The sequence below is a fragment of the Aythya marila genome, assembly GCF_965140915.1.
Source record: "Aythya marila genome assembly, chromosome: 2".
In the NCBI taxonomy this organism is placed as follows: Eukaryota; Metazoa; Chordata; class Aves; order Anseriformes; family Anatidae; genus Aythya; species Aythya marila.
Window position 1 is genome coordinate 70,025,560 of NC_139043.1, and position 144,179 is coordinate 70,169,738.

A 144,179-nucleotide genomic window follows, 5' to 3' on the forward strand; every position below is an offset into this window, starting at 1 on the left:
CAACCATTGATGTTTTGAAAGGAAATCAAAAACAAAGTAAGGGTTGAAGAAAAAAATAAAGTTGAAGAAAATGGCTTGAAAAGTAAAGAGTAAAAGATTATATAACTGCAATGATAGCTTCAAAAGTTTGTGAAGATTACAGCTGAGAGAGAGATGGGCCAGAGAAAGCTCTGTAGCTACAGAAGGAATGTCAAGAAGATAATCTGTTTAAGGAGCTTCATCCTAGCATGCATTCTTGCAGGCTTACAGCTTAGAACTTTGAGGAGGTTGATCTTGTGGGGACACACAACCAGCAGTGAAATCCTGGGAGAGGAGGGACAAACCTCAAATAAAGAGCACACTTGTTGACTGTGGTTATTAACTTGGACTTTGCACTGCTTTGACAGAATTTACAGAGCTTCTGGACAGAAGAAAGAAACACTGGGCAGACCTACTCCTTATACACTTACTCCAGTGTTACGACATCAGCTGAGCTGTGAGGGACCCTGCTGTGAGTGCTGGAGCTTCCTACATGATGCAGTGTCTCTCAGCTACACAGGCTTTTATCTTAACTTCAACCATGAGCTCACTGTGAACACAAAGTGAAAAGTTATTTGTATTCCACTGTGCATGTTGACAGTAATTTTGTGGATGCAGCACAGCACTATAGAAAGAGACAGGTATGTGGAGAGCTTGGAAGGCATTAATTTCTTCTTACGTTCTCCTTTTCAAACCACACTGCAAAAGGTTACAGTGGGAATAGCAAAAGAAAAAACTTGCAGACTTCACAAAAACCAAAGCCTACAGCTTGTGCTGGATGGGTATATTTGGCACACATCTGTGATTATGAAATGACTTTTAAATTGCTTTTGAAATTTATCTGGATAATGATTCATCCTTTCAATTTCCTTTCTCCCTCCAGAACATCCGCCATTAACAAACCAACCAGTTGTGATGTTGTACAATCCACATTTGAACCTACTTCTCAAAACATTACACACTTCCTTAAATAAGCAATTACTTGGCTCATTTGCACAAAGATATGGCCAGTCTTGGGACTGAAAGATGAATCAACAACCCTTTTTGGCAACCATCTTTGAAACAAATCAAGAAACAGTTGCACTAGAGACTTGCTGAAGTGGGCAGAAATGCAATAACAATGGGCAGCTTAAGTGTTTCTGTACACAGATATTGTACAGCCTTGATTGAGCTGAGCACATCACAGAATTTAGGCATATGCCTGAAGATGGAATTACTTACAAGCTTGAAGTTAAGATGTGCTTAAGTGTTTTGTTGTGTATGGGCCTACACTACATCTGTGTTTGTATTAACAGGAAAAGCTGTTCTACAAGACATTTGGGCATTTTAAAATGTATTTTTGTTCTGAACTGGAACAGGAAGTTTTACCCTGACATGAAATTTAGGAAATCTTTAGTTCTAGAAATCTTGTAATTGAGCATACTTGAAACATTGTGTTTCAGTAATATTGAAATGCTTTGTGACATGAAGATTGAAATATTACATGACCACATATGGTACTAAATTAATGAGAACCAACTGTCAACCAAGCATGCCGGGATTGTCTGGGTTGTGTATAACCCGCACCCTGGATGCAGGAAGAGCTCTAGCTTTTTAGCTGAGGTGCAGTGCTTCATTAACACTGTTCAGCCTAGCACCACAACAAGGATATTCATCTAGGCATGATGCAGATCTGGAACTGCTACTCCCTACTCTGCCCCAGTGCTCCATGTAGGGACATTTCAAGTGTCCTGCTCCTTGTCTTTGACATGAGTGCTCCAGGGACACAGAACACAAGATTCCCTGTGTTTGTGCTGTAGCTGCTTTGGGTCTTCCTTATCTTTTCAGCTCTGGCCTGGCTGTATCCAAAATGACTCCACACAGTCCAGGAGCCATGGCAGTTTGGGCATAGCACAAATGGTTGACCTTCATTTGTATCTGGTGCTGTATGTGACAAATTAACCCTTCTGGAGTGGAGGCTACAGTTCTGTAGGAGCCAGGATGAGTAAAGGACCGAGTTGCAGCTACTGGACTCAAGGTTTTTTTTTGCAGAGACTTCTGAGGTTCCCTTCCCTGTGCTCCCCAAGACTGTCCTGACATCATAGCACCCAATACCTGGGGGATTGCAGCCTGGCTGCAAACTCAGAAATTAAAATAGCCAAATCAAAGTTAAGCAGGTTTTGTTAATTTCTCACAATCTGTTTTTCCATAATCAATAATCATTTTCTCGTGAAATGTTTCAGTGTTGTAAAATCAGTGTTTAGTAGAAGGAGACCATTGTTCTAGAAAAAAAATCATGCAGCTTTAGGAGTACACAGAAAATCATAGAATCACTGACTCATTTAGGTTGGAAGGGACAATTAAAGACCATCTAGCCCACCACCCCTGCCATGGTTGGAGACATCTTTCACTAGATCAGGTTGCCCAAAGCCCCATGTCCAATGTGACCTTCAACACTTTCAGTGGAGGGACACCCAAAATTTCTTTGGGCAACTGTTTCAGTGTCTCACTACCCTCATAGTAAAAAATGTATTTCTTATGTATAATCTAAATCAACCCTCTTTCAATTTAAAACCATTACCCCTTGTCCCATCACCACAGGCCCTTGTAAAGAGTCTCTCTACATCTTTTGCATTAGCACCCTTTAAGTACTGAAAGACTTCAATAAGGTCTCCATGGAGCCTTCTTTTCTCCTGCTCTCTCAGCCTTCCTTTGTAGGAGAGGTGCTCCAGCCTTCTGGTCATTTTCTTGGCTCTCCTCTGGATCCACTCTAACAGGTCCATGTCTTTCTTGTTGGGATCTCCAGACCAGAACGCAGTACTCCAGGTGGGATTTCACAGTCACAGAGTGGAAGGGGAGAACCACCTTCCTCAATGTGCTGGCTATGCTTCTTTTTATGCAGTCCAGTTTACAGTTGGCTTTCAGGGCTGGAAGTGTACACTGTGAGCTCGTGTCTAGTTTTTCATCCACCAGTAACCCCAAGTCCTTCTCTGCAGGGCTGCTCTGAATCCATTCATCCCCCAGTCTGTACTGATACTGGGAATTACCCCAATCCAGGACTTTGCACTGGGCTTTGTTGAACTTTGTGAATTCATGCAAATCCATTTCTCAAGCCTGTCCAGGTCCCTCTGGATGACATCCCTTTCTTCTATTGTATCAACTTCACCACTCAGCTTGGTGTCATCTGCAAATTTGCTCAGTGTGCACTCAATCCCAAATTGTTAACAAAGATATTAAACAGTGCCAGTCCCAGTACAAACCCTTGAGGGACACCACTTGTCACCAGCCTACACCTGGACACTGAGCTGTTGAATGCAACTCTCTGGATGTGGTCATCAGGCCGGTTCCTTCTCCACCAAAGAGTCCATCCCTCAGATCTATTTCTTTCCAATTTAGAGACAAATATGTTGTGTTAAACCATGTCAAAGGCCTTAGAAAAGTCCAGGTAGATGATACCTGTTGCTCTTCCTTTGTCCACTGATGTAATCATCATAGAAAGCAACTAGCATGATTTGCCCTTGGAGAAGCAAGTTGGCCATCTTGAATCACCTTCTTGTCCTGCATGTGCCTTGACATTGCATCCAGGAGGATCTGTTCCATGACCTGTTCCACAGATCCTCCTTTCCACCCTTTTAAAAAATGGGAGTGATGTTTCCCTTTTTCCAGTTACCAGGGACTTCACCTGGCTGCCATATGACTTTTCAAATGTGTTGGAGAGAGACTTGGCAACTCCATCAGCCAGTTTTCTCATTCCCCTGAGATGCATGGCATCTGGCCCCAGAGACTTATGCATGTTTACTTTCATCAGGTGGTCCTGAACTTGCTCTTCACTTACAGTGGGAGGGACTTAGCTCCCCAAATCCCCGCCTTGAGGTTCAGGAACCGGAGAGAAAAAGAAGGTGAGACAAAGTCTGGTGATTATATTGTTTGCTCTCCCTGTCTCTAGATGTGATAGCTGTTTGAAAGAGAGTAGATACCTGCCAACAGTCTGTGAAAGGGGATCACACAAATCATCAGTTTCCCCTGGTCTTCAAGTTCTTGTTCCTTTTCTTAGTCTCATTACCTTATAGACCAAGTAGGATTGGTCCCTAGTGCAAGAGCTTTTCTTTGGGAACATGGGATTGAAAACACAAAGTGATACTGAGCTGGTTGTTTAACAAGAGCATCTTTCTTTGCCCCAGACATATGGTGAGTATGGTGAAATTTATTCAGACAGGTGTTTTAGCTGAAATAGCTTTCCCTCCATAAGTCGATGGGTAGTCATGGCTTTTCTTTGATATCCTATCCTTTTCTTTGGAGCAGAAATATTAATCTAAGGGCTTCAGCCTTTGTATCTCTGTTAGCTTCTGTGTCAACTGGCCACAGCAGAGAAGATGTCTGCTCCAATTTTTGAGAGATGTTCCTTCATCCTTTAGGGCCTCAGCTTCAGCAAAACATAAAACAGTCAACTTAGTTGGAGCCCATGAAGATCATCTCTTATGAAAGACCTCTTTGCCCTAGCTTGTCTTCTGTCTTGCTCTTTCTTTAAGAAACTAAGGCAAGCCCTAATACCAAACCAACTGAATGCTTTGTATTCAGAGGTTAGTAGGAATAGGAGTTGGAACCTGTATTGCATGTTCCTAACAATGTGATTCTTTTTCATATTTTGTTGCAGTTATTACATTTACATTTATGTTTCGGTCTGTGGAAGAGAGAAACCTTCACAGATGAGCACAAAAACACTAAACTCATGAACTGGTATGTACTTTAGTGTGATCTGATACTTATTGTAGGAAAATATTTTACATAATTGGCAGTGGCAGCCACATATTCTGAGAGAAAAAAACAAAAAAAAAAAGAAGTGTTTTGAACTGTATACCATGTATCACTGTTAATGATTTTGAGCAGTATCTCAAAAGGATAATTTAGCACTTAAAAGTCATGCCTCAAAACCAGATAAAATCCTTTTCTTTTTCCATGTCAGGGCTAGGATTCATCTCACCTCACTATAGACATTTTCAGTATAGTCCTACCACATATGGTAGGACCCATCACCTCAGGCTCCCTTTGCAGTCAATACAAGGAACAGGCACTTTTAGGCCATGATTCATCTGACCTATTTACATGTCTGCTGTAGGAGGAGATGAATCATTGCCTAGAGTAAATCTCTGTGGAGGATAAAGGGAGCCTAAGATGGCCAGCTCAGATGTAGATGCTTGTATGGATCTACAGTTTGAATTTAGACTTGCAGTTTGGAACAATTTCATTTTTTTTTTTTCAGAGTAGAGTTAAATTTCCTAAGCCACATTTTCCTAACAGAATGTGTGTATGAATATATAGATATGTATATATATTTTTTCCTGCAACAGAAACATTTTGCAACAATATCATTTGAAAACTGGCCCTATATCCCCTGCTCCAAATGTTCCACCATCTGAAAAGCTGCCATTTTATCTCTCCCTGCCTCTGCCCCTCTTTCACACATACAGTCATGTATACACATGCCATGTTTCAGAGCTGGGCCTTCTGAATTTTTCAGCATTAACTCAAAATATACTTCTCCATGAGTGGTAGCCAGAGCTGTTACACACAGACAGATATATTAGCTGTTTTTGGTTTTTAAGAAATCGAAAGCAAAATATAGAAACAAAACCACCAAATGAACATTTCTGACATTTGCTTCTGTTTAAAATATCATTTTTATTCGTATTTTCTTCTAGTGTCTGCTCTACTCTGCCTGCAGCCTTGGTAAGGCAAAGCATCATAGGAAGAGAGACATCAGTTTCTGGGAGACAACTGATAATGTGGAGGGGGGGGAAGACAGACTTGATTTTCTAAGAAACTGTGCACAATCAGAAATAAAGTTTTGAGAAGACAAGAGAGAGGTAAGGGTATATTGCATGTAGAAAATTAAAGTAGAGAGTGTCTGGTTTATTGGAGTAAGGATGATGTCTTTCCAGGGATGATTATGCACATGCTGTAGTTTAATGTCTCAATGCATCTGAATTCCCATCTAGACTGCAAATGGGCACAAGGGTAATATTAAAACAAAAACAAGAACGGAAAAAAAAAGAAGACACGCTTGCAGAGCATTACAATGCTTAGCTGCTGCTGAGGAGTGCTCAGTGTAGCTAAAATAGTGGTAGGCAAAATATCCCTACTATCCAGCCATTGGCACGCAGCACAGCAAGCCATTTACATGAGCACCTGGCTGATCAGTTTGCTTGTGACAGTTCTTGGCACATCCTCTTCTCTGGTTTGGCTTCTCTAAAGCTTTATTGACTCTTGTGTTTTGTGGGATTTTCCCCCAAAACCCGTGTCTGGCATGGGGGTACTTGAAACAGCAACGCTGACTCTGATGATAACAGGAATCTGAATTTTGGATAACCTTCCACAGTGCAAGCTTTCCAGTCATTTAAGGGCTTTTCTGTGGTGATTAGGAAGAAGGGTTCTGTCATCCATCATCCAGGGTCCATTGCAGTCAGTGAGAAGAGCATCCACAACTGCAAAGGTCTTTGGCAAAGGCCAAGAGTGTTTGAAGGCTGTTTCTGAGAAATGGGCATGGACTCAACTCTTCTGCAGTGCAGAAGTAGCTTCATAAGGAAGGAGTGCTCTTTCACTGGTCATTCCAGAGCATCATTCATTAAATATAAGGCCCTACAGGAAAAACAGGCCTTTGTGTTCTCCGTTCCCCTCTTGCAGCAGCCCTGATGTCAGTAGTTTTGAACCATGGAAGTTAAATTAAGGCCAGTACAGTCCAATAGGCAAGGGAGAGCAAATGCTAGGAAGTCAAGGTAATGAGAAAATACCTGCCATCTGGAGCTGTCATAGGCACGAATTTACATCACTCCCCACAAAATAAATAAATTACAGCCTATAGAACACTATTCTCCCTGGACACAGAGCCCCGCTTCTGCTGCTGCTGCCAAAAATTTTGGTCTCCCTGCTTTCCCAGTGATCATCAGCTTCTTCCAAAAGCTCCAGAGAGACCTGAAGGGGCGCAGGGAGACATCTGCAACCGCTGGCTGCTTAAGCACAACGGCTGGGCTGGGATTGTTCAGCTGCATCCACTCGCTGCCTTTCTCGCTCTGACTGAAAGTTTTCCTCCCAGCTCTGACAGCACCGCAGCCACTCGGGGAAGCACATGACTGCCTCAGGAGATGGTGTTTCTTATTTGTGTTGCAGACCTCCAGCAGGCATGGCACCGAGGCAATATTTACATCAGTTTCTGTAACGTCATCACAGCAGCTGCAGTTTTGGGAACTGAAGCACTGGCTGGAAGTGGAAGGAGAGGCACAAGCACGCCACACAGAAATCAGACTGAAAAAACAGAAATTCAGCAACCAGCCTTCTCCCCCAGAAAGCTCATTGTGTTCCTGGGTGCCGGGGGCACTGCTTGCCCACCAGATGGTTACTGCAAGGACCATCTGCATAGAAGTGAGCCCGTGGAAACTGCAGTTCAGGATGACAACAGGACCGGGTCTCTCCCCATGGGGTGTCTGCACCCTTGGAGGAGCACAGCAGGAGAAGTGGAGTCTCCAGGCGAGGTTGCTTTCTGTGTTGTATGCCTAACAGCCTGCTGGAGGAACTGGGGGAGAGATTGAGCTCTTTGGCTATCAGACAGTGTAGCTCAATGCTCACATGCAGATAGTGAAGCTGGCTCCAAAACCATTGCAGTCTGGTGCTGAGTCTTGGCAATCAGACCTAGCAGGCTTGCTAGCCTGGCTGCAACAGCATACTTGTGCAGCAGTGCTGCTTCCAGGTCCCCTGTGGGCATCTCTGCCTTGTGCTGTGCCATGCATCTGTCCTGGCTTGTGTGGTCAGCCAGACCTTCCTCTGGCTGTGGTCTCTACTGGGAAATTCACAGGGAGCTCAGATGGGGTCTTCTTTCAGATTTTTTTATCTGTTGTTTCTCATTACAGGAATGCCATTCAATGCTCACCTCTTCTGTCTCCTGGCTTGATTTCAGTGGCAGTAAATGAACAGAGGTTTGAGGCTTCACTGATGTTATGTGTCTAGAAGCCATAGCTGGCTGAAAAAGGATGGAGTCCCATGCTGTGTCTCCTCACTCCTTAATCTGTAACTGAGGCAAATAAGTGCCCATGGCTACTCATGAATGTGTAAGAGGGGCTCTCCTCTGCCTGGTTTGTGTACATACCTCCATGTTCCTAGTGGACTTGTGCCTCTGCTACCAAGCAGCAACAGCTAACAGAGCAGTGGGCCTGAATTCTTTCTGGTGGACCTCTTTTATTCCATGCAGTTCCAGTGGTTTGTGGAGCTACATCTGACAGAGGATGTGTCAGACAGTCCCCCATTATATTAGAGTTTAGTGGAACTGAACAAAGTTGGAACAGGGCTAAAATGCTTACCCCAGGTACTGCTCCAGACACAGTTTGTTAGGTTATATTATCATGTGTAAGAGCAGGAGGTCATCTGCCCCAGACAGAGCTGGTTGGTGCCAAGTGCCTTCACTCTTCTGAGCTGCACATGGGTTCAAGGAAGAGGTCCCTTCTGCTGAGCCACCAATGAGCTCTACATGCCTGTGTGCCCCAGAGTCGTCTGAAAGGACTACTGTGAGGCACCAGGCAGAGGAACCATCACTGTGTCTACTTTAAAATACTCTGAAAATGAGCATCTAAAGTTGCAGTACAGGCACCCCAAGATAGAGATACCATTAAAGATTGGCAACTTCGTGAGCATGGCTTGGTCTATGTCCCACAGAAAATCCCTTCCAGTCTCACACTTCATATGCTCTTGTGCCTTGAGAAACTCTACTCTGTCTCTCTAAGAACTGAAACTACAGTGCCCAAGCTGTTTCCTTAGCCCGAGTGCTCTGAAATGCTCCTGATGAGTGGGGTTGGGGTAAGATAGGCAGAGAGAGGGAGGGAGGAAGCAAAGATGTGCCAGCAGTGGTGGCAGATCCTCGGAGGTGGTGTGGGGAGGGCTTGGCAACACTTTCAGCACTGTCCTATTGCAACAGGAGGGAGGAGGATATACAGAGGTTACTTAAAAGCCCTCAGCTTTTTCCAAGCTTCTGTTTCACATCAGAAAATCTGCAAAGGAGAAGACAAAAAAAAAAAAAAAAAGACTATCTGAAAAGAAGGTACTCTTGCTAACTAGGAAACTTCCTTTAAGAGCTTGCTGCTATTAAATAATTGCTGTATTTTGAATTGGTGTTTTCAGGAGCTTTGGGAAGAAGCTATGTTCTCAGCCATGAATATTTTCTTAGATGGCTGGCATGGCTTTTTCATTGCTACATGCTCACACTGAAATAGATGTGAAAGCAGTTTTGACTAGCTCAAAAAGAAGTCTCTGATCAACCTACATCTGAGATTTCCCTTAAGGTTGTTAGTGGGAGAGAAATAACTGGATAAGTGCTTTTTTTCTTTCTTTTTTTTTTTCTCTCTCTTTCTCAAAAGTAAATTCTCTGTATGCAGAAGTTAGCCTTTAGGGTGTTTATGTGCATAGAGACAAAAATACAATATTCCAGTAATCATCCACAGACTGTTGTGGGCTGTAGTGTTTAGGATGATTGCAATATAACTTAGAATGTAATTTTTATTAGGGGAAGATGGTGTGTGATGTATTTCCTGGGAATATAATTTGCAATTTAGGATGCAATAATGTTGTTTTGGAGGGTGGGAAAGCCGATGATTTTCCACATTTTTACCTGGATTTCCCAAATGTTTTTAATGCCTTGCTTCTCTTAGACAAATACTTCAGTGTAAGGCTTTCCTTTCTTCCTTCCACCCCCTTCTTCTCTTATTCATGTGTTTTCACAAACACAAAATGCTTTCCAATCCTTAGAGAGCTGTACTCCATCATTAGACTGATGTTTTTTGCCTCTCAGTTTTTATTTATGTGATTCTAAAAATGTGTAGCTCACTGGCACCCCACACTGTTTCTGGTTTCTCCCATCTTACATGTGCCATGCTGTCTCATATTTGCTTTCTCCTTGCACTCTTTCTTTCTTACATGGTATTACAACATTTTTAATACAGGATGTCTGAACCAACGAGCACCGACAAAGAGAAGAAAAAACCTCCATTGAATGGGAGAAGAGCCCTCCCATCAAACAACTCCAATGCTGAAGAAAATGAGGTCCCTGAAATGGATGCTTTTGGATTGATACCTAGAGGATTTAATCCAAAAGGTACAGTGTACAATTAAGACATAAATCTACTTTAACGTCTTCCATTGCCTCTGTCTAGGTCTGTGAATCACAACCGAAACACTTCTTTCATAGTATTGTAATCTGAGTCCTACATACTTCTACAGTTTTTTACACGTTTTGATCTCAGATAGTATATTGCTGCCCAGGGAAAAAAAAAAAAAAAAAAAAAAAAAAAAAAAAAGTAAAAACACCTGTCTGTGTGGAAATGTTACCTTAAGTGATGGGCAGGGAAAATTAGGCATGGAGAAGTTGAGTGATTGGTTTTCAGCTTGTACTTTGTGAGTGGTTAAAAGGCAAGAATAGGTTTTCCCAGTTTGATTGCAATCACAGAGTAAATTTAGGAGGAATTCCTCAAGTCTTTTAAATTTGTGGGTGACAGTTCAAGGGCTGGGCTAGGTGAAGGCTCCACTTTGCAGAGCTTGCAGCAGGGTGTCATTGAACATCTGTACTTGGAAAATACAAATATGAATGTAGTTTCCTAACCAAAGTCATCATTACCTGTCACTGCTGCCAGTAAACGTGGTCCTGTCATTGTTCTTCCTAACTCTTGGCCAGCCCCTTTCCTCCAAGAAATTGGTGGTGAAGCAGGTCAGGACACTGGGTTAAAACCAGGCATTTTTGACAGGAGAAGATGTAGAATTTAATTTAGTACGGTCTGGTTCCAGTTTCACCTGGCTCATCTGTTGGCTTCAGGCATGGCTGTAGCAGCACTGGGGTGAAGGGAGCAGCAGGAGCTTCACCTTTTAATGGCTCTTCTGGTTTGTACAGTCTTGAACTGACTGTGAAGCTGCTGCACAATGTTTTTGCTAGATGTTCTAGATGTTCATCTCACTCATAAAAATGACTGAGGGTCTAAAAGGAATCCACAAATTGTTAATAATACTCCTGTGAAAAGTGTCTCAGTTTTTTGGTTGGGAAGACAAAACAGTATCATTCGAGGAATAGGTAAATCAGAATGCATTATTGATGCCAAATTTTTTGAGTGAAACTGAAAAAACATAAATAATATTTGGTTTAGAAGAATATAGAATTGGCTTCTGAATGAATCACCAAGCAAATTATATTAATTTTTGGCCTGTTTGAGGTTAACAGCAGAACCTATGGAACGTGGCCACTAATAGTAGCAAGAGGTAATAATACTTAGTACTCATATGGGACTTTTCATCCAAGGTTAAAAGAGTGCTTAATAAATGTAGACAAGCATTAAGTACTGCATTTTACACATTGGGAAACAGGCAAAGAGATTTTCAGTGACAAGGACAGAATTTTATTAAAAATCATTATTTCTGTAATTCTAATAATATGCCTCAAACACATGTCCCCCCACTTTATTACACACACATATCTTTAAAAACCATTTATTTAGAAAAATGCCTAAGCAAACCAACTGGCATGTTAAGACTGTAGAAACTTTGCTTGAACTTCTTCAAACAACCCTGTAGCTCTGGGGAAAGTACGGGTGTTTAAAGTGTCAAATGTAATGTAAGGTCTTGACTGGGTATCCTATCAAGCCCATTATGCTCACCATGGTTGGAGATGTGTAAGGGTGTGTGGTACCTTGGAAGGAATGCAGCTTATAGCTAAAACCCACCAGTACCAGGGGAAAGATTCATATTGCTTTTTGATGTGCTTTATATGAGGCTCTGAAAGATGTGTGGTGCTGGTACACAGGAACCTCTTGCTTCTCAGAAATGCAATGGAAACAGGAATATGAGGTCAAGTGTGTTGAGACAGAAGCCTGCCATGTGCTTAAGGTGATGCTTAAGGTCAGGTAGGTGAGAAAAACAGCCCTTGTCCAAAGCAAGAGTTTGTGTGGGCATAGGATCAGCTTGACTATGGGACTGGTATGGCTGAAAAAAAAAAAAAAAAAGAAAAAGTTTGAGCATAATGGCAAAATTCACTATATGGATGGATCAGCTCTGCTATGCAGTCCAGCTCTGTGATGCTTGTAGCAATAGCATGCAAGGGTGACCTGAATGGGGAGGAAAGGGGAGAGAATGAACCATAGCAGCATTCCTGTTTCACTGCACATCAGCAGTGATCTACTCCTGTGATGCCAGCTGATGTATGTGTGGTCCCTGGACACACCATTTTGGGATAGGATGTTTAAGTTGCCTGTCAGAGCATGTTAAAGGTTTATAGCCAAATGCTTTCCACACGCAGCTCAGACAGGGATTTGCGTTCAGGAGCTGAACCTGCCCAGAGTACTTGCAGCACTTGGGGATAAAGTGAGTCTGCAGGCAGAGCTGGAGCAGCAGGGTACAGCAGGGCAAGGCATGTCCTTGCAGAGGATTGCTTGTGCCACTTTCTTTCCCTTCTCCTTCTATACTTCTTACTTCTGGGTTGTCCAAGCCTTTTGTAGTGATTCTCATATCTCCTTTCCCTAACACCCTGATAAAAGCAGGCAAATGCTTTTATCTCAGCTTTTACAAGTAAGGTGTTTTATAATCTTTGGGGTAGGATGAGACATCTGCTGTAAACATTTAAATGTTGGTGTCTTCAGCTGTGTCAGATGACAGCCAACACACAGGCAGCCCAGGTGAAGGTGAGGACATAGTTTGACTGGACATCATGCCCTGGTGTTGCTTCCAGGGTACCTTTCTCTCAGCTCCACTGGCTGCAGCAACCAGATCTCACTGGTTTATGTATCAGGCTCACATCATTCAGATGCCTAAATTTAAAGGACTCAGTCTTGAGCTGAATCCTGCCCTTGATCTGTGCGGTGTAGGTGTCTACAGCTGAGCTAGTCACCCTTGTTTCCCTTGACAGCCAACAGAGAGAAACAGGCATTTTTAGGGTGTGATTCATTTGACCTATTTTAGCTACTACTCTAGGATGAGGTAAACGCCGAGCTTGACTAGCTCTCTGCTGACACCCACTTCTACTCTGCTGAATCACAGCCGGGGCGACTGGTGGAGGCTGCAGGGACAGCTGTCTTCCCAGCCAGGTCAGTGGGCTGCCTGCTGCAGGCTGCTTGCTGCAGGCTCCCTTAGCAAAGAGCCTGTGTCTGTGAGTACGCCTGTGCTGCTTCCTCCCCCTGGCTCTTCCTAGCCAGCTCATCTCACCACATCGTGTTATGAGTGGGCCTGACACGTACAGCCTGCTCGGTGGGAGGACACAGCCTTGCGGCCGCACGGCCCACAAGCTCCACATGCGCCCACTTTTGCAAAGTTTAGGGACTCACCAAGGAATCGTGCTTCTCCTGTTAGCAGAGTGATGGACACCTCCTTTGGAAACTCCTACTGCTTGGTCTGTAATCCAGAGCCCTTTCTCTCTGGGTCTCCCAGAAACCCTGATGTTTGAAGGCTATTCTTGGTATAGAAAAGCAGCTCAGGCTTGTGCTCATTTTTTTCCATGCAAGTTTAACATTACAAAAGCTTTAAGAAAACATTAGTCTGCTGCATCTTTTGCAGGGAGCTTACTTGCATGAAATAGTGGATGAGGCTGTGAGCAAACAGTCACATAGTCTGGATTTCAAAAGGAGCCCTCGATGGCTGCCTACTCCTCACAAACAGATGAGCAGTGAAGCACACTGTGCCTGGACCCTTCCTTTAGATGACATCTCCCCTCCTGGTGATGATGTTCACGCATCCCATTACCCTGCTCACATTTTGTCCTCTGTAATTATCATTACTGTAATTAACATGGGCTCAGTCACAGGTCATCTTCATTTGGCGAGCTCAGAGAAGTTCATTTTAACACTGAGAGTGGGAGTGAAATGTGTTTTATGCAGATGTGCATAGCTGTGTTTTGACAGGAGCCTTGTAAAGTCCTGGGAAAAATGAAGCAAACGCTGAGCTGACACCCTGGGGTGACTTAGCTTTGTAGTTCCTTGAAGGGGCAAACTTGCAAACGAAGGGCAGGGTCTTTTGTTTCAGAACACGAGATAAAAACACAACAAATGTTCAAAAGAATTTTTATGCCTCCCTGGAAGCAAGAAGAATCTGAGCCAAACTTACTGATAGTTTCACTTCTCACAGAGCTGCAATATGAAACTTTTACATAGAATGTTTTCAGCCAGAGAGGGGTTGGGAGAGAAAACAGGAGAGACTTCCCCCTGCCCTGTCTTAACAGCCCTCCAGGAAATTTGTGCCTCACATAATTTAATTATGAGCTTTGTCAGCATTATTATGAGGGAACATGGGTAAGTTTTGCAGGGAGGGAGGCAAAGACATTCCCCATTTCATAGGGGGTCAATGAGAGTGATTTCTGAGCAAAAAGCATTTACAGTTTCACACAAGAACCATCTCTATTACTTTAGCCAGCACTAAAGCCAGTGGGGATCTACAAAAGTTACTCCAGAAGCCTAGAGAATTGAGCAGAGAATAACAATAACATTGCCATGGGACTTTAAGCCTGTCTCAGGCTTTCTGCAGATGAGGTTGACAGGAGGCAAATGGTTTTTGCTTCAATTCTATAGAGCTTTTCCATGAAAGGATCTTTATCTTGGCATGTCCTCGGGCAGTTTCCTTTCCTTTTGTTTCCCACAGGGCAGGTTATGAGCAGCTGGCAGTGACAATGCACCAGAGGGACCAGATCCCGCTGCCCATATTTACCTCCTTTCCAACAGCTGTCACCCAGAGCCCAGGCTGGGTGATTTGGCTGGGGCAAGAGAAGAACCACTCTGCTGCCCAGGGCATTGCTGCCCATGCACTCCACTAATGTTTTGAACACACGCCTGCAGAAGGACAGGGCTAATGCCCACGCTACTGCAGCCTGGAGGCTACACACCAGATAGGCAGCGGCTCTACTGCTTGCCCAGAGCCTGCCTGCCTGCTGTGTCTTCCTGCCTCCAGGGAAAAGCTGTGCACAAAGCCATTTTCTGAGGTTCTGTGAAATGGGCCATGTTTAGCTCTCAGCAGTTTGGATATCCGACTCATTCGCTGAGTGCATCATTCCTGCTCACAGTGTACTCAGTAGCAGGCCAAATTAGCCACCATTGTGAGTACACACAGCTCTACCAGCTGCTGTAAGTGTGCACCTCTTTTTGCCAGGCATGAGTTTGGCTCTGTAGCATCAGTATAAAATGCAGAAATTAGCTAGTTTCTAACTGTCAGCACCTGGAAATGCAAGCCGAGAGCTGCAAATCAAGCTTCACTCTTCTGTCTCTCTCTCCATGGCAATAATGGTCCTCCTGGCAGAGTTTTCCTGATTATCTATCCAAACATGTAGGAGAAATGATGTCCAGTTCATTTTGATGTGCTTGCTCACTGTTTGCTGGAACTGGCTGTGAAACTAGCGAATACATGCAACTTAAATGTGTGCATGCAAAGAGCTGTTGTGTGAGAAACCTCCCAGTGTGAAGATTCCCAGTGTAGTAGTCATGCAGCTGGTGGTGACTGCCAATGCCTTTGGCTATCCCAGTGCCTCTTCACACTGGTCATTAGCTGAGCAGGCTAACTTCTGGCATCTATAACCCTTCAGATAGCCCTGATTTGAAGGGAGCGAGGTGTGTACTTTGCCTGTGCATGTTATAGATACCCACTGCTGTTTGCCTATAACTTTATACTGTAATTATATACTGTAATGTCATATTGAGTTTTCATAAAAGATGCTAACAGCGGTGGAGGTGTTCTGAGAAGCTGAGTCTAGACACATACAGTACACTAAAGCCTTATTTAATACAGACATTCAAGCTCTCATCTGAATGTAAGATCATTAACTGCCTCTCATGCTCTGCAGCACTTGGTAGCAGTCATACTTTATAAACATTAATGTATTTAGGCATTAAAAAAAAAAAAAAAAGTGAATTTTGTGTTTTACAAATGGAGAGCTGCAAGAAGGGAGACATGAAGCCACAGCTGTCAAAGGCCCACTCATTATACTGGCAAACTAGTGTCAGTGAGGTGCAGACTCTCAGAAAGCTGATGCCAAAGGAAAGACAGAGCACAGCTCTCCCTGGGGGCATTCAGATTTCACCCCATAGGAACCTGCACTTTCCACAATTGCTTTCATCAGTCACTAGAAACCTTACAGCCTCTGCAACAACAGCAGGTGGACAGAGAAGTTTCAATCCATAAAACCCTGCTTGGACAGGAAGGTGTGAGCCTCAAGCAGATCCAACGTGCTCCATTTGCTGTTGTTTCTCAACGAGGCAGTGCTGGGGAAGTGAAGGACAGGGCCTTTAGTGATGGTGATATCAAGACTGTGACTCTTCTCTCTGCTCATTTGTATGCCTCTGCAGATTACCTGCGTGTTGTGGACATTCATATGTTCAAGGAACCCTATGAGATTAACAAGCAGCAGCACCATACTGACAAGTACTACAACCCTAAACTGATAGTGCGTCGAGGGCAGCCTTTCCAAATCCAGATCGACTTCAACCGACCCTACAAGCCAGAGACAGACCAATTCTGGCTGGAGTATTTGATAGGTAAGTGCCTGGCAAAAGCTGTTTTTTCAGCAAAGTAAGTCTGAAGAGCCTCTCATTAACAGGAACACGTCAGTACTTAATGTCTAGGTCTTTTCCGGTTATGACTGATAAACCATAAAAATATGTTTAATCAAAGGCAAAGAAATGTTTTTCTAAACAGGCTGTGAACCCTTGATCAAGAAAGAATAAACTGAATTACTTCTGAGAGAAGCAGGAGCAGTATTTTGGGGCTATTTGTTTAGCAAGAAGCTGTACTTTATTGAGCTTTCAAAGATATCTGTGTAATATCATATGGCAATGTTGAAAGGTAGGTGGAACAGGAAACATCTATCATTACTGTTTAGGAGATGCAGGGAGGAGGAGTCTCTTGTTTGAGGTGGGAGAGATGCTGTGTATGAACTGAGATAACACAATGTTGAATACACAACAGGGAAAAATTAAGCAGAGTGGAAGAATTGAAGGCCTTATGATTTCATGGCCTACATTTGGAGCCAACCTGCTAACCAGGAAAAGATTTAGGGATTGTAGCATTAGACCAGAAACCTGCTTGGGATCATATCAGACACCTTCTTGATTTACTTCAAAAAGAGCCAAGAAAACATTTTTTTTTCTTCTTACCAGGAGATGTTCCTCAGAGATCTAGATCCTAATGTACCCGTTGGCTTATTGAAGGTATAGGACTAGACTTATAGGACTAAGGGCATAACATAGCTAGAGAAGGGGAAAAGTATATGATAGGCTGTGGCTTATTGCTGTGTACAAAGATGGCCCCACAAAATGCTGTTCCATACATCACAGTTCTGGGAAAGCCCTGGTTTCATCCAGAATGATCTGTGAGTTTCTGTGTCAAGACATCAATGTTCCAACTATAAACTCTTAAAAATAGGTTTGAATTGATGTTGCAATTTACTTTCCTGAGAGATACAGTTCCAAAATTTGTAACATCGATTTTTTTTTCTACCACTGAGTTATGATGATGTGGACATTTATTAGATTTGTTGCCTTTTAAAGCTAGATGGGCGTTTATCTCTTAAACATATGTGCAGAGAAAAGGTTACTGTCTGCACTTTTTTTTTTTTTTTTTCCATGGGTCTCTTCTTTCTAATTTAAATTAGGGTTGGGAGGCATGTTATGACAGTCCAGTGAGTGATTGGCTGAACAGCCACAAACACCTTTAAAAATTTAATATGCATAAATATCATTAGTTCTTTTGGGATTTAATTAAATTCAAGACTGTTCCCTTAATCTTTATATGTTTAAAACAAACAGCTGTAGCAAGAAGTGGAAAATGGAACATTTGTTTTTTATTGCATTGTGTGCTGTTTGCATTTGTTTTAATCCGATATTCTATATTGGAAGAAGAAATTTAACATTTCTTTCGATGTTGCACAGTCCACTTAAGACAAGCTATTTGTTTATTTTTGTGTTGCTCTTTCCTAACACACTTTTGTCTGCAGTTTTTGCCCTCAATCTCTAAACCTGAATAAAAAAACTTGCATCCTCAGCCACATTAGGAATAGCATTAAACACAGCCTTAGCCAGGACAGATTTTGCAACAAACTCAGTAATGAATGATGATTTTGGAGCCAGCCCTGGGTGTGTAGTTGAATTCTCTTTCCCTCCTCATTCTTCACCGTTACTCTCCCTTCTGTGAAATGGGAACAGCAGCACTGATGTCCCATGTGTGGTGGCAGGGAATCATCTGAAAAGTGCTGCATAATCAGGCTAGGATACAATACTATTGCCCTCTCCTGTTTTTTAAGTGTCTGCTTCTGTGAGCACCACTGCCCTCTTGCTGGAAGGAATTTAGCTCACAGATATTCAACTAGGAGCTGAGACATTCAAGCTCCTCTTCTAGGAATCAGTTAATATGTAGTGTTCTATGATTGCTTCTCTTTATGCACATGTGGTCAAAATACAGTACATCTGTCCTCAGAGGCTAGTAACAGAAAGCAAAATAACATTCCTGCAATGAGAAGGAGATTTAGGGTGCTGCAATCACTTCATCCAGAGGTGATCTGTTTGACTCTTGCTACCTCTCCTAGTGGCAAGTCCAATGTTTAGTGCCCTTATGGGGAGAAGGAGGAGATTTCTCATGCTTAGGAACGGGCACTGAATGCTGAAGGTTTCAGTGCTGTGCTGTCAGATCATTGCACAGAGATGTGCCTCGTTTATACCCAGTATTGTTTGTTTGTCTGCCTGAAGAGTGGGTATTCACCTGCCATAATGTCAGTTGCCTGAAAACTAGCACCCAGTCCAGAAACGTTGCCTAGGCTGCCTCTGTAAGCAGAGGAAGCAATCAGGCACCTCCAGGTGGCAGTTTAGCCCTGCTGTCTTGAAACGGGATGAATTCTCTTCTGGATATTTTGTCTTCCTGTGTTGACTCTACTCCACAGACTAGAGTTTGGTTTTAAGATCACTAAAGACAGGGGAGGTGAATCCTACCCTTCCATACAATCAGGCAGAAGCTACACCTAAGGAATGGCTCAGACAACAGCCTTACAGTAGATGCAGCTTGAATGTTTTTTCAAAGAAGTCATGGAGATGCCTGCTAGGAAAGTACTGAGTTTGAGAGTTTAAAGTGATGGACATGAAGAAGTACTGGCAGGCTGTTGTAAAATCAGCTTTCCAAGGAGCTCTTGGTGTGCCCAAGCAGTGGATTGCAAACAGTATAGCAGAACTGTAGAATATCTAGGTTGGAGAGACCTCTGGAGGTCTCATGTCCAAGCCTTTGCTCAAAGCAGGTCCAGCTTGCTCAGGCTGCTCAGTTTTTTTGTATACCAAGGGTGAAGAGATTACCCCTGGCAATGTGGACCAGACAGTCCATGAGATGTAGGATCTTTGGTGTGTTTCAATGTGTTTTAAGGTACAAAGAAACTTTTGGTAGGGACAGCTAGCGCTGGCTCCCAGGGAATTTGGCTGGAGCTGAGAAAACATCTGTTTTAGCTGGGCTGTGCCTGCAGCGAGTACTGTTTATACAAAGTTATTCAGAAATTATTAGTCCCCAGCCCTGGAAGTTTCCCAGCACTGACATTAATCCATCACAGAATTGTTATCCATTGAAGACTAATTTTGCTCCTGAAAAAATACAATGATGGTAATGGCTTGGTACTGTGTGTATGCAGAGCTTTTCTATTTCCTTTATTCCCTAAAATTTAGTTTTTACATCTCTTTTTTTTTTTTTTTTTTTTTTTTTTTTGTTCCTAATTTTGCTTCCTTTGCATCATTAAAAAGATGATTAATGAAGCAAGTAGAGACTGCTTAATCCTTCTAATAGATAATGAATGAAGGGTACCTGGGACAAATTCTTCTTGCGTCATATGAAATTGGGTCTCAAACACTCACAGAACAATCTTTAGTATATTTTTTTTTAATCCACAGTCCATATAAAAACCATTCACACAGAGACTAGAATTCATGGGATAAAATTTACAGACAAATATATGTGTGTAAATATATAAATACTTCACCCAATCTCTTGAAAGAAATTTTGACTGACTTCCTTCAGGGAGGATTCCTTAAGACTAAAGTCCTTTTTGCCTTAACAGAATGTTTTCCATAGAGTAATCATCAGTGAAACTGGCTGAAGTGCTAACATGTGAATTACTGTAATTCAGTTTCTCATATAATGCTTCATTAAATGAGGACTGTAAATGTCTGCCAAAGTATAGAAAAAAATGAGTGTACCAAAAATCCACATGGAAAAATATCCACATATAAAGAGCAATGGGATATTATCCAAGTTCTTTCGCTGGATTGCAGCCCTGTTTCAGTACCAGTGGTTTGGGAGCTGCTCCATCACCACATATTTCCTTTCTTGCAGCCTGCTTCCTGGCTTTAATGAGAAGAAAGGTGAACATTACCTCTTGGGAAATACTCATTTTATTGGCCTGGGGATGAGATAAAAGAGCCATTCAATTTGAACAATTTTGGTTTGCTTGGAGACCTGGGGAATCCAGAGGAGCCAATGAATCCTTCACCCATCTTGATCCCTCCCAGCTCCCACCCGCATGGTGACTGGCTACTTTGTGCGGGTCTTGGTTGTACACTGTGCAGGGTTCAGCCTGTCTGAGCATGGCATACCTGGGGCAGCCAGCCTGGCATGAGTGCTGCAGTTTCCACAATCACTGCTGCACTGGCAGTGACTTCTCTGAAAAGCAGATGTATGATTAGATGGGCTTATACAGCCTTCAATCTTGCTTTTAATAGTAGTTTCCTGTACATGGTTGTAAATCCCAGAGAGCTTGATGAGTTTATATGGTACATCCTTACTCTAATGATATATTTTCCCACACCCTCATAAATTGTCGTCTATTTGCATTTTCCTTAAATGGCTTCATAAATCCATATATATTGGTCTAGTCCTAAATATTATTATGAACCTTTTATTCACTGGCATACTCCTCAAATAATCATAGATCCCAGTCCTCTAAGCTACTATCACCTTTCCACACATTTGGGCACCCACGTACCTGCCCATATGTACTTCTCAGGCTATAAATCGTCAGCTTCTGGACTAAGATGAGACTGGAGATGTACTGTTCCTTTTTCTACAATCCCAGGCCAGGTCCATAGGAATATCTATAAACAGATGAAAGCAGCTAAGAATAAAAGGTGTTAGAGCTGATCCCATATTTAGGTGACACCAAATTCCCACCTATAGTCAGAAGCACATTTGAGTTCAACTGAGTAACCAGGGGTACAATGCTGATCACCTCAGAATCAGTGGTACCCTATTTTCCTGTTTAACAGAAAACAACAAAAAAAAAAGAATAGATATAGAAAATTATGTGAACACAGAGACTGCTGCCTTTCTCACATCGACTTCTGTTTTCTCAAGATGGCCCCATTTTGAGGAAGAAAGAGTAATTTATTAGCAGTGGAGCACATTTCCTAGCAATTGATTCCAGGGAGAGAAAAGACCTGTTTGTCAGCTCTTAGCAAAGAAAAACAGAACTCTCCACTTGCTGAGTGAAGGCATTAGGGTATTTCTTTTCTCCCCTCTGGAATTCCCATCCCGGTCCTGGAGGAGCAGAGAGGAGGGAGTTCCTTGAGATGCTCCATGAATTCTCTATTTCAAAGGGATCTTCATTCTGCTCTTCTTTTGCACTGCTGCAGCAATATCAAGTGGCATTTAAAAATCTAGCTGTATTTTTCAATGCTTTTTAATAGCTAAGGCACATGACTCCAATGTGTGTTTTACAACTGTAAAGTACTCTTAACATACACTCCTGGGACAAAGTGGTCAGATGTTAAGGATTCCTATCTGGAGCCATAAGCAAAAATTATTTGAAGATATTTAAATTTCCTACATTTCCAAGTTTGTATGCAGCACTTATGAAGGCAATGGGATTTGATGATGGAAGGGAACCAGATGCAATATTAAAGCAGTGACTTAGAGACACTGCTGTTTTTTGTTTGTTTGTTTGTTTTGTTTTTGTTTTTGTTTTTGTTTTTTTTGTGTGTGTGTGTGTTTTATTTTTATTTTTATTTTATTTTTATTTTTATTTAAAAATTTATTTTTTAAAGTTTATCGTTCTTGCTTGTTATTTGGGATTTTTTTTTATTACAGCATCTCTTTTCTTTCTTTTTTCATTTTTTCCTTTCTTCTTCCCTGTCATCCCACAGCCTTCTTTCTCCTCTCTTTTGTTTTTTTATGTCTTTTTCTCTCCCTCCTCCTCCTTCTCCTTCCTTTCCTTCTTGTTTTTCTTTACTGTATTTTCAAGCTCCAATATATTTATCAACCTGTCACAATTATTTTATTTCCAAAGCTGGCAATGAGATAGATTTGCTGCTGTTTGTGTTGAAAAATGTATCTAGATAAAACAAACGAAGCTATCAGGGTAATTGTTAACCTTACTGTATATGATGTATTTCTCAAAAGGAGACAGATTCTTCAACTCCTTTAAAAGACAATCTTCTAACGAGGGTCCCTAAAAAGGCTGTTGAGAAGTAGTTTGTTCACCTCCCTTTCTTTTGATGTAATCTTCTTCCATCAAGAAGGAAAAGTCCCCTGACACTAACTATATCTCTCATCTCTGTGCTACCAAGTTTTCTCTCCTCCCTGCCTTCAGTAAGTCAGCCGCAGACTTGTGTAGGGCCTGAGAGCACCCGTCAGTCTCTCCACAGGCTGTGCTAATATCTAGGAGCTATTAAGTGCACACACACACATACATGGCCACTGGGAATCAAGGGAAAAAATAAACTCAGTGGAGACAGGAGCTTCCAGGTGGCTGGGCAACAGAGGAGGAAGAGAGTCGATCGAGTAAGCCCTGGTCTCCTGTTAGTAACTTGGAAGGAAGAGCAGCAGTGGGACTTGGCAGACTTGGGGAGCTGGAGGAGGAGCGCTTGTGTTTTGCCGACTGAACTTGCTGTACCTCTCTCTCGCTCTCCCTCTGTTGCTGTAAATCCCTCTCTGGTGCAGCAGTGTTATCCAGAATTAAACACAGCTTGTCTCCGTGCCTGACAGGCCCGGGAGCTGACATGCTAAGGAGCTGAGGCATATGTTAAGGATAACTCATTTTGAGTGCATGTGTGTGTAGCCACAGTCCTGTTTTAAATGGCTCATTCTTCCACTGCTGCATAAATAGACTTTGGCAGGTTTTAACAAACAGTGCACTCTTCTTTTTGCACCTGTAAAGTGTGCATTGGGAGTGGGGAGGATAATCCCATACATGCCTACAACCACACATGCCTTAGTAATAGTACATTTCACCATACAGACCTTCGCTCACATGCTTATTTACTTTTAAAGCCTGGTGATGCAGCACCGAGAGAGACCAGTGCTCCTTCAGTAGTGATAGCACCTATTTTGCTCCTCTTTTCCTGCATGCCTGCAAACCCCAGGAGGTACAGAGCTGAGCTGAGCTGTGACTGAAGTGAGTAGGAGCTTTAGGAGCCAAGCTTGGATAGCTACAGGAACCCAGGTGGGATAAGAAAGGAGGAAAGAAGAACCAAAGGCCTGTGAACTGTGCAGCAAGAGAAATCGATATGTTTGTGTCATTAAAGCTTCTGTAAAAAGGAGCTTTCTGTAGAAGCAGAACAGGTTTCTGGCAGTATCATGGCTCAGTACCTACCTCTGCAATGAAATGCAGAGAGCTGGAGGCCCCTGAAAGAGGGTCACTGTGAATTCTCTGCTGCCCTGTCCTGCCTTGAAGAAGGGCCTTGACTGTCCTTGAAGGCAGGACAGTCAGCAGCTGTCATTCAGTACTGGATATCTTCCAAGCTACAAAAGGAGCCTATAAAAAAGGCACACTATGCCTGACGGTAATAGTGCAGTAACCTCTGGGCTTTCTGAATTTTCAGACTGAGTTTTCCCATTTCTGTGTACTGCTAGAGAGAAGAGACAGGGACATCCCAATGGCATCGTATCATACAACAACGTTGTCTTTCACAATTTGCTGTGAGATGTCCTCATGTGAGGGCCAGGGCCTCCTACACCCAAAACACATGTGAGCACCAGGGAACGAGGCAACCATGGAGAACTGGCTGCAGAGCATGGTATAGGCTGCCAACTCCTGGAGCAAATCTGAGGGATGCTGAGCCAGCTGATGCTGCTGGCAGAAACGCCCTCCTGTCAGCATAAGAAGAGTTTATCCTCACTACATGGCTCCTGGTCCTGACATGCACCCAAACACACCCTCCTGCCTCTCTGTGGGTTGGGTTAGCACGAGATCCTCCAGGGAGTACTCTGCCAGGCGTTCACAAGCTTTTGGTAATGAGTATTTGGATATCATTGAATCTCATTCCTTAGAGACTCTTAACCAGAGAGTGGAATCACCACTGCACATTATCCGTTCTGTGAGAGGCCTGACATCACAGATATTCCAGCTATGAGCCAAAGTTGGCCCTTCTTTGACATTGCAGTCAAAAATGTGTGCTCAAGATGTAAATAGATTCCAATGGCCAAGTCGTCTTGAGACAACTTCCCTACAGTGTTGATAAACATAGTACTAAACCTACACAGGGATGTTTTTGCCAGCAACCTCGGCATGTAATGCCAAAGATACTCAGCTTCATAGTCCTCTAGTATCAAGACAACAGATGTGTGTATACGAGACTAGTGTGGCTGGTGCTGTCAGGTGTCTAGATGTGTGATTACAAATCAGCTCTACAAGCTCCTTTCAGAAGTAACAATTCCCTTGCTCTTCCATTTGCATTTTGGTATTCATTTCAGAAGATGAGGGAAGCTGTCTTCTTCTCAAAGAAAATGTTGGAAATTGCTCATTATGCTCTTGAGGGCTCTGCCCGTCTTCCCAGCCTTCCTTCTGGCTTCAGGCTTTATGCAACTGTTAGCAAGCACCCAAACCCTGCCTGCCAGCAGCAAATAATATTTGCTTGTGTATACTGTTTGTAACACCTGCAAATCATCCTGACTTCTAGGATATCCCTTCCCTGGCATCCCTGCTAGGGTTGCAGGCGATATCCTAGAGCACCTTCTCTTGAAGGACAGTGCAGTGGCTTCTCTTACTGCAGAGGTGCAGCTGTGGGGTGCATGCATGGATGCTGGGCTGAAAGGACATTGCATACTCCTCAGCAGCAGCTACAGGTGCTCCCTTGCCAAGCAGCAGATAGATAAGGGTGTCTTGTAGCTTTGCATAAGAGAGGGGCTATTGTTGTTTTGAAGGGTAAATGGGGTTTTTCACGTAGGGGCTTTAGAAAAGTGAGGATGCCAGAGGCTTGGTACCTTGCTAAGCCACCTATGAAGTGCAGGTGAGGAGGTTTCCATAAAGATGCATTACAAAGACCTCATGGCCCCTTTGGGATCCTGTCTAGTTCCTATGGGCAGATTTACTGGGGAGAGATTCTGCAACTTCCCCATTACCAGCACACGTGGGACACGATGTGTTGGAGTGGAGCCCCTACTACAGCACACCTCCTTCTGTCCCCAGTAGGGACAGAGGCTGACAGTGTCATTTCCTAAACAAGCTAAAATACTGATCTCTCCCTTCCTCCCACCTGTCTGAAAGAGGAAAATAAGGTGTTTTAAAAAGTACACTTGTTAATGGTTTTAGAGGGTGTCAGTTCAATTACTTGGTTTGCTCTGCAGCTTTGTTAGAGTGGACTGCTTATAAAAAAATAAATTAAAAGAAAAACAACAACAATTATGTCAAATCTAGAAGCAAAACATCAACTGTAGAGGCAAGCTGGGTCATACCCAGTTCCACTACAAAGAATAAGAATGTGCTCAGCTCTCAGATCACAATTGTTAGCAGACGCAAGACTCTCTGTTACCTCTGTAGGCTCTTCTCTCTAGACTGTCTTTCCTTTGATGGCTTATTTTTGAAGTGTCCTGTGCTTTATCTTCTAGTGTTTTCTATTGATTTTGCTCTCTTATTCTACTCCTTCTTTCTTCTGTAGGTCTCTTGCCTCTGTTGCATCCCTCACTGATCTGAGTGGGTTTCATGGGTTACAGCATCCCTGGCCTTCAGAGAAACTGGGCTATTTATTTGTACTGAAAATCTGAAAAATGGAAGTTTATGTGTACTGAATAATATTTTGGATGAAGTGCAATAGGCCCAGATTTCTTAGAAACACAGAGTTCATGGCAGCTCACAAGCTTCAAATTCAAAGCTGGAGTTGCCCTTTTCCAAAATGTAGCAGTGTTCAGTTCTGTATTTATCTCTACATCAACTGTGTAAAAGTAAGCAAACAAGAAAATCAAAGTCCCTTTGCATTTAATTTTGAAGCTCTTAAATAACACTTACGAAAAATAGAGAAGTCTGTCTCTACTTTCGTGCTTTTTGCTACTATATCTGTGAATGAGAGTATAACTTTAAGCCTAAAACCTGAAATGAAGAATAGATATGAGAATGATTTAAGGAATTGAGTCTTCTCACAAGTATCTTTTTGTCTACACTACTGGTTGGATTCCAGATAAAATTTGGCTCTGCCTCCAGCTCAAGGGGTGTAATCCTTCCCACCTAACTTGAATTCTGGCAGTGTACATGCTTGTACATAGTTTATCCATCTAGATGCTTTTTATACTTGGCAAGTAAAATAATCTTCTCTGGGGCATGATTTGTTTTGATATGAGGCAGAACATCATGCACAGCACTTCGGAGGTGTGTCATGCTTTGGGGTCCATTGCTTGCAGAGAAAATTTGGCTATGCAGTCCAGATGCATTCATCCATACTCTGGATATCCAGAGTCAGTTCCCACTGCAGGGGCTTGCAAGAACTGAGCATTGGGCATCCACTGGCAGACAGACTTGTACGTGTATTTCTTCTGCCTCATCTGCGTGGGTATGTGTGAAAGAGCCACTGCTTGTTGGTGCTGTAGTGCAGTGAGAAAAGCAGGGCTCTGCTCTGCTACAGAGCCCCAAAGCCAACATCTGTGCCCCAGTAGGGCACTTGCACATTAGCAAAGAGGGTGATGGGTGCATCTGAACTTTGGAAGGAACTCTTATTCATGCTTACCAACGACATGGCTAACTCCAAGGCTGGAGTACAGCTCACTGTTCTAGGATAAACAGTTTTGAGCCAGGAAAGCCTGGAACAGCCCCTGCTCTTGTTGCCACAGGGACACTCCTGGCAGTGCCCAAGCCAGATGGACTGAAGCTTTCTGGAGCAAGATGGGAGGGGGTGCCTGCATAGGTTGCCTGTTGGGAGGCGATGTGTGTGCTTGGGTGGCAGCAACACAAGTGACCAGGCACTGTGTGAAGCTCTAAGGGAGGTAGGTGGTCTCTGCCTGCTAACATTTGCCATCTCTGCTGAAAACAGGCAAAGGGACAGAGGACTGTTGTTTTGATAGTGTCTTTTTTTCCCAAGGTGAACCATTTCATAGAGTTAACCCCCTGTCTCTCCAGGTCGCTACCCACAGCCAAACAAAGGCACCTACATCCCGATCCTTGTAGGTGATGTTCTGAAGCCTGGGGAGTGGGGAGCCAAGATTATCCACAAGGAAAACAATTCCATTCGCCTGTCCATCATGTCCTCTGCCACCTGCATTGTTGGGAAATTTCGCCTATATGTTGCTATCTGGACTCCTTTTGGCATCATCCGGACACACAGAAACTCGGCAACTGACACTTACATACTATTCAACCCGTGGTGCCAACGTAAGTAGCTTATCATTGTCAAAGATTCACACTTTCTGCTACCAGGCTCATTGGTTTGTGGGAAAGGGTGGTCTGAGAAGGGGAACTTGCAGCCAAGGTTGTTGGAGACCAGGCAGTTTGGATGTGGAAAGGGTACGGTTAAGCTTACCTAGCTCTGCCAAGAGGCAAGTCATGCAGGCTTGGGGGTAGCTCTGTAGTTTTATGAGGCTAAGTCTGTTTTTACCCATGTAAGTAGCATTTCTTATAGTAAACACATCCCAAGGCATTGCTCTGACTCAATAAATAAGCATCAGTGTGAGCCTTCTGCCTGCCTTCGTGTGCCTTAAAATGACAAGTCAATACAGACATGTTTTTGTCCAGAATTTGGCATGGGGCGGGATGTGGCAGAGTCCCATACTCAACTGTTGAGTTACATTGCTGGTTGCAGAAACTCAGTGGGAGCTGCTGCTCCTGCACAGGTCGGATGCTCTCAGTCTGCTGCAGAATGACTGGTGGCACCTTGCTGTTACACAAAATTTGAGCTTATAACTTCCCCTTAGTGGTGACTAATTACCAGCAACCCTGTCCCCTGCGAGGAAAATAATATTTTGCGAATGAGCCTTTTCTTTTTCTTTTCTTTTTATAATCCAAATCATCCTGGATCGCAGGTAAAATCAGCCCTTCTGCTGACAGAAATGGACTTTACCCAATGAACTCAGCATGTCTTTTTAAAGAGAAAGCAAAGAGGACTGGTGAAGTTTGGCTCACCAGCCTTCTGACAGGCTGTAGCACTGTGCCTCAGCTTCTGATTCTTGTAAGGCTCCAAGTCTGCCGCATATATTGCAATATATTTAGGTCACCAGCTAACTTTAATATCCTCCTGCCATCCTTCCTTCATCCTTCAATGTTTTTACCAGAGTACTTTTATCAAATAATCCCATGCCAAACAAGGGCCATCTTACTGTGTGACGAGTAAGTTTAGCATTATTAATGGAGCCCATTATTCAGCTGCACTACTGTCAGTACCTAGAATGATTTGTGCTGAGTTCATTACTTGCCCCTGGTCCAAGGGAATATAAGCAATGATTAGCTTATGCATTATTTAGGAAGATATATGTTAATGCTGAGTAAAGCAGAGTTAGTTAAGCAGGAACAGGAGGGAAGGGCAGGGCCTAAGGCCCCATGACACCATGAGGGACTTTTGAATGCAGTGTAGAGGTAGGTGCCTTAGAGAAGCATGGTCAGAATTTATTCTGGAAGGAGAGAGAGTGGGTTACAGAAGGAGTCAAAGGTGAGTGAGCAAATGTGACTCACTGGTGAGCAGACAAAGCTGCTCAACATTTGTAAAGTCATCATTAGCCTGTCACAGCTCCAGCTAGGGAGGTGTGATTCTCCACTCTAAAGTAAAGCATCCCTTGGTTTTAGTCCTGTTGTCCCAACAACCACTGTGTTAGCCAGCATGGTGACGATGCAGTTGGTCAGCACCTCTTTAGAAAGGGATAAAACCTAGAGAAAAAGCTTCTCAACTTCCCTCATGACTCGCATACAATCAGCTAGGAGTGTATGCAGCCATAAACTGGAGAGAAAATGTAATGGGGGGGGGCTTGGCTGCCCCACTGTGGTGTGATGGGGACCACACAGGCCGATTCAAGGTGCCAGGCAAGGAGGAAGAAGGGGAAAATCAATCTCCCCTTCACACCTCCTTCCTCCATCTCTGTGTACCCACAGCACAAGGGCTTTGCTTTCTGTGCATTCCTTCCCTCACACCTGAGCTGAATGGGGCCAAAAGCGAGCAAGATGAAAACCAAAGCATGTGAGCAAACCTGCAGAGTTCCAGATATGCAGCAGCAGCTGTTATCAAGGCTGACAGGGAAGCTCTGGTGCAAGAAAGCAAAGGAGAGTCTCTGGGCAGCAAGAGCCTGCTGTGAGGGTCACCCCCAGAGGATCATGCCTTTGTTCCTGCTTACATATCCAAGTATGCCTTCAAGTCCTGGCCCTTGCTGGGTATCGTAGGATTTATTTTCTGCATATTTCATTTGGATGAAGATTTACTTTCATTTCTTGTCCCTGCTTTCACTCCTAGGTAGTTTGGACTAATTGGCTCCTGTACCTGCCTTTTCCTCATTGCGTTAGAAAAGCAGGGACAGTGTTTCTCCATGGCCCATCCCCTGGCTGGGAAAGATTGTGCAGTGGAATGACAAAAGGGTATAAAAACTCAGGCAGTTAAAGTGCACAGAAAACAATAGTTTGAAAATCTCCTAGACTTGTTTGCTGGGTTAATAGCTAAGCAGAAGAGTCTGAGTGAAAAGCCTCATTAAAAAGAGAGAAGGCTGATGCCAGGAACGAATGGGGATTGTTATCGCAGGGAGCAGAGTACAGGCTCCATCAGTGTCTAGCACAGCTCTCCGACTCATCATTTTAGAGAAACATCAATGTGTCTGTATGAGCTTTTCTTTAAGTCATAGGCATTTGTGCCCTTTCTTATTACTTCTTTTTTCACTGTAGTTCAGTTTTGACATATTTTCCCAGGCAGGGATGCATTTTTTTTTCTGCTGTTTCAGAACAAGTCAGCATACTTTACCAGTAAAGCTACAGAGTAGCTTCTGTATTTTGCTTCCAAAACCATCAGATGCTTTCATATGGTTTAATCCCCTTAGCTACATTTAAGGCTCATCACTAAGAATAGACATGCAGATGTGGGGCCTGATCCTGGAAAATGATATACATCAACGCCAAACATTTGGGAATTCAGCAAGCAAGTGGACTGAGATTTCAGATGCTCAGGTGAAAATTGTGCCAGTTAATAAGCAAGGTAAAGCCTGTGAAGAGAGGCAGCATTATCTCTTCAGCCAGCTGACATAGCTAGGAAAAAAAAAAAAAAAGATATGCTTTTGGGCATGCAGAGCCCTCTTCAGTTCTGAAATAGGAGATACAAATGGTAAGTCATTAAGGATAACTTCTTGGAGTTTAACTTCACTCTTAGCAATATCAGACTACATGAAAGCAAAGAATGGCTCCTTTGATCTGTGAGCTCTTTCCAAGGAGGTGCTGAGCCCAGTGACTTTCTGATTTATGAACACTCAGTGCCTATCAAGAAAAGACCTTGCATGGCCTCTTGTGGCTCTCACAGGTAGAGATGCCTAGGGTATGTGAAACTTGCAGACTCCACAGGCCAAGAGTATGTATTCCATTCACCCAAATTTTCTGCAAAGTGTTTTAGATATAATCAATTAAATATATTGCATCTTTAGTGACTCAGTTGCATATTTCTTCTGCTCATGTCCTTCAAGTGTTCTAATACAGTTTGAGGATTAGTAACATGTGGTTGACTTTGGTCTCCTCTTATGTGTTATATGGCATCCAAATTTGGCCAAGTTAACATTTTCTGGTGTTTGTAGCCATATCTTAAGTTTTACATTTTGTATCATAGATTCCATATGACTAAAATTCACAAAGAGCTTCATATCTCTGCTACATCCATGTAGGCAAGCACTGGCAGTTGCAGGGCAGCACACTGAACTTGGTTCTGAGTGAAGTGGATTTTGCAGATATCTGTTTTTAGCTCTTCAAGCTCTGTGTTTGCCACAGCACTGTACTCCTCCCAGCAAGAGCCTTGCCAAGTTCCCACGATGAAGGGAGGCTGGGCGCTGAGGGCAAGCCTCCACCTCCACCCATCTGCTGCGCTGCTGCGCTCAGCGGTCACCGTGTACGGGAAGAAATGGCATTTCCAGCTCCAGCTGGTTGCTGTGCTGGGGCAGGGGTTCCTCAGGTCCCCTGGTGCTGGGCAGGAACCTACCATGCCCATTCACTTTTCCAAAGGGACAGGACTTCTCTGCACTTCTTCCACTTTTCACAGGGAGCCCATGTTCTGTGGGATACCTCACCTGCAGGCTTCGTATGAAGTGTATTTTCACCTTATCCATCTTCAAACAGAGAAGCATACAAGCTAATTTGCTTCTTTGTAGCACTGCTGGTGTCTTAGTAGTTTCCCAGGATAAAAAGTGAGGAGAAAAGCCTTAAACTGCTAGAGAAAAAGAACAAACAAACCCAGAACATTTCCTTGGAATTCTGTTTGTCAGATGTGAGCCTCTACTTGCACCAAATAATTAGGAGTTGTACTATGTAGAGTACGCTTAGCATCAAAGTAGTCACAAATGCCTCGTATTTTCTTCTAAACAGTCTCAAGGGTAGTGAAAGCTGTCAAAAATCAAAGCAGCTGGCTTCTCTGTGAAACAGAGGCCCTTTTTACTTTATCAAAAAATACAAATATTTAAAAATAATTGACAGAGAAGTTAATCAATTTTCATCTGATTTAGCAAAGATCATGCGGTCTTGAAATAACATAAGCGTCTCAATTGATATCAACCAGATCAATATTGATATTTATTATCCCTGAAAGAAAACAACAGCTGTCAAGAAAGCATGTGCACACACTCCACTGAATACATAACTGTTCAGAAGGTGTGGGTTCGCCTCCTTGAAATGCATCCTTTGTAGTGTTTGTACACATGTGTTTCAATAAAACCCAAAGCTCAGGGAGTCAATACATATAATCGCTCAATCAGCAAATCAAGCAGATCCATCCTAATGAAACAGAGCCTGCGTGATCTGTGACATCTGCAACATTTTTGGTAGGATGTTGTGCAAAACTTATTTAGAGCTGGGAGCTGGACCTCAATAAAATCATGTGATATGTGGTTTCTGAAGTATGCAAGCCCCTTCTGGCATCAGTGACTGCAGCTTTTTTGATTTGCTGTCAGGTTTTTTAACACTGTCTGTCACCGTGTAGGCTCTCAATGTAAACCTGTGATCTGCTTTGTGCCTGGGTGCAGGCTGACTTGGTCGTAGGCAGTACCAGGCTTACAAACAACCCTTGTTATGACCCAGCCCTTAGAAGCCACATGGGTAGCACCATGCTGCTGCATGAAGGGTCTCAGACCTGCCTGCCTTAGGGAAAAGCAGATAAAACCTGCTGCTTTTCCGTCTACTCTGATTTTGATGTAGCCTGCAGAGCTTGTACAGCAGCCCTGTTGAAAGCATAATGGCAAGCACTGATCTCCTCGAATACATAAAAACCTTCCTACATTTAACACCTGCTTCCATATCATTCTTTGCACACCAATGTAAAGGTCACAATGTTATGTATCTACATGTAACCCCTTCTGTATGTATAGCAACATGGATATAAATATATTTGCAGATAAAATAAAAGTTCCAACAGTGTCAGGTGTACAGACTGGCAAAACCCTTCACTTAACTGAAGTTGGTGTGAGTTTTGCCATTGATTTTTCAGAAGGCTCAGATTTTAGTGATTTTCAGCTGAATTGCAGTTTTATGGCAAGTGAAGAAGCTTTAGATGAGGTTTTGAAGGAATTACAAATCTGATTTGCATTTCAGAAAAATACAACAAATCAGTAGGCTTTTAAATGTGAAATGATCATATAGTAATTTGTAGCGAGATCCTGAAGAAATCTACTACAGCACTGGTCAGTGGTAGTTTTGCATTTGCATGTATCATGCTATTGTAGGTTATTGCTTCCCTTTAACTTGCTCTCTGGTGCAACATTACTGAATTCTTCTAATTAATTAATTCCCAGACCATTAAATGTTAAGTGGTATCTCTTAGTCACAAAACACTAGCACTGGCACGGGAAAGAAATCCTCAGCTGTTCTAGCACCACAGAATCCCTGTTTCATACCTGCCTGTTAGCATCTGAACAGTTTCACATAATTCATGTAAATTCAATAATTTACATACATTAAGAATGGGTTATTTAAGGATGTGAATACCCTTTGCAGGATGAGGTTCCACATGTACACTTTGGAATGATGTAAGACCAATCTAGGATGTACACTTTGTTTATGTTTTAATGAAGACCTCTTCCAATTGCTTGCAGTTTTCACTTGCACATTCAGATTTCTCCTCATATTGGCTGGTCAGTCGAGTTACATGGGGGCGGCACACCACAGTCAATATCTTATGTACAGAAAAAGTAATCACACCCTTCTGTTAATACTCTATAAATACTATACTCCAATTTTTTTAATGCACTACAGATTTTTCTTTAGATCTCTTGACTTGAACTGTTTTCCATTAACATTAATAGGTTTGAAATTGTTCTTTGATCTGTTTGTACAGATGCAGAATTGCATCACGGTGCTCGAACTTTTAAATTAGTGGTACACAGTAATCTTGGAATTCTTGATAAGATGTGACATTTTAATCATACCTTGCAGATCTCGAGAAAACAGGCAAGAGCTGTCAGCATTTTTGCATCTCGCGTGTTTTTAAGTTGTATTATCCTATTTCTAACTGGGGTCACTATCTCCTTATATTTGTGCTCTGCTGAAGCAAGTGATGCTTTGTTTGATGGATGATGGGCACTTCTCATCAAATATGACTGCATTATATGCTAAGATTTTTTATCTGCCCTATATAGAAACTAAGTGGCTGTGTTAATGCTTGTTTTGGATAAATTGATGCAGAGGATGCCGTGTATCTGGATGACGAGAAGGAAAGGGAAGAATATGTCCTGAATGATGTTGGTATTGTCTTCCATGGAGACATTGACGAAATAAAATTAAGAAGCTGGAGTTACGGTCAGGTGAGCTATTTAGACTTTCTGTGGCTGCTCCCAATAGGACAGCAAATGAATTTAATTGACAACAGACAGTGGCTGAGACTGTGGGCTCTTGCTCTGTTGTGCATTATTGGTCTCTACTTCAGAAACACAAGAGGCATGCATTTAAAATTGTATGAAGCAGGTGTATATCTAATTCAAAAAAGCAACATTATAATAGCTAATATTTAAAGGTCTTGTTCTAGGAACACATTTAAGATACTAAGAGGCTGCCTGTTGAAAGTTACAATCATTAGCTGAGATTTTTACTACACAGCAGCATTTCTGCTGCTACATTACTGCTACTTCAAGATCAAACTGATTTGGGGAAAGAGATTTTTTAGTTATTTATTTAGCAAGAGGTTGCATTCCTTTTTGACTCTTCCTTTCAGTTCTAGCAACTTGGTGAAAATAATTATCATCTTATTGGGGGTCAGCTTTTCATAGGTTTCCTATTTTCTGGGTTTGATCCCAGAGTTTTAAATTTCCTCACCACAGTGACAAGTGCATAACTTCTCCCTTTGCTGCCTGGACTTGACAACACTGGTCTCCAGTGGCTTCTTGCAGCCTTTGAGAAGCACAGTCCTGGCTGGCTGGTGTGCGGTGTTGATGTGCCTTCAATAAAATCAACCCCTTATTGCTTGCCTGTTTTACCTCACCCTATTTGTAATCACTAGCCAGCCTGAAAATCACTGTGGGATTTGTGGGATTAAAGAGTTAAGTTGTTGTGTGAGAAAAGGGAAAACGCATTCAACAGCAACATCAAAATTAGCAAAACTAACCCTAACTGTCACCCAAGGGGACTCCAATGGACAGTTATTGGACATGGCTCACCTCACCTCCTGTTTTTTCACAACAGCACAATTAAGAAAGTATTGAAGTACTTCCTTCATGCAACAGTGATGGATCCATTCAGTTTTTTGCTGCCCCTCCCTGGTGCAGCCTTGCAGAAGGGAACCTTCTTGCTTTGCTTTCTGTCCCTCAGCTGAAGCTTTAGCTGGATGGATTGACAGTGTGCTTGCCGTAGAGAGCTCTTTGAAGTCACATCTCTTGTTTCCTTGTTTAAGGGTTTCTTTTTTTTTTTTTTTTTTTTTCCTGCCGAAGCACTGCCTTAGGAAGCTTCTGTCTTTTCACCTTTCCTTTGGTTGTCTCAGCACCATTGTTTGCAGGGTCTAAGAGCGATCCTGTCTGAGCTAAAGATAATCCTCAAATAAAGTAAGGGGGAGGTAATTCCATAAGCGGAGTGCGCTTCTGAGAGAGATACGTGGAACCAGATCCCGAGGCCAAAGCTGGGTGTGCGTTTAAGTTGACCAAAAATGCCCCCTCCTGGCCCTTCCTTCCCCCTGCAAGTGTTTGTGCAGCCGTGCAATGAATCAGACCGGAAAGCTGATCTAGCTGAACATGCACCTCCTTTATTTCCTTTTTTTTTTTTTTTTTTTTTCCCTTGGGTTATTTTTCAGGCTTGCTCTGTTCCTAGATGTGGGATTCACTCTGTGACAGATGTAGGGGAGGGAGAAAGGGGAATGAGTGGCTGGAGATGGAAGCCAGCTTCAACCGACTGCTGGATTTATGTCCTAAAATGCTGAATTTATGGCCTATAGTGGTTTGGCCTGAGGTGCTTATATTCTGCAAATCTGGCACCTTCCTGACACAAACACCAGCCTCCCTTGAGAAACTGCATTATTTATTTGGTTTTGCTAAGAGGCAGCTCTGTCTGGGAGATTAGGGCTGTTCCATATCCCTTTGTCATGTGCTTTCCTTCCACTGCTGAACTGGAACTGGAGAGCTTGACTTCCACTCTGTGTTGTGGTGCACCTTTTGTTATCCCCTGTCCACGTGAAAGCTGAATTTGGCAGGTGAATCAAAGGGGGCCGAGCCCAGGGTTTTCCTGGAGCCCATTGTTTTTTATAGAGGAGTAACAGATATCTTAAAGTTGAAAGCAATGGAAAAATATTCTCCTGGTTCAGTGAGATGGAGGATATGATGTTCCTGATCTTACCCTACCAATTCCCCACCACTAAATATGTGTGCCTTTCTCATTTTCAGCAATCCTGGATGTTAAGACTAAAAGCATAGCTCTGAGTGAATGAAAGTACTAGCAGTGAATCCCATATTACAGGTATATCCTACATATATGCATTTTGTATAGATGATATATGGCCCTGTACAACAGTCTCAGTAAAAAGCGCATGGCCACATACAGTCATAGAGGTGTAAGGTATATGGTCTTACACAAAACTACAGATAGAATTGTGCATAGTAAAGTAACATTCTTAGCCTAAAAAAAAATTAAAAAAAAAAAATTGCTTTGAACACTGACAGCTGAAAGTTTTAACTCCAGTTGTAAATCAAAAAGGAGCTTGCAGTTCAAAACTGGGTTACTAGTGGGAGATAATTCTCCCAGCTGCTGTCTTTAATGAGCAACATCAACTTGAGAGGAGGAAAGGCAAGAAAAATGGACCCAGGAAGGAAAAAACAACAGACCAGTTGAAACATGGCTGTAATGAATGAGGATGGAAGTGTTCCTTGTAACATGGCTGTGATTCCTTTCTTCTAAGAATGTGCAAATTGCCAGTCACTAAGAAAAGCCCAAAGGGGAATCAGGACAAATTTGGCTTTTGAAGAAATCTAGGCACATAGGAACTCTGTAGTTGAGAAATGGAAGTTGGATGTTATATTGATCTTTTAACACAGTTAAAACACAGTGAAAGACGTAAAATAAAACAGGTGGGCATAGTGTTGTCATTGCCATCTTGAGCTGGCTCGTGTCTAAATGTTGAGCCACATTAGCATTGTAATGTGTACATTACAGTGTAAATATAATTTTATGGCATGTGAATTTGGTAAGATCAGACCACAAGCAACTGTGGGAAATAGCACTGACTTAATTCAGCCAGTGCAAAAGGTGATGCAGCCCCTCTTACTTGGACTTAAATAGTTTTAAAGGTTGTCTCTTACAAGCCAGTTAGCATGAAAAGATAGGGCCTGCTGAAGACCAGTCTCACTAAATGCAATGCTCTATAATGCAATGTGTGTGTGCAGACAGAGCCTCTTGTCTTCCTTCTGCAGTCTTCTTCAGGTGGCTCTGCCAAACTTTGTTTGCCCTGAATTTGGTTTATTCCCATTGCTGCTTGTGTAAGCAGGCAGTGCCCATGCCGAGCCCAAGTTTGCTGATCTGTTCTGGCTGCTTACTGCTGCTCTGGTTCCTTTGACATTTCAGGGGTATTCAGCCTTACAAGTGTTATATTTCTGTTCTGCTTCCCTCTAGATAGCATCTTCATGCCAAGATTGAGAGCAGGAGATTGATTTAGTTTGATTTAGTGCTTTTAAATCAATGGACAGTGAAGGATGGTGAAACTGGCTTTTGCCCATGTTATGGTACTCTGCATCCTACGCTGATGCAATATAGTGTAAGGGAGCATGTATGATATTGCAAGGCAACTTTACAGCTTGTCCTGTGACCCTCCCCCTGTTAATGCAGTTATTTCACAGTCATTTATATAATTTTATAAATGCCAAGGCGGAAGGTAACAACTCTGTTAGCAGTTCCTTTCCTCTTTAGTCTTTGGGTATATGCTGGCAAGATTGACAGTGTCTCATAAACTGTAGATGAGAGAGATTTAATTTGCAAGCTAAACTTCTTATTGATTTAACTCAGCTCTTAGGCACTGCTGATGACTTGAAGAGCAGAAAGCTCTTTTTGATCCTGGTGGAAGTAATAAATCATTGGACCAGGACAGAAGAAAAATGAATTTGAAGTAGGAAGGACCACTATGAGGACCCAGTGTTTACACTGGGAGGATTCTCCTTGGGAAGGAGGGTCTCCATAGCACAGCCATTCACCTGACTTGATTTACAGCACATACCACTGGAGCAGAATGGAGAGCCTACTTGCAATTTTTCAGCCTCCCAGGAATGATACAATATTAGGAGTATGTCCCTGGGAACCACTGCCCACCCCCGCCCCCCCCCCCCCTTTCCTTGCTTGCCTGAACACCATGAATTCAGTTTTGCTCACTAAGACTACCAGGTGCTATTAAGCAGCAAACGTCTGCTCCAGAGAAAGCAATTCAGTGACAGTGTGCATAGCAAAGTCCAGGAGCAGGATGGTGTGCTTCCTTGGAGGATTTTTGCTGAAAAGGATCCATACCACAGCAGTTTGCAGAACAATGGGAGATAGGCAGGCAAAAAAGAAGAGGACTTTCCTTGGGCAGGAGATGGCTGAGTGATTAAGGTGCTTCTTCCTTCACACAGAGGCATAGAGATGCCCCTGCGTGAAGGGGCTTATGCCAGAGCTCAGCTGCTGAGCTGCTGTCTATAAGAGAGAGGCCAAAGGGTGCATGGGCTCTCCAGGACGGCACCCCCATCCATCCCATCTTTTCTGCAGCACTGACAGCAGTCTTATTTCTTCCAGGCTTTCTTTTCAGCTCTCTGGCCTGATGCTTCCTCCTCTTTTGCCTCTCCCAGGGCTGCCAAGGCAGCAACTTGGCCTGGGCATTTGATTGCTTTTGGCAGGAGACACAACTCATATCACCCTCATCTTCTGAGGAACCTTAAGCCAAGCTGGAGACAGTTGCAGCTGTAGTTGCAGCTCAGCCCAAGAGCAAAAATCCTGTTTGCATGAACCACATCCCTAAGAATGCAAACATAGAACATAAACATAGAACATGGCGACGGGACAAGCTGAGTGGAGTTTCTCTTACAGACTTGAATGCTAATATAGTATTGTGTTTTCAGTGAACCTGAAAGACTTTTTTTTTTTTTTTTTTTAATAATGCGTGTTTCCCTGTCCCCTACCATTTTCTGGGGGACAGAAGTATTTTCCTTTGCTATGCAGTTTCTCCTAAGAAAAATGAAATATATCACAGGGCAGGTTCTGTGACAAATGGTTTCTGGTCTCTTTAGGCACCTCTGCCCTCAATTCATTCCCATGCTTGTTCATGCTGGATCGAAGAAACTGTACCTTTCTACTCTATTTTTGAAGAAGACTACTTTAGGTCACTTGGTATTTTTGATATCTAAGTTTCATAGACCCAGATTAATCAATATAATCAGCTTTTGGCTTGATAATTTTAAACATATTTAATATCTTAGTTTAAAATTTAAGTGTTTTCAAATTAACATTGGCAAACAGTTTATTGGTCAACAGCATTGTACTGGCTATGTCGGAGAAGTCCTGAAATTAACAGGTCTGGAATCTGTGAAGGACATGGAGTCCTTAGTGAGCAGACTAGCTTCTTGTAGTTATTATAATAATACCTTCCTATTATATACTTGTTAGCACTTAAAATTTTATGTCCTGTCAGAAAGGCTATGTTGTCATTTTAACCTTCTAGAAACCAGACTGAGATTGAATTGAAAATGACACACTCTTTTCCCTTAAAGTATCTCACATTTTTTTGCTGTACATGGACAATTATTCTAGAAGAAAACTTGTATTTTTAAACACAGAACTTCGACCTGACCAGATAATTTTGAAATTGATCAGCTATTATAATAATGAAAAATAGCCTTGTGTTTGCTTTCCAGAACAAAAGTGACTCAACTTTTCCTCTGTTTCTCTTTATCTTTCCTTTCATCTAGTTTGAAGAAAACATTCTGGATGCGTGCCTTTTCCTGATGGATAAGGCAGAACTGGAGCTGTCTGGACGTGGAAACCCAATCAAAATCTGCCGTGTTGCTTCTGCAGTGGTATGCAATTGATGCCCAAGAAGTGTCAGAAGTGACTCTTTAATCAAAGCCATGCTGGTTTAACTGGCCCTTGTGCCCTCGTGTGCTCACTCTGACAGGTGTCAGATCAATTCTCCATCCTGACCTCTGGGTCTGGCATTTTATTTCACTCCACTAAAGGTGAAATATTTATGTCAGTTCATCATCTTTTTCCTGAGAGTGGTACCTCACTGGAGAGAAGGCCACTTTTAGGCATTGCACTTTCAGGCATTTCTTGTGGCACTGTGCTCATTTTCTGGTAGCTGAAATAACTGAGAAAGTTATTTCTTCCATGGATGTTGAGGCAGCATACTGGATAGAATTTGAGATGAGGAATTGAGAGACTTTACATGGATTCCAACAGTGTCTGCAGTAGTGGGTGTCTCTACTCAACCAGGATGTGAAAAGAAAAGGCTGAGTTTTTGCCTCTGCCTTCTGGAGGTCTGAACTGATGCCCTCTGCTTCCCAGAATAATAAGCTGGTAATTGAGCCAGTATTATTAGGTGTTCTTCCAGGCCAGCTGCTAAAGTAGTGTCTCCACAAAAGATGGTCACTGAAGATGAATGATCCTTTAACCCACTTATTACAGCATTTTGAAATATGAATTGAAATGGGATGTCCACCCTCTCAGTTAATGCCACATGCTGATTTTTGCATAACACAAGTTAAGTAGAATAGCTTCAGCAAGAAAGATTGAGAGTACCATCACTTCTCTTTGTCTTTTAGCCTTCTGGTTATTTCTTTCACAATAGATACTAGAAATGTAGTTTCAGGCCTCTTGGGACAGAAGTAAGAATGGATTAATGCAACCTGGATTGCTGCATTAACCACTGGGCTAGTAGATGCAAAAGATTCATTATGCAGAGACCCTGGAAGCCCTCTGGGCAGAAGACCACAATGTTGATGAACCCAAAAGGGTCTTAAATACTACTTAGGTTTTGAGCTACTCAGCCACTTTAGGTAGGTGGAGAAGTTTGCTATTGGAAATCCAGGAGTAAGTGGACTTCAGGTATCTGCAGGATTAGGCTATAGCTACGTGGGAGTTTTGGCCCTCTGAATTCTGGACCTCAGTAAGAAGTGGCTAAGACGTGCTGAAGTCTCACCTGTGTTCCTTACTCTCATTCTTGCTCAAGATGTGGCATTTTAGAGCTGAGCTTATCTAGGGATGTGCCCCCATGCTGGGATCCTTCTGAAGCTTGCTGAAGTTGCAGAGCAAGCAGAGTTGCTCCTCTCTTCCTCTCTTTGCAGCCAGATCAAAACACTGTCCTGTCCTTGAAGTGCCTCTTTTCCTGGCATGTTTCCCACAACAGTGAGATGGGCACAACCCCTTAACCCTTTGGTTATGACTCTGAATACTTATCTTCATTCAGTTCTAAGGTTCACAGGAAGTCGATTTTCTAATTATAAAACAGTAGTTAATCCAGCCAAAAGCTTTCAAATGAGAATTGTGATTTATTTGGCTGGCGTGTAGCTGTTCCACATTAACATAATTAAAAGGTACAGAGCGAATGAGCTTTTTGCACAGCCTCAACTGGTTTGGTTTAAATTGCAGCTAGGAGATGTATTGCTCGTTAATGTCTATCAGTATAGCCATTAGTCAGCAAAACTCTGCACTTTTGTGTAATCTTACCAACAGAAAACCTACACAGCAAATTCCTTCTTGTTTTCATGTCTGCTGGACCGAAGAAATTAGTTTCCACTCTAAAAATAACAGTGGACTGATTCTCCTCCCAATCCACTCTGAGTTGGAAGTGATTTTATTAAAATATCTGGGCTGATATGGACAGGAAAACAGATGATGTTGAGAAAGAATCCAGCTTGATATTTCTGAAACTTGTTTAGCAGTTTGTAACTGATCGTGTTACTAAAAATACATAGCAGTGAGCATGTTTAATGTTAATAAAACTTACTAAACTAGCAACATGAATACTCGCTGTGATGATTTAATTTCACTGTGTTTTTTAAGTGTCTGACCTTGATTCAAAATTGTTTGGTGATGGAGAATCTACTACAGCCCTTAGCAAGATTGTTCTGTTCATTTCCTACCTTCATAATTAAACATTTCTGTCTTATTTCTAGACTAAACTCAGCTATATTCAGTCTCTCACATCCTATCTTTGTCTGCTAGCTTAAAGAGTTCTTTATTGCTCAGTATCTGTCGTCCCTAACATTCATTTTCTCTATCTTTAGATCAATTCCAGGGATGATAATGGTGTTATTGCTGGATCCTGGGACAATACCTACACTTACGGGGTTGCACCTTCAGCCTGGACAGGAAGTGTGGACATCCTCTTGGAATATTACAGTTCTAAGCAGCCAGTGCGATATGGCCAGTGCTGGGTCTTTGCTGGTGTCTTCAACACATGTAAGTATCAGTGAGAAAAGCTGCACACTGCTATGCAAATCTTACAGAACAGCATGAGCTTTTAGGTCAAACTAGCTAAAACACTGTGGCTCTGTGATATACAGGAGTAAATAGTAGAGATACTTAAAAATACATGGCTAAGATAGATGCACTTTACATACATGTAAATACCTGGCATTTCCTTCAGTTCGGCTGCACCTTCACAATGATATATTAACTATTTACTTGTACAGCAAAATATATTAATTGAGTCACAGAGGGTAAGTTTGGGAGAGAGAAAGGTAGTCTTTTGGCATGCTCCCCATCTCTGTTAGGAAATCTGAGTTGAATAGGGAGGCTTGTTATCTAAGTCTGCAGCATGTAGCTATTACCCAGTATGGGGTGTGTGATGGTGTATCTACTCCAAGATACAGATAACTCTAAGAGTTAAAAATTTACTTGTCAAGAACTGTTCCTAGTAAGACATGTGCAGTGTCCTAGCACCTATCTACTGAGCACTATTAATACTTTCTATGGAATTTGTAAGCCAGAGTTATCAGGAAAAAGTTGTCCTAGTTTGTGAATTGTCTAGCACTACAAGGTTAAGTCTTAATACACTTGCTCAAACTAGAGAGCAGGTGTTTTCCAATGTTTCAGCAAAAGAGACATATCAGATTTGAAAACCATGTAGGGAAAGCATTGATGGATTGGTCCTTTTTTTTTTTTTTTTTCCTTTTTTTTTTTTTTTTTTTTCTGTCTAGCACTTAGCACTTGCTAACAGCATCATCCCAATTGAAAACTCCTAAAACTCTGGAACATGCCGGAGTGTAATAGTGGTCAAGAAAGATGCTGGTAGTGTAAAAGATGTACTTTATATGGATAATTGTGACCAAGCATTGGAAACAATGCTTGTGTCAAGCGCCATTTGCAAATATAGAGCCAGTCACATAGTTCTTATGCTCATGGCACCAGCCAGTAGAAGTTGAACAGAAACTAAAAGTGACAGTCTGGCTTAAGCCTGGAGGATCTCCCCTACAGGCACCTACAGCTCATGCATATAAATATCAAACTGGAGTAGGGACCAGATCAGCCTAGGACCGGGGGACACAATGGGTATTTTTGCAGGCTTGGGCTCTACTTTGCATCAAGTACTTTTCAGCAACAGATGAAGATCTAAGCTTTGCTTCTTGTATTTTAGATGTGAAGATGAAATTGCAGAAAAACTCCATGAAACCTTTCCCCTTTTCATCTCTCTCAATATTGCCACATGTTGCTATCCCCAGGAGTAGCATTGTACTTTTCTTTACATTATTCTTCTAACAAAAATGAAAGATGTTAATGTCCCATCTTCTGCAGCAAATGTGAAAATTACATAATTAACATGTTACAAGACTGGCTCTTCACCCTCAAGCAGCCCTGAGTGTCTCTGTGTTTTCATTTTATTTTTGCCTGTCCCTCATACGTATATTTCATTCAGCGCATAATTTTCCTCCAGTCTGGTTAACAGAATTTCATAGCTCAGTTACCTGGGGTAGTTTAAGAGCTTTTCAAAACAGTAAGGACCTCAGAAATAAAGCTCTGTTCTGACAACCCAGCCTTCTGCTAGTACATGCTTCTTACAGCTATAGGAGAATTTCAAGTTTCAGGTTTCTCTGCTTTTCTTTCAGACATCTAGAGAGGTTCATGCTTTATTTTGGGGAGTCTCTGGCTCTATCCTTGGACACATGAAATAATTCATTTTATTTCTGGTGCCATGGGAAAATCAGCAATCATGTACATCCACAGAACCTGAGAGATGTCTACTTCCTTTATTGCCTGAGGTCATACGGTCTGCCCTTGATACTCCTGAGTCTCTGCACAACACAATGAGTTCAGAAAAGGCCCTTACAAATGTTTCTTATAGATGCAGTTCATCATAGTGACTTCCACAGGCTACTTTCTCTTCTCTACCAGTGCCTCTTCTGGCTTTTTTCTAGATCACAAACACACATATGGGTTCTCAGACTTTCTCCCTGCACTGGGCGTGAATCACTGCTTCATGGTATTTTGCCTGTAGGCCACTGTGAAACTGGGGCAATGCCACAGAGGCCTGGAGCCTACTATATTAAACGAAGAGGCATATCTATCTGGGGCAAAATTAGGATCAGTGCTGGCTAATTTACTGAAGTCAGAGATCTGGGACTTTGTACTGTAAGGCTTGTTGATGAGTAAAGTTTGGTGAGCTTTATGAAATTAAAACACTGTCCAGTGGCTCATCTGCTATGTAGCTGTTTACATGTCCAGCTACTGAACACTCCACAGAGAGGACAGCAAAAGCCTGAACAAGCACGTTGAACTTAAAGTATTGTTCTGAGTTGTGTTTTGAGTCATTCTCAGCTGCCAATGTTTTATCATTGTGACCAGTCCAGCTTTCCAAGGTTACTATATTTTACACTCTGGATAGTCTTCTGTTAAAAATGCTAAAACATTCTGAAAAATGGTCATTAATCTTGAAATTGTCAGACAAATTATTTTCAATGAGCCCTGATGGCTCATGTGGTGGAAGCCTGGGAGGACACTTGAATTAAGTTTAATCAATAGGTACATATGGTATTGGATGCATCCAGGTAATTTGTCATCCAGTAACTTGAAATGAATGTGCAGTGCTATTCTGTATGGAGAGTCACGGTAGTGACGCTAATGAATATACAAAACCAAGCAGTAGCAGAAAGGGTTGTTCAACACTGCAGCATTGGAACTATTTTAAAATAAGATTTCAACCTAAATGTTTTCCTTAAAAAATAATAATAACAATAAAAAAACAATTCTGTTTTCTGCAGAACCATGTTGGCTCCTAAATCAGAAAACAGGTTTCTTGGCTGATCAAGAGGTGCTCTGCAGGACAAGTTCAGTCGCACTCTGATATCCAGTGGAGGGAGAGAGGTTTTTAGTTCCACATTATCTTGCCCTTTTTGCTCCCACTTAAAATAAAACCCAGTTGGGTGTTTCACTGTGGCTCTTGTTGCCCTGGCAGGCTAGAACACAAGACCAACCTTGCTTGCTTGATCTCTCTCTGTTGATCAGACACCCTGACTGCTGTTTCTGGCTTTGCTAAAGCCTTTTTAAACAAAAGTTTCCCCCATTTAGCGCTTCAGTCTCTTTCCTTGTACTCATTTCAATGCTGTTGTGTTACTGAGAGGTTGAGGAATATCTAATGGCTCCCACCAGAGGACCTCTTCTCAGCTGAAGCTCCTAACCCCCCTGGCGAATCAAGCATATGGTTTATAAAAGGGTGCACTGCAGGGCATAGAGATAACCCAAAGAGACAGCCCCAGAAAAGGGGCCCTCAGCCCCCCAGCCCTCCTCCTTCTTCCATGTGAGGGCATCTTCCAGGCCACTCCCAACACAGCCACCTTTGGCCATGTGTGGGCCACTTCATCCCAGAGGCTTGCTGAGGTCACAGTGGCCACCACTGCCCCGACTTCGCCCCAGGCTCTATAAAACAGGACCCCTGCAGCTGGCCCACCACTTGCTCAGCTACTCAGTCATCTGAGAGCCAGCGTACGCAGCAGGAAGAAGGCTAGAGAAAAGAGCGAGGTGAGCGGCGGCCCTCCTCAGTGTGAGGACAGCGATGGGGTCTGAGGAAGCACCGAGAAGGAAGGCAGCTAAGGAGAAGTGTCATGGGCAGAGGGAAAGTGCCTGCGGCACAAAAGACACCAGTGCCCAAGGGACCTCCGGCGCCCAGCCCACAGACGAATATAAGCAATATCATTGGCACCGCAGTGACATGGGGAACAGGCCAGCCCCTCAAAAATACAGTGACGGGGGGCTGGGCCTAACCGTTGGTGCAGTGGTGGTGTGGAGCAAAGGCAGGAGTGTCAGGCAGACAGCCATGGGGAGCAGCGGTGTGCCTATCATCTGGAACACAGTGTGGGACCCTGCTATGGCCATAAAACAGATAGCAGTGTTGAATCCATGCATGGAAATCAAGCGGACAGTGGCATGGGACCTAAATGAGGAACTCGATGACCCCCTGGTTCGGCACTCTGGCCTGAGAACATTCTGGATGGAAGCCATCCCGTTTGGGCAGTCCCAGGCAAGGACTGGCTTGTCCTTCTGCCGAACACTGTGGAGCCCATGGAGCTGGGTCCACAAGAAGAGGTGGAGGAACCGATGGAAGTAGATCCACCTCAGCCAGATCAGACCTGGGACTACCACAGAATGTCTTTGCTCTGTGCCATCAATGCGCACCAACCGCATCGCAGCAGGGCCCGGCGAGCTCCCTACTCGTCGTCACTCAGGCTCCTTCCCAAGCATTAGCTTGGAGCCCCCGAACACCATGGACATCCTACAGGCTTTCCTGCAAGATGTCCCGGCAATAAACCACTCTTGCCAATTCTCAGGGGTTGTGTGAGTGCTTCTTTCCCATCCCCCAGCCCTTGTGCCCGAGGTGGCATCCCTTCTGCACAGAGCCTCGAGGAACAGCACAAGAGAGAACCCAGCTTCCTTCGCGCTGCTGCACTGGGGTGACAGGAGGAGACCCCGAGGGTCACCATGTGCCTTTAACATTTGTGAAAATAGACTGAGGGGTGAAAATAGTGTGTAAGCAATTATAGGTGGCTGATTTCTTATGTTAGGAGTTTCTTTATCTGAGTAATTTGTAACGACAGACATGGAGAAAGCTGAGGTATTCAGCAACTTCTTTGCCTCCGTCTGCACTGGTAAACAGGCTTCCCAAGTCTTTCATTTCCCTGAACACCTATGTAGATGGAGGCTGGGGGAGCAAAGTCCCACCCACTGTAAATGAAGAGCAGAGCAGATTCGACACCACCTGGTGAATCTAAACAGGTACAAGACTATGGGACCTGATGACATAAATCCTAGGGTCCTGAGGGAACTGGCTGATGTAGTTGCCAAGCCTCTCTACTTCATAGCTGAAAAGTCCTGGCATTCGGGTGATGTCCCTGGTGAGTGGAAAAATGGAAACATCATGTCCCTACTCTTCAACAATTAAAACAAAGAATTGAACAAAGAGCACTACTCTTCAACAATTAAAACAATTAGGAGACATTTCTTCTCAGAAAGAGTGGTCAGGCATTGGGATGGGTTGCCCAGGGAGGTGGTGGAGGCACCTCCCTTGAATGTCCCTGGGGACATTCAAGGAAAGGTTGGATCTGGTGCACAGGTTCAGTGGGTGACATTGGTGGTAGGGGGATGATTGAACCAGATGATCTTGAAGGTCTTTTCCAACCTTAATTTTTCTATGATTCTATGATTCTAACTTCTTTTTGGATGAAAGTCATCTTTCATCTGAACAAGCTGAGATGATACGTCACTCTGCAGCCCCACTTTCTCCTTGAGGCTATGCCCCATGTCTGTTCCTATCTGCCAGGGTGCACCACAAAACAAGTCTAATGATGCACTGTTGTACTTCAGATATAGCCGTAGCTATTCCACATACCCCAACTTTACCACTTGGCAACTGGGGAAAAGAGTCATCAGCTACTTTGTGATTATCTGAGATTTAGGGGTAGAAGGCTTTTTTTTTTTTGCTTTTTTTTTTTTAATCCACCTTTTAAGATCTTCTGTGGGAAGGGACTGTTGATTCCAAAGTACTACAGGATACTATTACTTAGCAATCAATAAAAATTCTGTAATGCATTTTGTTCAGACTCTGACGTTTCACTTGCAAATAATGCAGTTTTCCCCCCTTGTTAGCAATCAGTTTCTGCTTTATTCTTTGTATTCTCCAGATCCCTTCTGATAACAGATGTCAAACAGGGAAACTCCAAGTCAGCCACAAGGAGACATTTTCAATTCATCTTCGTTTTAGCACAGTCTCTCCTGATTCTCCTGGTTTACTGATAATATATTCTGCATGTCTTGGAATCTCAAACTTATTTTTCTTCATACCACATTTGATCATGTAGCAGACCTATTGCATCCAGATTTGCCCTGAAAAGCTGCAGAGTTGTCAGTATGCAGGGCTATTTGAAAAAAATTAGTAACTGGGTGCTTAAGTTATAGTGATTGTACAACTACCTATCTTTGCTCATTATTCTGGGGTCAAATAAAATATTTAAATATTCTATATAAAGCTATATAGGAGGAATAATTTGGGTTGATTTAACTGAGTTTTCCTATTTTATTTCAGTTATTAATAAGTTCTCTCTACTTATCCTGTCATCCATGAGCACAGGATTTGCTCCTCATATTTGTCCTCGTTACATTTCTCTGTTTGCCACAGTTCTGAGATGCTTGGGGATACCTGCAAGACTCATTACCAACTATTCTTCTGCCCATGACAACAATGCAAATTTACAGTTGGACTTCTTTCTGGATGATGAAGGGCAAGTGGATGCCAAATTGACAAAAGACTCCATCTGGTGAGTTCTCCTGGCAAATACCTGTAATATGTCAACCATATATGTAGTAAAAAAAAAAAAAAAAAAAGTGTGTGTGAGAGAGAGAGAAGAAATATTTGTGATTTATTTATGAAAATAGAATGAATAGACTGATGTTAGGCAGCTGAATGTAAAGTGCTTGTCATATAAAGAGACAAGCGCTAGGGTATCTGTGAGATCACTACTAATATTACCATTCAGTAGTGCACATTTAACCACACTGAAGGAAACTTGAAATGACTTTGTGCTCCTTAAGGACAGGCTGGTCCTCATAATGGAAAGGAGCACTTCCATCGGTCCTGAGCCAGCTACAAAGAGATACCTCACTATCTATGGTAAAGCACACTTCTTGTTCTGCTTCCACCCAGTTGTCATATTTTTCAAATAAATTCAGTTATTTAAATCCAAATTCAGTTGAAAAATAAACAAGCTAAGCTATCAAACAAGTTACTGAAATGCTACCACCAGATTTATAAAAAGAAAACTCCCTGGGAACAAGAAAAGGAAACTACATATAATTTTGGAGAAGAAAGTCCTCTACCTTTCTCCTCAAACTCTTACTGTCTCTCATCTGACAGGAGAAGCGTAGCACATATTGATTATATGCTCTGTTCAGTAAAAATTATGTGAGGGTTATTGGGCCTCAAGCCTTTCCTCCTCAGAGTGAAGCAGTGAATGTGACCCCTGTATATATTGCTATATTCAGGAGATACTTGTCCTATTCAGTGTTAATTTACTTGATTTGTGTCAATGATATCTTCACCTCATCAGCATAGCTACTCATCAGCTTGTTTCATTAACAACTTAATCCCTGGAAGTCTTTATATTAAAACTGTAATAAATCCATTCTGTGGTGGATGAAATGACTGAACTTGTTGCTGTAACTAAGTAATTTCCATAATCTGTTACCAAAATGCAATCTAAGGTTCATTTACATCTGTAGCCTATATCACACCATCACTGGAAATAGGGGAGACTGGAAGAGACCTCTGAAAGTCATCTCATCCAGTACTCTGCTCAAAGCAAGGTCTGCTAGAGCAGTTTCCACCTGGGTTTTGAAAACCTGCAAGGATGGGCACTCCATCCACGGGGCAACCCGTGCCGGTGTTCAAATACTCACAGTAAAAATGTTTCCTTATGTTCAGACAAAATTTCCTGTGCATTACTTCTTGCCTTGTCTTTGGGGCCACTGAGAAGAGTCTGTTTTTGTCTTCCGCCCAAGCACCCTCTCTTTCTAATCAGTTACTTATATTTGATTAGAGCCATATTATACCTGATTAGAAGGTCCGACTATCATTGAAACTTTCCATCTCCAGGCCAAACAGTCCCAGCCCTCTAAGCCTCTTCTGATATACAACCTCTGATGTATCAGCCATTCCTCTCAGTTTTCTGTATCTGCAAACCTGCTGAAGGTGCAGCTGGTCCCATAATCCAGGCCATTAATGAAGATGTTGAACATTATTGGACCCAGCATTGACCCTAGTCACACAGCTAGTGACTAGCCCCAGGCAGATTTCATGCCACTGATCACAACCCTCTGAACCCAGCAGTTTTCAGTACACCTCATTGTCCACTTGTCTAGTCTATACTTCAGTAGTTTGTCCACAAGGATGTTACAGAAAACAGTGCTAAAGACCAAACAAACAAACAAACAAAAAATAACCAATAACTATTGCTTGGCCTCCCCTTGCCCATTCAGTCATTTTACCACAGAAGGCAATCAGGTTGGTCAGACATGGCTTCCCCCTTGTAAATGCATGCTGAGTACTGCCAATCATCATGTCCTTACTATTTTTTAAAACATTTTCCAGAAGAATTTGCTCTATCACCTTTCCAGGGATCAAGGGGCTTATACATCTGTAGTTCCCTGGATGCTGATGATGTTTCTCTTTCTTGAAGAAAAGAGTGCTATTTACTTTCTTAAGGTCCTCAGGAACCAATCCAGTCACCAAGACATTTCAAAGGCAAATGTGAGTGGCCTCACAGTGCCACAAGCCAGCTCCCTCAGAACTTGTGGGTTCATCCCATCAGGTCAATTGGACTTGTGTGTATACACAGAATTTGTCTGAATATTCCCAAACTTGATTCTTTACTTTTTATAGTGACAGTGATATAGCAGTGGAACAGATTGCCCAGAGAGACCGTGTTTACTTCTCCAGAGGAGTAGTTTACAAGAGTTTTTTTGTCCAGAGTTTACTTCTCTGGAGATATTCAAGACCTGTCTGAATCTTTAATATTCAAGATCCTGTGCAATATGCTTTAGGTGACCCTGCTTGAGCAAGGAGGGTGGACTAGTTGATCTGCAGAGGTCCTTTTCAACCTTAACCATTCTGTGATCCTCCTCAGTGGCTGATAGAGGATCATTGCACTAGACTTTCCACAGCGGGTTCAAAATGCCTATTATTCCTGAAGGCAAATCTTAGCAGTAACTAAGAAAAAAAAATACATTGAGTACTTTGACTTTTCTTAGTCCACTGTCACCAGGTCTGCTACCTCATTCAACAGTGGACCCAAGTTTTCTGTAGTCTTCCTTTTGTTACCAATGCACTTGCCTTTCTTGTTGCCCTTCACATCTGTTTGATTTGACATACTCTGATTTGTGCTTTGTCATTCCTAAACTTGTCTCTGCATGCTTAGACAGTGTTTCTACATTATTTCTGGGTAACTAGTCCCTGATTCCGCTCATGCACTCTCTTTTTATGTTTAAGTTTAGTTCAGACCACCTTGCAGGCCTCATGTTACTTTTGGTTGATTTCCTGCACATGAAGGTGGACCAGTCTTAAACTTGGAAGAGGTGATCCTTGAAAACAAATGAGCTCTCTTGGACCAGTTTTCTATTCAGGACTGCCTCCCATGGGATTCTTCCAAGCAGGACCCTAAACAGGCCAAAATCTGCTCTCTTGAAGTCCAGGGTTGTGGTCCTGCTATCTTGTCTGACTTGTTCGTTCCTCTCAGGATCCTTAGGGGTTCCCAGCCTGCTAAGCTCTATCTGGTCTGTGTGGCAGCAGGACCTCAGTATTTCTCATGAGGCTGGTCCTCCTATGGCTCAAAGAGCTGTAAAGGAACAGCCAATCATTTAAAATCATTTAAACCTGCCTAAAAATGATGTGAAGCAAGCAATGATTCACCATTCAGACTGTATACACCCAGTAATGGATCACTGCCATACTTCAGACTTTCACTATCTTACCTCTTCTTCTTCTTCCCTTCTCCTAACTGATTCATGAAACAACTCTGACCCACTTTTGACATTTCCTTGTCCTTCCCTACCTCTCCTTTTCCTAGCTTTTTTCCAAGGCTTCTGAATTCAGTCCTGTATTTTTCCATTCTTTTGGGGCAGGGACAGATCACCCAAAGTCATCCTTGTTCCACTGAAATCCATATACAACTTCACACCAGCATTTTGCCCTCCCATCCTCCTTTTTTTTTTTTTTTTCTTCTGTGATTACTTTTTGAACTGCCTTGTTCATTCCTTTTTATCCTCATGATGCATTTATTAGTACATGGTGCACATAACCCTTTGGGCATAATTTAATACATTACATACCTCTTTTCATTTCTCCTCTGTGTCCTTTCTCTTCATTACTCTGTAACACTCCATGGTTGCCCACATGCAGACTCTTATATGGCTCGTGTCTTAACCTTGATTTTATTTTTAATGTCTCTTTTACTTTTTTTTATTATTATTGTTAAGAAGACAAGGTCAAGGGATTCATAATGATTTTTTTTAATGGATTTCTCACTTTTATTTATAATCTCTTGCAATCTGGAAACAAAACTCTTTTTCTTTATTAATATATCATTTCTATTGCTTTGTACTGCTGAAGCTAATCTGTCTTCAGGTTTTAAATACTCTCAGACTTCAGGAGCACTTGGAGCCAGAATTCTCAGTCCAATCCATCTCTGAGTGTGGGGCTCCCTCTGAATGCTATCTGACATTTATTTATTTTTATTAAAGAGCATTTTTTCCCTTGGGATAGGAAACAACGACAACAACAAAACACAAATACAGAATTACACAGACTTTGCAAAAAGTTATTTTTATAAAGCTGGCCGGATTTGGGCCCATCAGTACTGCTTCTGTCCCCTTACTTTGTTCTCCTTGTCTTTCTTAATGATGATAGAAAGACACTTAAAGAATATTTCTCTTGGATGGAAATCAAGACTCACTCCTACTGTGAAGTTCAAACAGACCAACATCAGTACCTCAGAAGTCACCCAGCCCCATGTGTATTCACCCATGTCCTGTGAGAGAGCCTTTCTGAAATCTCTGCTTTCCCATTCATTTCCAACTCACTTTTCTCTTAAAGTCTATCTCAATCCCAATGCCCAAGCTTATTAGCTGATGAAAGGGCAACAACTGTTTCCAGCATGTGGCTGCCTCATAAGCAATACCAAGTACCTTTCTTAAATTGTCTTCCAGGCATAAAACCCACCCGGTCATCTTTTATTAATTTCCCCATTGCTTTGTTTAGTCTATTCGTAATTATCTCTGTAAATATTTAATGGTCACTACATTGATCTGTATAGCCATTCTTGCTTTCTTTAATGTCTCAGGATTGCTGTAGAATACAAGAACTACAGGTTCAGTTTAACAAATTATGGCTTCAGAGACAGATCCTCAGCTGTGCTCATTTCTGCCAAAGTGAATTTTCTGCTACATTTTGGAGAGGGAAATATTCCCCTCATCCTCATTTCCTTAATGTTTGTGCTTTACAAACAGTGCATTTCTGTCCATTCACGTTCAATATCCTGATGTGTATTTGTTATTTGCATGGCAGCAGACCTAGAAGGATTGCTGTCCTGTCGCACTCAACACTGCACCAATAGAAACCAGTGAGAAAGGCCAATCCCCTAGAGAGAATATAGAATGATAAGATACTGCATTATCTAATTACAGAATTGAAGCAGAGTTGCTTTTTTTTTTTTTTTTTTTTCCACAGTGTTATTCTCCCCACCTCTCCTACCCCCCACCTTGTTTTTATCATCTTTCCCTCCTGTCTGCTCTTCAGGTTGTTCTTTTGCAGAACATAAAACCAATGACACATCTAAGTTTGATTCAAAGTGAACCAGTGAGTGCTTCAGGGCAGGTATTGTCTTTCTCACATGCTGGCATAACAGCTTTCAAAAACCCACCTACCATAAAGTGCATCCCCATCCTCTGGTAGCCCTCAGCTAAGCTCTGTGAGCATGATTCAGCATTGACTACTCTCAGCAGCATCAAAAATTCTCTGAGTGTGCGTCATTTTCCTTGAATAATTCCTTTTTCTGTAGTGGTGCTTCATTAACTCTCTTAACTGACAAGTTTTACCCTGATCCAAGCTTTCATTTCCACTTTGAAAAGTCTTGTTAGACAAGCTTCAGATCCTTCTGACTCTGCTTTGTGGCTGGTTTTCACCTATTATTAATGAAATGGTCAGAGATTAACAATCCCCGTTTCTGTTGCTAATATCATTGCATGTACTAGGGGCTGTATCAGCAGCTACACAGATGTAATTTTATTCATATCTGCTGTAGGATATGTATAATTTGCAAGCAAAATTGCCCCTTTCTCTACTTCTTCCTTCTCTTTTTTTTTTTTTTTTTTTTTTTTTTTTTTTTTTTTTTCCCTGCAGTAATGAAATTAAAACACTTTGCTGGCTTTACTGCAAGACCCTCTTTGTACATTGCTTTTCTTCTTAGCTCGTGCTCTCCCTTGAGCATGGGTAACATTGCAGGAAGAGAGTGACAAGATTTGTCCTGTCCATTTATCTTTGAAATATTCTGGGCAAACTGGGATGACACTGTAGTGTGTTTTTTTCTTTTGCTGAGCATCCTATCAGATGAGGGCATTTACAGACTGAATGCATAGATTAATCACTCTGATAAATACACCTTCCAGCAGTACTGTCTTGGTCTCTAAAGGTTTTTTGAACACCTGGTCCATGATAGTAACAGGTGGGTGTTATGGAAAGCTGTGCATTCTAGATCTGCCCTCTTTAATTGGTGTGAGAGACTGGGGAGGCCTTATAAGAAATCCACAATGAGTATAGTCTTATGAAGCCTGTGTGAGGTCTTTTTCTCAAACAACATGGAAACCAGTTGAGCATGTTTGTTATCAACCATGAAAACAAAGGTACACACTATACTGTTGAGTTGATCCTGAAATCTCTTCAGTGAAGGTACCAAAGCTTTAGTCTTACTAGTTAGAAAGCAGAACAAACTTCAATGGCTTGAAGAAGATTCAAAGATTGATTTGGAGAGCAAGTTGAAGTAGAGGTGGCCTCCATAGATAGAAAAGATTATAGCCATCTCATAGCTCCATTTTTAGGGACATCTGGCTGGAAAGAGATTGTAGTGTGTGTAGTTCTTCATATACCCCAACAACCTCCAAGCACTGGAATATTTTCTCAGAGATATATGCATTCAACACACAATAGAAGAACGAAAAATCTTCTTCAACTTACATTCAAGGATCTATAATGAAGGATTTTCATGTTTTAACTGAGAGATCTCAAACTGTTAGACTTAAAAATATATTCTTTAAAAAGAGAAGACTTTTTCACATCTAAATTGGCACATGTTGCTATTGAAGCAATGGCAGATCATAAAGACACAAGTTTATTTTGGTGTGTATGCTTCTTTCCAAGAATTTAATATTTTGGTCTCATCTCTTATAAGGAACTATCATTGCTGGAATGAAGCTTGGATGACCAGACCTGATCTTCCTGTTGGTTTTGGAGGATGGCAGGCTGTTGATGGGACACCCCAAGAAACCAGTGATGGTAATATTGCTTGAGGTCCTCCTTAGCACTCTTTCCAACACTTGGGTTCTTTGTGGCAAATGATGAGGTGACAATAGCTGACCCAGTGCCAGTATGTTGCCTGTGACAAACTTTTAACCAGATAATCACACTCAGCTTCACTAAGGGTTTTCTCCTGAATTGTTTTGAGCTCTAAAATAGATCTGTCCTTATTACAACACTGCTCATGACACACGTGCACAAAATCTTACATGAGGAGAGTCCTGCTTTGTACAGAAGAGATGTAGTTCCATTGCTGAAAGATGGCTTTCAAATTTTTAGAGAACCTATACAGGAGCCTAATCAAATGAGTTCTCTTTCATTATATATCAGCCAGTTTCTGCATCCCATGTTAAAATGCCTGAGCAGGCTGTGGGCAGGAGAGAAAAAGTGAAAAGCCACTGCTGTTTCTTCCCAGTCTTTAATTTTCCAGTTCTTGAAAGACATTTTTAGCAGATTTGAAGTGAGATCTTTCTCTGTCTATAGATTAACTGATCTCTCCCAAAATTATCTGCTATAACCAAAACCAGCTTTAGCTTCATTTAAAGTACTTGAGACTTACAGTGGGCTTCATGATGTCACTAAGGTACTGAGTCATTATATAGTTTCAGACTTAAGTCTGTGTTGTTTAGAGGGCTGGCAACAGAAATGAAGCTTTTCACTTCTTGGTCAGGAATTCCAGTAAACTATCGAAAGTGTTCACCAAAACCCAAGGATTCTTTTTCTTTAAGAAAGGATAATATTTTTACTTTTTTTTTTTTTTTTTAATTATAAAAATAACTTTCACTTTATCTTTCTTTCCCCCCTGCGCTCCCCCACCAGGTATGTACAGATGTGGCCCAGCTTCAGTTCAAGCCATTAAACATGGTCACGTTTGCTTCCAATTTGATGCTCCTTTTGTCTTTGCTGAGGTATGTACTTGAAAAATTTTAGTTCATTGAGTGGTATCAGTGGGACAATAGGTGAGACAGAAGATAGGGCTCCACTGCAATTTGTGGATTGAGAAGTTACTTGATATATGCACCACGTTTAAAATAAATCTCATAATTATATTTTTACATGCAGGCCAGTAGGTGTGATATGGCTCTAATGAATGACAGAGATTTCTCTAATCTCTGCTCACCGATGTAGTAAGCAGAAAAAGCTGTTCTGATCGAATTTCAGGCTGTGGTCTTCTATCCTTCCCAGATTCCAGATGTGCTGGGAAATGAGTCACTAGCTCTAGCTACTCATCTTCATCCTTTGGGAGTTGTGACCTCCTTCTCAGGCTTGCCAGAAAACCTGATTATGTTAAGGCTTCCTTGCTTATTTCAGTCAAAATTTGGTGACTTTAAAGAGGTCCTTGTTCACCACATTTCTTTTGGCTGCAGTGTGTAGATCTGAGGCAGTTTGGTAGATCTGAGAAGAGTATATTTCCATGAACAGTGAGAGAGCCTGGCATGGTGATTTAACCTCTTGCACCACCAGAGTTGGTGTGCCCAGAACTGTAACAGATGTAGAGCAACTCTCTAACTGAATTGTATATAGCTTTGGACAGAAGAGAATAAGGATATTTTATCTATGAACTGTTCCCCTCTGGCATAAAGCTTTTTGATGCAAGGAATATGTAATCATGATCCCCAGGTCCAAATGGTATCTCTGCAGCCTACTCAGGTTTACACAGGCTATTGTTCTGGAGTTACAAATACTAAAATGCATCTAGTCATTATTGTAACATATGTCTAATTTTAAACATGGGATTTCAGTGTGAATAATTAGTGGGTTTTCAAGTTGATATTTCATGGTTTTGGTGGGAGTTAGAATGGCTTCCCTGCTTTCATATACTTCCATGCATCTCAATCCTTTTTGGTTTAATTTTGTAGGTGAATAGTGATGTTGTTTACTCAAGAAGGGAAAAAAATGGAGCCCAAATTATAGAAAAAATTGACACGACCCATATTGGGAAGATGATTGTGACCAAAGGAGTCGGGACAGATGAAATGGTAGAGATTACTGAGGAGTACAAGTTCCAAGAAGGTAACCTGAAATGAGGTGGGACCATACCAACAGAGATTTACCTCAATCAGATCTTGAACTGTAAATTTACAGACCTCTGGTACTGAGGTTGCTGCATGGAAAGCTGCTGACTTGCCCTCTGGAACTCTTTTTTTTTTTTTCCTAGCTTCACCCGAGCAACACTGCAGATGCCTTGAGAAGAGCACAAAACTTGTTTGCTAGTCAGAAATGTTTCAGAAAGAGTAAGCTGTAGTGAAAACAAAGGGCAATCATGAGGTAGCTTGAGCATACAAAACAATTCAAGGCTTTACGTACAGCTGTTTAGACATCTCTTACTCAGGCTTGAGACAAAAAAGGTCAGATGCTTGCATGAAGTAAATCAGTGTAGTTCCATTATTATCAATTAAGCTGCATCGGTTTCTTGGATATAGCTTGAATCTTTAAGACCCATCTTGCTTGGAAGTTGTGAAGTTCTCCTAACACTAACTTTACCACAAGAACATTCACACCTCATCCATTCATTTCAACTACCAAAAGGTGTGGGAAATGAATCCTTGTGAGTGGACTAATGCACTACTTCTGCTTCTCTTCTTAATTTGGTTTTCTTTTGTTTCTAGGCTCAGAGGAGGAAAGACTGGCTCTGGAGACTGCTGTTATGTATGGTGTTAAAAAGCAAAGTACCCAAGATGCCATGTATCAGCCACAAAAGGATGTTGAGATGGATTTCCAAGTGCAAAAGGCAGTCCTTGGCAGTGACTTTAAAGTCACTATAACATTCAGGAACAAGAGCCGCAACTCCTACACTGCTACTACATACCTTTCAGGCAACATCGTGTTTTATACAGGAGTCACAAAGAATGAGTTCAAGAAGCACTCTTTCACTGTGAAACTGGAACCCCTTATGTGTAAGGCTCACATAGTTGTTTTCAAATCTGCTAGCTTTATTCATCTATGTCACTGTCACTAGTGTCTTTCTATCCATGGATAGAAACAATTCTAGTAGCTAGGGGTAGGATACACTATCGGGTATCAGGAAGCCCTGCTTCCAGCTCTGGCCCCAATAGCAGGGTCATTTAGAGATGAGGCTGTTTTCTTCAGGCTGTTGCTCTTTGCATAATGCCCTCCTACACTGAGCTGCATGTCTGAGTTGTCCCAAATGTCCATCTGGCTTTGGAGGACAGGGTTGTTCAGGATTTATATATTTACAACAATCTAAAACGTATATCTGTAACTGGATTAAGACACTATACATCACATCAGGGGTATTTGTCAGCTGCACACGCACCCTGAAGTTAGGTGAGTTCTTTCCATATGCAGCATTTGCTTTTCCCAGTGCCCTCTGGACTGTTGAAGGAAGATCTTGCCGCCTTCTTCTCATGAGAAAAACAGTTCCTGGCAGCCTGGCTCACATGGCTTAGGAAAGGAGTTTGCACTGCTTAAAGTAGGGAAGAGGGATGTTCTGCTTTTTTATTTTGGATGTAACCAACCTACTTCATGGCAGCCATGGCAGCCCCATTTGGAAAACAGTAAGTACTGAGGATCTGCTGTTCTCCACAACTATGGAGCAGGCTGGTGTCAGAGCCCTGGCTTCTCCAGCAGCAAGTGATTGCCAATCTCTTTTTCTTCTGACAGGCCCGTGCTATTGGGTCAGTGCCTGCAGCTCAGCAAAATTAATAAAAGCATGCCCTTAAGCAAGCTAATTGAGAGGCTTAGAATCCTCCACTTGAGTTTTCTACTGAGAAAGTCGAGAGCAATGATTTTGCCTTCTTGATGCTGCTACTGGGCAAATGCAATCTCTGCTGAGCACAGCAGGAGTAGCAAAATGTCAGGAGCCCATAGGGTGGGCCACCTGGTCTGGATTTGGTGCTGGATCACAGCACCTCTGGCTGACCTCTGAGCTTCCTCACCTGTCCTGTCTATCTGTCCCAGCTCTGGAGGCTCTGTGAGTCCTTTCACCTCAAAGAGGCCCAGTTTCATCTCAGTGAGAAGCCTCTGAGCCCCTCTGCTTTCTCCCTCACTTTAAGTGTTTTCTAAAACTGCACATTTTGATTTGGCGTTTATTAATCTCCGTAAGCTAGGTGTCCATTTATAGGGATCTGCACGTGAAAGTTAATAAAAATTCCACCTCCAGTCTACCTCAAAGCTCTGACTGCTACTTGCTGTCAGGTTCTTTCTAACTCCTCCAACTCACTTGCAGGTAGTTTGGAAATGGTCTGTCTTTGTGCTCTTGCACTAAAGGTCTCTGTAAGCTATTATCACCTGAAATACAGCTTTTGTAGTGTTTTGAGGTTCATCTGTCTCCTCTGTGCAAGAAGTGAAATGAATAGGTGATATTTTAAGCATCACTGAGCCACATCATTCATTTTTTCTAAGTAAATGGTTTCTGAAAAGCTTTTTGAATCTGTGCTGTAAACTCTAAATTGACCGATAGTGAGTGAACACAGACCAGAGAGATGCACCTAAGACACTAGGACATGACTTTTTTTTTATTTTTATTTTGTATGTATAGAGAAGTGTGTCCCCATCACTGTCTCTGGCCAAAGTGACATTTTAAGGTATTAAACCATCTTTCTACCACCTTTCAAAGTGGAAATTAACATATAGCTGAACTACAGTCATCAACTTGCACAGCACTTTGTCCAGCAACAGGACAAAAAGATCCCTCACAAGTTATCTCTGATGGTGCTACATAAAACTCAAACATGTATTCTTTTGCATTTGCCTTGGAAAGGAGTGTACAGGCAGGAATCGTGTCAGAACAGATGGACATTGTGAAGGGTGGCAGTGTGATCATTTGCAGCTGTGTGAGAACAGTCTGTCAGAGGAGTTGTGGTAGGATACCTCCTGAGGCACTTGAGCAGAATTTGTAGGCTTCATTCATGGCACTAAAGGTAAATGTATCTGGAGGTATCAAACTATTACAATATAATAAAGAAGTGTTAAAGGCATTCTTCTAGACTGTGCTACTGAAAAAATGAAACAAACTAAGTTTTCAAACAGGAAGTGAATGCACGATTTTCAGAATAATGATTAAAGAAACTGTGTGGGTTGAAAACATCTTTGAGGATTTGAATAGCTTAAACCTTCCAGTGCCTTCAAAGGTGCTCTCACATCTATTCAGTTATATTTAGTTTTCTCTTTTTTTTTTTTTTTTTTTTTTTTGAGAGGCTGTAAGGCAGCTTGGTGTTGTGTCTCCCCTGGCTTTCCCAGGTGCAATGAGAGGTACTGGCAACTTACCAACACAGCCAGTGCTAAGGAAATGGAAGTCTATTATTCTTTTCTTTTTCTTTTTCTTTTTCTTTTTTTTTTTTCCTGCAAGAATTAAATTTAAACAGAAAAATTTCTTTCCTTCCACTGTAAATTCCACTTAGGTTGTAACTAATTTATTTATTTATTTACATGGATGAAAAATACCTTGCCTCATTTATAATTTACGATTTGTGGCATTATGGGAAATTCCTTTAAAAGAGATACAGAGTGATAGGGAGGGAGGGGGAGCACATCAAGCAAATTTAAGGCTGGCCTGGTAAATCCAGGTCAGGTGGTTACCTAGGGAATAGCTTTGAAACCAAATCAAGGAACTGTTTTTGAAGTGAGTGGATCAAAAGAGTGAAAAGGGGTGAATGTGATTTACACAATTGAGTTCAATTATCTCAGTGTGTACAGTGTATGTCACAAATACAATACAAATAACAGATAACAGTAATAATCATAGTTAACAGGTGGGAGATTTTGATATGTTTACTAGGGTTATAATGAATGTTTATAGAGGCAAGAGCTCCAGATCTATATATCCTGCCTGGTCACTTAGTTAGCAGATCTGCTTCTTTGCATCACATTCTCACACCATTGTTGGCCTGGGAATTGCAGTTCAATATGGTTAGAATTAATGATTCCCTGCATCTCAACCATCTAGCCCAGGGGGACTTGTTCCTTCCAATAATTATTGTCAGGGAGCACATGAGAGCTCTCTGGAGGGTGTGCTGGTGACAGGAGGCCCTGCCTGCTAAATGTTGCAGGCAAGCCCAGTGTAGGACAAAGGTAGTTATCCAGACATCCTGGAGAGCTAGGTAGTCTCCCAGGTAGTCTGCACGTCCCTAAATGGCTGCTCTGGTGGCATTCCTGGTGGCATCTCTCTGCTGGGAAGAGAGGCAGAGAAAGTACAGGAATGAAGTGAAAAAGCAAAAATATACAAGGACAGTACTTAAAAACTGTTTTAGACCTTTGTGTCCAGCAGCTAATTATTGCCAGTGTTGCTTATCACTTACTTTGTGGTGGTGCCTGGGAACCTTCCAAAGTGGCCTGGGCCTGCAGTGACAGGCAAAGGGCAGAGGCTGTACACAAACCTAACTGCTGCCTCAGGGAGCAGCCTAATTGCAAAGAGAACAAAAACAAGAGAGGGAATGATGAGGTAAAGAAATTAAGGTAGTTTGGGCAAGAGAAGAAAAGTCCTTCTTTGGTGCTTGACCGCCTTTCTCCGAGATACTCATGTAACTGCCATGAGAGGAGGAGCAATTAGCCATTAGATTGCTTCAGACGCATTTTTTTCTTTTCTTTTTCTCCCCTAGCTAGTGCTTTCGATGTTATCATCACATCAAGCGAGTACCTCAGTGATCTGCTGGACCAAGCCTCCTTTCATTTCTTTGTGACAGCACGGATCAATGAAACAGGGAAGATCCTGGCCGCCCAGAAGGCAACGGTCCTCGAAATTCCTTCCCTGCGGATCAAGGTATCTCATGGCTGTGGTAAAGGGGACTGACCACCATGCTGTGCGTGGACTGTTGGTTGGCTTCTGGGATAGGGGACTGTGTTTTTGCCTTCGGTTACCTTCAGTTACCACCTGGAGTGTATGAGTAGTCTACATTAAAGACTGAGGCTGACAGCGTCACCTATAATAGAGAGCTAAAGTGATCTCAGTGGAGGAAGGAGGTGAAAAGGCCTGAGAAAGTTGGAGGAACTCAAAACCTGGAAGAGAGATTACTCAGTCAAGTTCCTCAAGTCTTTGACAACTTGAAAAGTCTGTTATATTTAAAGCAATGCAGTACATTTTTCTTGCTGAAAAATGAAGGACACTACTGCTGAGGAGAATTTGCTTGGCTTGTGCAAGTTTTGGGGAAGCTTCCTCCAAAATTGAGTGTGTAACATCCTTTGGAATGATACTTTCATGATATTCCTTTCTGCCACTCTGTGAATGCACTGCTAGTGGAGTTTCAAGTATTTCTGCAGTTGGTGGCATGGTAACTCTGAAATTACAGAAATGTGGTGATTCTGATAGGACAAGGACCCTGTGTTGTATTGCAAAGACTGCAAAAAGTCTAGCTGAGTTCTCAGTTCATAACTGGACATCCAAATAGAATGCCTTATTTTCAACAGTGATGAGCCTTCATCTGCTCTGAATGATGTCATTTGGGTCATTTTTTTACCTGCTAGTACAAAAAATTAATAATATCAGAACACCTATTCAGGAAACTTTATATAAACATGAGTGCAGATCCCTAAAACTCAAGACCTTGAAAGGAATCTAAGTTTATACAGCTTTTGTCTCCCATATATTTATTTGAAACAGTGTTCAGGTTTCCATATAATAATATATGTAGTAAAATGAAACAGCATCCTTCAGCAGAAAAAAAGCTTTTAAAAGAATGTTGGTCAAAACTACAGCGAAGTTTGAAAAAAAATTGTTCCGTTTCTTGGTCTGCAGAAATGATCTGATCAGATTATTGGCATTTTCAAATACAAGTTTTCGTTTAACTGAGCATTCCAGAAAGGAGGTGAACAAGATAGATAAATGCTATCTTCAATACCCATCTTCAATAACCAAATGTTAAAAGTAGAAAGTTCTTTCAATTCATTATGTAAACAGAACATCTTATACAGGATCCTCAGTTTCAGCTTCAGAACAGTTTATCCTCCCTGCTTTTATGAAGAAAGGATGCTTAGTATATGCAATAACCATGTCTTCTAGTAAAACTGTTTCTTCTCTGCTTCTTTGTGTTGTGTGAATACAATCTGAAATTTTAATAGATGGATTTTTTTAAGCATGCTTGTGTGTGCATGTGTGTATACATATGTATTTATATAAGAAACTTTGCTTTACTGCTTCATAAAGAAATCTGAGGAAACTATCTTCCTAGGTTTCTTCTCAGATTTCTTCATTGGGCATGTTTGTCAGATTGGAGTTCTTAATGTGAAAGTAAGGGAGAAGATTGAAAAGTGTATTTCCTCTCATGTCTTCAGATACAGCTTTGATCTTTCTCTGGTGGTCTGAAGAGATTGTCAGAATTAGCAGTTGAGGAAATTACACCTTATAATTTAGCTTGACATTAGGTTGCAAAAATAAGTTCGGCAAATACAGGTCATGCTCTCAGTTGCATATATGGGAATTCAGGATGATTTTGAATCCACCCCATGTATCAGTGATCTTCACATATCTAAATGGGCAATTGAAATAAGGACGATATAAGGCCCCTAATGGGCTAGAACTTCTGAATATACCACTTGTGGTTTTTTTGTTTGTTTGTTTGTATGTTTTGTTTTGTTTGTTTTAACTCACATGGCTAAAAGCTATTGAGAGTTTAGCTGTGAGTGTCTCATCTGTTGCTCCAGTCAGTATTATTGGTATTTGTCATGGAACAATCCCTTAGACCAGAGCCTTTCCAGCTTTTGCAAATGTGAGACTCTGTAAGTATTTGCAGGAGGGATGAAGACCCCAGGATAGTGCTTTAATTTGATTGCAAAGATACTTCTTTACCTTAGCTACCTTTCTGAAGGCCCTTTAAAGTCTTTCATGGACCAGCTGGGATCTACCAGCCGTCAGATGAAAACCCCTGCCTGAGCCATGTACTTCAGGGCTGGCAGAGGGCCTGGGGAGGGGTAAGAATAAGAGAGAGGGGCCCTGCTCAGCCAGCCTCAACCCTCAGTTGAACCCTCAGCCACAGGACTCTGCAAGCAGATTTGTGTTTTTCCTCTGGAAACAAGAGCCTGCCTCTTGACTTGTCACGTGCCTTGCAGGGAAATTGCAATGGGTAGAAACACCTGTAGTGGTAGAGCCTATGGGCCCATCCAATTTTCTTCTAACTAGACTTTCTCTGCCTCATGCTGTTTTGCTACATGCTTCATTCCCCCTCCTTTTTTTTCCTTGCAGGTACTGTGTATTTAACCCCACTTATTTCACCATGAGACATTTTATTATTATCAGCTTGTGGAGCTTTATCTTTCCCTTGTTGTGCAGACTCAAGGTGAGATGGTGGCCGATAAAGAAATGTCTGTGATTGTGGAGTTCACCAATCCTCTGAAAAAAACCCTGGAGGACGTCACGCTCCGCCTCGAGGGACCTGGAGTGCTGAAGACAATGAAAAAGGAGTTCAGGTAGGGAAGCAAGCACAGCTGGCTGGGAGTTCATCACCTTCTTGCTTATAGGAGACAGCTTACAAGAGACACTTAACTAATGCAGCGCTGAGTAATGCAGATGCTCTCCTTACTTTAAAATTCAATCCACAGGGGAGCCATAGGTCTCAACAGTCAGAAGGAGTCAAGTTGTCCCTTGTGCAATGAGGGGCAATGATAGCATTTCATCTGTTCAGTACTGGTGTTGGAGAGCAGTGTCGTGGTTGTGGGTAGCTGCTAATGCAGACAGAGTTTACGTTTTCACTGTATTACATAATTTTTAGTGCTTGACAATATTACCTATGAGCTGCTAACACAGAAAGAAAGAAAGACAGATTTATCCTACACATGAAGTGTTTACTGCCACTCACTCAGTATGTGTAAATCAAGTCCAGTGCTGCTTTTCAAATAGGGCTTTTCTTCACTCATGTTAATCATGATTATACAAGATGTTCAGGTACCTCAGATGATCTTTGCAAGCTTATGTCAAGACACAAAATGTGTGTTGGATAGAGAGGAGTTTGCTGTGATAGCTGTAGCAGGTCTGCAAGCACTTTTTCCCAAGCCTAAGGAAAAAGAAAGTCTGTCAGCTGCCTTCATTATACACAATTGCACTTCATGCTGACAAAGGGGTACTCCTATGATGAACAAGTAGTTCTCTATACCCTCTTTCCATTTAAGTTCAGTGTTATAAGTTTGGCATTAGCCAGTTCCAGGATGTATAACTGGGATCGTTGGAAAATTTTGCAGCCATTGCTTATTCTTGGACAGCTGAAGTGATGCTATCTATCATTACCTGTGCTGATGGTCCCCAGGTGTGTGCAAAAGGAGTTTGAAAAATTGCCTGTGCTTCAGCAGCTGCATAATTTGTCAGTATTATCTGCAGCCAGTAGGGGAGGTCTGAGCCTGATGGCACCTGGGCCAGGAATAAAGAGATCAAAACCAGTCTCCAGAGTGGAGCTGGACAGAAGAATGACTGTGGAAGGACATCATACTGTGCTTGCTTTGTGCACGTGGTATGTCACAGATGCTGCTGAACATGACTCAGCACGGTCCACCTGAGTTACACAAGTTGCAGCAGTAGCCCTCATTGCTGCACAGATGTGCCAGCCTCCCCTGTTGTTCTGCATCCTTTTTGTTCCAAAAGATGCAGTGGGCTGTTCTCACCTTCAAGGATGCAGGAAATGTCAGGTGCATCAAAGGCACAGAAGTTAGGGAGAAACATGACTCATGGAACAAACGTCATTTTCCCTCAAGTCACCATGTTTTCCCCTTTGTAGTAGTGCCCTTGGCATCGTTTAAAATGGAAATGGATCAGCTTAGTCATTTTAAAATCTGTGATTTAACTTCTCTGAGATGAATGAAGGCTGCAGGTTATACACACAGAGGACAGAACAGGGGGCAGTTGTAGTTTATTTAAATAATAATCACATTTGCCTCCGTGCATTCGGAGTGATAAATGGCTCCGGTGTGTGATGGCTCAGCATATTACACAGAACCATTCATCACTGAAATCTCTCCCAGGAAAATCAGATTAGGGTGGCTTTACTACACTTGCAAAGAGAATTAAACCTATTCTAGGCTTTTCCCTTCTACTTCTTCCATGTCTGTCAGGGACTGTCATATATGGGATGTATCTCTTGCAATTGTTTGTGGGTATGCGACTCTTGACTTCACTGTATTTTTAAAGTAGCTTTTCTATATCATATGGACGATTACATAAAATAGGGATGTGTGATCCAGCTGATACAACTTTATACTAGGAATTAAGTGGCCTGGGGGCTTCTGCCTTGGCTATTTACAAGGAATGTATTTATAGTGATATTTAGCTATCAGCTGGAGGCAGATGAAGAACACAACTTACAGAAAAGCCTGTGGCAGCAGCAGTCTCTACATGAGGCACAGTCTTTACATGACAGATGAGAATTAATCAGGCAGTGATGGATATCGTTAAAAGGATTTTAGGCAAGCAAGCATTCACAATATATTGTAAGTCACTTTGAGTGTTTCTACATATCAGACCTCAGCTAGTATTAGTATTTGTAGAGAGAAGCAAGTTGTTTTATAAGTAGGACAGTAGAGAAATGGGAAAAGGTAGGATTTGTTTCCCAGCACAGCTGTTGTCTTCCTGCAGATATATATATGTATATATATATATATACACACATATATATACACATATATACATATGTAGAGATAATAGAGATGACTGTAAGTCAGAGACAATAGCACTGCTCCCACTGGGGTACTGGGAAGATGTGGTCGAAAACCTCCAGCCTTAGAGAATCTGGCCCCCAAGTGCTCAGGAAGGTAGACTGAACCTTGCTGCATGGGAAAACTTCTAATACCTTCATCACTTTCTGTACAGATCATCCCTTGCAGATCATTCCCATAAATTCTAAATTAAAAATGGTATTTAACCTTGCACAGCAATTGAAGCCATTGCTTTATCATACTATCATTTTAGTGGGCATCTGATAAAGCAGGCCAGCTGAGAGGAACAGAATATATCTCATTAAGAACAGAGATAAAAAGAGGGGAGGCATTTGCTAGAAGCAGTCTGCACATGCAGACTAAAAATGTGAGCTTCCTCTGCTTTTTCTTTTCTAAAACTGGGTACATGCCCCAGGATACCTATGACTGTATATGCAAAATGCAATGTAGTGCCATGTAGAAATACCCATGCTAACCTCTAAGGAATTAGAATGCCTCTTATTTTAGCAGGGACAGACATGCACTGAAACAAATATACAGGTGGGAGGATCCCAGGCTTGCTCATTTAGAGTTAATAGGTCTCCTTATCTTGTGGCAACTTGTGCTAAGTCTGAGCAGTCCTTTCTGTTCTGATCCTGGCATAGGACAGGACATCTAATAGCCAAATCCTACAAGATGAGAATTTGCAACTGTGACTAAAGTTTAGGCTTACTTTACTCTCACTTTATTTAGCCGTTTAGAGTACCATACCCATGTGAGATGAAAACACTGGCTCAATTCATAATCCTCTTACTTAATGTTGAGGAAAAGAACATTCATTTTTATAACTAGCTCCCCAGTACACTACCTCTTCCTTTGGTTCCCTTAGAGCAGCTGTATCCTGACATCCCCCAAACATAATCAATCAATATCAGCCTTCGAAATCTTGCACACAAGGTAGTAAAAGCTCTGGGAAAACACAGATACCAATGTTCAAGGCTCTCTGTGCGTCTTGATTGTAGTGAGAACTGAAAATCAAGAGTAGTACAGAATACAGTTGATTTATACTATGATTTATCAGTAGTCATACATAATATAAAAGAGTAACTGCTAACAGCAGGACTCCCAAGAACACTTTAGCCTATTTGTATGGACATGAAGAAGTCATCTGAAATGGCTAATAAGGAGATCCCCTGATGTTGTGCCTATGGCAGAGGGGCTCTGCAGCTCATCAGCACTGAGCCAAACTTGCACAATGGGGATGCCCTTGCTACTTCATAGTGAGGACTTATTTAACCATTTAAGGAATCACCAACAGGCTGTGGTCTATAATATACAGGTAAAATGGAATTTTAAAGTAGAAAAAATATATCATGCCTATAAAGAAGATCATTCTGAAAGTGATCGTGAGAGGAAGTGACAGGAGGCAGAGGAACCCTGATTCATTTTGGAAATTTAAAATCAGCCTGGAGGAAAGGCTAGAAAAGGTTTTGACAGAGTAAGCACTGAGAAGAATGGAAAATAGAGAGAATAATTTATAGGACATTTATGATAATGAGTGAAACATTAAAAAAAAAAAGTGTAATACTGCCCAACTTCAGTTTCTCCAAACCTGGGTCAGGTTGAGAGCATTGGCTGACTGATGACAATATTGTTACTTTCCTTTTTACCTACAGGCAAATCCCATCGAACTCTACCTTGATCTGGGAAGTAAAATGTATCCCAAAACGGCCAGGTTTACGAAAGCTGATTGCAAGCCTGAATTGTGATGCTTTGAGGCATGTGTATGGTGAGCTGAGCATCCAGATTCAGAAACCATGAACCAAGGTGCTGTCTTCATCCCTTCATTTAGCTCTTATTATATTTCAAAATATCACATAAGAGGGAGCAAAATAGAGACAGAGGTAGAAATCTGCTTTTTTTTTTTTTTTTGGTCATCATTTGTGTTGCACAAAATTTGATATGAAAAAGTAACCAACAACACTGGGAAGAGAGAATGAAAAAGGATTTGAATGGTGAATGATTCAAAATTAGACACACGTAATCAAAGGCAATTCTAGGACATATTATTGCTGTAGTTCACTTGTATTTATGGACTTTAGCTTTAGTGCTGCAAGGGAATCTGAAAGGCTTCATTCACCAAAGTAGTCTGAACTTTAGTTTTAATTAAGGCCTGATATTTCAGTGAAAAGAAAAAAGGAAGAACCCAGTGTTATAAATTCTTAGAGTGAATTACACAACCTTATGGTAGATCATTCAGGCTGCAATAAAAACAGGTATTTCTAGCTAACAGGACTGCTTTATCCTACAGTGTTATAATTTTCCAGTTCATGGACTGCATGCTTTGCTGGAATCATCTCTCAGGGTTTGATATCTCCAAAGTATTTCCAGCTTCCTGTTCTCACTTGCTGCTTCACTATGCTTTTTCTCTTGCTCTTTCATGCATGCCTGCACCCATACAATACTCACTTTGTTTCATGCCCTTTGCCCATCCTGTATGCTGTTAATTTGCTATTCCGTTCCTTTGATTGCTGAAAATAAGTAGTTTTTCTTGCATTTCCTGGTCACATCTCTTGCATATGGTTGTGCTCTCCATACTTTTCTGCCTTTTCTTCTCTCCTAAGCCTCATAGTTCCATTTTCTATGTGTGTGTTGAGGGTGTCCCCTGCTGCAGAGCAGTCCAGGCCCCACCAACTTGTTCATGGGGCAAGGGAGAGAGGAGCGAAAGGGACTGAGAGGCAGCTTTCCAGCCCCACAAGCCTAACAAATGTCCTGCACAGGAACTGCCACCTGAGGATGAACCTAGATTAAATCATGCCCAAGCATTCCCTGGGAATCATGACCACTGTAAAATCAGGACCTGTTACATGGAACACCCCAGGAAGATTTAGGGACAGAAGCTCAGCTTACAGGAATAAACATGCATCCTGAGAAGCAGAAACTCTGTAAGCTGGGTCAGCTTCCTGCCTTGCTTGGAGCATATTCCTCTGTGAGATGCAGTAGGGCCTGCTATGGCTTCATTCCTTTCCTGAGGCCCTTCTGGCCCAGAGACTGTCCTGGATCTATGTTTTCCATTGGTCTCCCATGTAGGTGCTATTCCATCCTTAGCCATGAACTCCCATGTGCTAGGCAAGGAGGGGTGTATGTGTGGCCATTTCTTATCTCTCCCAAAATCCTTCTCAGGATATTTTTTCAAATGAGACAAATATGTGCAAGCCACAGTCACATGCCCGGGTGCGGTGACTCTCCCCTGGCCAAAGTGTGTAAGAGCATATCCCATACTAAGAACGTGGTTGAGATAACTGAGCTTTCAAAGAAGTTAAAAGGAGCCTTGTGCTCGTTAAACACTGTGGCTATATTGTGCATGGCCATGTCATTTTATGGTCTCATTAGCGAGAGAGCAGGAGAGATGGCATGCCTTCTGCTCCCCTTCTTGCCACACATTGCTTTCTACAAAACCAGTGACCAGTTGTTAAAAATAAGTAAGCCCAGGGGAGGAGAAATGCAAGCTGCTCTTTTGCTAAAGTATGTGGAGCAAAGCAAAGATTCATATCACACCACCTCACATGCTCAGTGAGTAACCCCGGATCCAGGAACACCAGACCTTTTGGGGCTTTTGTTCAAGCATGGTTACACCTGTATTGTGTACAGCTTACGGGACCACGTTTATACGCTCTGCAATGTCAGTGTCTCCTACAGAAGTCCTCTGGGGCACGAGGGACTGAACAGTATGTTGTAAATGCACAGTGACAATCTCTGTTAAGTAATTAAGCAGTTCTACCACAGTCTACATCACCTAATAAAATTATCCATTTTTTGCTCTTGCCTATAAACCTGCTTTCCATTCTAGACTTTTTATTACTACAGTGTAATAGGAATTTAAAATAAAGCATATCTGATTGCACTTGCATCATGTGTTCTGTGTTTTAATCAGTCACTTCTTCTGTGCTATAGCACTATAGACACTATTTGCTGCATCCTAAGTGTAAGAGTAAGTTGAAAAATTTGCTTCTGAGCCATGCTGTTGAAGGTGCCTTTTTGGTGCTAGGGAGAAAGCCCTAGCTTTATTTAAATATAAATAAATAAATGTACAGGCTTGGTTTGACTATTTGCCTTTGCAAATGAATTGGAAGAGCTGACGATTTCAAGAGCACAACACTGTGCCAGCAAAGAGAATCCCTAGTTTCCCCTGGAAATTACTTTAACATGTCAGAGCCCATTAAAGAGGCCGATGTGCTCCTAATGAAACCTTACCTGCATCCCACTTCTAAAGTGTGCTCTTCTCAGCTAAATATTTTGAGGCATTTTACTAACAGTCATTAAACCGAATAAAGTTCACTGGGAGATTGGAAATATTTTAAGGTAGTTTACAGAGGGTTATGTGGGAGCAAAGAGAAGTTCAGTGATGACTGTGAAGGAGGCCAGTGATGTCAACAGCTCTTAGCACTGCTGGCCAGCTCGCTTGGAAGAGAGCTGCTTATAAAAACCTAAGGACAAACAGAGGATGGCCTTTAGGTTTTCAACCACTCATCCCCTGTACATGGGCTGGTACCTGACTAAAATCTGGAGTTGCAGTGAGTGCTCCGGTAGGTCAGCTTGGCCAAACAGGGATCTTCTAGAGCTTAGGTGGAAAAAAGAAGCTTATGGCCGCTGGAAGTGAGGTCAAGCGAGGTGGGAGGACTGCAGAGATGCTGTTTGCCATTGTAGGGAGAAAATTCATGTGGCCAAAGCTCAATTAGAGTTGAAGATGGCCAGTACTGTGGAAGGCAATAAAAAGGGCTTTTTCAAATATGTTAACATCAAAAGGAAGACTAGAGAATATGTTGGTCTATTACTTGATGAGGATGGTCACTTCACAAACAGGAATGTAAACAAAGCAGAGACATTTAATGCCTTCTTTGCCTCTGTCTTTAACACCGATGATGTTGGAGTACCATGGTTTTGGTAACCATAAACTCACAGTCAACCTCAAACTTGTGTGGGATTTGCTGCTCCAGCTGGATGCATAGAAGTCTATGGGGCCTGCATATAAGTCTTTGAGTCCTGATGGGATTCATCGCAGGGTTCTGAAAGAGCAGTGAGTGAGTGACTGAGAGCAGCAGAAGTGTCAGAAAGCAAACCTCCTGGAAGTCGCTGGAGCTGGACACAGGCTAGCAGCACATGGATTCATCCCCTCTGCAGGTAAGTCTGCAAGCCCACACTGAGGTCCACAGCTAGGCTTAGAAACAAGCTTTGTCTGCAAATCTGGCAGATCACATGGAGAAAGGAAACTCAGAAGGTGGCTTGGGGGCTGGAAAACTGGGAACTGCAAGGCAATCAGTAGTTGCAAACCAGCTGTATGTGCTAGGAGAAGATCCAGGCTGGGCTTGGCAGTTTCCCTAAGTCATCTGCAGCCCAGCCCAAATGTGGTTTTGTTTTTCTGGCCTCCCCAGTACTGGTCAGGGAATAAAAGTGATCCCCTGTGACTGTTCACACAGCTTCTGCTCTGGTTTCGGCTAACACACAGCTGAAGTAATCTGGGAGCAGTGCGCTAGGTTGAGGCCAGAGCAATATGTAGGCAAGGCATGATGGACAGGAAGGTCTAAAGGTTATTATGCAGCCACTGTCAACTGCTGCTTGCTGTCTCCTGCAGCCATAAGCCTTGCATATTAATTGTCTGGCATTTTTTTCAGAATCCACTAAATTATGGAAACTGTATAAACCAACTTCCAAACTGGAAGGTGTTAATATGTCAGCTTATTCAAAAATCTTCTGAAGCAGATTCAACAGCAGCAGGACAGAAGAGGCCTTTGTGCTTCCTGGTGGGATACAGGGCATACCTGAACTGTGGGTAGGGGAGAAGGAAGAAGAATGAGCATTCTTGCTCTCAACTAGGAAATTATTTTGCCCATAGGTGCATGGGTTACATGAATTACAGAACTTGTGATTTAGAAGCCTCAAGAATTAGGTGCTGAGTTAAAGAATACATTAGACTAGTCCATACAAAAGGAGACTGAGCCCTTGTCTGATGTTTGTTTTCTTTCCCAATAACCTCATAAAATAAAGCTTAATTTACAAAGTACATTTACAAAGTACTTAATTTACAAAGTAAAGTCTCCAGTAAATTTGAGAGACCCAAGTGGACCATGACACCCTGAAACATGAGAAGTAGGAAATGTCTGGTATAGTGAAAACTGCACCAGCAGCAAGTGGCATTGCAGATGCAGGTGTTTTGCTTATGTTGTGGTAGCCCCCTTATTGGGCACAAATGCGTTGTTGCCTCTGGTTTAGTAGCTTTGATGTCTTTCCCTTTGGTGAGGTTTTGTAGCTTAGTTAGCTTTTACCATATACCACATGCTTGAGCAAAGATTTCCCCAGGTATGCTACTAAGAGATACAAAGAACCATCTCATATTTGCTTTGAACCTGGTTCTCTTACTAATCTCTTTTGACACTGTGTAGCTCTGGTAATGGCAGAGTCAGGGAGAACTTCCCTATCTGACTTGCTGTCTGTAATTTCATAGGCTTTTATACTGTGTTTCCCTCAAATCCTGAGTGTTTTTCATTTAGTCACTTTGTGCATAGAAGCTGTTCCACACCTGTGATTGTTCTTTCTTCTGTCCTTGGAACTTCTTCTGGCATCATGCAATTTTAAGTACCATTTAAAATCAATTAATCTGGTTTGAGTATCTGTATTTTGAAAGGACACTACTAATGAGTAGTAGTAGTAGCCTACCTGTGAGTTGCCTACCTGTGCAGGTAGAAGGCAGTTCTGTTGGGATCCAAGTTCATTAGATTAAACCGGGACTAAACTGCAGCTGAAACAAATGGATTTAAAACTTGCCCTGGTTAAAAGCTCAGAGTTGAACACATTTTAATCTTTTGCTGCATTATTTCATGAAATACCCCGCTATCTCACACAACCACCAATGTGACTGCCTTGAAAAGACCATGGGTCAGCTTTCTAGAACAACTTACTGGTAAGAAATAGGGCATTAATATTTGAAAAACATCTGACTTTTCATCACTGTGTAGATACATAGGATTCTGAGATGCTCTTAATGTTACCTGTATTTTGCTTTTCGTCAAAGTAAGTACATTTCAATATCACAAGGACTGTGTGGTGTCCTTCACGTGGCTTTTTTCTCCTTACAGAATTCCTCTGTTTGGAAATAGCCTACAGAATAATAGTAATACGCTATGTGAACTTCTGACAACTGAACAGTCAAGACCTCATGGAGTGAAGGGTAACTATGGGGAAATATAAGTCAATCTTTGTATGCTTAGGCTATATTTGCATTAATAAGATTAACAGAAGCAGATCTGTAGGCTGAATCAGCTCATGTTGAAAAACTGATAGGTATACTGCTTTTCAGAGAGTTCTTATTGGACTCATCTGAATGGCTATCAGCACTTGCAGAGCTTTTGGTGCACTCTTCAGTCACCTCTTCAGACAAAACTGAGCTGAAAAAATCTATGCTGCAAGACCATTTTGATGCAAATCACAGCACTGTACACTGTTACTTCAAACACATGTTCCTGGTCAGAAGGTGTGAGAGGTGGCCAGGAGACCCTCATCTGTGGTAGCTGCATGGCCAAGAGCTGTACAGACAATTCAGTCTGTGTCTTGAAGGCTTTGATATTTTCCTGTGTAGGCGTACTGCTACAGAGGTACTCATACCACTACTGCTCACTTCATAGGAGGTAGAAATAGACTGTACACTGTAAGCAACAGTCATAACACGTGTTCAGAAGCCATGGTGTGAACTCTTAATAGCACAGCTTTAAGGAAAACTGTCTCTACTCTCCCACAAGTCCAGTTTCTAATCAGCAGGAAAACCTCATGCTGTTCTAGTGTGGCATACTCTAGTCAAGTTTGAGCTTTGAAGGCATCTTTACATGAATCTAGCTGTATCCATGATTGTGATTGTACCAAGATGCATCTTTTGGGAATTTGCCTCCTTTTAACCTAATACAATGTACATCAACAGTGATGCAAACTGACTCCAAATCCCATTGGCAGCCTTAGTGGTACTTTAAGCAAACAGCAAGGTAAACTTCTAAGTTTGTTGGGTTTGTTGTCCTTTATACAGCAAACAACTTGAGCTAATTTAGTTACTACTATAAAGATGTTTCAAAGCCTCTGCTGCCTAAACAGTTTAGTTTATAGAAAGACATTTTCATATACTAAGGTAAGCTTCGCATAGGGTCATTATAAATCCCAGTGCAACATGCTAGTGAATTATTTTCTGCTTTTGAGCTGGTTAAGTAAGGTAGACACAGTTTTCGCATTATAAAACAATGTGCTCCAATCAGCTAGCTCTGGAAGAGCTTTTAACTAATAAACCCTGCTCCCAAAGCTCTGTTGGCCTCATCAAACTTACTGATGTCCAAGGAAAAAAAAATTGCCCTTGTGTTCAGAGACACTTAGCACTGGGGAAGTGTCATCATCAAGCTGCAAATTAACTTGCATCCAACTGTGGTCACATCTGAAAGTGTGAGGTTAGGCAAATGAGAAAAGCCATCATTTAAGTGGAAAAAGGAGGGGAAAAAAAAGAAAGCAGACTTCACACTGCGGGGGGTCAGGGATATAAGAAAGTAAAATAAATATGCAGTGTCTTACTGCTGTCTTTCTAGTGAAGTTGTGTAACATCAGGATGCTATTGTAAAACATAGTTATTTTGGGGATTTTTTTTATTTATTTTTTTTTTACTTTTTTTACTAGGACAGAGCATTTAGTTTGTTCAGCCTTTAATTAGCCTGACCTCTGCAAACCCAATGAACTAATGGTCAAGGTAAACACACTGCATTCATCTTTGCAGTACTTTAATACCTTACTGGTACAAGCAAAATGAAACCATCCTTTTCTCTCTCCATCACATTTCCCACAGCTCCTTCCTTCTTAATTTGTCTCTTCAGTGTGGCCCTGAGGCTACTCCAGTGTCATGCACCCTGTGTTTGCCCTGAGGCACGGTGGGCTGTGCATACTGGAAGGTGTGCTGGGGGCTGGTGCACCTCCAGTTCCTCACACCAGTTAAAATATTTTGCAACTCTTCTTAAAGGAGTATGACCTCAGTGCAATGAAGAAGGAGATCCTTCTCACTGCCTTTTTGTCAGTAAACGATTTCTGCCAGTATAGAGGACCAACTAGACCCCTTCACGACAAGTCATTTTTTAAAGGCCCAAGAAAATAGCTTGCAGTGTAGGCCAGTTGTTAAGAGGTGTCTTGCTTTCATTCTACAGCTTCCTCATGAGGGGAGCAGAGGGGCAGGAGCTGAGCTCTGCTCTCTGGGGACAGTCACAGGACCCAAGAGAACAACATGGAGCTGGGACAGGGGAGGGTCAGGCTGGGGGTTAGGGAAAGGTTCTTCACCGAGAGGGTGATCGGGCTCTGGGACAGGCTCCCCAGGGCAGCGGTCACAGCACCGAGCCTGCTGGAGTTCAGGAAGTGTTTGGACAACACTCTCAGACACATAGTTTGGTTTTTGGGTGGTCCTATGTGGAGCCAGGAGTTGAACTTGATGATCCTTGTGAGTCCCTTCCAACTTGAGATGTTTGGTTCTGTTCTTTTCATGTTCAGTAGTTTGGGTGTTACATCCTATATGACACAGAATGCTGATAATCCATACAATGTGATTTTTAAGTATTAGTCACTAATTGCCAGAGAACAAATAATACAACCAGGGACAAAAATGGGGAGAGGATCAGAACAGATTGTATGAAAAACAACACAAAGGTCAGCAGGCAAATTGGTTATGCAGTTTTATTTCTGATGTCCATAATCTGTCACCAAGTGAACTTTGGTTCCTTTATGTCACCAGTGACACCAAACATTGGTATCTCTCTCACTGAATCACAAAAGGGACTTGAAAGCTCACACAGCTTCTTGCATAGCAAACACATCTATTTCCTTCTGCCCCATTCATCTTCTCCTTTCTTCATGCAGATGACATAATAGGTTTGGACTGGAGTTTATGAGAAGAAATTCAGTTTTTCCCCCAAGCCTTCTGGAAATACATAGGAAGCAATCCACCCTGGCAATATTGTTCTTCTCCTTGTCAGAGCTGGAGTTCTCCTCTAAAGAGAGGTACTAGGCAGCTGCCAGGACAGCAATTCTGATATCAGGAATTAATTGGATTCCTATTTCTGGACATCTGTGTAGGGATTGGCTCCAATGGCTCAGTAGTCACTGGAACTGACCAGACTCCATTAACAGTTATTTTCCTCTCCTGGGCGGTGCCAGTGTAGGTCCTTTGCAGCCAGAAGTACACTATGCTTTGGGAAGTCCCAGATCAGGCATCCAAGTCACCAGCAGTGCAACATTTGGAGTGGATGCACAAGTCCAATTTCACTCACTTCAGAGGACTTCTGGCTCACCAAAATTAAATGCAAATCTTTAAAGATTTTCTCTGATCAAGTAAACTGTGTGGGAAAGTTTTGTCTTAAGGTGAACGTGGTTTCATTTTATTTCAGGTTTCTTCCACTGTATTGCAGAACATTGTAACAGTGACATTACAGCAGAGTAGCAAAACCCATGGAGTGTGCTCACTTTGCTTTCAAGCAGATTGGCTGCAAGGTTTTGGCCAAGTGCCATTACTGATAGCTTGAGTACTTCAGCTTGTTAGAGCAGTGTGAATCTGCTCTATCACATCTTCTGTATTGAACACAGAATGTATATTACCCAGCCTCCAAGCAGCAACCACCAAGAGAGGCAGCTCTGGCTTTAAGAGCAAGAGCAGCATCGCACATTCAGCAGTACCTACAGCATCAGATCTTAATAGGCCAATTTGGATTCAAAAGAAAGTGGTGTGTATTTTCCTTTTGTCTGTGTGAATGCTTTTCCGTGACAACAATAATTTTACTCGGTTTTCCTTTCGCTGCTTTTCATGATTCTAAGCAGGCCTGTGTTTGAGAACTCCTGAAACAGGTTGCACGATTTCTGCTTCTGTTCTGGCTTTTCTACTGCATCAAATAAACTGCTGAGAGCCCAATTTGTACCTGCTGACTGGGATGCTACTGCACAATTTACTCAGTGGATTGATTTGTCAAATAGGGTGCTACTTGATCAGATCTTGAACTAGATCCTATGCAGTTATGAAAAGCAACATTTAATAGGATTTGCAGAAAGAATGAGCTAGGGGGCACTGAGAAACAAACCACAGGCTAAAATAATAGTGCTGCTGGGCCACATGCTGCCCAGTCAGACACAGGATAAAGCTACAATCTTCCCAAGATTTTAGCAGCTGTGTTCCCCCTGGTTCTGTCTGTTTTGTGCATGGATGGCAGTTCTGAGCTGACAGATCCAAGCATGTGTAGAGGGTCTGGGAAATTTGCCCTTCCTATATATTCACCTTCCCCTAATCTCTCTGTATCTACACAGGAGACATTAGCAGATTACAAATTCAAGTGCTCAGAAACCGGAGTGCATGACTGATCTTGCCAGCCACTTTGCAGCACTATCATGGCTTTTGTACATGTCAGTCACACACTTTTTTCCCCCAGAAAGTCCTTCCAGAAATAGGCCAGGACGGGTGGACAGTGTGGTGGGGCCTGCAGGAGGATGGTGAAGTGCACGCAGCCCCTGCCTGCTGAGTCCCCACCTCATCTCCTGCAGGGGTGGGAGCAAATGTAGTGGGTGAGGGAAGGGATTAGCAGAAGAACAAGATGAGGGTAACGACTGTTTAGGCTGCGTGTGCTCTTTGCCACCATCCTCCTCTGGTGGAGGGCTGATGGTTCCAGCTGGGATGACTGATTAGGTGTTTGCAGCTCTGGGTGATTGATTGCAGGCGCAGGGCTCCCGTTTGCAGAGGCAGCATACTCGTTGCTTTGGGGAAGTTAATGAGGGTCACACACTGAATCCATAAAGTGCGGCAGGAAATCTAACTCCTCTCAAAAATCTGCTGTTAACTGAGCATCCCAAGTTTGAAGATAACTCTTTTGACTTCTCACCACTCTGGGTCATGAAGATTTGTGAGCTATTTGGACTTTTTCAGGAGGTGTACAACAGAAAGCCAGCGAAGAGAGAGTAACTGCTTTCTGAGCAGTGCTTGAAGAGCTGTCTGGGAGGAGGAGCAGGGCAAGCTGGAGCTTGTGGTGCTCCTTGGAGCCTTCCCCCAGCCCTGACTGAGGCTACCTCACCTTCCCCGGCCTTACCAAATGCAGGGCAGAAACCTCAGGCATGCTGCAGTCCCCACAAAAAGCAGAAGGAGGGGTTGTCACAGAGATAAAGGGCAGAAGGCAGAAATCCTGGCCAAGGCATGGGATATCTGTGGACATGATTCCAGTGATGTGATCCCTTCTTTCAGCCCTCAAATTCTGTGGCAGCATGCACACAGTGTAGTTTGTCTGTGGGGCAGTTTTGGAGTATCCCATTCTGCTCTGGGTGTGATAACAGTGACTGAAGCAGTGGGCCATTGAAATAACTAACTTCAGAAGGACTCTGTCTGGTTCTTATATTTTATTTTATTTACTTATTCATAGATTTTATGTATCCAGACAGTCATAACACAAGTAGAAGTTTTCTCTTCCAGTAGGATTGGCACTTTGAGACAAATCTCAGCCTAGTGAGCTTCCTTAGGGAAAGTCATCAATGGCAAGGCTGTCGGGCTCACACAGTCCAACTGAGCATATGTAGCAGAGTCCAGAGATGTTCAGTCCCTCAGCCCCACAGCAAGCTTACCAGCTTGGGGCTAGGTTGTGACAGAAATTTGTGGTGATGGAGTTGAAGCCTGGATTTAAAAGTTACTGTGTCTGGCATGTAACTGAATTAAGTTTGGCAAGTACCTGTCCCAACAGGGATCAGAAATTCCATTCCCCTCCAATTTACTTGGCCATAAACACCCATCACTGTAATCATCAAGGAGAGAGCTTGGACTCTGGGCTTCTGTCTCTGTTCCGTGAAAATAAAAACTAAGAAACATATAAGAACATCAAATAATTAAAACATATCAGTAAATGTCCTCTTCCTCGTTTCTTCTGCATCACAAATTTTGAGATCTTTTATCAGTTCCTGACTCAGCTACAGGAGGTCTCATTCACTCTTGCAAGCCACCTTTGGTAAAGGACAGGGGTCATCGAAGTCAGATACAGGAGCAGCAATAGTCTTGCCAGTGTACACCAGAAAAGATAGATAATGACACAAAGAAAAACTGGTAAATATTCTTCAGAAGTCTGTTTGTTCCCTTGATGTCACATATCCTGACTTTAGGTTGATTTCAAAAAGGAAAAAAGAAAATCAAGGGCATTAATTGGAAGAAAATCAAAGATTGTGAAAAGGGCGGGACCATAACTCCATACGGTAGAAAACTGAACCCACTGCTGAGACCAAAGAAAGGGGAATTTTTTATATTTATTTATTTTTTTGCTTATAAATCATTCAATCAAGGAAGGTGGTAAGATCAACCAAAGAGGGATCTGAAAGGTAGTTTAGGATAAGTTTGACTTATCTCTGAAACTGATTTTTGAGCATCTGCATGGAAGTCAGTTCTCTATTCAGCTCTCTATTCCCTGGTTTTACAGCCATCATAATGTTTGCTAGCGTGGATCGGTGTCTTTCAGGAAGTAAAAGACACTTGTTTCTGAAAGGTACCAAGTAAAAAGTGCTTAGCTCCAGCTGGCTTCAATGAAAGTACATTGCCCCTCTCAGGAAGACATGCATCTTATCCAAGCACGTACAAGAGCAATGATAACGTGCCAACTTTTAAAAGAAAAAATATTAACTAAGTTTTGTTCATAGTAAAATGGGGGAGAGTAGCTGTGGTGTTAAGAGTTGGAGTAGTTTACATCAGGTCTTGGTTTGGCTTTATGCTCTTTATTGACTAAGAAATACCATTTGACTGAAACAGGGATCTACTTTTAATTAGCCCAGGTTGGATGCTTGTATCCTAAATGAATCTTTGATAGATTTAATTTAATGCTAGTGCAAATGCTGAACTAAGACACTGCTGTATTATCTTTGACTCAGAAATTTTGCCAGAGGAGTAGATCAAATTAGCAATGGTGTGTCTCAGGTACAGTGAAAAAACATCTCCATGTTCCAGCCAGGTTTTCTTTTTTCATCAGAGATCAAAGTTTTTACTTTTATGTCAACCTTGGAAACACCTTTCACCTGTGTTTTCTCCCTCAACACATTTGTTGGTCCTTTTGCTACACTGAAGGTTGCTCCAGTATGGTTTGGAGTGATCTGGAGCAACACTGACACAGCTTTCTTGGCACACTAGAAGAACATGCAGTAAGGTTGTGATGCTTTCCATTCAAAATTAGCCACAGCTATACTTCCATAAAAGCCTGTTTCATTCTGTTGCTATGGCCTTGATGGTTTTCTATTGCCTTTGAGTCAGTCACTTTAGTTGCTATTGATTGTAAAGCATTACCAGTAGGTTTCCCTTTAAACTGAAATACTTATTTTTGAAAACGCATGTAGAGATTGTTGACATGAAAATGAATCAATTTCTTGGTAAGGTACATTATATATCCTGTAGCTTGAATTTTGGTTTGGTCCCCTGGAAGTTTGACAGGAAGATCTGTAGTACCTTTGAGCCTGGCTCAGGTATTTGTTTGGCTGGGTAGCCCTGAGTACCTTAGTGAAGCTCAGAAATCAGACATTGAGATGGGAGGGCAAGAGCAACAGAAGCCCAAGGTTCAGTGCTTCTGCCTCAACATAATCTGTCCATTTCCAAAGCTGTTTCCCTGCATTCTTGTTGATTTAGGCAGTCTTTCAAGTTACTCTGGTTAAATGTTTCTGCGCTATCTACCACAGTGCGCTCAGCGTCTCCAGACACACATGCATTACACACACAGGTACACACCCATCATCAGGCACCTCTGAGGCAGTCAGCTGTCCAACAGTGTTGAGCACTGGCCCCTTAGGATGTCTCAAGTTGGGCCTGCAAAAACAAGGGTGCGAACCATGTGAGATAATGTCCCACAAGATGAGTTTTAGTTGTAGAGGACGTCAGCTTTCTTCACCTCATGATGGAGAGAGAATAACCCTCCCTCAATTCACAGGGATGCCAAGCTCATGTTTTTTTATCACAGAATCGCTGAGGTTGGAAGGGATCTCTGGAGGCTATCTGGTCTAACCCCCACTGCTCAAGCAGGGCCACCTACAGCGTGTCTATGCTTTATGTCTCTTCATCCTTCCTACCTTGTGAAGGGCTCTTCAAGTGCTATTGCTAAGAAACAATCTAATTTAACACATGGCAATAACGGGGGTAGGTGCTCATATAAGCATTTCCAGGATCTGACCAGTAACAGCAGGGTTGAATTTATGCTGTTAACTCCAGTCTATACCACAGAGTTGGCCGATCATTCTTCCTCTCTTACTGCAGTGCACTTGTCGCAGAGGTCCCTGTCCAATCTCCATGCAGCCCCAGGGGTACCCTTAAATACCCCTTGCATGAGAATTACCATCTGGGATGGAGCCCTTCGGGGTCACTGTTCATTTGTTGAATTCCCTGTGCTAGTGAATGTAATATGCAGAGTGCTTGCCTGTGTTTTAAAGACCTGCTTACATTTTAAAAATAACTTTTTAAAAAACAATCCTCCTTTATGTTCTCCCCTAAGCCAGACAATTCACTCATGTCCTGAGTTATATATTGCTTTTCCTCATGCTTTCCTAATAATGGCAGTGGTATTTTTCTGAGAAAAGCTCCTTGCATATTAACCATTCCTCTTCTCCTGCAGCTTATTTCCTCATTGGGATCGTAATTCTCTGCAATATCTTCATTGATTTCTTCTGGAAATGTTAATAAAACTTAGTTCCTTATACCTAGTGATCTATAAATGTAAACTGTCAAGATTTTCAAAAGTGATTCGTGATTTTGCAAACTCAGTCTGAGACACTGCAAGAAATCTTGATGGTTTTTGTTTGTTTGCTTTTCTTTTTTTTTCCTTCCTTCTCCTCACCCCCTCCACTCCCCCAAGAATGTTCTTCTGCCTTTTGAAAACAAGGTTTTCCTCTCTGAAGTGGTTCAGGTCAGATGCCCCTTATGAAGTGACCAAGAGAATGGATGTCTGCCGCAGGGTAATCAAGAAGCTTCTAGTCATTGGCCTACACACCTAAATATGGAGCCTCGTGTCCAAATCAGCATGCAGAAAATACCTGCAGCAGTCTGCACCATGGCTGTGCTGCCAGGCCTCTCCACTCTTGGCACAGTTATTGAATGTGTCCTTGCAAGGCTTTGCCAGGTACCACCCCAACCCACCCCCCAAAACACCTTCTCGTTCTCCCATGCAGAGCCTTTAACACTTAACTTTCAGCCGGTGAACCTGCCAGCAAGGTTCCCAAACAGATGGCAAGTCTCGCACATGACAAGAATTTCTATTTCTAGACCCATTTTGCAGAACACAAGAGCTCTGGAAGAGGCTTGCTCACGGCCACGCAATGAAATAACAGAGCTGTGAGTAGCAGCCGGGATGGATGCTCTGACCTCCCAAGAGGATTCTTCTGGCCTCAGGAGACCAGAAAACAGGTGGGGACCTGTCTTTTCACCCAGGAGCATGCTGCTCCTTGAACTGCTGTTAGACAGCCACCCTGGGAATGCAGGGCTTTGGGCAAGCCAAGGGTCATGTTTTAAAAGAACTGGGTGGCCACAGGCTATATGAGGTGAATTCGCAGGCTGTGCCTGACGTTCAGCCCTGGGTTTCATACCCCTGCATTAGAGGACAAACACATTGCATAAAGGAGTAAGGAAAGAGTGAGCAAAGCATACAACACAGTATGCATTGCCTGAAGCAGACGGCTGGGCTCTCCTCAAATTCTGGCTTTTCTTTTGTTTTAATCTGGCTCTCTGGCACATTGAGAGGGGCTTGCTGGCAGGTGTAGTGCTCTCCTCTCTAAGAAAGAGGAAGACTTTGGTCACTGTACAGCACTGTGACAGCTTCATGCTGTCTTCCTTGCTTGGAAAGTTGTTTTGTGAATGACGTTTGACAGGTGACAGTCAACTGTGATAGCTGGTCTGGAAACCAGTGCAAGGAGGTCCCCAGTTTGAGGTATCACTGAGGTATCACTCAGAAGAAGAGTGGATGTCCTCAGCCCCTCTGTACAGCCTGAGCAGGAAGAGAGAAAGGGAAACACCACACAAGAGCTGGGAGAGATCGTCCAACAGATCAGCTGAGACATCTCCCATTTCTTCAGGCTGAAACAGAGGGCGGATTTACAGTTGCAGATTCAAAAGGCAGCCATAGGCTGCTGGGAGAGATGAAAACCAAGTTGTTCAAGGTCTTCTGAACAAGCAGGACACACGTACTGTTGAGTACTTTGGTCACCACAGTTGAACAGGTCTACTGGATGGACCCCGGTACAGTCCTTGTGTGGGAATTGTTCCCATGCATGCAGAGAAACACACCTGTACCACAGTGGTTTTGAAGCAGGTGTCTCGTGGGAGTAGATCCTTCACAAACGAGCTTTTCCTGGGCTGTTTTAATAAATCAAGAAAGAAAGCATATTCTGACCAGTAATTCCTTGTTATTATTTCAGCTAACTGCGAACTCTGCTACTATTTTGGCTCAGCCACCTGCTCACTAAAGCTTAGTTTGTTGCTAAGTGTCAAAATACCCTAAATCAGAACTGGTGTCTCAGCTAGCAACCAGGCAGCAGTAACGCTAATGAGTCTGCAACACAATTTACATACAGGATCTCATTGCCTGCTACTATAAGAAGAGCAACTGTAGCGACTAGTAGGTCTGCACAGACATAAAAGCACAGACGTAAAAATCAATCACAATTCTGGTCACTTTTTTTTTTTTTTGAATGCATATTCAGACTGTTTCAGCACCATGTATCACCCCTTGAATTGCTGAAACTCTATATTTGTAATACGGAGGAAGTCCTAACTCAAGTCAGTATTGGTCAGACATATTGCAGAGAGAGTTTTGGATTTTGCAAGGCTTTTTGTGTTTCTGTTTTTACTAGAAATTAGTATTTTTACAGAGCAAAGGCACCAGTAATTTTAAAGTATCTGACTTGAAATGGTATGGTCAGCAGGTCAGAATTTGCCTGTCGAGATATTTGGCTTATGGTAGCGTGTCACTTTGCTCATGCTTGATTTGAACCCCTTGGCTCTGAGTATGCCTAGTATGACTAGAAGTCAACAAAGACTGGTTGCAAAGCTCATTAACATCACTGGGACAATGTTCTTGCATGCAGGAGGATGAGGCTCCAAACATCCAGATTCTCATCAGCAGTGACTCAGAGACTGGAAAATATTAATTCATAACAACGTAAACCATGATATTGATGCTCCTGCATGCAATTTGAAGTCTGGAGTGTCTTGGGGCTTAATAGAAATTGAGCTGTGGAGGGCCAGCTACAGTGGCATGACCAGTAGGGTGTGTAGGACGTTGGTAGGTAGGGGTTCTCACTTGGGTTCCTGGGTTCCCTTCCCTGGAGGCACTCAGTAACATGCACGCAAAACAATGACATTCAGCCTTGACCTTCACTATCTGAAAACACAGAGGGAGAGGTGGAAAGGAAAAAAAAAAGGGGGGGGGGGGTTAGGATAAAAATCCCTTTCTTTTCCCTTTTAAACAAACAGACTTGACCCAGCAGGCTGCCAAGCAGTACAGGCCTGCTTTTCCTCTTCTCTCACCAGCCCAGCAGGAACCATCAACATCTCAAACTGTGCAGTGGTGGGAGCCCTATCCACCAAGTCAGCTTGGCAGAGAGGAAGTCTCAGGCGCTCACAACCAATGGGCCCGATTCAGAGATGCCAGTGGAGATGTCAGAGATTGGCAGGATTTGGGCAGAAGGGGCAAAGGTTCTCAGCTGGGGAAGGAGGGATGGCAGGTCAGAGCAGGGGAGAGTAACCTGAAACACCCACAACCAGTTTACTGTTACTCTAGCAGAGGAAAACTACATCTAGGGGCACATGGTACTTCAAGTGTAAAAATACATCTGGTCCTGATTCAGCAAAACATGAGAGCACTTTCTGATCTTTAGACATGAAGCTATCACATACATGCCAAGTGTGAAACGTGTTCGTCATGCCAGGTATATACTTAAGAAACGTGGCTTCCTAGGAGGAAAACTTCATATCTCCAATAGTGACTCTGTTATTTGCCCACTGAAAGAAAAAAAAAAAAAAAAAAAAAAAAAAAAAGAGAGAGAAACAGAAAGAGAGAAAGCGAAAGGGGAAGAGAAAGACAAAGACAAAGAAAAATAAAGAAAGAGAAAGGAAAAAGAGAGAAAGACAAGTAGAAAGGGAGATAAAAGTGATAAAGGGAGAGAAAAAGAGAGGAAGAGAGAGAAATTGGCATGGAGAGAGAAAGAATGGGGAAGGGAGGTAGAAGGAGAGATAGTAAGAAAAAAGAGGGAATGGAAGAACAAGAAAAGGAAGAGAGGGAAGTGACAGAGAAAAGAGGAAAGAAAGCTGGAAGAGAAGAAGAGGGAAAGAAATGGAAGAGAAGAAGGAGAAAGGAAAGATGAAGAGAAAGAAAAAGCAAAGTGAGAGAAAAAGAAAATGAGAAAATGAGAAAGAGAGATCAAATGAAATACATGAAAAGAGAGAAAAAGAAAAGGAAAAAAAAAAGAAAGAGAAATGAAAAAGAAGAAAAGAATATCCTTTGGGATGAAAAAAAAAAAGTTTTGAGCACTAGAAACAATGGGAATTTTATCTGAGAATGGCATTTGTGGAGACTATCACAGTCTGAGACCATTTCCCAGAGGGAATCAGAAGGCCTACACATTCTTTTAATGGTGGTGGGAGTAATCCACGCATCAGTATTATGCTTACCCTTTGCAGAAAACCAATGCATAGCCTGGCGATCTAAAGTCTGGGTTCAGCTTTTCTTCAAGTAGGAAAAAAAAAAAAAAAAAAAAAAAAAAGTAGTAAAGCTGTGGAGGAGGAAAAAAATGGAAAAAAAATGGAGAGAAGATAGAAATCTAACATCACTCTAGGAAAAGCCACTCCTGTGCATGCAGAACCCAGAAGGTTTAGCTCCCTGAGCAGTACCAATCAAAGAGTTACTCTAGGAGAAATCCTGTTCCTGCTGACATCAACTGCACTGCTGTTTTGGACTTCATTGACACCACAATTTAATGCTTTCTGTTGCAAATGAAATGCATGAAAATTCAGTGTATGTATCACCCCAGAAAAGGATGGCTCAAGAGTATTGGGGACCTAATCCTCATTCATCTTGAAATCTGGCCACTCTGTCCTGCAGAAACACAGCTAAATACATTTCTGGCATGCTGCTCAGAAAGATACCTTCAGATATAGCCACCAGTGAAATAAAGAATAGTAATAACGCCAATGCTCTTATCCATAAAAAGCCTTACTGTAAGGACAGGAAGCTAAATAAAATTCATCTACTACCTCCTTTCTACAACACCATGTGATGTACAGTATAAAGGTATTTAAAACAGCTATAATTGGTTATAGTGTAGCTTGGAAAAGTCCTGAAGGGGCATAATAACAATAATCAATGTAGTACTGTGGGATGAGACCTTGTGTTATAGCTAGACCTGCACTTTGATTCAAATGATCTTCTTTCTTAACCAGAGCCCTGAAACCAGGGTCGTTCACTTCGTGTGGCTGTAGCTGATTAGCCAAGAAGTGGCAGTTCCTCTGTCACTGCTTTGCTTCAGATATTGAAGTCCTGGCCTGGTGTCAGATCCACACACAGCCTCATGTGTTCTGGCAAGGAGCTGGAGAAAGTGCACACGCTTCCTTAACAGAGCACTCTTCATTCATAAGCAACAAAGTCATCAGTACTACATAACAGTAGTGGTGATACTACATAATTAGACAGAGTTTGTAACACCAAGCAAAAAAACAACTGCCTAAATTTCCATGAAATGAGATATTGGTCCTTGAGACATGAATGGAAAGAGAATCAGAAATGCACTCGTGAGGATGAGTCATGGGTTTAACAGGATGCTGCCAGGTAAATATTTCTTTTCAGTTTTCCTCATCCTATTGCCAGGACAGCAGCTTGTCTTGCTACACCTCTGAAAATCAGCAGGGCTAAATCCTCAACTTGCAAATGCCAGCTGAGCACCCCAAGCCACTATTTCCTGTTTCATTAACTAGGCAGGAGAGCCTCCCTGCTGCTCTTGGTCCATCAGCCACCACGACTCACCAGTCATCTGCACAGAGTAGTTTTCAAGCTCTAAAGGACCAAGGGAGGTGAGGCTTTTGCTAGCATGAAGCTTAAATGGTCATGCCAGGATTGTAACCATAGCATTGCCTTCAATGAAAAGGCTACTTCACCCCCACCCAAGTTGGTGGTGCTTGGCCATTTCTGTCTGGGCGTAACATACACCTGGTTCAGTCGTGGCAGAGGGGCATCTGCCCACCAACTCCCCAAAGACTGGAGGATGTGTAGGCAACACAGGCTATAGAGGGTGCATTTTAAGGAGGGACTTCTATATTGGAGCGTGGTTTGCGCCTTCAAGCATTCCTCCCATGACAAGAGCTTGGAACAACGCAGGGAAGGTTTGAACTAAGGACCAAGAGAATAAAATACATGAAAGTTAACTAGGTTTCCAGAAGTATCTGTATAAAGACAAATATGAAAAATCATGCAGTCATCTAATCAGCTACCCACCAGTGATGGTGGCCATGTGAAGGACTGAACTGCCCAGTTTCCTACTTATCTTTGTGCTGAAGTATCTACATGAAGCAGAGCAAACCTATATTTGAAGACATTAGCTGGGAAGAGGCATCTTTGGACATTCCAGTCAGTCAACAGCACTAGCTTTCTAAAGGCAATATGGTGTGAGATTCTCTAAGATCAGTACAATGAGAATACAGACAAGAAAGTTGCCAGACACCATCTCCTTTGTGAGAAGTGCAGAAAATATCTCATTCCTCCTCTCATCATGGCATCCATTCAGGCCTTGATGACAAACAAGTTTCACTATTTTGGAGTTCTGTGCTAATTCATGGGAAAGGATTTTGTCATATCCTTTGCATGAGTCACAGTGCTATTGTGTTCTGCAAAACATTGCATGTAGCTGTGGAAATGTTCAGCTATGTCCAGTTCAACAAAATATCCATGGATCCATAGAAAAACATCAATGTACTGGGCACCACCAACCTTGTGTACCATAATGGCCTTTTCTCTGAGTGTCCTTGGACCGTGGCATGACCAAGGGACTCTGAGGCACTATCCAGCATTCAGGCTACAATGGACAAGAGGACATGAGATTTAGAATGCTGCTGCTTGACTTGAGCTGCAAAGATTCTGCTGCAATCTATACCTCTCTCCAGATGATGTGCAGGAGGTAAAAGAAGGTATAAAGCACATTAACCAGGGCTGCTGTGCAGACTTTAAAATAGGGAGTTATTTGAGTCAAACATTTATTTTCTATTATACTGGTGCCCTCCCCTCACCACATTTGGCCTTGACGAGAACAAAGTCTCAGTTGTAACCTGATTATATTGGCTTGAGGTAGAAGGTCAGGTCACATATGACTGTGTTTCAATGATTCCAGCAGGTTCTGTTCCTCTGGACATGGACCCTTATACGGGAGGGAAACACATCCAGATCATGGTTAACTGCCACTTGTGTCCTCCAGGATGGGTACAACAGAGACTTTTTTGAGGGAATGAGAGAAAGGGTTGATGGCTGGTCATCACAGCATGAAGCTGCTCCTCCTGCTGCAGGCAATGGTAATTCTGAAAGAGAATGGGTTGTTTTTTTCTCAAAGAGAGAGGATTTTAATGAGGTAGGCTGAGTTGGTGGGACAGGGACAGGACAGTCTGTTGTGTGAAGAAAAATGGAGCAGAGAAGAGAAAACTACAAGAAGGGGTGGAGCTGGAAATGATGGGGAGAAAGAGAGAAAGAATGAGGGGCTCGGGTAGGCTTTGGTGTTACAAGCCATGGTGCAGAAGGATACAGTAGGTTGTGGAGACAGAGGACTCTGACACTGGCTACTCTGCCCTGCATGTTGATGTAGGTGTTACTCTGGATAATTTCAGGAGCCACCACGTGTAGCTTGACCAGCCAGTGCATGGTTTTGAAGATCTCTGCAAAGCTCATCTACCCTTGGACCCAGGGAATGGCATGAATGCACATACTAGCCAAACTGAAGACCACAAGTACTTCTGAAGTCAACATTATACACCCCAACATTAGTGGGCCACTGCTGGGATGCATGCTCCTACAGAAGAAAGGTGCTCATTACTGAATATTAGGATGGTGTAGCAGATGATAACAAGTTTAGATGCTCCCACATCCTAACTCCAGCAGCAGTGAAGCAGTGATCTACATACAGATCCCTAAGGAATACATAGGACCAGGACAACATGTATGGTACTTTCTATTGACGCTTCCCCAGAATTCAAGGTTTTTTTGTTTTGTTTTGTTTTTGGTTTTTTTTTGTTTTGTTTTGTTTTTTTTTTGTTTTTTGCTCATGACCTTTCTGATCTGGAGGTAGTTTCTATGTATATTTAGTAAACTCCAACTGCTGCTAAATGTTTACCTCAATCATTCATAAACTCATGTAAACCATAAGGAGCTTCACCTCCCCCAGGACTAGTTGCTGCTGTGTGAACACCTGCCCCTGCTGCTTGGTTTGACTCTGATTCCCACTGGCTTCATTTGGTGCTTCCCTCACATCTCACAGGTGGGGTTTGCATGATGCACAAAGCTGTCAAGGCGTGGTGGATATCAGGCACGTAACGCCATACAGAGACCACCCAACTGCTGTACACGGTAGCAGTGGGCATGTTGAGTACGAGGCCTCCTCAGCAGGTATACCCTGGGCTGTGCAGTGTGGACGTGCATCTCATGCTCCTGTAGAGAGGACACAGGCAGTGATCTCAGCGGGCTGCCCTGAGCAGGGCAGTGCCAAGATGGTTAAGTTGGCTGCTGTAGTCATTTAGTTTACGGTTCTCTGCCTGCTGACAGCCACACCTTATTGCATTATCACTCATCACCTATTTAGAGAGTAGGTTGCTGGGGCTGGGCCCCCTTTCATTTTCCATATCCAGCACTCCCTTGTTGTGGTCCATGACTTTTTGCTGGGGGACAGGTGGGGTTGCAAGACTCTGTCAATGAATGGTGAGTCAGCATATATTAAGGAGCAAGGGGAAGGGAAAAGCATTTGAAAATATTGTTAAGTCACAGCTTTTCCCTTTTCCTCAGGCTCTATTTTCCCTCTAGCTCCCTAATAAGAATGGTAATCTAAAAATAATATAATAAAGAAGCCTTCCACATTGACATGCAAAACAATCTTTGCTCAAAAGCTGCAAGATGTTATCAGCTTGTGGAGCCTGTCAGCAGGTCAGCACTGTGACTGAGGTTTATTAACAGGGATGACAAGGTTGTGCCGGTCTGCCTGTGCCAGCAGCAAATCACAAGGTTTCTAATTCAGAACCTCTTATTAACAACAGTCCCTGTTCCTTGTTTTTATTTGTAGGACTGATTGAGGGCACTGTAAATCTGTAAGTGAGCAGTCCAAGGACTTGAGTTAAGAGTCCGGAGGTCAGTCTTGGAGGAGAACAACTTTATAAGTATGTGCAATTCCTGTGACTCCCCTGGTTTACTGTGATAGAAGCTCTGATAAAAAGAGCATGCAAGCTAATACACAAGAGAACTAGGTTGCTTGCAAGTTACTGGTATTCTTCTCTCTTGCCTTTAGAGAGTGGCAGTCTTGGAAATACACAGCTGTCATGTAGACCTTATCAGATAAAAAGCAGTTTGCCTGCAAAGACAAAAAAGAAAAAAAAAAAGGAAAAAAAGAAAAAAAAAAAATATTTATTGAATTCTGGTGTTTTGTACCAGATGACTCATTGTCACACTTTTTTTCCCTCTTCTCACTGAACTAGAATCGTGTAGCACGTTATCCATTGTGGCTTGTTGATAGAACAAATTTAATTTCTTGATGAAAGAACAAATTTAAAACTTGAAGATTTTGTTATCCTATCAGAGATGAGGAACAGTTTTACATTTTTGCCTCTGGTCAGGCGACTGGCATTTGGAAGAGTGCCATTTAGCATTAGTGGTGTCAGACTCAAAATTTAAACATTAGAGTATTTTGTTTTCTTTCTGGGATCCTCAAGATGGAGAAATGAAGGGCATTTGCAGTCACCAGCTCTGTTTGTTGGATTTTAGCCAAGAACATTTACATAAATATCTTCCTTGGGTATGATATTTAAAAATCACACAAATTACAGTTTTGTTCATTGTTTCCAAGAGTCTGATCTAACTCTCAAGGAAGCTGGCCAGAGAATTCTTTGATTTCAATGGGAGTTGGATCAGGTCTCAGCATACAATGGACAAGCTATTCGTTTAGTGCAAAGTCAACAGAGCACAACTGGCTTAATAAAGATGTGCCAATTTACAGCATGTGTGGACCTGGCAACATACTGTTCCTCAACAGCTGAAAAATACGCTAACTCTACAGTCACAGGTTGGTACTAGGATTTTGATGTCAAAACATTCAGATTTGAGCTGGTGGGGCAGCAGGTGGGTGAATAACAAAAACAAAGTGATCTGCTTCTTCTCAACAAACACTTTTACCTCAGTTATTCTTTCATGTGAGTGTCAAAATCCCAAATATTTGCATATGAAACATTTTGGTGTGCACCAATCTGAAAGCAACACAACGTAGCACAGGCCGTTCAGCAGAGCATATCCCCTGGCTTTCAGACAAGATGCAGTAATATAAGCATGTTTGGCAGATATGAAAGTTAGACAGACAAGTTAGACCAAACCCTTTATTACTTGTCCTGGAGAATTTCTAGATCTTGTTAGATTGCTTTATTCATTTTTTACTAAATGAGAAAAAAAAATATCTTCATAAAGAAGGATTAATTTGTATAGAAATAAGATGGAAGATTAAGATGAAAGCACTAGTTTATTACAAGTAGCTGTTCAGCTTATGAAAAAAAAGCTAATCGGTTAAATTAATTACTTTAATGATATAGGCCAACTGTAATAGTTTCGATCACATTAAATAATGACACAATGCTTATGAGGTAAAGTTCAGTTAGGAGGAGTCAACACAAGCAGCCATTTTGGCTCAAAGGGGTGGCTGCATCTAACAGACAGCAGGATTTTATGTATATAGAATTAGGATAAAGAAAATTAATTTTCAACCAACCATGAGGACCACAGAAAGAAATTACCACACTCCTTAAGGAAACAGAAGTGCAGTTACCCCCATGGGAAGAGAACTAGACTTCATCTCTCAATGAAGCTGAATTTCACCAAGATTCGGTAATTAAACTGCATTCTTTAACAGTGGGGATATTTGCAGCCAAATGAATGTTTCTTCTTGTTTAATTGATAGAAAGGCACATTTGCATTCAGTGCTTGCCAGGGCTAAATTATAGCCACATCACGCTGTTGTCTACTCAGAGGCCGAAGACCATCTAGATGAATCTGAGTACTCCATAGAAGCCACAGGTTGAATCCCACTGCCTCCACGCGTGCTGAGTGGTAGTGCCCGCTCCTCAAACAATGCTATTAATCAAGATGGGCCCTACTTGACACTGGCTGTTCTTGTGAGCTGAAGGGAAATTTTGAGTTAGGAATGGCAGCTCCTTCAAGGGTATGTGTTCCACAGGCAGCTTATTTGTATTAAGTTGCACCGGTGTATGCTGAAGAAATCTTTTGCCTTGGGCTCTGAGACAGTTTGATCTCAGTTGTTAGAGCCTGGGCAAGCTCTCAGATGGAACGGACCACTGTCATACAGTAACTGTGTGTCACGGGGGCATTATGAAGAGCTAGGAGGCATTGGGGGATGGAGACATCCAAAATTACTTGGGATATATCCAAAATTTACACCATTCCCCAGGTGATACAAAGGCAGTCTCTGAGATGCTCCTTTCCTCCAGGTTTTATAAACTAAAAATGGAGCACTGGCTTCTGTGTTGCCAGCGCCACTAAGCCCCTAAACTGTCATCAGTGGCCTTCTTTTGGTGTATGAAGAAGCCAGTCCCAAAGGGGACACTGGCTGTAGTGCTAAAATGGGTCAGCCAGCATCTCCAGCTGCCGTCTGAGACCCAGAGCTCCCAGTGCAAAGCAGAGCCCTGCACAAGTTCCCTGGTTCAAGCCCTGCACACACCACAGGACAGTGCTGGTCATCCCACTGGGTGTGTCTGCTCAAAGAGAAGATGCCACAAGCCTTAAGAAGAGGAGGAAGGAAAGATGCAACAGCAAAGGCTGGGGAAGGGAGTGAATCTGTGAAGAGGAAGGAAAGAGGGAGGAAAGGAATAAGGAAGGATGTGAGCCAGTTATAAAGGCATCTCAGTGCACCGGTAGGAAGGAGAATATCTGTGTCAGAGAATTACATTTGCTCACTCCTTTCTAAATTAAAACCTGTAAACCAAAGTGAAAAAAATAATAATTGGGAGAAACAAGATACAAGTGCAAAACAGGAGGCAAAATGTGCCTGGTAATGAGGAAGAGGGACCTCCATCAGCCCAGAGGGTAAAGGGGGAAGCAGATGCTGCTTTCTGGCAGTTTGAGTGAGAGGTGATGTCAGGAGGGGACAAGACTTGCCACTTTTTATGGTTTTCAATACCCACACAGCCTTTTTTATCCCATTACAAGGTCATTTTGACTGGAGAAAAGAATGATAATGGATGTCTTGCTGCTTGTGTGAGAAGGACAGCAAGGCAACAGCCAGCAGAGGGACTCTGATGGGTCCCAAGTGGAGACAGAAACACACCAGTGCTCTGAGAAATAACAAATGCTCTCCCACAGTTTGTGTACAAACACCAATTGCTCCTCATCTTCTGACGACCCCTTGAAAACTGGAAACACTGAACAATTATTTTCTGTAAGATAAACAAGGAGGCTAGTTCCAAAATGGGTATCTTCATGGAAAAGGACGCTTGACAATTGCTTATTAGAATGTTTTTATCAAAGCTTTAATTTATTATAAAATTATCAAAAGGAATTGTAATTTCTATTATTCCTTCAGAAATGCCTGGAGCTGTGTAAGGGGACTTGCAGCTCCCCTAGGTCTTCCTGCCCTGTGTTCACAGTTTGAACAGTGAATAAATGATGTTATGATGAGAAGCCTGTTTTATAGTCCCTGAGGAAAAGATTAGGTCTTACACAAACTGTGGTTGTCAAGGACCACCATGACATTTTCTGGACAGATAACTGGAGTAGCCACCAATTGGTCTTGTCACTGAGAGGTGAAGCAGCTAACTTGTAGCTGCAAGTTCAGACTCCTGTGACCTCCTTTGGTCCAGCTGCATGAACTTCCACACAGACTCAAGGCAGCAGCACATACAGAGATGGCAATTACTTTTGTATGGAAGTTTCCAAAACTCCATGGCAGTAAAGCTGGTATTGAAAAGCTTACTGTTTGTCTGCCTTTGTTCTCTCTCTCTCTCTGGGTTACTCATCCCATTACTATGTTCAAGGGCAAACTCACTAACCTCCATATGCCCATAATCCATAAGAGAGACATCTGAGACTCCAGCTTCAGGGAAGAGCAGCACTGACTAGTTGGACATAAATTGGATGAATCCTCAGGTTGTGGAGGGTTGACATTATCCACAGACATCAAGGTTATCTGCAGGATGGAAGAATTTAATTGTCTAAAAGTGGAGGCATAAGTCAAAATGCTGCATCTTTGGTTTTAGTCTGGACCTTAACATATGCCTGTGTCTAACCCTTCCCTCAGCAGAGCAGTTTGTGCCTGGGTACTGGCTCATGCAGCTGCTAGTTCTCAGAGTAATGAAAGTTGAACTGAGTCTGACTTATGACAGTGCTTTAAAAACAAAAACAAAGAAACAAACAAACAGACACAAAATGTGTCAATGTAAAGTGGACTTTCAGAGACATCACAGATTAGACAGCATCTTCTGGGGCTCACCAACATCAGAGCTTGACATGAGTCAGAAAATTTGGAATCAGTGGCTTGGTTTCATTAATGGGATGAAGATGCAATGCCTCTTGGAAGAACATTATTTATTTCAAGGCCAAGGAAATGTATGGTGTGGCCTACTCCAAGAATTAGACATCACCTTCCTGGCTGCATCTCCCGGCAGTCATCAAGACACGATTACATCAGGTTGGCAGGACCACCTGCAGCAGCAGCTAGAATATAATTTTATGATTCCAGCAGCTGTTCTCCCCATCTTACATCATTTTTATTCACTCCCTTATTTATCTTCTGTTATATATTGGTCTTTGTGCTTGCTAGCTAATAACCATATTAGCTAAGACAAAGACATCTCTTACCATGTGTTATCCAAAAAAAACATCCTAAAACTAATGCCCTGAGCAGTGAAACTTAGTTAGCAGCTTGCCAGATCCTGTAGCAGCTGTTATAAATCTGTTTTTCTCCAGACACATTGTTAGAAAAAATCAGTGCTGAAGACACTGTCTTCCATGATGGACTTTATTCTGTTTTTGTTTTGTTTTGTTTTGTTTTCTCACTTTGAATATGGTTTGCATGTTATCTCTTTAAAAGAGTAATCAGAATGATGACCCACTCCTATAAGTCAGGAAAGATTCCCAACTCTTCCTCTGCCCCAAAACAGGACAGAACACAACCAGTCTTAAAATCATCAAGAATATAGCAAAAATGAAATTTCTGTCTCTCATAGCTGAATGGAACATGGGAAAAGATGTTGATACAATAAAATTTACTGCTTTATATTTCAAATGCTTCAACCACTTGCCCCTCCCTTCTTGAATCTTTAATAAGAAGCTGAAAAGATCCTTAATGGTGGCTGTTACTACAAAAGCAAGCCACCAATCACTTACCATAAAACCCCAAATCAAAGTTGATTGTTTAATCTTGTAGCAGTAAACCCAAGCCTTTACATAAGATGTAAATCTTATTCCCTCTTTAGCCCAAGACACTCCTTTATCATCAACGCATATGCATCAAAAGGCAAAATTTAGCCTAGAGTATCTCTTCTTTTATGATCTTCCCAGCAAATATTACTTTTCTATCCCCTGAGGCCATCTGGATATCCTGAAGAAATTAGAGACAAAGTTAGAGCAATTCTCAGCTCAAGTGATTAAATCAGCTTGCTGGAAACCCAGGATCAAGGAAGAGCGTTTCCTTTCTAACTCTCTGAGCTCCTGGTGGGCTCAAATCTGGGGCAGGAATGAGCTACTACCCAAGTCCTTAATCACAACTCCTTAGAAGTGGTGTATGTGTTGTCTACTGCATCACTGTATACTTGCAGCTCCCAGTTACAAAAGTTCAGAGTAGTTTTCTCATAAGTTGATCAGACTAATTTAGATGGCACTAATTTAAAAATAAAATAAAATAAAATAAAATAAAATAAAATAAAATAAAATAAAATAAAATAAAATAAAATAAAATAAAATAAAAATACACCCTCTGTGTGCCATGATTTTACATGATTTTCTTCCCTTTAAGAAAAAAAAAATGTTAAAACTTAACTGATGCAAATTTCGCTTAGTGTCTGAAATATCCTGAATGTATTTCAAAATAAATCCTTTACTTCTCCCTAATTTTCCTCAGACCTGAAGAGTAATGAACAGTTTTATATCCCCCACCAGTTCTTTAGCTCCCCAATGGAATTCTTCTCTCCATCTTTCCAAGTTCAGTCACTTTCTCAGGAAGCAATTTCAACCTAGTAATACTAATAGCTTTGTGCCTAGCAGTTCCACACAGTCCTCTACAGTTAAGAATGTGGAACAGGATACGCAAGAGAGATTTTGGTTTATGTTTTTTGTTTGTTTGTTTGTGTGTGTGTATGTGTGCATTGTTTGTTTGGTTGGTTGGTTTTTGTCTCTTGCAGCAAGTGCCACTATAACCTCAGCATTATCTTATGTCTGTGAAAATGTTCCTGGGGTTTGTTACACTGCTGTCCTCTGAGTCTGTGTATCTACAGTATCTTTACCCTTGCACACATTGCAGAGCTCATCACATCAATTGTTTAACCTTTCTTGTAATGAAGTGAATGTTCTGCTGCTCACACCGCTGACCTTTCTGTGTAACACTTTGAGATCTATGGAGGAAAAACAGACCCTGTTGGAAGAGCTATTGGGGGAGCTTTTTCTCAAATGGTAGGCATCAACATACAGTTCCTGGCATCCAGGAGAGAGATCCCACTTGGCCCCCTGTGAAAAGTAGCAGATGCTCTGTTCTGGTCCAGTCAGCCCACGTGTGAAAGGACTTGAAGAAGCTTATAGGTAGTAGCTACTGATGTAAGGAGCATAATAAGCTGAAGACAGTTCCTTAAGAACATACAGGAATTAAAAATCAATTAATAAATCATACATGTGGTCTCAATTTTCATCCCCATTAATTTAAATATAATGATTGATGCAACATTGAAGTCTCTTGGCCTCAAAATCACACTGTGTTTAGGTGAGCAGAGAAGAAGACCCATCTTTGAGACAGATGGCTGAAATAACCTGGACCACCACCCAAAATAGAGCTTGCGTACTATGGCCATTGAAAAGCTACATGGTGTGGCTGGAGATGCTTTATAAGGTGTGTTTTAGTGAAACATATGCCTGAGAACAGAAATAGTAAGAAAACAGGAAGAGGAAAGGAAGAAAATAGCCTATGCGTAGCAAAAGAAACACATGATATAAAGGGACTCAAGTGAACAAAAAGTACTGCTTTTTCTGGCTGGGGGAAAAAAGAAAAAAAAAAAAAAAAAAGCACCACCACAACAACAAAAAACTCCACAGTCCAGAAAAGCAGAAACTTTATTTCCTGTTTGTGAAATCTTTCAGTTCAAGGAATAACAAGATGTTTTTTTCCACAGTGGATATATTTTGGATCACATAAGAGAAACAACCACTGCCCTCAACAATTTCTTTAACAGACTAAAATCTAAGATGAAGCAGGTAACAAAATGAAGGGTCATATTCAAGGAGATCTGGATTTTAAAGCCCAGAAACTCCAACACAAGGAACACAAAATTAAATATAGGCCAGATACACTGCTGGAGGGTCCTAGTGAGCAGAACATGGGCTGGGATTTGAGAAATCTTCAAATCACTTCAAATTTAACTTCCATTTCACTGTGCTGACCCAAACCCAAAGGAACTATATTAGTACAGCACTATTAATCCAGCACTTCAGCAGATGAAAAACAGAACAAGAAATTAAAGGGCTTGGTAGTCCAGACCAAACTTTCATCCTACTTCCCTCTTGGGGTCACAAAATGACTAGTGTTCAAAGCTGTCATCAAAATAAGGACACCACATAACAGGCGAATATAAAGAAACTTCCTTCTTCCAACATCCTTCAGTAAATAAATATGCAAGCCCACCGACACAAAAATAGTTTGAGATAATAAGTTTGATCCCAGGGCTTGCATTCATGAGATTAGAAACACACTACCTAGCCTGCTGGGGCCAGAAGACTACCACCCATTCCTGCTCTTTCATGTAAGGGTCAAACCTGGGAACATCGTCATTTTAGGAAGCAATAGGGAAATACCTGTGAACTCTCCCACAGCTATCAGGAAGGGTTCCTCTGAAAAGGTGACATGACTGATAGCCCAAGTGAAGTGCCTCTACACCGATGCATGGAGCATGGGAAACAAGAAGGAGGAGTTGAAAACCACAGTGCAGTTAGAAAACTGTGACCTAATTGCTATCATGGAAACATGGGGGGATGGATCACACAGCTGGAATGCCAGCACAGAGGGCTACAAGCTTTTCAGAAGAGACAGACAGGGAAGGAGGGGCAGGGGTGTTGCCCTCTGTGTTAGGAAAGGGATTGATTGCAAAGAGCTGCCTCTGAGAAAGAGCCACAGACAGGCTGAGAGCCTGTGGGTGAATGGTAAGTCTGGACCAACAAAGGACACCTTGTGGCCAGGGTTTGCTACCGGCTCACTGATCAATGGGAGGCTGTGGGTGAGGGCTTCTGACTTCAAATACGAAAAGCATCACACTCGCATGCTGCCATCCTTTGATGGGACTTTGACCACAGGTCTGGCTGCTGGAAGAGCTGCTCAGCAGGCTGTGAGCAATCCAGAAGACTCCTGGAGTGCACTGGAGACAAATTTCTGGTCCAGGTATCAAACAAACCAACCAGAGGAGAAGTTTTGCTGGACCTGGTGCTCTCCAATGCAGATGAAGAGGGTAAGATCAGAGTCAGTCTGTGCTGCAGTAACTTCATCCTGTTGAGTTTGTGATCTGGAGGACTATGGGCCTGGCTAAGGTCAATGTCAGGATCCCGAACTTCTGAAGAGGAAAGTTCAGCTGTTTAAAGACCTAGTGGATGGGATCCTCTGGAACACTGTGCTCAGGGACAAAGGAGCTGAACAGAGCTGGCAACTCTAAGGATGCTTTACTTGGAACACACTTCCTGTGCAAGAAAAGGAGCAGAGAGAGACGGAAACCAGGATGGCTGAGCAAGGACCTGCTGGTCAAAATGAGGCACAAAAAAAGAAATGGACAGGCATTGGAAGCAGGGATACGTGGTCTGGGAAGAGTACAGGAGTGATGTCTGGATGTGCAGGGATGGGATCAGAAAAGCCAAGGCACAAATAACCTTGGCAAGGGATGCAAAGAATATCAAGGAGGGATTCTATAGGTAGGTACATTGCTCAGAAAAGAAAGACCAAGGAGAGTGTACCCCCTCTGATAAAAGAGAAGGGAGAGCTGGTAATGACAGATATGGAGAAGGCTGAAGTACTCAACTTCAGTGCCTCAGTCTTCACTGCCAGTCAGGCTTCCCACATCCCTTGTTTCCCTGAGCCTGTAGGTGAGGGCTGGAGGAGCAGAGTCCCTCCTGCTGTAAGCAAAGAGCAGGTTGAGGCCACCTGATTAAACTGAACAGGTAGTCTGTAGTCTTTGGAAGCTGGCAGTTAGATGATAGCTAAACACCAAGAAGAAAGGGCCATCCAAGTTTTCTTTTAATCTGAGACTTGGATAGCACCTGCAAACCTGAAAACCTCCTGTCACTTACAGCTCTAGAGTATGAATATAGTGGTGATGCTAGACTTGAGTCACACCAGAGCAGTTCGAAGTGTGGGCACCTGGGCAGGCACTGAGATGAAGCAAACCATATGTGCTGGTGCTAATAGTGCCAGCCCATCTCCAACCCAACGCTGTGCTGTACCAAAGGTTTTTAGGAACAGGCATGGCAATCAGTAAACTTTATAATTAAACCATGTAGATAGTATAATAAATAAGCTCTATAATTTATTATATAACTATATAATTAAATCTGATCTGTGAACTATGAACTCTAGCATGCCTATGAATTTAACTGAAAGAATGGGAAAGATTAACTTCCCTTCTTGGCCACATACCAAAATCTTCTATCCCCCAGAAGCACCAAGACACCTCTCGTGCTCTTTTAAGGTTTGAGCAGAGGGAGAGGAGAGTTCCTTACCTGTCCACAGAGAAGAGAGTTTTCCTCTGTGGTCTCTTTGTGAAGCCTGGCTGCAGCACAGGGCCTCAAGACAGTCTGATGAGGACAGCCTCGGTAGTCCTTCTGGCTTGCATTGTCCCACCATCAGCAACACTTCAGTGAACATCCACATCGCCCCCACACCTCCACCTGCCGTAGTCCTGGCAGGGGGGACACCCCCAGGCCAGGCACACACCCCCGTGGCTCCCAGCTATCAGTGGCAACCTGTGCTGCCATGTCTGTCAACAGCAGCCTTAAGAACACATCTAGCAACCTGTTTAATTAACAGTAAGCTACAGAAAGACATAAGAGAAAGGAACAAATGCAGATCTTCTAAGAAGCTTGCAGGTGCTTACCTTTGCAGGTGTTTTCACCTCTTGGCCAAGGTTTTCTTTCCATTCATAAACTTCCCTTATAGACAGAAGAGGGTTTCCCAGCCTGTGTTTCTTGTAAAGACACAGCACCTTATCCCGGGTAGACTTCGTGCTTAATTAAGAGAATAGGTGGTTGCTGTGATGTAACAGATTAAAAGAAGAAGGATAAATTAAAATGATTACTCCGCAGACTTTGTAAAATTAAACAATGCCCTTGTTAAAATATTTATAGGAGAATAATCTTTCAGGGAAGAATGCTAAATAATCATGTTAAAATTAACCACATCTAAACACTTTTGAGATAGGATACTCTAAAACAAAATTAAAAAAAAAAAAATGAAAATCCTGTACCAGCAGTAAACCCTACTCTCAATTTTCAGGCTTGTATCTCTAAGGTTTCTTGTCAGATTAATCTCAGACTTTACACACACAAAAATCCTCCTCTGACTAGATAAAATAATTGAAAAATTGAAAGGAGAAAGCAGCTTCTTTGCAGAAAGTCAGAAAAAAAAATGAGGCTTAAAATGTAAAGCTAGAGAGAATCTTAACAGTGGAATCACTGGAGGCTCCATAATATATGAAATATTTTTGGTTTTAAGCTCTATACCTCACAGTTTCACTGTACTGTATTTATAAACTGTCAGACTGCTAGATGTCCTATTGTTTTTCCTGATTTTTTTTTTTTTTTCTGTTTTGAGACCTTCTTTTGATGAATAGCAGAACCCCAAACCGTTATGGCTGTAACAGGTGAACCATTTTCTCACTTGTTCTGTCCTCTAATACGCTCAGAGCTGGCAGATGCAAGACATTCCCAGATGTCCTCAATGAACCACCAGCTCTCGGTAGCTTCCTCCTCAGGGACAAATATGTTAACTGTGGGACTGGAATGGAGACCCTGCAGGCAGGCTTCACCTGGTGGACTGAAGGTCTCAATAGCCAAAGATACACAACCACTGCTATACGCTGTGGCAAACCACTCTGCTTTTGTTTCACCAAGAAAAGCCAATTCCCACACAATTATTTCCAATAGCTTGTGAGTAATGCCCTGGTGCTTCCGGTCTTGGCTGGCTTTTTCAACACATTCAGCTGACTGGAGGCTTCCCTTTCCCTTTCTCTTCAGGAATACCATGTGCTCCCTTCCACTGTCAAAATTAGCTTCTTGCTGGTCCTGTGCAGGCTTGGAGGAGGTGAAATCCCTGGCCTCCCCTCCTGAGCTCAGAGGTGAGTTTGTGTAATATTGTCAGTTGGCAGGAAAGATGTTTCAAAGGTTTGTCCATGCAGCTCACAGGCATGCTGACCCAAAATATTGCCTTCTCTTTGAGTTTCTTTTCTCAGGCTACCCAGCTCAGCCCCCGCTTTCGGTAACAGCAATTCTTAGGTGCATTTTCCCAATTACACAGAGTGCTTGAACAGTGGTGACTTCATTATATGTATTGTATTGCAACACAATACACTGCTTTAGTTCTTGTACTAAATTGTGTGCTTTCATGAATTATATTGATTCCAGAAGAGTCTGATCCTACTCTTACTAAAGTCAGTGACAGGACTTCCATGAAGCCTGATGCATGCTCACTGTCCATTTAATCGCTCCTCAGAAAGCAATGAAAATATCAAGTGGCAGCAGGCAGGCGAGAGAAAAGTCTTGCAGTAACTCTGCAGCCACTCAAGTCTTGAGACCAGCCCCAGCACCAGGGCTGCTTGCAACCAAACCCAGCTGATCACAGCCCCACAACACTGGCTTGGTAGCTGGGATTAACAGCGTGCTGATGTGGCTGCATTCACATCCCCTGGGGGCCCTTAGAAGCTGCTGGTGTGAGGTGTTTTTTTCCAAGCCACCAGGGATTGTGCTGCTCCTCTTTCCAACATGAGGTCAAGCTGACGTGGTGACCAGCACCTGCTGTTGGGGATAGACGTTTATTGAAGGTATAAATTGATCTTACTGTGATATGACATGCACTGCTCCAGCTAGTGCTGCACACCTAATTTTCCCTTAGCCAGCCTTTACTTCCCTGCTTAGTTTGGCAATCTGGGCTGAAGCATTCCCCTGAAGAACAAAACAAGCTGTGCATTTTAGGGGATCTGTTTCCAATACTGGACCTGGGATCTGGGCACTAAGGCTGCTAGCACGAATTTGCTAGAGCATTTCCCAGATAGCTCCATAATTTATTTATTTTCTCAGCATTTTGGGGAAAGTAAGGGAAAGCCATTAACAAATTCACACACACATTGTTCTAAACAGGAGTAAACACACGGACATGTTCACTGATATGTTTAACAAGTTGTATAGGAAATCACTAGCTGTTCAAACATGTAATTTTGTGTTAACATGCCTGCCTAACAAAGCAAAAAATAGCTACAATGCAATAATGGGATTATGGAATGCTTTTCTGCCTTGTTTGCCTGCAAACTGGAGGTACATTATGATCCGTCTAAGTTAAAATATAAAATGACCTTTTAGGAGTCCTTCAGCAGGTTGTCAATTGTGCCATCCTAGTTCTCTCAACAATCAGATAAACTCAAGAACAATGTTATTTCCTGGCCAGGAGAGTATAAAGTAAGACACAGCTTCTCACATAACCTGATTCCTTGTGCTCCTGAAACTCATACTGCACAGGCAATGCTTTTCCCTGATGACAATTCCAAGCCTAGAGAGCTTTGTTTTTTACCCTGTTTAAAAATAAATGCATGCTAATTATAGAACAAAAAAATAAAAAATACAAATTCTACTGTGCTGTGGAGTTCTGCTACTTGGCATGGGCAGTGGGTTCAGTACACTGTTGCTGTGAGCAATGGGGAGGTCTGAAAAGGAAAAATCAATGCCATTTCTTGTTCAATTAAGTTCATTGTGATTCAGAACCACCTCCTCACACTGCAGAGCCTGCAAGAGATCAGTGCTGCAATCACTGCCTTTTAGCAGCTTGCCTTCTCCGTCTGGACCTGCACAAGGCACTCACTGGCAGGGCATCACACTTTGCTCTGGGAAAAAGAAAGAGAAAAGAAAAAAATGTCCTTATGGGACCCTCCAAAATACACTGTCATAAATCATGGGGCTTCAGGTGGGTATGTCACAGAGAGGAAGAGAGGGCAGCTTCCTCGATGAATCACTTTGTTTAGATGTCACACTAGTGCTGTCTTTTTACCCTTCAGTAAAAAGTTTGCTCTCCTTGCTGCCTTGCTGAGAAATATCTGCAATACATATTTTGCTGCTTGGTCTCTCTCGGGCTAAGCAGCGTGATGGCCTGACTCAAAGTCTTTTGGAAGTCAATAGAAAGATGCTGATGGGCTCCTCTGGACTACAGATCAGACACGCATATGTCCAGGAAGTGGGGCTCAGTAGTCACTGCTATCAAGAGTTTGTGATGACAGGTTTAAGTTCATTCCCCACACACTTCAGCTATTCTATGGCAATTGTAGGGGAAAAAAAAATAAATAAAATAAATAAAAAGTTTGCTGTAGATTGGAGCAACCTGGAGATTTTCGAATGTCCAGGCTGAGCCTGCTGAGGATGCCAGGCACTCCCAGGGTGCATGATGCTCCCTCAGCACAGCACCAGCACCCCGCCAGCCTGCTCAGCACCTCCCGAAAGAAGAGGCCAGGATGCTTGTGAGCATGTCTCACTCTAGTGGCAGCACAGACTAACTACAACAGCCTGCCTTTCACGGCTGCTTCCTGCTCCCCAGGCTTGTCGCAGGCCCTTGGGGTTCAGTCCCAAATTGCTGGGGTGTCACCGAGCAAACAGTTCATTACAAAAGCCAAAGGCAGGAATGATGAGGGGTGTCACAGGTGAAGAGCAACATGAGAAAGAGACTAACTGTTACAAGGCAAAGGCCTTTGATGCTCACAAAGGTGGGTTTAGGTGCTGGATGTCTGTTATCTCATGGAAACAGGTAAGTGACACATGCAATGCCTAAGCACACAGTTATCCTTATCAGTTTCCAGCTTCATTATTGCTCCACAGGGTCATGCTGAGGAATGAGACAAGTCCTCAAGGAGGCTGCCTGGCTGTTGGGTTGCTCTATGTAGCCATGAAGAGAGGCAGCAGAACTGCTCTTGACCTTTCCAGCTGCAGTCACCTGCATTGCAGCTGAGCTGTGACAATGGTGTTTGAGTTAGTTGTGCCAGGTGGGGCTCATACAAGGCAAATGTGGCCTGAATGCAGGTGCTGAAGAAGGGTGATTTATAATGACCTTGTACTCAACTCATGCCTGCATGAAACTAGTTCCCAGATCACATCAATAAGAAGCTTTCCACTGAGTTTCATGGGACTTAGCTCCAACTTTTCTTGGTTTCCAGTGTCATAAATATGTTCCCAAAGCTAACAGCAGAGAAGGAGGGGGATGAAGAAATAACATGAGCTCAGTATCTCTGCAGATCAGATTGCAGATGCATCTACAGATCCATTATGCTTTTCCTTGTCCCAGAGCCCTTTTCACATTTGTCTATATTCTTCCTCCCAGATATAATCCTTTCTAGGAAAGCGAAATCTCACTTGAAGCTCTTGCAATGCACATGCAACTAGCAGAACATCTGTCCTGCCAATGTTCTCTTCACCTACAATCAACACAACATTTTCCCACTACCTTAATCCCCCAGTTTCCTTGAAACTTTGATTTGATTATTAAAGGCTGAAGAAGATAAATTTTGACATACAGAACCAGTATTTTCCCAAAATTCCCCAAATAGCTGGAAATCTGATATGGCTGGTTCTTTAAATACCTATTTATGTTTTTATTTCTAGAAGGAATCACATTGACTAATAGAGAAAACTCAGAGTGTTATTTCAGTTATCTAAGTCCTACTGTACCTGAAGGTTAATAGCTGTTGTGGCAGTAGATACTGTATAGATCAATGGAAGAAACATGTGGACCAGAGTATCACCCCACTGAGGAACACCCCATCTCATTGTGCCCGATAGAAGCTGTGGTGCTGACCTCCATGGAAGCAGGCAGCATTCCTATGCCATCAACCTTGGAGACTAGTTACTGATACCTACCGAGGATAAAGGCATTGTGCCACCAGTGTGTGTGCTCTGGTAAAGCCACTGCCATTCCTGGCTCATAGCTGGCCTCTGAACTGAGATCCAGAATTTGGTTACTGGCACACACCACCAAACTGAAATTATTTTAATACAGTGGGATTCGAGGTTATTTTTGTGCACTCAGACTGACTGTTATCTAGACCAAGATGTCTATTAAGGATGTCAGAGAGTGATCAACATCTCTGCCATGATAAACACAGCTCATCACAAGCCTTCCAACTCCTTATGCAGTCTGGATTTCATCATAATACTAAGATTGGATGCCAGGAAATCCAAGGATATCAGCCTGTTCACAGCCGTTTTCCAGGTCTACCTACATCCCTCCAGCCTATGATGGAAAGTATACCGACCAGCCTTATCAGGAAGATTTATGTTTCTTGAAGGAAAATTTCAGCTGCAAAGATACAACGGATTGATGCCTCTTCCTTCTGAGACTGCTTTACTGAAACCATCCTACTCTTTGAAACAACCACAGGCACCTTAAGCAAATCACGTGTCACAAACATAATTGTAGTGGGTGTGATCTCCATCTGGATAGAGCATGCAGGCTCATGTACCTCCCCCCAGCCCACCCGGGCTCAGCACAGCGCTACTGCCACAATCCAGTGTAAAGGGGTCGTGCTAAAAGACGCAGAATTTTGAGTGCACACACAGGCACCCTCCTAAAAATATACCTCTGATGAGCATGGTTAAATGCAGACACTACTATTTCAGGAGCAGATAGTACTTTCCTTACTGGATTGGCTGGCACGAACTGATCATGGTCAAGTGACATCTTGTGTTTTTAAGACTGCTTTTCAGAAGGGAAACTTACTGAAGAACAGACACAGAGGCTGAGCTTTCCAAAAGACTCCTCATGGAGTCTGTCATTCTGTTTTCCCCCTTTGAACATCCTAGAAGTTGAGATTGAAGAGAGAATTATTCTGTTTTTTTAAATTTATAAGAGATCACTTTTCTGTGTCAAATAGTATACAAATACCTTATGTAGCATTTTTAAAGATTTGGTATTGAGCAATCACACTCCTTTTACACCCACTCGACTGTATATTTGTTTTTCTTTCCCGGTTTTATATTTTGAACCACAGCAACAGTTTATATTTTCAGAAATATATTGTCTCAGACATTGAGCAACAATTTCATGGTAAACCACAAGCGCTATTTTATTACTAATTTTGAGGCAGTTGTGGGGCAAATTCTGGTCTCTGGTCATAATTTTGGTTCATCCTGTTTTGCTAGCATCAAACACATCCAGACAGTGATGAAGCCAGATGTCTGATGAACAGGGCCACCAAAAAAAGCTTCAGAAGACTGGCCATTAATGAAAGGCAATTCTTTAATCCCACCTGTCACATTTTCAGTGTGTTCTCATTATTTCTCTACTTACAGAAAATCTTGGAGGATCATACTGTGAACAGCTATTCATCTATCAGCCAGGTTTGGTATTTGAGTGTATTTTCTGACCAGCCACCTTTCTCTAGCAGCTGAGGGCTGGGAGCCACAGCAAAAGCCAGGAAAGCCACCTCTGCATGACCACGGTGTCTGTCTGTCCTTCCCCCTCTTGTGGGTGACCTGAGAGCTGTGGGAGTATGGAGACACAGGCTCCTGGTTTGTCTCAGCTTCACTAGGGCCATCTCTTACACTGATTTTGAGGGAGAGTAAAAGCAAGCAGTTACCTCCCAGCAGCAGTGATGTTACTGCAGGATGAGCTAAGAGCGAATGCAGAGCTCACGCACCCAGAGGAGGGACTTTCAAATCTCACCATGACCACCGAGCCCTCCCCCCAGACTGATCCGAGGCTTGGAATAAAGCAGATTGCTGACTGACGGCACCAAAGGTTCTGCTTTTATCTGCCTTACTAGCCCGTAACCATGCGCTGAGGAGCACACAGCACAAGCTGTTTGAAGAGATGTTTTGCATTAAAAAAAAAAAAAAAGGATGAAGGGGAAAAGAAATGCAGCGCTGCAGCCGGCTTTGCATGGGAAAGCAGATCTCTTTGCCAGTCCTCTGCTACTCAGAGCCAGCTCCGTTGAGGTTCAGCCATGACAGTCAGCCCCGAGCTGCACGGGGAGCACATCCACTCTCAGCAGTGGGTCACCCTCTGGGAGGTGGTTCGGGGGGAGCCGTGCTGGCATGCAATTAGATGCCCCATGCACTGCTCCCCCCCGGGCTGGAACAGCGCAAGGCTGCCCACCCAGCTGTTGTGCACGCTGTCTGCTGGAGCTGCATCTGGCCAGCTGCCACGGGCTCTGTCCATCTGCCACAGCTGCAGCCCGTGCATCCCGAACAAGCTGGGCGAGCGTGGCACCGCAGTGAGAACAGGGCATGTGCAGAGCCTTGTTCTCCAGAACAAGGGCAAAACCATGCTGATGGGCGTGTTGTCCCAACGAGGGCTGGGTGAGACACCACCAGAGTCTTTTCTAAAAACACACAGATGTCTCTTAGGGAGGGGTTGATATTCAAGCATCTTCTAATACCAGGTTGGAAAGAAAAAGGGATAGGTTGACAAACAAATGTCCCCGCTTCATCCTGCCCCTGGCTCCCAGCAGAGCTGACCGTGCTGATATTTGAGACGGGCTGAAACCACTGGCTCTCATTCAGGATCTATACTGTCACAGGATCCTTCCTGGGGCAGGGAGGGAGGTGAGGATGGAGCCGTGTTTGAGTTTCAGACAGATCTGGACTTCCCCAGCAACCAAGAATATTTAGAGGAATCTAGCTCAGGTCCTTTTTGCCTCTCATGTCATTGTAACTAATGCTTTGAGTCACTGGATTTATTTTTATTTTTATATTTATTTATTTATTTATTTATTTATTTATTTATTTATTTATTTGGAGAGGGGGGAGCAGAAATCCCCTAGAAATGCCTGTTCTAATGAGATTTGTGACCAGATTGGCAGGGGTTCCAGTCATGTCAGCGGTGATGGATGTACCAGAAGCCGCGTTAGCCATATTAAACTCTTCCTGACTGCGCATTGTAAACTGCCCTGAAGTTCACTACTTACACAGTGTAATGTCAGAATCATATTCAACACAGGCCTCTTGGAGCCAGCTCAACCTTTAACCTGGAGCTATAGTTTGTCCTCAAAAAAAAAAAAAAAGCAGACAGAAACAAAACAGATGAATGTATAAATGAACTGATGTCCTTATCAACAGGGCAGAGTGAAACAAGAAATTCCTCACACTGCAGCCTCCATGCCCTGGTGATCCCACAAGGATGCCTTGTCCTTCCTAACAGTAAATGTGGCCACAAGTGGCCAACTGCTGGGAGTTCAACATCCATACTCATGGACCTCAACCTACATCACCTTCTTCCTTTGCCCCTTTTGTGCTGATAATGCACAGCCTGAGGGACATAAAAGATGCAATGGGTTATCCAGATGATTCCTCCAGGAAGAAGGAAAAGGTCCCACCTCTTCATATCCACCACAGCCTCTGTTGTGTTACAAAAGCACCAGACCTGCAAAGAGCTAGGGAAGTGTGGCCTTAGCTCCAGCTCCAGCTCATACCTTTACTTCCCCTGAAAGAGGGCACGGTACATAGTCCAAAGCCATAGCTTGAGCCGAACCTCCTTTCCTCTACCAATGTCTTTAGGAGCATGTACATGACAGCTCTGCTCTGGGCTGCAGTCCACACCTGGGCTTTTTTCATTCCCCAGGTGAGCTCTCAGTCAGCTCTGCCCTCTGGGCTGGCTTGCCACCTGCAGCACACCATGAGAGAAGAAAGCAGCCTGAGAGCAGCAAATGTCTCCCTCCAACCTGTCCCTTTGGCTCCTGGAGCTGCCAGGGGCTGCGCTGGGGGGGGAACAACTTCGTGGTGCAAGAGCCAAGGGCATAGGACGGGATTTTTGGCAGGTCCAGTTGCTCCGGGAGAAGCACCTTGAGGCTCCTCCTGTGATGCTCTCCATGTGAAGTGGCCCCACAGTGGGTCCCAGGAGGGCATCAGGCTGCAGGAGCACCACAAGCCAGGATGGGTGCCTCATCCCCAGAGGACAGGGGCTGGTGGCCCCCAAAGGCCAAACCCTTCTGCTGTGGACAGGTGGTGATGGGCACCCCAAAGCCTGTCGGGGGAGACACGGGCAGCTCCCCGGCTTGAGGCACTCGATGCCAGCACCACTCCGGTGCAGGAGGGGAAATGCCCGTGTGTTCCCACCCCCCCAAAAAAGGGGGGGCTGTGTTGCGGGTTCCCCACCCCATCCTCTGCGGTCCCACGGTGGGGACGGACCAGCAGGACCAGGAGAGACCGCCCCCCCCCCCCGCTCCCCCCTTGGCCTGGGGGTGACGTCATGGTGGGGGAGGGGCGGGGAGGGGGAGGGGACCCCGCACCCCCCTTTCTCTCCCCCTCCTCCTCATCCCCCCCTCCTCAGCGCCAGCCCCGACGGGGCGGCCCGGGGGCGGGCTGGGGGCGGAGGGGGGGTTTCTACCGTGCTATCCCCACCCCCGGGGGCGGCCCCTCCGTCTGTCTGTCCGTGCGTGTCCGTGGGTCTGCGTCTTCGTGGGTCCGCGCATCCCCCCCCCCGCCCCGTGGGGACGGTCCCGGCTGCTCCCCCCCGGGGGGCCGGGGAGAGCACGGAGGGGCTGTGGGGGGGCTGAAGGCTGTGGGGGGCTGAAGGAGGAGCAGAGATTTCTCGGCGATTAATGGGGCGTGGGGGGGGGAGGACACGGGGAGACCGGGCTCTGGAGAAAGGCGGCCTGTGATGCCTATAAATGGCGTTTCTCTTCCAAGGTGCACATTAAAAAAAAAATAATAATAAAATAAAATAAAAAGGAGGAGGAAAAAAAAAAATCCGTCAGTGTCATCCCCCCACGTCAGGGCCGGCCGTGGGCGTGAGGCTGTACTTCCTCCGCCCCCTCCTAATGGAGCGAACCATTCCCAGCTAGTCCTCCTCGCCCTCTCCCCGGTTCTCCCTCTTTTCTCTCCTTCTCCTCTGTCTCCCCCCTCGTCTGCAAAGTCCTCCGCTGCTCGGAACTTGTTGGCAATGCCTATTTTTCAGCTTTCCCCCACGTTCTCCAAAGTAACTATTTAAAGATCTGCAGTCGCAAATGGTTTTACTAAATGTAGGATGGGACTTAAGTTGAACGGCAGATACATTTCTCTGATCCTTGCTGTGCAGATAGGTAAGTGGACCGCCAAAGCCCGTTCCCAGCGGGACGCCCCGAGCCCCGAGCCGTGCATGCAGCGGGGGTTGCGGCACTGATCCTGCCCGCACCCGCACCCGCACCCCTTGGTCTTCGCCACCCTGCAAGCTGGCGAGCCTGGGGGCTGCTGGAAGAGGCAGCGAATTCCTTCCTCCTCTTCAGTCACTTTCCTTTGGTCGTTTCCCTAAATCAGTGCATGCTTTCTCGTAGTTCGCTTTGCTCTTTTTTTTTTTTTTATTTTTCATTTTTCCCCGCTCTGTGTTCGCCGTGCATGCGAGAGACTGCGTTTGTATTTGCTTTTTTTGGATAGCCCCTGTGTTCCTTACCGCTGACAATTTGGGGACTCCGGTGCTGAGAAATCCCCCTCTCTCCCTGGAGGGACGGAGGAATGAGAACGGGCACAAAATGGCTTGCGAGACATCTAGCTGGAAAGTTGGTGGATTTTTTTTTTTCTTCAGAAAATCAGGGGGACAAGCGAAGGGCTCCCTTTGGGAACTTGGAGGCTTTCCCATTTGCAGAGCAGCCTAAAAGCAAACAAACCCCAACGCTGACTTCAAAAAATAAACATAAAAATATTCTCCCCGAATGCGGAGACATAATAAGAATAAATAATAAGAATAAAATAATTCAAAAAGAACAAATGATAAGAATAAAAAGAATCGCGCAATCCCACCGCCCGATCATTAATTTTGTTAAAAAACGAGTGGGTCCAAAAAACGTCTATATCTGTTAAGTTACTTTAAATAGAACAGGTTTCCCTCCACCCCGGTATGAGTTTTTGTATAGTCGTTGCCGTTTTTATTTAATATATTGGGTTTTGTTTTTCCGATGGTTCTTTTTCTGTTGGTTTGCTCTCGGGTTCGTTTAATTCAGCATTTTTTTGCTGAAGTGGTTTTTGAGTTGCAGACATTCGGCAATGTCCAAGTTAATGGCCAGTTGAGTCCTGCACAGGCAAATTTTAAAGAATATGTATTGAATACGTATGTTCCCGGGCATGATCTAAAACTGGGCTTCAATGAAAGGGCGATTAAAACACGGCTTTTCTTATCCGGATTGGCAGGTGTGAAGAGAACCTTGAAAATATTTGCCTGCAAAGGAATTCTGCTACAGTAAAAAATACTCAGCATTGCTATTTAGAGATCCTTCCTCTCGGTCACCCTCCTTTACAGACAACCTCTGCAGCATTTTGTGGGTATCAAAAGAAAATTAAAAAAAAAAGAAAAAAAAAAAAAAAGGAAAGGAAAAAAGTGAAAAAGGGAAAAAAAGGAGGGAGGGAGAACAAGAAAGGGAGGAAAGAAGGAGGTAAAATGCTTCGAATATTTCCTCATTGGTAGAAGAAAAAAAAAAAAAAAAAAAAAGGAAAGAAATATTGCAATGAAACGACGACCTCTGGAAAATGTGGCTGTGCGATGCAACCCCCTCAATTCGTATTGCCTTTCCATTTTAACTGATGCTGAACTCTTCAGAAGGCCATTTTCTGTACTGACAGAGAAAGAAAGGGGAAGGCGGTATTATTTGGATGCTACCCTAAATTTCAGTCCTTGCGGTTTCTGTTTGTTTGTTCGGCTGGAGAAGGAGGAGAACTTGCTCTCATTGGCGTTTCTTTGACTCAGCCCAGGGAGGATTTTCTTGACGGTGAAATTCCCAAAGGCGGCTCGAGTGGCCGGGAACCGCCGTCCCCGAGCACGGGCAGGCTTGGGGAAAGTTCCCCCCCAAAATTGCCGCACAGCGCCGAGGTGCTGGCGGTGCGGCCGCTTTGCGGTGCCCCGGCGGGGGACGGATTTTAGGCACGCCGAGCTTCGGCTCTGCGCTCCTCCGTGGGTATTTCGGAGCGTTGAGGAGAAAAGAAATAATAATAATAATAAAAATCCCTGAGTTCTGCGTTTGGGCGGTGGGGACGGGGAGCTGCCCGAAATCCCTGACATTTTGGAAGGTGACAGAGGTGGTGCAGGGGGGGGAGGCTCCGCGGAGGGTGCCGAGGCTGAAGGGCAGGAGGACTTCGGGGACAGGGAGCCGCTTTGGGGCAGGGATGCGACGGGCTGCGGACGGCCCCTGCGGTCCCGCAACCCGCTGCGCACGCCGGGCTTTGAAGGGCGGGATGTGGGGGACGGGGGGGGCAGCTCGGGGGCACGGCAAAAAGACCGAGTTCAAGAGAAATCCCGCTGCCGTTCAAGCGAGCAGGACGCCCCGCTTGCGCCTCTTTTAATTACCGTTGTTATTTTGGTGGAGGGTCTGAGGACAGGGGTACCCTGGGTGGAGGCGGGGGATGCTCTGAGCCCCGCTCGCCCCCAATCCGTCCCCCTGCCACCAGGGCCCGGGCTCCGTCTCGGACCCCGCATCTCAGCGCAGCCCGGCACGTTTTGGGAGGAATTTGTGCGGCTTTCCCCCCGCCCCATCTCGCCCCTGGAACTGGGTTTAATGGGGCCGCTTTCCCCTCGGGATGCTCCGCGCTTCTTCCCGGTTTGTTTGCTCGGCTTTTTTCCCCCCTCCCGTAGCCTGCTGGGGTTTGATGTGACGGCCGGTGCCGGGGGGGTGTGTGGAGGGGAGGGACCACGGAGTCGTGTCACCGGTGAATCACAAAAGAGGGGGACCTTGCCTGAAACGGAGCCTTCCCGCGGCCCGGCCCTGTCCCGGGCGGGGGATTCGGGAGGGGACCCCGGCCCCAGCGCAGCCTCCCGGCCTTGGGAAGCCCCCTGGTGGGGGGCAGCCCCCTGCCGCCCCCGCAGGTGCTCCCAGGACTGCGACCTGCCCGTGCGCACCCGTTCTGGGGGCACACGGACACTGGGGAGGCTCGTTGTGTGTGGGAAGGGAGCCATCAACCTCTCCGTGTCCCCTCCCGTCCCCTCGGGGCACCCGGGGGCAGCCGGCACCCAGGAGGAGCTATCCCATCCCATCCCATCCCATCCCATCCCATCCCATCCCATCCCATCCCATCCCATCCCATCCCATCCCATCCCACCGTACGTTTCCGTCACAGGAGACTGGGGAGGGGGCTTGGTGGTATTTGGTTAGTTGTGTGAGCAGTCGCGGGGGATGCTTCTTCTCGTGTCTTTATCGCAGCTCTTTCTGGTGACTTTTATTTTATTTTATTTTATTTTATTTTATTTTATTTTATTTTATTTTATTTTATTTTATTTTATTTTATTTTATTTTATTTTATTTTATTTTACACATATATATTTTATTTTATTTTATTTTACACATATATATTTTATTTTATTTATCCTATCCTATCCTATCCTATCCTATCCTATCCTATCCTATCCTATCCTACCCTATCCTATCTTATCCTATCCTACTCTATCCTATCCTACTCTATCCTATCCTACTCTATCCTGTCCTATTTCATTTTATTTTTTATTTATCTCATCCTCCGCGCCTTGCACGCCCCTTGCCGAGCGAGGACCCGTGTGTGTGTGTGTGTGTGTGTGTGCGGGAGGGCGCGGAGAAGCGCTCCCGCTGCCGCACGCCGGAATTTCCTAACAAAGGAGCGAGTGGGGGGAGCGGCAGGCAGCTCATCTCCGCATCTCCCCCTTCCACCTCGCCCCTCAAAAAAAAAAAAAAAAAAAAAAAAAAAAAAGCAATGTCTTTAATTCAGGGGCATCGAAAAGCGCTAAACAGCACAAGGCAGCCCACTGATGTCCCCGTTGTCCCCGTGTCCCCGCTGGCCACTCTGGCTCGGTCCCAGCGCCCTCCTCCTCCTCCCGCATCACCACTCCTTGCATGGGGGGGTGGGGTAGAAAAGGGGCAAGGGGGGTGGGAGGGTGGATGCCGGTGGTGCTGACCTGTGCCCCTGCCCCGCAGCCTACCTGGTGCAGGCGGTGAGAGCGGCAGGGCGGTGCGATGCGGTCTTTAGGGGCTTCTCGGACTGTTTGCTGCGGCTGGGCGATAACATGGCCAACTACCCGCAGGACCTGGACGACAAGAGAAATCTCCAAACGATCTGCGCGTAGGTCTTTTCCTCTCTCCTTCGGGGACGGGGGGACGGGGTGGGAAGGGGGGCGAAGTATAAGGGAATAACGAGGGGTTTGGTGCTTTAGGGGCCCTGTGTCTGCGCACCGGTCCCTCCGAGCGCCGTGCCGTGGGGACAGGCCGGGTTTGGGGAACAGCGGAGTCTGGAGGGTGTTTTTACTGCGTTTTTTTCACTTTTCTCCTCCGTGAATCATGTGGGTTGCATTGGGTTGGGTAGGGTTAGGTTTGGTTTGATTCGGTTGGGTTGGGTAGGGTTTGGTTGAGTTGGGTTGGGTTGGTTGGCTTTGATTTGGTTTGGTTTGATTTGGTTTGTTTCTTCACCCTCGGCTCCTCGCTTCTGTTCTTGCCCCCCGCTTTGCTCTGGGGTCGGGGCATTCCCTGCGCCCTGGCCCTGGCCCTAACTGCGCCCCGCGCCCGCCGGCTGGGGAGGCGATTGCTCGAGAAACGAAATACAGCTGCAGAGCAAAGAGCTCAGCTCCGACACGGTCACAACGCGAACCCAGCCCTACAGGCACGGCCGCCCCAGCCTCTGCTCCCCTCCTGCCCCGGCCCCCCTGCCCACCCCATTACCAGCAGCTTCCCCCGGGGCAAACACCGCGGAAAAACCCCGGCCCCGCTCCCGGCCCAGAGGGGAGGGAAGGGATGGGAAGGGGCAGGGACAGAGGGAAATGGGGCGGCTGCAGGGGGCCGGGGAGCCACCCCGCTTCGGGGTCTCGCTTGCCGGGCAGGGAGGCACAAGCAGGGATTTTCGTTATTTGGGAAAAATCCGGCTGGACAGGCTGTTCTTTGGTCTCCCGGTTTTCCAGCACAAACTCACCTCGCTGGAAAACATATATTTATATACAGAGAGAGAGAAAGAGTCATATTTAAAAACGAAATTAGGACTTTAGATACAAATATGTTTGGAACACTTTTTTTTTTCTTCTGGGTTTGCTCCATGGAAATCAGAAAACGAAGATTGGGAAATGGGAAAGTGTGATGGGAAAGGAAAGGAAAGGAAAGGAAAGGAAAGGAAAGGAAAGGAAAGGAAAGGAAAGGAAAGGAAAGGAAAGGAAAGGAAAGGAAAGGAAAGGAAAGGAAAGGAAAGGAAAGGAAAGGAAAGGAAAGGAAAGGAAAGGAAAGGAAAGGAAAGGAAAGGAAAGGAAAGGAAAGGAAAGGAAAGGAAAGGAAAGGAAAACGAATAGAAGAGAAAAAAGAGAAAAAAAAGAGAAAAAGGAGAAAAAGTGGGGGAAGGAAAAAGAAGAGAAGAGAAGAGAAGAGAAGAGAAGAGAAGAGAAGAGAAGAGAAGAGAAGAGAAGAGAAGAGAAGAGAAGAGAAGAGAAGAGAAGAGAAGAGAAGAGAAGAGAAGAGAAGAGAAGAGAAGAGAAGAGAAGAGAAGAGAAGAGAAGAGAAGAGAAGAGAAGAGAAGAGAAGAGAAGACCCCTGTAACCCTCATTTCCTTTCTTCCTATGTAGAGATTTCTGAGCCAAGCAAGACTTTTCCTGCACCTACTAAGGCTGACACCTTGCTGGAAATGCTGGACTGCGGTTCACCTTGTGTCCCACATGAGGATTAAATACGCAAGAGCTGCGAGGTCCCGATGCAATGTCCTTTGGCTGGGGGTGCTGGACCAGAGGTGGTCCTGACCTGTGCCAAGCACCTCTTTTCCCTTCCCCCGACCACCCGATCGCCTTCGCTGGGATGTGTATTGAAAGAAGATTGGAAAAGATTTAATTTTCCTTTGGGAGATGCAATTACAGCAGAAATACTGCAGGAGAGGCACACTCTCAGACTCTGGCTTCTCAGTATCTCATTATTTATTACAAATGTAGCAAACATTGGGAGTCTACAACCAGCGTAGAGTGCTCATAAATTAGAGGCCGCAGGACTACTTTAAAAAAATATATCCAAATCTGTAGGCTCCTGCCTTGAGAAAAGGGGGAAATAGATGGGGGGGGGTTCCATAGACCCGACGTGGGGAGGAAAATGGGGCAGTGAGACGGGGCCTGCCCCGTGGGCAAACCCCTGCCCGGTCCGGGGGAGGAAGGGACTTAAAAGGAGGAGGAAAAGGGTGAGGAAAGAGATGGAAATTATCCTGGGGAAGGAGAAACCCCCGCAGCCCACGGAGCTTTGGCAAAGGATGGGGAGTCCCTCCCGCCGCTCCGTGAGCCGCCCGGGAGGGGAGGATGCTTCTTCCTCCCCCTTCTCCTCCTCTTCCTCCTCCTCCTCCTCCTTCTCTTCCTCCTCCTCCCACCCGCGACGTGTCCGTGGGCTCCTAGGCTAGCTTTTGCCAGCCGGGGGGCGCACGTCCCTCCCCCAGATACATCCCAGGCGAAGTCACGCTGCGACAGCACACCCCCCACCTCCCCCCCCGAGTCATTTTCGCAGCATCGCGTCCCTGCCCGCGGGAGCCCCGACCCCAAAAGCAAAGCGTGTGCGTGGGGCGGCCCGGGGAAGGCGGGGGGCGCGGGTTGAGGGGGGGAGGAGCTCGCTCCGAGGGGATGCTCAGATTCCCGGGAGGTCGAGGGGGCGGCCGGGGTCCCTTAACCCCCCTCGGGGCGGGTGTGTGCCCTGTAGTGATGCCGGCTGCTCTCCCCTCCTGCAGGTACTGGGATGATTTCCACGCCTGCACCCTCACAGCGCTCACCGATTGCCAGGAAGGAGCGACAGACCTCTGGGAGAAATTGAGACGGGAGTCCAAAAACCTCGATTTCCAAGGCAGCTTATTTGAACTGTGCGGAGGCGGCAGCGGCGCCGCATCGTCCCTCCTCCCGCCGGCTTTGCCCGTGCTCCTGGCGGCTCTGTGGGCCGCCCTAGTGACCTGGCTGCCTTTTTAGGGGGGCGAGCACACCCACACCCACACCCTCTCCATGTGCCGGATCTCTCGAGGAAGTGTCCATCCCTTGCTTTGGGGACGTTGTGCTTTTCTGTGGTTGATGATGGTGGTGGTGGCTGATGGTGGTGAAACACCCGTGTAGGACTGTGGAAGCGTTTTCTCCCTTTCTTTTCTTTTTCTTTTATTTTTTTCTTTTCTTTTGGTGTGTTTTATTTGCCAAATGTTACCAAACAGGCAGCGGCGTGCAGCCCGAATCGGACCTCAGCTTTACTATCGCTTCAAATCAAAAAGAGAAACAAATAAAAATAAAAACCCGAGCCCTCGTTGTGCAAAAGAAATCTCAGGAACGGCTCTGGGCCACCTAACGCTAACGTTATACTCTGCCAGGATAAACCCTGGCAGGCCACGGGCTCCTCTAAAAATGTGGCATTATGCGAGATGAGAACAAAAAGCAGAGAAAAAAATAAAAAAGGCACTGGCGATGAATCCAAGGTAGATGTCCACGTGTGAAGCATATGGTGAATAATTCACAATCTCTCATCTTTCCTCCACAGTCGCTTGTTTTTTGGTCATCCCACTGCAAAATAATAATAATAATAATAATAATATCAATAAATAAATTAAAAGAGCGCATTTTCTCAAGGGGAAAAGAGAGCGAGAGAGCGAGAGAGTGGGAAACGAACGGTTAAAAGAGGAAGGAAGGAAGGAAGAAAGGGACGAAGGAAAGACAGAGATGTGTCTCGGTGCCCGGCGGAGTGAAGGAATGCTGCTAACAGATCTCCGAGAGTTACCTTTACTTGCTGTTCGAAGGCATCTTTCCGAATCCACTGCCTTTAATTTTCTCCTCCTCTTTGTTTTAGATGTTACACATACCAGTAAAATACCTGATTATCCAACAATAGAGATCACAAAAAGGGGGGCTTAAATGTAAACCTAAAGAAAAAAAAAATACAAAAAACAATAACAACAGCAAATGATTTTGAAAAAAAAAAAAAAAAGAGCTTTGATTTTAAAAGAGAAGAAAAATGTAATTTAAAAAAGAAGTTTATTATAAAGTCAATTCAGCAAAAAAATAACAAAAAAAAAAGATTTGCTACAAAGTATAGACAGAAGTATAAAATAAAAAATATTGTTTGAAATAAGGGTGTCGTCCTTTCTATAAATTCTGCCGGGAGTACCTTGAGAAGGACAGGGCTTTTAAGGCAAGGAAGGCTAAATCCAGACCCGATCCCTTGATGAACACGGCGATTTCAGTTCACACAAGGACAGGACCGCTGAATCGTTTACTCTGGGCCTTCTCTTTTTCTTTCTTTCTTTTTTTTTTTTTTCTTTTTTTTTTTTTTTCCTCCCAATTTCTTAAATACACTCTGTAAATCCTCCCAGCCTCCTCCGCCTCCCCCGAAGCCCAAGGCGAGGGGCGGCCGGGTGCGAGGCCGGCGGAGGGAGGCAGGGAGGGAGGCAGCAACCACCATTAAGGACGGAGGCTGCGGAGCTGGAGCCCTTTCATAATTAATAAGGCTGCCGAGCCGAAGGAGCAAGGGGAAGGGGGGGCCGGGGTATTGATTTCGCGGCAGAAGCTTGCTCTATTTATAGGCGCCTGGTGCCTCTATAGAGAAATGCACAGCAAAGAGTAAACACCTCCTTCTTACCTACGAGGCGAGAGCCCAGCTGGCGACCGGGGCTAGGGGGGGTGATGGGGGGTCAGGGGCCCCCAGGCGATATTTTTTAGGGGGTGGGCACTCTCCCTTTGCGGCACTGGCACTTGCCTCTGGCAAGGGGCATGGCACCAGGGATTTTCCCTGCCTCGCCCCTCTCCCTGCTCCCCGTCCTTCCTGGGGTGCTCAATGTGATGGGTAAGCAATGGCAAACCGAACAGCTCATAAATCAAACAGTGGGGCGCAAGGCAATCTGCATTTCCCAAACGGATTGAATCCCAGCAACGAATGCGCTCAGGAGCCGGAGCCGGGCGCCTTTACCACTGGAAGCAATGTTGATTTTTTAATGCTAAAGTACATTATGTGTGCGTCGGGGGGGCTTTGCGGAGCCTCTCGCCTCCATTTGGAAGGCACAGGTCTGCTCGCGTTTCGTTTTCCCTTGCCCTCCCTCTAGGGTTCATCCCCACCGCCAGCAAAGGGAAAGGAAAACCCTGGAGAGCGGAGCTTTGTTTAAATGGTTTGGGTTATTTTCCCTCCCCAAAGAGGCTCCAGACCTAAATTGATTTTTCTGCGCGCATCTCTGTATTCATGAGGTCAGGCACCGCGGCTGCGACTTCCCGCAGCAAGAAATGCCAGCCGGGGGGGGGACAGGCAGAGGGAGACCCTCAGGGGGCTGCCAGGGACCCCGCAGCCCATCGCAACCCGGTGCCCGGTGCCTGCCCCCCCGCTGCCGGCGTCCCCCGGGGTCTCCCCGAGCTTTTCCCTCGCCCCCTCGGAAGAAACCTCCAGCCTCCGGGACTGCGGGGGCGATTTTAGAGGGCTCGAGTTAGCTGCTCGTGAGGTTGAATTACTAATGAGTGATCTCTCCGTAATTAGCAAAGCCCCCAATTAGCCCTCCGTTGAGGCGAGTGAGAAAAAGGCTGCAAACGGGGAGAAAGGAGCCGAAAGGGTCGGGGGGGGGGGTGGGCGGCGGGGTCTGGGCTCGCTGACGGGTTGGGAGCTTTTGGGTCGCCCCCAGTCTGTCTCCTTGCACCTGTAGGGTTTGCGGGGATGCGGCTGCTTTAGCAAAAGGTGCAGAGGTTCAAGCCTCTGAGCACCCCTTAATTCCTGGGTAAACATGAGCCTGGGGAGCTGGGGAGGGAAAAAAATGCACCGTTGAAACGGTGAGAGGGACCACAGTAAAAAAAATAAATAATAATAAAATAAAATAGAAAAGCCCGACCCCCCCTCCAAAAAAACAAAACTGCAGCTGTATCAGATTCTGGCTGGATAAGCGGGGAGGGCTGAGGACACTGCAGCTCTGCCTGCCCTAATTCCTGTCCCCAGCTCCGACTGAGCAACCGCAGCCCCGCGGTCCCCGGGGGCCGCCGAGCTGCCTCCTCGCGAAGGCTGGACCGAGCCCTGCTCGGCAGCCGGCTGCTGGCTGCCAGCCTCCACCTCGCACCAAGCCGGCCTTGCTCCCGGAAGGGCTGTGCCTCAGCCTCCCAGGGGCTGGGGACACGCCAGCGCCGGGCTGAAGTGGTGGTGGTCGGGTTTTGGGGGGGCTTTGGAGGGAAAAAAAAAAAAAAAAAAGAAAAAAGAAACGAAATAAAAATGTCCCTCTCCAATCTGTGCCCATTCAAAGGCTGCAAGAGGGAGATGGGGGAGGCTTGTGCCAGGAACAAAATCTGGAGACAGGACCCACAAAATTGAGAAAAAGCTGTCTGGATAGCAGCAACGGCAAACATCTTGGTCCTGGTGGAGAGCAAGCACAAAAGTAAGGTGTGACGTCCATTTTTCACAGGACTTTCTGGAGGCTACACCTACACCTCAGAAGAAGCAGCAAGGTGCTGTTGGTCCCTGTATGGTTTGCACAAACAGGGACCCATGATGCCCCCATCCCCCTTCCTTTCCAGGGTGCTGGTTAAATCTGCACAGCTCCTCTCCTGCCCAGTGAGATCCTGCTCTGTGAAGGCCTGACAACCCAAGCAGACAGAGGCCAGTTGAGATTTCCTATTCATCAGGGCTGATTCATTAATAATTAGTGCCATTAGGTGCATTACAGCAGTGCCTGAGGGCCCCAATTAAAGGAAAGTGAGCTTGTTAAATCCAGAGAGCCAGATTCTCCCTGTGTTACTCCTGCCTGATGCGGAGGCAGCACCTCCAGGGTGGGCAGCAGGAATAGCCCTGGTTTTCAAGGCAAGCAGCTTCCTTGCCTTCCCCCTCCCTTCTCCTCCAGCTCTTCCCTTCCCTCCCGACTAGCAGGAGGAGGTGACAAATCAGGTTATTCTTCAGAGTCACTTCATTCTCCACCACAGGGCAAAGGAGAGGTTTTGGAGGGCAGAATGATGGAGACTGCAGAGGAGTCTTTGTTACAAAACCAAATGCAATTTTAGCTGTCCGAAAGAATTGCTTTAGGCTGCCGGCAGCTGATGATCAATGGTGCTGTTGGCAAAAGCTTCCAGCTGGCTGCTGCCTCTCCTGAGGGACAGGCTCATCCTGAGGCCCGTTGCAGTTGTGGTACAGCAAGGGGCTTTCTTTTGTTTTGGGTCAAGGACCTTCTGCTGCCCAGTCCCACCAGCAAGAAGAAAAGCTGAAGGTTATGTGTCAGAAGACCTTACCCAAAGCCCCAAGCTGCAGAGCTCAGGGTCTGCTAAGGGATGAGCAGGCTGTGCAGGCATAAGCTTTGCTGTTCCAGAGATACTTTAGGAGTTTACATGATTCAAATAACTAGAAAACCAGCCTGTGGCCTCTGCCCTACCTTTTAGTCTCTGTTGTTTTTTGTTTGTTTCTATCTCTTAAGCTGGTGTGAAGGAAAGATGGAAACAACCTGCTGAAGGTCAAGGTGAGACTGACTGTTAGCCCACCTGAGGGCGTGTATCCACCAGCAGAATTACATGCCCATGGGTGCTGGGAGTCTCCTCAGCAAGAGAAACAGCCTTGCTGCAGGGAACAAACAACCAGCCCTGACCTTCTTTACACAGCCCTTCTCTGGGAAAAAGTATCCTCTGAAGTCAATACACATTTTGCCTAGGTAAGGATTTAGAATGCGCAGTTTTGCCTCTGACAGGGCTGTTATCCAAATACGAACTCCAGGTTTATGCCAACAAAATATGAAGTGCTTGTGTGTACATCATACTTCATACCTCCAGGGTTCTTGCCTATGATACCGATTTATTAAGCACTGTGAAAAACTTACCAAATCTCTTAAGTATCCAAGATCAAATCTGTGTTCTGCAGGGCACCTTATTTATTTATTTATTTATTATTTATTGCTGTGATGCAGCAGACTCAGGAGTGGACAGGCAGTGCATCCTTTAATACCACTTTAATACCATCAATTCTTATAACACTTCAGAAGCTGCTGGATATTCAGACTGACCCTCCCTCAGTCAGGGAACGAAACAAAACAGAAATGCAACCACCAAATGAGGGGGGGGGGGGAAATAAAGAAAATAAAAGACCTCATCGCTGACATTGGCAGATTTTTTTTTTTTTGACCGGATTTTTCTCTCCTTCAGCCACCTTCTTGCTGCAGATGCTGTCAGTAGGTTTTTCTTCAGAAATGTCTGGGTGCAAGCTTCGGCTCTGCCAAATGCATCTCTTCAAGAGGCAAATTGCATCCTTGCTATAGCATCTCTTTTTGTCAGCTTACCATAGTAGTAGCTCAAGTAAGAAACATTTTATGATAAATTTATAGTTCAGTATTAATATTCCTTTCTGCATTTTATTTTGACTGGGCAGTGAAAGAGGTCTTATCCATTCCCCTGCTCCTCTGGGGCACTTTCAATTTTCCAGTCCTCTGGCACAAGATGCCCTTTGCAAGGGAATGATTCCTGTAAAGCCACTGCCCTCTTTCATTTCCCATATTCTAGAAAAACCCTAAATTATGTTGTCAGAGGAAAAATTCAGAATATATTTTGTTAGTGCAGAGAGTTGATCACATTAGTGTTGCAACACTTCATTTCAGGACCTAGTAAGTGAGAAAATTGTCCTAAGCTTTGCTTTTTATTGAGTCTTAATAGGCACCCTTGTCCTTTTTATTAGACCTGTGATGCAAGACTCGGTTTTGTTCTGCTGCCAAGACATTGCATTTGATCTCCCTCACCCTTGCTTCTACTGTCGATTACATGGGAGTAACACTTTGAGATCTTTAGGTGAAAAATACTATGTGAGGAGGTAGGCGTTATTAATTAGAGTGATCTTATTTTATCTTTTAGCATTAACCGAAAGACAAACAGCTGGATTGAAATGACAGCAACAAACAATAGGTAACAGATGCTTCCCTGTGGCTTCATAGATCTGCTGTGTAACAGAAAACATTCAGCTCTGGGAGCACAGGAGCTGTAGTTCATGTCTCACTTGGAAGAAGCCTAATTTTTAAAGAATGTCCTAGCATACCTACCCAATGCAGGCACTGTGAATTTCAGCCTGTGCCCTTGGCTAGACTGTTGAGGACAAGTTGCAATACCTGTCTTTCTTGCAGAGATCCCAGCCCATCTCCAGCCACGTCCCCCACTGCTGGTGAGCTCCCTGTTTTGCTGTGCATCAAAGGTTCATTTTGTTTCCTTCTCTCCCTTTTCTTTAGGTGTCAGTGATTCGTGCTCTCTCCACCTAAACCAGAGATCTGGCACATCAATACTTAAAAGGCTTAGGAGAAGAAGAAAACATCAATATGTCACTGAGCACACAAAGTTGCACAACTCCCCCTTCTCCATTTTAATGTCAGCTCTGGTTAGTTTGGGTTTTTCCATAAGCTGAGTGACTTCAGCTTCTCTTTGAAGCCTACCTGTGTGAATAGCTTGTTTTCCTCCATGTCTGGCACTAACAAGGAGCCGTGAGCAGTTTGTTCAGGGTCACCAGTCAGGCAGCCCTGAGGTGGCTGACTTTCTAGGAAAAGCCACAGCAGGAGTAAGTGGAAGCCAGCCTATGCTCCAGGCATCATTTTTGCCGGTCTTTAGCTTATGCTCCAATTCACGCTCGAGTTAAACAAATTGCAATTAGCAACTCTAACACAGACAAAAGAGAAGAAAAGTGAGCTGGGCACTTAGTCGTGGTGTTGCTGTGCTTAGGAGTGGTGGCCTGACACCGCCAGTTTCGTGGGCTACATCAGCACTGCACTCACTTGAGACAATTTAGGACTTGCCCCGCTTGTGTAAGCCTGCAGCCTGAAGTTTCTGGACTTGTCCTCTGTGCAAACTAGCTCATGCAAATGGAGGGACTGGAGGGAAGTGAGGCAGATTTCTGTATGAGTACCAGTGTGAGAAGGAGCAGCAATTAGCTTCAAATTCACTGCGCGGGCCTGTCACTTCTGAGTTCACCCCCTGCTGCTTTGTAACTGGAAGCCTTGCGCTCTAGAAGAAGGGAAGAAGAACATTTTGCTCATGCTCACATTAATCAAGTAGTCCTGTGAGCTGCTGAATTTGTGAAGTCGTATCTCCCATGGTGTTCAATAGTAATGACTGTCTCCTGTGTGGACTCTCTGGTGTCTAGTAATACAGTTGTGCTTCCGTAGTGAATGCACTCCTGGGGCCTTTCTCCTCTGCCTACTTCCACAGTGCTTACAGGCACCTCAAACCTTTGAGACTTCAATCCCCTGTCAAGGTTGATCAAAATCAGCTCACAGGCTCAAAAATTATTTAGGAGGGACTGGCTGGCACTTGCACAGACAGTGTGATCTCATAAGCTTCCTTTCCTTGGGAAACTAGGCTACCAACCTAGCAACGGGGGAAAAAAATGGCATCCTGCCAGCAAGGAGGGCCTAAACACTGGGAAGAAAGAGGGTAGATGGGAGAGGAAAGTGAAGCTGTTTTGAAAGCAGAAATCACTGGCTCATGGATGCAGAGCTCTGGTACACGCAGAGGGCCAACCCCAGAGTGGCAAGCTGGAGAAAATGTTCTCTAGAAGATGGCAAGATCTCATGTGGCTACCAGTAGGGGAGAGAAATCACCTCACCACCACACATCCTAAATGTTTTATATGGTAACAGCTGTCCCTGGGTGGTACCCATTCCCAACTTGAGGACGATGCTGCACAACTCATGTTCACCCTATGTGTCTGCAGTATCTGAAGTAAGATGGGGCCTGTCCCAAAGGCAGTGGTTCTCTTGCTGCTCCCTCCTTCAGACCAAAGTTTTCAACAGTGTTGCTGCTGGATTTAACTGCTACACATACCATGTTTGTATTTTAGAAAAGCTGCTGCATGTGTCTTAATAGCTGCAGATGTGTGCATTGTTTTACAGGGCATTTATAAGCACTTATCCTCTGTGCACTAATAACTTTCCTGTCCTTGTATCTTTCAGAATAAAATCCTTCAAGTGAGCTTTAACAATTCTACTCCTACTTTCTTACAAATTAGTTAGCTGCCATCCCATCCTTATTTCATACCACACAATGTTTGAGGCTGTCAAAAATATTATAGTAAATATTCATATAAATTGATATTTAATTTCAGTAATTATAATGTTACTAATTGTAATTTTGCACCTGATGCAATTACTGATACTTCTGCTCTTGAGTTCTGCTTTGCTCTTTCCAGATTTAGGTGTTCCTTCTCTTTAATCCTCGACACCTGTGCTAGATCATACACAAGATGAAATTAGGAAATAATAGCCCAGACCTTCCCATCAACTGCCTTGTGCTGAGTGCACTGGTTAGTCTGAAACTCTGGGTGTACTCAGAGTGCAGGATATGCTCAAAAACCTGCTCCCTATTACTGTTATTTTTATGAGGCTTAGCGTGGGTTGTACTAACCAAACATTGCACAGTGCTTAAGTGCTTATACTTGCCTGTTGCTGAAGGCCTTCCATTTGCAGTTTTTAGAGGGCCTTTTTGCTTGTAGCTTTTAACTTACATACCCCAGGGCTACTGTGGCAGCACCTTGGCCTGATATTTCCTATCCTCACTGCCTCACAGTCTGTTATGTTGTCTTCCTTGAGAAAGGGATTGCTTCCTGTGCCTCAGCCATCCTTGTGTCTTCCTCCTGTTACCTTCTCATTGCATTGCTTTCTAGTTATAATTTGTAGTTCTGCACTGAGATTCCCCCACCCTGCCCACTTGGTGCTTTCTAGACTGATGACTCCATATTAGAACAAAGAGAGGAAAAGTAAATAGCAATCATCCTAACATATGGTGAGTATTACCCAATTACAGAGGATGTGTACAAGGCTTAACAGCCTACTAGCATCCAACATTTGTACCTAATTAAGCATAATCCAGTCAGTGCCAATGTTGTCATCAGACAAAGATCACCAAAAGGCACCTTGAGTGGGCTTTAATGGAGGTTATTGTACCAAGGGAAAATGGTTGGGAGTGGATGTTGATATGACTGCTACCTCCTGATGCACTGGAGCAGACACCCAGGAGAAGATGCTCACCTGAAGACCCCAGCCACGTCTCTTCCTGGCCAACCACCAAGTGTCCCCTGGAGACACTTTTCTCTTTAACCTTGAATTCAGTGTATACCATCAGCCAGAAAAACTGTGAATAAAGCATGCGCTTTCTTCCTGCCAAACTGCCTCAACTTTCTTTGTATTAAAACACAGGGTAAAAAAATCATTTGGGCCATGGAATTCCTTCTCTGTCCAAGCAGATATTGAGGTCAGTGATGCCTCTTCTCAAAGATACCAAAACCCATTGGCCTCTGGGTTACAGTTCACAGACAAACTTGTTTTGGTTTCATTTAATTGATAGCAAATCCTTTGTGGACTGTATATCTATATAACTATCGCCATATGTTAAAATTATAGCCATCCATTATTTTACATTAGGAGTGGCTTTTAATATTTTAGCTCGAAAACTGTTCCCAACCGTCTTAAACAAACATAAACTTAATTTGGTCTGAAGGGAATAGCTATATCTCAGACAATTGCTGTGCTCCTCTTGCATGCATAGCAGTGCGTGCATGGTGTAGCAAAGTTTCATGCCCTATGACAGATCCATGGTTGCATCCAGACTGGAGTGTCCACATCAAAATGAGCACTGACTTCACTCAGTCTTGGTATTTCAGCTCATCTGCAGAAACAAGCCTTCTGAGTGGTTGAATCCAATGCTTGGTCCAAGTATATATACATTACAGACCTGATCAGAGCAGCACTGCCCGAGCTGGGTGCCTGGTGAGTGGTGAGGTACTATGGCAATGGGCGGATATTACACAAACTGCTTTTTGTACAGGTTTGCATAAACCCTATATCCCAGGTGCTTTGGATCAAAGACCAAGAGGTCTGTGAAGATGCTAGCTTGGAAGAAAAAAACTAAGATAAGCATTTTCACTGATGTGTCTGGAGAACTTAACAACACAGTAAGTAAGCTAGAAGAAGAGCTATAGTCCTTAAAACTAAGATGTCTGAACAAAAAAAAGGAATTGAGCTCCTTGCCTCAGGACACTAAAAGCCCCATTTCCCAAACAGCACCCCCACACTAGACTTCCAGGTAGCCAACAGAAACATGACTTGTGTTTAATGACTTGAAGATCACCAATGAGGGGTATCCCATACCTCCTCAGTATCTCACTGCTTCATTTTATTTACTGTCTGAAATATCCTTCTCCAAAGCCTAGCCTGAATCTTCCAGTTTTAGATATCACTATGAATACGTGGGCTGAAAAACTCTCAGGGGTGACATGCATTAGTCATGATATCATAACCTTTTGTGGGACTTTCCAACCCTCTTTCATGTATTTCCAGAATTCCAGAGGGATAACGGAGCAGCTACAGGAAATACTTTCTCTTTTAGAATATTTGCTCTCCACAGAACATGTGCTTTTAAATTAATAAAAAATATTATCTGGTAATTGGTCATTATTTAAGCAAACGTATTCTGTCCTGTATAAAAAGAGTAGGTGTCAGCTGTTTCTCCAAAGTTTTACTGGGGCAAAGACTTCCAAACAAATACATGAGATTGCTCTTGTATTGGAAAGTCAGTACATGTTACTTTGGGATCAGACAGAGGGAAGAATTCACAAGATATGTGCTGCACTAGATTTCTGCACACATTCTTATAAGTATGTAAAACAATCAACACTGAAACTGTTAGCAGTATTGTCATTTAGACTTGCCATAATTATGCTTCACAGTTGACCCAAGCTTAGATACAGCTGTGCAGGGATAGGGTGTTACAAGGAAGTCAGTGACTGCTCTTGCTGATATTTGGACTAAAGCCTGTGTAAACTCGTGTTTCCTCCTCTGGGTACCTTATGACATTTAAGGAGCACAAAGGAAGACCATTCTCCTCTCTTTGGGCTCACTTTCAGGCAGTAGAAGCAGGGAGCTGGCAGGCTCAGGGATGTGCAGCACAGGTCCCTCCTCCAGAGACATGGCTGCTGCTGGCTTACGGCAGCAGATCAGAGCAACAGAGATACCCATCCTGCTGGACTGTGTGATTTGTGCCAGGACTGACTGTGAAACATCGCTCTGCTGATGAGTATTTAGAGCTTCCCTGTGTTCACTCAGTGTTAGCAAACACTCCAGTCCCTCCTGTGCCAAGGGGGCTGGTGGAAAAAGGCTGTTATGGTAGCATGTTATGCACCAGCCACACAAGCACAGCCTACCCCAGGCTGGCATTGGACTCTTGCTCCCTTCTTGCCTGGTGGCATCCAAATACAAGCTATGAGGACAGAGAAACACCTCTGCTCCACGTGGACGGGTAGTGGGTCTTCTCTGTCTCCTGGCTTGGGCAGAAAAAAAGTCCTCTAAGTTGGAGCAATCTGATCTCGACCCACCACCATGGCTCCTCTCCTTTTGCAGCCACCTTTCCCCAGCAGCCTTATAGACCTTATCAACCATTATTGTGCTGTGACCTCCAAACATCATAGACATTTTATCTGGGAGGTCTTTCCCAACCTAAGTGATTCTATGATTCTATGATAGACAATACCAGGACAGTGACTCTTGCCAGCACGTCCTGGAGAGCTCATGGACTCCTAGCACAGAGAGCAGATTATAAGGTAGTGGAGCTTTAGTATTTTTACTTGTGACAGTTAAACATCTGTATCTTGGGTTACTTACAGAAGCTGCTTCAGAAGCCCAAAGTGTAGGAGGAAACAGGATCAAGAGGAAGATGCTTACCTTGACTATTTCCATGCAGTGTACAGGAAAGCTGCCTGGTGACAAACAGAGTTTTGCCACAATTTTCTGTGTAAACAGCATTTGGCTTTAGCATTTGGACTCATCACCTTGCTTGGAGGAACTGGGCTCAAAACTGGCCTGCACATGCTCAATATTTGACACTCAGAAAGGCAAGTTCTTAGGCTTGTGAAGCCCTGGGATGGAGCTTTAAGAGTCAGATGGCACCTCTGGCAACTCATTTTAGCCCTGTTCCTCTGACAAGTTCCTCAAATGGGCGTAGTCTCTAGATAGACCTGCCAAATAGTGTAGTCAAAACAAAATCCTTTAAGATCATAAAACTAGAGTTCCAAGTCACACTATATTTTTGGAAAAGTATAGCTCTGAGAGACAAATTTAGAACAAAAGAATACACTGACTGCAACTGGGAATATTGAGTTTGGTACTGGAGATGACCATGTGGAAGATGCCCAAGGAATACACAGAATGTATACTCCATGCATTGTTTTCCAGGTCAGTGAAACTCCAAATGCAAAATGCAACAATCAGAAAGTTTCCTGGGGTGTGAGACAGTGATGGAAATTTTCTTAGTCCCTCTGGGCTTGATTTTCAAAGATACTAGAACCTCTCAGTTCCCAGTATTGCCAGCTGGAGCTGTAGTTGCTGATCTCAAGCTGTGTCACAGGCAGAGTTATAGACTTCAAGACACTAGTGAAATATTTGTTCTTATCCTGTTGGGTAAATATGGGTCAGCTGTAGCTTTCAGTCCTCTTTCTTAAATGCCTCAGGGTTGGATTGATGGGAATGCTATTTTTGAAAGAAAAAAAAGTGTAATGATAACATAGAAAATTCAACATAGTCTTAGGCCATTTTGGATGGTTTTCATGCTGTATCCCACCATCTTTGCCCATCTCCCCTGACATGCAGGCTTGGTTGTTCACACCTGAGACTGATTTTCTTCACAGGCTATTTTCTTAGCCAGACTTTCTTAGGTAATGTTTTCTCACTTGTGTCACCAGGCAAATTCTGACACAGCTCCCTAGCAGGTGGAGGGACTTGTTCTGAATCTCCCCTGAAATCAGCTGCTGTGGCAAGCCCCAAGCAAGTTTCAGGTGCAGGGCTCCAAATTACTCCTCAAGAAGTATATCCTCCCATTCCCTCTGCATTTGCCCCTCAAACACCCATCCTGAATCTGCACCACCTCTATGTCTCTGAAGTCACCCTTCCGTGCCCCTCCTGGATACTCAGGTCCCCAGGCCAGGCTGAGCCCAGGTGCAAGGTGTGGTGGAGCATCATGTGAGCCACAGCACCAGGAACGTCTCTCACACCTCTCACACCTTCAACCCGCTGCAGGGTAAATTCAGAACAAGCCCCAGGGAGGGACTAAAAATGTGAACAGTTCCCACAGCCACTTTAATTGTGGTGAGGGCAGGGTGTTTTTCCACTCCACTTATAAGTTAGAGACCTGAGACCTAATTACTCCCTCACACTTTTCCTTATTAGGGAAAATGTGTTTTTTTGTTTGGTTGGTTGGTTTTTGTTTGTTTGTTTGTTTGTTTTCCTTTAAGGGTTTTGCAATAGGATAAGAACATGAAAAATGCAGAGGAAAATCAAATGACTGTATGTTTTTTTTCTTTTTATTTTTTTTTTTCCTCCAGAGTTATCATGTACAAGAACATTCAGGCCTGCTGCCCTCAGCTGCATGTAGTGGGCAGGCACAAATCAAAAGAGGTGAACAGTTTTGCCAGTCAAACATGAGGTTATGAAATGATTGATCCTCCCAGATGGCTTATCAAGTATTGCTATTGAGCAGTAATAATTGCAGAATAAGGACAGCACCACTCGATAAAATTTGCTTAAAGACAAGAAGAGAGCATTGCAACCTGCCAAATGTTCCTTTGTAGTTTTGTTGCCTAACAACATCTTGGTTGAGCAGCAATACTTTTACTGGTCACAGGATCTCATAGACAAGTCATATCTAGCTCTGTGTTTCCATTTGCAGCTGGAACATTTTGTCAAATGCCTTTTAATTTGCTTGACTGCTCACCAGGCAAACACACCAGCTTTTATTCTTAGTCATCCTTTAGCAGAGCAGGTGGCTTTAAGATAACTGCTACTTACTTTTTGAAGACTGTGGTACAGATTTCAACATATACAACACTGATTGAGATCATCCATAGGACCTACAGCAGTGCTTTCCTGAAGTGGTCTCCCACTGTCGGCAAGGGCAGCTGGAACAGCTTCTGGGAGAGGTTTCAGCAACCGTGGCTGATTCACTTACGTCACATCTCCGTGTTGTTTCCAATCATCTATTCCTGATTAACACCCTGTGTGGATGGTGTTATTGCAAAATCAGAGTGCATTGTTCCTGCTTAACTCGACCCTTGAGCTGCTCTCAAGAAGCAGCAATGGCACTTTATATTTGCGCCTTACCTTAATCAGTGATAACTTTCAAGTGCAGGCAAGTCCTGGGATACATGATTCATTATCCTAGAGGAGTGAGAGCAATGTAACGAGCAAGCTGAGCAGTCCAAAGGGAGGATCTTCTATCCAGCCAGCTCATGGAGGGGATCTGAAATGAATTTTACCTTAGAGGTTTTGGGAAAGAGATATAGGGTGATTTTTTCACTTGATCAGTAAAAAGCAAAGGAAGGAAACCAAAGGTAACCAAATCAATGTTTTGCTGTGATATACTGTTTTAACTGGGCTTGTAGAACAAATTAGGAAAAACATCTTTTCACTCTCGTGTATAACACACCTCCTGCAGATGTTGCTTACTGCTGACTTCTGCCTGTTTTGGTGGCATAAAAGCCTATGTCATTTTGCAGGGGTTACTCCCTCTGTGCTTTGCTTTGTTCACAAAAGGAGCTGTGGGGCCTCACAGCAGGCCAGATGAACTGTTTGTGAGTGTACGTTTTTATGGCTGGGCTGGTTTCTGAGAGCTTACTTGCAAGTAGACTTCTTTCTGGTCCATGTAGGACTCTCCATGAATGCTCTCTTCATGCTCCTGGATGGCTAATGCCCTTATGCCCTTCCTAGATGGCTAATCTGCCTATGTCCTTCCAGTGGTGTGGCTGGGGCCTTTTCCCCACTACCAAAACGTGGCCTTGTAATGCAGCAGATTTCTCCCTGAGATATCACCATACTGCTGATATGGCCTAAAACCTGAAAGGACAGTGCTAGTCCTCATGCTCAGGATGAAACTCAGTGTCCTACCTCATTCGCCAATCCTCAAAAAATCAGCCTGCATGTCTGCCAGGTGATCCTGGAAGGCCCTGTGATGGAAGGGCCCTTGACCTGTGATTAGCCAACACATCCCAAACCCTGGCATGTGAGAGGACTCCGGACACAAGAGTTCGGGAGAAAACTGTAGGCTCAGTAAGTAGGGTCAAGCTGTAACAAATGAATTGATCATTGACCTTGTCTCTTTTTCCCATTTGTGAATTACCCAATGATGCACTTGCTGTTTGCAAAGGGTAGTTCAGACAGTTCTAACTAAAATTTGTGCTTCTTGGCTTTGCTGGTTTTTGTGTCTAGAAAGAAAGAGGGCAGTGGGAATAATAAAGCAGCATCACCATAAACACCACAGTATGCTTTAGTGAGGAATCATGGCAAAAAACACAGCAAAGGTCAATTGTGGTTTTTGTTTGTTTGTTTGTTTGATTGATTGTTTGTTTTGTTCTTGTTGTTCACTTTGTTTTGTTACTGTTGTTGCTTTGTGGTTTTAATTGGTGTTTGTTTTCATAATGGCCCTCTTGGGGAAACAAACAAAACAAAGAGCTGTGGGCACAATGGGCCCTAAAGCTCTGTCACTGTTCACTCTTTTTTGTCCAAAAGTCAAGAGAAGTTGCCACTGTGAAACAGGGCATAGTGGGCTGTGGGTTTGTGTGGTGCAGACAGAGGTGACAACACCAGAGCTGCACTGTGCCAGACCCTGCCACCCACTCGTATCCACCTCATTTGTGCTCAGTGACTGCACAGGATCTTTGGGTTGATGACATGTCAACTTTGCAGATGCAATGTCACTACTTTGATTTATGCCACAGCACTGTCTAACAAATAGTTTTTCAGCACAGCTGAGGAGCTGGACATGAGTGTAAAGGGTGGAAATGTGTTTGGTTTGGTACTATTAATTGGGACGACACAGCACCAAATTGCAGCTTTAGCCACATGAACGTTTTTCACAGATGAATCTCCATCTCCATTCTTTGTGTACTCTTCCATAGGGCATGCAATCTCATACCTTTTCCATACACACACACATATATGCACCACAGTAACACAGGGTAGATTTCTAGATCATCTACTGCCACTTGCTTTGGGCTGCACTGTTAGGATCAACAGTAAATAGCACTGCAAACTGGAAATGTTTCCCTGTCAGGAACAATGAAGTAATTTGTGATGTCGGAAACAACTCATTGATCTTTTTAGTAAGATATCCTGGATCCACATGACATCTTTAGCAGAGATCAGCTCTCTGACGTATGTTAAAATTTAGTTCATCTGTGCTAGCTAGTTGACGTAAAGTAAAATTAATTCTTATTATTTAATAGTATGATGATGAAATATGGGTTATTCCACACTCAACCCTGTGTCCCAGATAGTAATACATTAATTTTTTAAAAGGATCCACTCTCCTTATATTCAAAATCAGTCATGAGAGAGATAAATGAGGCTAATAATAAACAAACCTTGCAAAGACCTTTGGGATCTCTTAGAAATGAGGTTCAGATGGCTGCACAGTGATGGAGATTCCCCATAGCTCAAGCAGAGGAATGACTGCCAAGTGTTAGCAGTCACACAGTGGCTGCTCCCAGAGGGCATTTCTCAATAGCAAAACAACCTCAGCTGAGGGAAAGGTATGCAACATCCAGGTTAGGAAGTCCCAGGCTTCTCAATGTTTTATATTAAAATGTTCTTTTGAGAGAAAATTTACACGTGCCTGATTTTTATATTCTCTCACCCCATGACACTGTAATGGGCTATAGCGTAAGATAGGATACTGGAATTATTATTTCTCAGACAAATAGCTCTGTGAAGGAAAAAAAATGTAAACTGGGGAGAAGGATGCCAGTGAAAGATCAAGCTGGGAAATGTCTCAAATAGTAACGGGAAACTCTTGTATCAAGGCGCAGGACTCTGTCTTGCAAACATCTTGTTCTCTGCTTACTCCTATACAAATTGATGGCATCCTGTATGTCATATAACTCTGTGTCTGATCAGGCAGCCATGGGGGTACTCTGGACTGGGTCTTAAATCTTTAGTGCATACAAAAGGTGAGATGTCATCTTCAGAAGTGCTTGGAAAGCTCAGAGAACAAAACTATAGATCTGCAGGCATTGTAGATGTAGAAAAATAAGGATATAGAATTACCTTAAAAATGATTGACGTAAAGAGATCTCCTTCCCCAGCAGAGCCCTGACATGCAGCATCACTCCTGCTCAGGTCTAGGCAAGGCTACTGGCTCTGGTTCCTTCAGGCTCTGGCTCAGCAAGGTGTAATGGATGGAAAAAAAGGGCAGAGATCTCCTCCCGTGGCATTTCACACATCTCTTCCCACCAGTCCCTACGGGTAAGATGTATCACAGGAAGCTCACTCAGCAGCTGGTACATTCTTGTGAGGAGGAAATGATGTTTTGGAACCAGGCATTTGGGAGTCCAAGATTTAAAAACTTAAAAGGTTATTGCAAGAAGTTCACAGACACGTCTTATGCAATGTGGAGAAAATGTCACAAGGTTATCATTGAGGTTAGGTCATTAGCCAAGAGTGACATGTATTTTGGTGAATTATCACCAGCTGAAATGACCATCTGGGTCAAATCAAATTAAACTGGTCATCAGTACACTTGTCAGCTAAAAAAAAATCAAGGAAGAAAGACTGTATTTTCCAAACTGTCAGTCCAGTTCTGCAACCTTGAAAACCACCAAGTGGGTGGTGAGCAAGCACTTAACTTGCAGCAGTCAGGCCATCCCTACCAGTTTAGGAGATTAGTGTGCTTAAATTTTAGTCTAAAGCTAAAATGCCTTTGTCAGCAGCATGCTTCACACTTGAAAGTATCAAAATTCCTCGGACTATTTTTAGTATCTAATCCAAGGCTACATGTTAACATATCTAACTGGTTTAACCTATTTAAAAATAGGTTTTGCAAACAATAGAAATGTTGTTTTTTTTTTTACCCCCTAAATTTTCTCATGCCAAAAAAATTACTCTCAGTGCAAAGTACCCTACCATATTTAAAACAAAACAAAGCAAAGCAAAGCAAAACAAAATAAAACAAAACAAACAAAAACCTGAATAGTCTCTTAGCAAAAGAAAAATCTGGTTGTGGGAGGTTTCTAATTTTCTTTGAAAATGACAGATAACATAGTTTTGCAATTATTCTTCATGGAAAAACACATCTCTCAGCTGCTTCTTATTTGATGTTATTTCAGTCAGATCTATCTGAAAATGTCTTTTTCTGTGAGGAATGAAACCAGAGAATGAGGTGCATGTCCCTGTGCCAGCCTAGTCCCTTGAGCCTCAGGCTGTTTATTTCTTTGGGTAAGCAGAGGTGCTATGAAGGGGGAAGACTACACAGTTAATTTTTCCATTTAAAAGACAGGAGATCCTCTACTATCTCTTGGCCCAATGAGCCATGAATGGTGCTCTAAAATCACCACCTTTTCCTAGAGTGCTAGGATTAGTTTAATGAGTTTGCATACATCAGCCAAACTCCCTTCAGTGACATTTAAACTAACATGACTTATCTCACATTTGCTGTGGACTAATGCATGGGATCAACTCCTGTTGCTCACCTTATGCATGGAAATAGGCTTTAAGTTGCTGCCATAAGGTGCTATGCCTCAGCCCTTGTTGCAGGAAGAATTGCCGAAAACACGACAGACACCAGTACGGTCAGATCATGCTCTCATTTATTACCTGAATAGCCTGACTTTTATAGCAAACTTAACAGGGGCAGATAGTGTCTCACACAAAATTATTGGTCAAAAGCACTCAGACAAACAACTGCAAGAAAACAACCCCCTTGTGATTAGTAGTCACATAGACCCCGTACTTGAAGCCAGCTGCTGGCAACACTATTTTTCTGAATTCCTCAATTGGGCGATGTGGGAACACTGTCATAGGAACTTCTCATAGTCGTCCTGGTAGCTTGGTTTGCTCAGCTGCAGCAAGCCATGGGATCTTTGCTGTTTCAAAAACCCCTCAACAAGCACTCAAGCATGGTTGTTGCCCAACTTGTCTGTAGTTATCTTGCCAAGAGTGGCCCACCTGGGCAAATCCATGGAAAAAAGGGAAGAAAAAAAAAACACCCCAAAATCTTAGGTATGACAGACTGCTTCACCTGCAGATACAATACTATTCTATTGAAATTTTAATCATGAAACTTGTGATTGTCTTCTTTTTGGACTTTCTCTTCTGTTTTTTAGTGTTGAATTTTCTCAGTCCAGACATCCTTTTCCATTCTTGAAATATCCACTCCTTTTTGATTTGCCTCATTAATATTTCCAACCAAAGGAGAATATTTATGTGACACTCCTGAGAAATGCAGACCATCTGTCCTCAGCCACCAGCAAAACCACTGTTTGGGCACTGCTGGCTTTCCACAGGCTTCACAGAAGTTTACTGTTGTCTCAAGTTGGATCTTAGCCCAAAGTTTTTAAAAACTGCATATCAACAGGTATAAATGGAAATTCTCTCAACCTATGTCAGACAGAAATTCTGGTGTCCTGTCTATCCTGGGTGAATATATTCCTTGGCCCCTTTGATTCTCCTGACTTTGGAAGTCTATCATTTTGGTGTTTTCTGTGGGGAACCGATGCCCTGGTAACACAAATCCTATCAGTGGAGATTTCACTCGGTTTGCAGCACACTATAGCAAGTTGAATCCTGGTTAACAACCAGCTTCCTACATCCATGACTATTTGCTTTGGGGCTGCAATTTTAAACACTTGGTGAAAACCTGTATACACTTTGAAAAGTACAGGGAGAATTCCCACAAATATCCAATGGCAGCATTCATTTTGTGCCAGGTCTGAGGATGAAAGCCCCCCTTCTGTAGAGATGTAGCACAACAGTACTATGCCTCTTAACCTAGAAGGATTCAGGGAGCATGAGAAGGATGGGATTCATTCACTACAATGCTCAGAAATGTACTTCTGGGAAAGTATGCTGAAACATATTTTCATATAATATTCACAAACATTTGCTGAAAGTGAATTTTGAATTGATCATCACAAAGCATCAAACAAGACACCTAGTTCTTGGTGCAGATCTCATCCGATCAGGTAACAAAAATGTAGCATTCAACTAGTGTTGGTCCATGTAGTTTGAGGAATAAATGTACTTAAATGCTTGCAAAACAGTTAACAGAAAAATACTCCTGGGCTAGATGGGGGAGATTCATTTCCAATAAACCATTTGTAAGATAAATAACGTGTTAAAAATTAGTCTGCACCATCCAACCACAAAGTGTTTCCTTTAGGGGAGTCAAGAAAAGAGGACAAGAGGAGTAATTATCTTTACAACTATGGCAAGAAAACTTGAGAGATGATGAACTGAAAAACTTTTCATGTTTCTGTATGATAAAAATTAGTCTCACCTTTTCCTGCTGCTCTTTCAAAATTTAAAACCCACTTGCTTTTAAAAGTTCAAGCCTGTCATGTAGTTAATCCTCACTGAGAGCTAGTGTAGATGACATGTTTGAAAATAATTGGATTTACGAATACGAACATTATCAGTGCTGAAATTCCTTGTCTTCTTTTAGTGGTATCCAACTCTTGCAAGTAGACTTAGTAATATACATCTCAGAACAGTCAAGTTGCGGTTTGACTAAGAAATCAACTCTTTTGTTATTGTTAGCTTTTATTACCTACCACCATCCAAACATTCTTACCTTACCTTATGTTAGCTACACCACTGACAAAAACCTCTTTTGATTTAGCATTCTTGCAGCCACCTCAGCATTACTACGGTTGAACACCTCTCTATGTTAAAAGAACAATAAGACTGAAAACACAAGTACTTGAAAGTTAGAAAAGTTGCAGAAAGGTTAGAAACTTCACATGTTAACATACAGACTTTGATTAGGTGGTGGCATACTACGTTTTCAAAAAAATATGTTTTCTAAATAAAACATTATTCAATATTTATTTGAAGAAAATTAAAGTATGCTTTAAAATATGGCAAAAACCCCACCAAACTAATTTATTTTTCTCCTGGATGCTGCTAAGGTATTCTCACCTTAATACCTGAGCAGAGCTAAAACAATGATACATTTATTTCCACAGCATTGCTAGAGGAAAGTGATAGAGGCAGTAAATCCTTGCTTGTGAATTAAGTCATTTTGAATATTGAAGATAAGATATTTACAACCTCAGAATTCACATATTGTGTTCAAATTACAGAAATACAGTCCTGGAAGGGACCTCTTAGATCATGAAAATTCAGGGTCCTACACTTGCAGACAATGACTCTGTAGGCTGCCTTTCATTAATTGCTTGAGCTTCCCCTTAGATCCAGTTATGTTATTCTGGCTTCATGGTACATCATGGTAGCCTGTGTGAGGACCTCATTGCTTTAATAGTAGAAAATACTTTTCATTTCCAGTCTAGGTTGACTCACAGACATTTTAAATCCATTTTCTATTATGCAAAACTGCAAGACTTTTAAAGGAAACTCTTTTCCTTGTCTGGTATATTTGCAGATAGCAGCTCTAGCTGTTGTCAGCTTTTTTTTTTTTTTGCTAGGCTAAACAAAATAAATTCAGTCTTCTCTCATAAGACAAGCAGTCCACTCCTTCTGTTTCCACTGCTGTCTCTGCCCTGCTCCTGTTCTATTTGAAGTTTAGTTCTTCTAAAATGTGAGAAACCAGGTCTGGACTTGTGAACCCATCACATTCTCATCTTCCTAAAATAGATATATATTAGGTTGATGCTGAGTGATAAAGATCTAAAAACAGGAGTTTAGAGTGGAAATTGTCAGGTGGCCTGGAGGTGGCAGGGCCATTTTCATTTGTAATACCATCACTTGAAGACCAAGGATGGAGCCCAAGTCTCTGCTTGTGGTGGGACTGGGCCACTGATCAAAGATTCACAGAGACATCCAGTAGCTCAAGGAGCCAAACTCAGAACCCAGCTGAGGGGAAAGGATGAAGTTGACACTACCCCCTCATGCACTTGGTACAAATCAATTGGTCTGTGAATGTGGGGTGAGGGAGCTGCTGCAGTTTGGGGGCTACTTCTGTTGTCTGCATGATTTTCCTGACACAGAAAATGTTCAGGATGAAATTCTGTAAGGCACAGGAGATGAAAAACATCAGCTGGAGAGAAAAAAAGCATTCCTAGGTGTTACAGCCCTGTGGCCAGTCTTCCATCTACTTAGTGTCAGTTCTCCAAGTAAGTAAATGCTTTACTCTCCTCAGATGTGTTTCTTTCCCTTTCTACACTACTTTTGTAATGTTGTCAAAAAAGCAGTCAAGCTTGGGGGATGTTGGGAAAGCAGGGTATCACAGTCAAAGATGCATCTGCTGCCACTATCTCTGTGAGGCCCCAGCAGCTTTTACAGCTGAGACAATTATCACAAGTTTGGCTGTTGCCAAAGCTTCTCTTTTCATCGTTTTCAGTATTTCGAATGAGAAGTGCATCCAAGCAAACATAATATCCTCCAGGATATAGGTATACAACAATCAAAGATCAGTGACGTATAGGCAGCCAAGAAAGCAAACCTTTCCAGAGATGCTGCTGATCAGAACACATAGACTCAGTTGAAATGTCTGACACACATAAAAAAAAAAAATCCAGGAAAAAGTCCCAGGCACTGACACAATTGCTATAGCCAAATCCCTTCTGGGAACATCTATTCATAAAAGTAGGTCCCCAGCTGCATGAATTGTTGCCCCAGGAAGGGAAAGATGCATTGCAGAGGTTTTGATCTGGATAGGCTGTTGCTCACTCCCTCAGCATCATACAGAGCTGTTAAAAAGGCCCTACTTCATCCTGGAGACAGTGGATCAAAGAAATCATGTGCCCGTCATTTCCACATTTGCTGGTTTTGGTGCTGAAGCATATATAGTGGAGCATTGTGTGTTCAAGTTATAAAGTTATAAATACATAGGTACTTGTATGCATGTATATACACAGAGAGAGCAATATTCAGTGTTAAATATAGATATGAGAAAGGTTTTTTATAAAAGTTATACGTAGCTACTAACAAGGGACTACAGAACTCTATATCAGACTGAGTAAAGCCCAAAAAATGTAGGTAACATCAGTGCTGACAGGTTAATGAAAATTGTCTTCTCAGTCACTTAATTGGACTTTCAAGTATCTATCTATCTATCCATCCATCCATCCATCCAGATATGCACAGTCTAATTAGGTCAAGTTACCTGTAAAACCTAACAAGTCTAACATGGCAAGCACGCACCTGACAAATGCCTAATCAGGGTAGTTGTTGTTTAAGGATACCGTATGTTTTGGAGTCAATTAGCAAGATCACAATGCAATGGATTAGAAAGTGTACTGCATACCCTATATGTGTACCAAATGTATGTATTTTGCAAGGCAAGACTCATGGTGTTATGGGTGCTAGCTGCTGGACAGTTAGGCCTCATCAATAATTTTTTGACTAGCTATACACTGTGGTTCAGCAGTTTTGATGCTTGCTATGCTGTCTGTGTAAGAGAGATTTAACTAGCACTTCTGATGGTGAGCTGAATCTCAAGCCAGCAAGGCTGGAGGGAGAGGTAGGTCAGCCAGACACAACCCTGAATACATTTCTCTTTTATTTTCCTGTTGATGTCAGCCCAATATCAGAGTCACAGGCAGCACCAGCACCCTTGAAAATGTTAGGGAACTTTGTGGCACTTGCTCCTCACAAGCACAGGGGGTAGATGTGGAACAGCACTCTGCCTGGGGAGACAAGACACTCACAGCACTCACTGCAAGCACAACTGAGGACTGGTGGCGGAACAAGAATCGTACGCATCTTCCCCACAGGACTGCATATCTTTCTTTCCAATCTGTGATTCTGCTTAATTTTGGTAGGCAGTTGTGTAATGAAGTGCCCCACATGTGGGAGTTGGAGAAATAGAGCAGATTTAGTCATTTATAAAAATCATAGTGCTACCACACTGGTGCACATTTCAAACAAATGCAGCTGTCCTAGGAGCAACTTGCTGTCTGATAACTGTCACACACAACTTCTCATAGCCCTGGTATGAATGCTGCCTGTTCCTGGCTGTATCAGCAGACATTAAAAGATCCAAGGATTTTGTGGAGCAGGCCCTTCAGGGAAAAGGTACAACTTATTGCCATTCCTTAAGCTTCTGTTTAGAACATTTAGGCATACACTTAAGTGCTATCACAAACAGAAAAATAAATAAATAAATAAATAAATAAATAAATAAATAAATAATACTAATAAAACAGAAAACAAGTCAAAACAAAAACTATTTAAAACCTGCAGCTGCCTAGGAAATGGATCTGCTGAAAGATGAGCTCTGACATGTACCTCTCCCTTCTCTTCTCTTCATTAGATCCCTCATTGTGTGTGTGTCCTCTAAGCCCAAGATGCAACTACAGACACACTCTCCTTCCAGCATCTCAGAGCTCCTGTCCCTATCCAAGTTGCCCTAACCTTGAGTGAAACAGTGCATCCACCTCATGCACCCTGGGACAGGCCTCGGAAGCTGCATGAACAGGAAGTGATGCCTCTGACTTTCCCCAAATGCAAGCTATCATGTACAGGCAGCACAGTCTGCAGACATCCTTTCTGAATTTTGTTGGATACAACAGAGCTACACAGCCCTGCTCCCTGATGTAGGTGTTTCTAGGCCACTGCTCTAGCCCATACACTGGAGTTACTCTGCTGCTCCTTGCCCCAGAGACACAGGCTGTGGGGGAGAGGGGCAGAAGACTTTCACCTCCTGTTCTTCAGAGTTTGTTATCCCTGCTACACACTGGGCTCCCATACAGGACAGTGAAAGGAGCAGGCACTGATGGTCTTTTCCTGCAAATAATACAAGGAGTATATCGTTCATCAAAATCCATCAGGACAGACTTTGTGCCTCAGACAACAGATCTCCTACCATGGCATCTCTGGGCAGCCTCTCTGACCACTCCCATCCCCTCAAGGTATTTTTCCTCTCTACCAGAGCAGTCACAATATCCATAGCTGGTGAAAGACAGGGTACCTGCAGATGGCTACGAGTTACAGCACGCAGCAAGCTAATCAGAGATATGCATAGCAGATTTTATTTTCCCATCTGTGAGCTGCACATTGGGCTCCACATTCCTGTAAAAGAAAACATTAAAGCCATCCAGCATCCCTGGAAAATTGCTGAATGACAGCATGGGGAAAAGGGGGTTTCTTGTTGACAGGGCTGTCTACTAAATAAGAGCTAGCTCCAGTCAATGTTACCAGTGCTAAACAAGAGCAGACAAATTGACTATGTATGTGTTTGCATCCCCATGGTGTTGTGTAGCTCCTGGGCCCTGGTGCAAGGAAGGAAATGGGATTCCCCTATCCAGCTGTTCACTGATAGCTTCCACCTTCAGCCCAACACCTGAGCACCCCGTGTCCCTAGGCCACATCATGCAGCTGAATACCTCCCACCTGAGAGACATGCTGCTGTTGTGAACACATTATGGAAATCTGGTGAAATCAAGCATCTTACAAAATAAGTATGGTGCTTGGGCTTTTTTTTCATCCAACCATCTTGCAAGTACCACCGTGATGTGCTAGAGCAACTCTCTGAGAGCCTACTTTTTCAAAAAAGGGAATGTAGAGAGTGCAGAGGGCTTGTTGTCCCAAAGTAGATGAACTTATATTACCCAAATAAGTCCTCTGCAAAAAAAACCCTCACATCCTCAAATAAAATTATCATTTCATGGAAATCCTGATAACTTCGGTCATCTCAGGAGAA

General features: G+C 43.4%; 2 protein-coding genes across 2 annotated transcripts; both read left to right on the forward strand.

Annotated features, from left to right (window-relative positions):
• The first annotated feature begins 8,965 nt into the window (after window positions 1–8,965).
• On the forward strand, window positions 8,966–70,858 carry F13A1 (coagulation factor XIII A chain). The gene is made up of 15 exons (XM_082752583.1): window positions 8,966–9,079; window positions 9,978–10,129; window positions 16,335–16,523; window positions 27,332–27,583; window positions 34,049–34,167; window positions 39,766–39,873; window positions 42,082–42,256; window positions 48,462–48,600; window positions 55,279–55,382; window positions 56,223–56,311; window positions 57,263–57,416; window positions 58,013–58,300; window positions 61,964–62,124; window positions 64,627–64,763; window positions 68,651–70,858. Exons 2-15 carry the CDS (start codon window positions 9,979–9,981, stop codon window positions 68,793–68,795), a joined length of 2,211 nt encoding a protein of 736 aa, XP_082608709.1. The 5' UTR covers window positions 8,966–9,079; window position 9,978; the 3' UTR covers window positions 68,796–70,858.
• Window positions 70,859–111,492: 40,634 nt separating this feature from the next.
• On the forward strand, window positions 111,493–119,152 carry NRN1 (neuritin 1). The gene is made up of 3 exons (XM_082752268.1): window positions 111,493–111,753; window positions 115,579–115,723; window positions 118,331–119,152. Exons 1-3 carry the CDS (start codon window positions 111,699–111,701, stop codon window positions 118,560–118,562), a joined length of 432 nt encoding a protein of 143 aa, XP_082608394.1. The 5' UTR covers window positions 111,493–111,698; the 3' UTR covers window positions 118,563–119,152.
• The last annotated feature ends 25,027 nt before the right edge of the window (window positions 119,153–144,179 follow it).

Bases quoted from the DNA above. Each gene is read 5' to 3' on its own strand.
- F13A1 (XM_082752583.1), top strand. From the start codon at position 9,979: ATGTCTGAACCAACGAGCACCGACAAAGAGAAGAAAAAACCTCCATTG. The intron at 57,417-58,012 runs GTAACCTGAAAT...TTTTGTTTCTAG, and splicing joins GGAGTACAAGTTCCAAGAAG to GCTCAGAGGAGGAAAGACTG. The intron at 62,125-64,626 runs GTATCTCATGGC...CTTGTTGTGCAG, and splicing joins TTCCTTCCCTGCGGATCAAG to ACTCAAGGTGAGATGGTGGC.
- NRN1 (XM_082752268.1), top strand. From the start codon at position 111,699: ATGGGACTTAAGTTGAACGGCAGATACATTTCTCTGATCCTTGCTGTG. The intron at 111,754-115,578 runs GTAAGTGGACCG...CCTGCCCCGCAG, and splicing joins GATCCTTGCTGTGCAGATAG to CCTACCTGGTGCAGGCGGTG. The intron at 115,724-118,330 runs GTAGGTCTTTTC...CCCCTCCTGCAG, and splicing joins AATCTCCAAACGATCTGCGC to GTACTGGGATGATTTCCACG.